Genomic DNA, 144,179 nt, shown 5'->3' with positions numbered 1-144,179 from the left:
ATTAACCAAACCCTAAAACTACGGAATCAGATAGTTTGATATTCTGTTCTGAGTATGTTACTGCTATGCATGCCTGATTATTCTGTTAGACGTTTATCTATTATCTGTATTTAAGCATGTTGAGCGTGTTTAATCTGGTATTTCTGTATCTGTTATTTCTATATCTGTTTTCTATATATGATTTGGGGTGGGTTTGGATATATGTGGAGGAAGTGTTCTGAGAGGCGACCCTCACCTATATTCTAGCAGCTTGACTGCATATTATCTAAAACGTGTCATAATGGCACACTATGGTATGGAGGGATGGGTGGGAGTTTTTAACCCCACATGGTGTGTCGGGATGGTCGGAGATAGTGTGTAGAGGATGGGGATAGGATTTTGTATATCTAATCTGTATATCTGATTCTGTTGACTGTATCTGAAATAGGCAAAATCTTGAATCTGTATCTGATTGTATATTAGATCTTTGAACGTTTGCATGCTTAATATTGTTGGGTTACACACTGAGTTTACGAAAACTCACATCCGTTTGTCTGTTCTGTTTAGGTAATCCACAGGCTTAGGCGGATCGGTGCGACGGAGCCTTTCGGTGACCACGAGTTCGTAAACTGAATAGGTTTATGGTTTTTATTTTAAGGATTATTTCTGGAGTTTTGTAATAATTGAACTTCCCGAACTTTTTGGCTAATTTTTTTTTGAATTTGGGTTTTCATTTTAGTACTTTATTTGCGACTATTATCTAAAAACTAAAGTTTTTACTAAAATAAAGGTTTTCTAAAAATATGAACTGTATTTTTAAAATATAACTATTTTAAGACTTTCGCTGCAAATTACATTTTGGCAAATAAATAGATTAAATAACATTTTCGAAAATTGTCATAAATGAAAATGAATTATGTAACGTGAATGATTTGACGAGACGACTCTATTTTCAAAACCCACTCTTTGTGACATATTCGGATTCGGCCATAACATCTAGGCTGAGTTTGGGTTGTTACAGCTAAAGTGTCTAACTCTATGTCAAGACCCAAAATATAGGGGGTTAATGGTAATGAATTGATAAGGAATGACCCAAAAATTATAAAATGCATGAAAAAGACCCTTTAATAGCTAACTTTAATTATTGACAATTAAAGTTAACGACCATAATTCTTTTTCGATTAAAACCACCATGGCGTGACATGTGACAAAAAAGTTATAATAAAATAAAATCAATAAAATTTATTAAATTATTAAATTTAAATAAAAATATAAAAATTAGAAAAATAAAAAATCGTAAAAATATTATAAAATTGTAAAATTTTATAAAAATCGTAAAAAATATAAAATACATCAAAAGACTTTTTAACTGTTAACTTTAATAGTTGACCATTAAAGTTAATGACCCCTTTTTAGTTAAAGTCATCACGTGTTGCAATATAATGTGACATTTGACGAAAAATAATAAAAATAAAAATCAATAAAAGTTATAGAAAAATGTTAAAAGTTTATAAAAAATGATAGAAAAAGGGTACATGCTATGGCGTGACAAAATGCAACAATAGCTACAAGGACGCCCACTTTTTTAATATTTCGGTTTGATAAACAAAGCCAGCAAAAAAAGATTGAAGGTAAGTAGGAGGAGAAAGGTAAACAAAACCAAGAAAATATTGGGTTGATTATGTCCGGCTTGAGCGTATTGGAGACATAATAATTTTTATAATTTTTTTACGAATTTTATATTTCTTTACATTTTTATAATTTTCTTACTACTTTATAAAATTTTATTAAAAAATTCTATATTTTTCTATATTTTATAAAAATTTACAATTTTATGATTTTTATAAATTTTTCCTAATTTTTAATAAAATTTAAATATTTTATTAAAATTTAATAACTTTATTATTTTTTCCACGTGTCGGACCATGGTTGTCACACGTAATGGCTTTAATTGAAAAAAATTAGAGCAACTAGCTTTAACGATCAACTATTAAAGGGTACTCTTTTGATGCATTTAAGTAATTCAAGTATCCAATTGACTGTTAAAAAAAAAAACAGCACCTTTAAGCCAAGCATAAACACGGATGAGTATTTGAGATGATTATGACAAAAATTTTCTTATATTATAAATTCTAAAAATATATATTATAAAATGATTTTTGTATTTTAAAAGTTATAACAAAAAATATATTATTAAATCCTATAAAATTTCTAAGTTATGGTGAAAATTTTTATTATGAAAAATAATTTACATATTATAGAATTACTATAATATATTAATTTATAAAAAAATATGTCCAAGAAATATGTACATAACTTATTTTTTTCATACTATATATTGCAAAAACAATATATGTATTCATAAAAATGTTATTTATAAAAATTAACTTTCTAAAGTTACAAAAAATATTATTTATAATAAATGTTATGAAACTTATTTGACAGTTTTATAAAACAATTTTTACAAAAGTTATATATTATAAAATTTATATTACTTTTTACTCAATTTATGTATTATAAAAAGGGACATAACATGGCACAAGACTTTCTTCAAATTAAATTTATATAAACTTTTATAATTAAAATATTTAAACTATAAACTAAAATATTATAATATAAATACTAATTTTGTAAATACAAAATATTTTCTTGCAACATATCATGAGGTATGATACCATTTGAGAGAATTGTGCTAGACATAAACATTATAGGCAGCTTGTGAACCTCTTTCAATTTGAAATATTTAAGGCATCAAAACAAGGGCAACCCATAATAGGGGCCTTCCCCAAAAAAAAATTTGGAGAATTTTGATTTTTTTTCCTTGAAATTTAAAAAAAATTAATTAGACCATCTCAAATTTTTAAAAATTCTCATTAATCTCACAAATTTTAATTAGACCTCCAATTTTTTTTTAAAAATCTCATTAAACTCCTAAGATTTTTTGAAAATTTTACTAGCTCTCTCCCTCTCCTCAACCCCCCCAAAAAAAAACCTTTCTCTTAAGATTCAACACTACTTCAAAATATGATTGAGAAGACATTTATTGTTCTAAAAAGATACTTTTCAAATTAACAAGATCAACTTATTATAACATAAAAAAAATAAGGTTGAATTGTACTAGCATATTGTATATTTCATAACTTGAATCATACGTAGAATTGAGATAATCCATAATACATGGAAGAAGGTGATGTTGATATTCTGAAAATATCCTTTAAGTTGTTTCAAAACAATTTCTAGTTGGGCATGCTGTGCCAAATGTTAGAGACCTAAGGGGGAAACTAGTTTGCCTTAACAATGCAAATATAGCACTCAGGGTATACCTAGTTTCCTTGACAAGTTGTCATTAAGAATAGTCTTTAAAGGACTTCCTTCAGACCATTTAAAGCCCCTGACAGGAATGCTAATTTTATGGATGAAGCTTTTTCTTTTCTCCAGCTTGGTTGGCTCAATGCAATTAGAGAATGGCAAGAGGAGTTCGTTGGCAACATGAGCTCTAGAGAATTTGTACCAGAGATCTCTTATGCAGTCGTATCTTTGTCTTTACCCCAAGGGGAGAGGTATGATAATTCGTAAACCATAATTTAGGCTTTTATTTCTGCTAAAATATTACCATAATTTTGTGGGAACTACTGCTCTGATAAATATTTCTTGCGATAGGAAGATTAAAAATTTGCCTAGAGGGTCTACTGTTATTGATTATGCCTATATGATACACACCGACATTGGAAACAAAATGGTGGCGGCGAAGGTACTTTTGTATTGCATGTTGCTAATTTCCAATTCTAGTGTCAGCCTACAACAAATGCCACCAATTTAATGCTTGACTTTCTCATTGCAGGTCAATGGTAATCTTGTTTCTCCCACGCATGTGCTGGCCAATGCAGAAGTTGTGGAGATTATCACCTATAACGTTAGTATATATTGACCGTGGTTCAATGTCCATTTTACTGAGCTTATTGTAGAAAATGCTTCTATGATAATATTAACAGCATGTTTAGTTGGCTGTAATACCTATGCATTACAGCTCAATTTAGTGGGCTCATTATTAAACCATTGTTTGGTTGGCTGTAATAAGCTATTACAGCCCAATTTGTTACAGGCTTATTCAGGGCAAAAATGCTATTCATTCGGTGGTCTCCCCACGGAATGACGATTCGGAGAATGGGTGGGTAAGAAATTAGCTAAAGCTTTCAATTTTACCTTCACCATTATCCTTTCTTTCTCGCGTCTAAAATATTTTCCTTTCTTTTTCATGCTTCTTCCTTCCACTGTAATATCAACAAATTCCCAATTTATCAATTTAAACCTTTTTTTAATCCCATTTCCTCCGAACTCAATCTGCATTTTCTCTTCTTCTTCAACTCTTCCTCTCTTCAATATATTGCCATCCCACTTGTAGCTAACTAGAATCTTTCCTTCACCAAACGACTTTTCCTTTGAAACCTAAAAATCCCTTCTTCTTCTTCTTCTTTTTTTTTTTGCTTAAACAAGTTTCGATCTCTTTTTTTTTTAATTATTGATTTATTCTTATTGATAAAAATGGCACTTGAATACTCAATTTTCAGCCAACCCACTTTCATTTATTCAACAAATTCCTCATCTTTCATTTTTTTAATCGAAATTTGAAGAACCAATCAAAGTTTTTACCCAAAACCAATCACTACCCAGCTCTTGTTATCTCCACCTGTTCAAATCCCCAAGCTTTGAAAGCTTTTGGATTCCCCAAAAAAGGTAGTTTTGGTCACGTGGGATCGTTGAGGGAAGAAAATGAAGGTGTGGGGAATGATCGAAAATGGTTTTGGTGAAAAGGGGTATTTTGGTGGCAATGGTTTGTGGTGTATTGGTGTTTGGATGCAAAAAAGTTTTTGCTGTAGATGGAGTGGCTAATGCTGGTTATGAAGTTATTGGGCAGTGCATATTGTTGTTGAGGAATGCTTGGCCTAAGGCATCTATGATTCTTAAAGTGTTTAAGGAACAAGGTATGGTTTTGACAGCTCTTTTGGGTCTTTCAGCTTTCTTCTCGATGGCAGAGACTGCTATAACCACATTATAGCCTTGGAAGGTAATGATTTCTTTGACCCTGGGTTTGATAGCTTTTATACTTATAAATGCATATTTGTTGTTATGGAAATCAAAATGAATAGGATAGGGATTGTTGCAAGTTGAAAAGAATGTAGATGCTTTAGTCAGTTTATAAATACTGTCCTGTGTTACGAGCTCTTTATGCTTGTGTTTGACACATATATGGACACAAATATGTAGTATCATCGTCCAAATATATGGAAAAACTTCGAAAAAAAATGAGTATACCTGTGTAAGACACGTACTCATATCCAATGCTCACATATCTTAGTATCATAGATTTTGTCTTTTGATTTTCATTTTTGTGACTGCTATGCAGATTCCTTGGTGACTTGAGATATCTGGCTTAAGTTAATATAAGATTAAATCTTGGTTTGCCATGTGAACTTTCTATATGAACTCCATTTCTTATTATTAGTTTATCATAGTTGAATTTGGATGATAATCATCTCTTTTAGATATGAGCTTAATCATTGTAACTTATAAAAGGAAACAAACTGTTAATGGTGAGCAACAGAGGAAGAAAGATAGATGAAAGCACCTTAGAGTGAAAAGGGAGAAGAAATGTGACTGAAAGAAGGAAAACAAAGAAAGAGAATAATAGAGAAAAACAATTTATAGAATAAACCAGAGAACAACTTAGAAGTATTTACTATTTCAACTATTAAGCCTAAGTCTACATTGATTAAGTAGTATTGCATTTTGGTCAAGCCATCAGGCAAGCCTTTTGAAGTAGTATTGCATTTTAATTAAGTAGTATTGTATTTTTGGATGGTTTATATGATGGAGAAGCTATATTAGAACTGGATTGTAGAACTGTATTTTTTGATGGTTTACGTTAGATTCATGCTTGAGACATCTTATGGAGGTCAAGGAACAAAGTCCCGTAATGTTTGAGTTCAGTTAGGTTTTCATTTCAATTTCCTTTTTTAGTAGAACTTGTCTGGAGGTAGCATGGAATTTATTCTTTGATTTCTTTTTCCCTTTGCTACTCAGAGTCATTTGTGACTGCATTTTGTTTTATTTTGTTGTTGGCACCAGGCCAAGGTTCAGTTGTTAAGGAAGATATGAAATTTTCAACTAAAATTTTTTAGGCCAAATTTCTCTCCTCTCACCCTTTTCTCTCTCTTATTTTCCTGGTATTATAGTTTATTTTGTTGAATTTTACATTATTTTGATGTTGTCTATGGAAATGATTTAATGGCAATTGCTGCAAGAGAAGGGATGGAGACTTTGAGGTCTGCTTTACAGAGGTTATACATGACAAGGGCTTCTGCATATAGAGATGCTCTTAAGAGTTTCATAGAAGGATATCAAGAAGGTATCCAACAGATCATGGATAAAAACAAAGATTCTTCTAAAGCACATCAAGAAGGCAATACTGATAAAAATTCAACTTGATGGCTGATAAGTGCATAATCGGAGATGCATGTGAGTACTTCTCTAGCATACCTATTGTAGATACAAGTTTAGAGATTTGGTGGAGCTAAGTCGGTATGAAATCACAAGAATGATACATGTCCTGAGAATTTTCCTGTATTGAGAAAGTGACCTTTAGAAACTACAAAATAATGGGAATCTCCATTGACAATGGTGATGCTCTTTCCTTCTCGTCATTTGATGTTTATTAATTTTTGTTGTAGTTTAATATTCAACGTGCTTGAGCTTGGAGAAATGTAAAAGAACCTTAATGCTTTATGTCTTTGTTAAGTGCAACTGAAGAATTACTTAGATATCTGCTGCCAGCTGCTGGATGATCTAGTCTGATGAATGAGTTTTAGTCTGTTTATTTTTTCTACTTCTAGTTTCAATACATTAACTCTGTTAATCTAAGTTTGAGGTGATGTAAATGTGGTTAGTTATTTCTTTGCTGCTCGTGGATTAGTAAAATAGTTTGATCTGCTAATTATTGATGCTCTTGAGTAAATTTAGTTTGGTAAATGGATTCGATCTGCTGTGGAATCTACTATCTTTGATCAGAGTAGCTATTGAATTATTTTCTATTGCTCTCTATCTGCTCGATAGTTTGTTTCTTTGAAGCTTATTGTTATTAAAGGTACCAAGTTTGCTTTAGAAGGATTCACATGCACTATGTTTGAGATCTAAATGGATGATCTTCAAGGAGAATGTGTTCATTAGGATCCACTACTTCATACTTCATGTGGTGCTATACTGCATGATCATGTTTCATTATCTAATTAATACCACAAGTTCGAATATGTAAGGTGGATCAATTTCTTGGATCATCTTATATATGGTATGGTCAATGAAAGCAAAAATGCTAATGTTATTAAGGCGTCTTTGCTGCATGTGAAAAGCTAGTATTCTAACGGTCTAGCTTCCATGTTTTTTGTTCTAACTCTAACAAACTTAGTTATGTTGGTGGAAAGTTAATTGCTTAATAGATTAGCTGTGAAAAGCTTATTACTTAACAGCCTAGCTTTCAAGAATAGTTTATATGTATGTGGTGTTTAACATTTTTTCTGTCACAATTAAATGAAATGAAAATGTGAAATGTAACATTATAATGTTTGTTATATGTAACAAAGTATCGATTAAAATTATTACTTAACTAATAAATTAGCATTTAAATTCTATCATTATTTCTATTTTGGTGTCTAATTTTTTTAATCACAAGCTATTTATTACTTCTAATACTTTGATTTTTTTATTGTAGAATAATTAAATTATTTGTTTCACTAATGATATTTTAGCATATTAAATATGTATTGCAGTTTAAAAATAAGAGAGTAGATTATATATTATTTTATAGTATTATATATTATGATTTTTAATTCATATAATAATAATTATATTAAGAATTTTATTAAATTATATATTATTTTATTAAATTATATTTAATAATAATTATGTTAAAATATGGTTAAAATATTTATTTTTTATTAACTTTTTTAACAATAATCTTATTAAAATTTAATAACAATAACAATAATTATTTACCTAAAAAAAATTCTGCTAAGGGTATTCTGGTCATTTTAGTTTTTTTCCTTATGCTATTACAACATCATTCCATTCAACCAAACACAAGAATACTATTACAGTTCTATTCCATTTCATTCAACCAAACAATTGAATTACTGATTACAGTTCTATTCCATTACAGCTCTATTCAATTACAGCCATATTCCATTACAGCTAACCAAACATGCTGTAAAATTGTAGCCAACCAAACATGCTGTAAAATTGTGGGACAACTCGTATTTCATATGCTGGATGATAAATATATAAATATATGTGTATCTATATTTGTGTTTCTTTTTCTTTCAAAAATTCGAAACTAGCTGTTAGAACACCGAATTCAGAGTAGGGTTATAGGTCATTAGACCTAATATTGAAGAGATATTTACTATTTTGTCAGCTATGACAGAGGAGAAGACTTAGGTTACTGATTGAACTACTTACAAAACTATAGTCTTTGATGTAAAATATTCTTATCTGCCTTCTCGGTTGCCCGCTATTCTAAATTGACCATATTACAGTATTGACATTATAGTTCATTTATGCCGAAGCAATAGCCCTGGTTCTTTTGTAATCTACATCTTTGCCTCTTGTTCCAGGCACTCTCAAGCAAATCAGCTTTTTAAAGGCATAAACAGTGGCTGCAACATGCTAAAACACGTAGTGCCAGACACAAAATCATTAACATGGGTTGTATTACATGGAGTATGAAGCTTGTGAATTATATATATATATTATTCTTTAATCTTTGAGTCTCTGACTGTCTAAATTACTAATAATTAGTTCTTGAGGGAGCAAGCTGCACCATCTGCTGTGGAAATAACAACGGATAGAGTAAAAGACTTCATTGCTTATTCTGAAGAGGATAGTGAAATGGAAGACCTCTCGTATAGTTCCAGACAGAACAGACCTCTATGGGGGAAGATCCTGAGGAACATTGTGGATTTTTCAACCCCAGGAAGAAGTTCTGAAGATGCCTTGAGGGGAAAAAAATGGAAGTATTTGGGTCCCTAAGGTCAATGGGAAACATAACAATCAAGTACAGGATGTGGGTTCAAAGGCCAATGGCTACTTGTTTTCACTGGGCAATGGTGCTGCAAAAATGATACCTGCAAACAATTGGTTTGGAAAGTTGGCAAGCCAGTAAAATCGCCTCGTGGCACAATCTTGAAGGACATCCTATCCAGTGGTTTTCTGTCGTTTGTATAGACAGAAGAGGAAAATCCTTTGGCAGTTGTGTTCTGGTTATTTTACACATATTTGGTGGCATATTGATGCTAGTGACTTAGAAATTTGAATGACTAAAGTAGGCACATATTTTGCTATGAAATTAGCTACGGATCCAATGAGACTGTTGACATACAGCCCTTTAGTTAACTTGTTTCCAAGAATTGGAAAGTGTAATTGGAGTCAAATTATACTCAATTAGGTGAAATTCATCAATTATAATAGTTATCTAAATATGTCACTATTGTGTAATTATAAATAATTACTCCTAAATTCAGTTACTAGGTGACTTTCCAAATACTACCTAAATGTATTTATGTAATTTATATTTTGAACACTAGATATATAGATACTCCATGAAAGCAACATGCCATTTTAATTATATGGCTTATGACATTCACAATTATAATTTGGCTTTATTTGATGAACTATGTTGGGTTTTTATGAGAAGTTGAAGTTGGAAAGGCTCAAAGTTTGACTATAACGTTAAGGTACATTTGGAAGGAACGTAACAAGGTCATCATTCAAGCTCCACAACTGTAATCATGTTTGCAGAAAAATTCTGCTTTTCACAAGCTCGACGGGTGAGCATCATGGATACACACACGTTGCCCTTCGTATGTCGTTAACGTTATCATTCAATGGAAGAAAGTACACACAAGGGGATGGTTCTCGACTCAACACAAGGACATCCAATTTGACTTGAATGGATAATGTTATGTTAGCCGGCCCTTTAGGCCTTGAGAGAAGCATCGGGCCAAGCTTTGAATCACAACATAAATTCATGTACGTAGTTTGGAGCAAAGAGCAAAGTCATACAAAAGCTGTTAAAGACCTCACAATTCACACTCCATTGGAGATGGTATCCTCTTGCCAGTGACATTTGGTATCTCAAAAGGCTTCTAACAGTCAATGCCATCAGAAGAGATGGGAATTGAGAAGCCCACCGACATATTAATATTTATGTAAATAAATTTATAAATATATTCAAATGAAATACAACAAACTGAGAAATCAAAACCTAATAATTATATAATTTTGCAAGTCCTTTAAATATTTCTAACAAATCCCTAAAAATAAATAATTTAAATAATACAAACAAATAAACTCTCAAGCGATAGAAATACAAAAAAATAATTAAAATAAAATCCAAAAAATCTACACAACATGAATAAATAGATAGTCCAAATATATATAATAAATTAACTCATAATAAATTTATATAAATTTAATTAGTACACATGTGTATATATAATAAACATTAATCTACATTAAATTAATTAACATATACATTATTATATAAATTAGTATAATAATATTAAAATATAAAATTAAATATCATAGTGGCTCGATACCATATGGGTGTGAATAATAGAAGAGACTAGAATCAAGAAATTATAGCATACCGCTATAATTTCTTGATTCTAGTCTCTTCTATTATTCACACCCCGTATTGGTATCAGAGCCACTGTTCATAAACCCACTTTGAATGTTTTAGGAGAAGGAAAGACTTAGGGAACATCATCTTCTCAACATGACAACTAAACCATCAACTTCCTCCTCTTTAGTTACGTTACCAAAATTTCCCTTCAAATCTCACTCTGCAAAAAAGATTTCCTCTTTATATGAGATAGAGTATGTAAGTGAAGAAGATAAAGTACAGCCTACAGATCTTCCAGTTGTAAACCCTTATTCTGCCTATAGAAAATCACCTTTCTCTCCTATTAAATCCATCAGAACTCTGATAAAAGGTTCATCAAAGCAAGTCAGGGAATATGTTCAATCCTCACGGTTTGACAGTTTTCCCATATATGCTTCTTCATCTGAGCAGCTTATTGCCTTGGAAATACCAGCAGAATTTCCAGCTGAATGGAAGAAAGCAGGTTACACACATATCCACTTTGGGGCCATACGATTGGCGCTAAACTACCATGGAACAGCAGGAAAACCAGTCGTGGCGAGGATAGCACTTTTGGATTCTAGATACCTAGAATACCAAAATGCTTGTATCGCAACAATCGAAGCAACACTAAACTCTGGTTTAGTAATGGTGACTCTTTTCCCAAATTTTACCATGGCTTTGGCAGATCCAAACCTCACCAGTGCCTTAAAAGTCCAAGTCCAGATAGCGGGAGCTCCACAAGTAGCCTCAGCTATAACCGCTACCCTCCATTACCAAATTGTCTACCGTATTCAAGACCATTCCTTTAACCTCTCAAACCATGGAACAGAAGACTCCTTGCTCATCTCTGTAAATACAAATGACCAACCTCACTGTGTACATGTCCCAAGAAAAATTCCCAAAAAAGAGCTTATCAAACTCCTCCCTGAAAAATGGATCACAAACTATGAACAACTCCATGAACATAGTGACCCGATCCAGTCAACACTGAGCCAAATCACCTCTAAAGGAGATGGATCCACTGAGATTAAGTTTGACCACAGTCATCTTTATCCAAAAAGATCTGATCCTAGTATCTTTTCAACTCAGTTAATGATGCAACCACTTGAATGTCCAGCCCAACTTCATGACAAAGGAGACCCAGATTGCTACTGTCCATTATGTGAGCCAGGCTCAGAAAGAAACTTAATAGAAAGCTTTTCCACTGATGGAAGGCCACACTATATGTTTAAAGACCCTATCACTGGACATTGTCCATGGGATTTAAACTGTTCGTGTGAACTATGCACGGATAATATGCTCACTGCTTACGTCGATGACATGGATAACACAGCATCTAGGCCCGGAAAAAAGAAAAACAAGAAGAAGAATTCCTCCCAAGATGAATTCTACAGAAGATGGATGGCGGGAGATCCAGACATCGGACCACTTGGTGAAGACAATGGCAAATATGTTTTTCTTGTTGATTATTCAGCACAAAAACCCTTGCCAGAAATACAGGTTCCTCCTGAATCTTGTAAACCTCCTCCTCCTCCCAAAACAGATTTTCCATCCTCTAATAAGCCAGAAAAATCAAAACCCTTTTCCCTACCATGCTACAAGAAAATTAACAAATGGGTAAAGAAAAACCCAGATTTTCTTGAACCACAAAATCCGATTCCCACTGCCTGTATGATCAAACCGACAACCTCGACGACCTCATATGATAAAGAGTTTCCACCACTGGAAGAATACTCCAGTGAAAATTATGTCCATGTCCCTAAGATCTCTTCCAAAATACAAACCAGTACCTCTGGGACACCACAAAAAATTAGTGCTGCAGAAGCTACCTTGAACTGGCAGACTGAAAATGCCGTTGCCCAAAATCATATTTTGAAAAAGATTGATTCCAAGATCTCGACTGTCGAATCCAAAGTTGATGACAACACAAAAATGATCAGAGATCTAATCCAGTTGTTAAAAAAAAGACTGGATGAAGTGGCAAGACAGCCAGCAGCACCGGGACAAGATTTCTTTTCTCACCTTGCTCAACGAGAAAAAGAAATCCAGAAACTCAAAGATCAAATCAAAACTCTACAAGAGACAGGGAAAATCCCTGAACCTACACCCAGAAGGGAAACAATTGAATTATTTCCCTCTGTCAGAAAACAAAATCCACCTCCAGCAGAAGGGGTGCAGATCACATTTCCAGATCCGCCTAAACGTACTAAGCCTAGTACGATTGAGATTTTTCTGCAAGTCAAAAAACAGCAGCAGGCAAAGAAGAAAGAAAAGATAGCCGCTGAACAAATGGTTACTGAATCTGGTGACCAGAAGGATGAACAAGTTGAGAAAAAAATGGGAAAAAGACCGGTATCAGAGGAAGAAACACCACCAGCCTCTCCACCAAAACAGATTTTGAAGTCTTTGATGATCCAAGGAAATGACAGCCAAGATCCCGACAAAAATCAAAATCCTTTGTCAAAATTTCTAAAGGATTATGTGAAATCTTCAGTCCCAAAAATCTCAACTATCCAAGATCAGAATTCCAGTGATGAATCTGATAAAACTTCAAATTCAGACTCAGAAAAAACTAAATCTGAATCTGAAAAATCTGAAGATTCTTCATCCCCAGAAGAACAATCAGAAACTGAAAGCTTGGAAAAAATCCTTCAAGCTACAAAAGTAGAAGAACCAAGTGATGATGAAATGCAGCCAGAAGAAGGTTCATCATCCACACAAAGACATCCACCAAAAAGCTCTATTGGTAGAACTACGTTCACCTTAGATGACTTACCACCGTCAAAATGGCCAGACAGAATCCAAGAGTTCCATTCTTGGCTTGAGACAAGAAAGCTCTCTGAAGATAGCAATTACAACATTCTCATGGAATTTGTTTCAAGATTCACGGGAATGCTCAGAGATTGGTGGAATTCAATTGATCAACACAACCAGATGCAGTTTCTAATCTTTCAAGATTTAGCACAACCTATCAGGATTATCCATCAACATTTTGTTGGAAACCCTGATGATTTGCTCACACTAAAGAGAAGAGAGTTTTACAAAAGAAAGTGCTGTTCATACTCCAGAAAAGATTTGCAGAAACACTTCAAAATAATGACCAGCCTATTTTGCGCTTTGGGACTCAACCCAAACCTAAAGCCTGTGATCCTCTCATCTCTCCCGAATCCTATCCAAATTGCAGTCAACCAAGCCCTTCAAACGCAAAACAAAGACATCCTCCAAATAACAGTTGGAGAACTTCAACAGGAAGTCTTTGTTGCCCTAGAAGATATTTGCAACAGAAGGATGATATTCAAAGATTATCTCCATGGTGATAAAAAGATTGATAAAGCTTGTGATGATTCTCGTCTGAAGATCAAATGTCCAAAGAATGACCATACTTGTGACTGTCGAACGAGAAAAAAGAAGCACTTCAAAAAGCACTCTTTTTATCCGAGAAAAAGAAAGAAAATTAAAACCCGATGGAGATATCTGAAGAAAAAAAAGAGATCAACCAAGTCAGATCGTTGTTACATCTGCAACCAGAAGGGACACTTCTCAAAGAACTGCCCAAAAAACAAGAAAGGCAAGAAGATCGCACAGATAATAAAGCAGACAGGATTAAAGATCCAAGATGATGATGATATTGAGTCCATCTGTTCTATTGAAGATCAGCCTTCAGAGAAGACGATTTGTGCCATTCCAGTCTATGATTCGGCTTGTTATTCCTCCAGTTCAGAATCAGATTATTCTGATATTCTCATGTTGCAAGCTAAAGCACAGACTGTTACTACAAATGAAGATTCAGCTCCAGCTCCGCATATTCCGGTAAAAATCTATTTAGACAAATATAGTAAACCTGTTACTATAATTGCCTTCATAGATACTGGTGCAGCTGAAACAATCATGAACCCAGATGTTTTACCACCAGACTGGTGGAAACCTCACACAAGAATTTTTGAATCAGCCACAGATGCTCCTTTGATTACCCGCGTGATCAGCAAACCAATCACCATCCGGTTTTTCCCCAACTGTAGCATTACCACTACAGTTCTAGGCTCAAAACTCCTTGGAAAAGACATTGTAATAGGCTTTGACCTTTACAAGAAAGCCCAACACCTCAGGATTTTGCCTGAAGGCCTCAGATACAAAAACTTTTTCCAGCCCTTTACCAGGATCCCAAGACTATTTCTTATCAAATCTGAAAAGATTATCCCAATCATCCAGAACCTAAAAGCCCAATCCTGTGCGGAATCTCATTCAGAATTCTTGCAAAAATGCCCAAATCCATTATGGAAAAACCCAGACTTCTTTATCCAACTTCCATTCAAAAAGAATGAAGACATCAATCCCACGAAGGCCAGCCATCAAGGGATGAATCCTGAACATTTGCTGCTTGCACAAAAAGAATGCCGAGAACTGCAGCAACAAGATCTGATTGAAGTCTCAGACTCGCAATGGGCATGTGAAGCCTTTTATGTCAACAAAAGATCAGAACAACAAAGAGGAAAATTAAGACTGGTAATTAATTATCAGCCTCTTAATCATTTCCTACAAGACAATAAATTCCCTCTGTCAAACAAAGATTTGCTTTTCTCCAGCATTGCAAAAGCAAAGATCTTTTCAAAGTTCGACCTCAAAGCAGGCTTTTGGCAATTAGAAATCCATCCTGATGACAGACCAAAGACGGGTTTCTGTATCCCCAATGCACATTTCCAATGGAAAGTCATGCCATTTGGATTAAAGACAGCCCCTTCTCTTTTCCAAAAGGCTATGATAAAAATCTTTCATCCACTAATGGAAAGTGCTCTTGTGTACATTGACGACATTCTTCTCTACAGCAAAGATGAAGACTCACATGCACAACTTCTTGAAGAATTCAAATCCCTTATATCCAAATATGGGATAATGCTTTCTGAAAGGAAGATGCAGATCAACAAGTCAGAAATCCAATTCCTTGGAATGGATATCAAAGAAGGAAGATTCTCTCCAGGAGATCACATTGCTCATGAACTCCTCAAATTTCCATCAAAAAATCTGTCTTTCAAACAGATTCAACAGTTCATAGGGATAGTCAACTATATTAGAGACTTTATTCCCAAAGTTTCTAAATATATAAATCCCTTGAGAAAACTGTTAAAGAAGGACCCTCCTCCATGGTCATCTTCTCAGACAAGAGCTCTTCAAAGACTGAAAGAACTATCACAAGATCTACCTCCTTTGAAGATCCCCTCAGACGGAAAAAGAATCTTACAGACAGATGCCAGTGATAAATATTGGGGTGCAATTCTCTTCGAAGAAATTGATGGAAAAAGACATCTCTGTGGATACAAAAGTGGAAGGTTTTCAGATGCAGAAATCCATTATCATTCCACATTCAAGGAAATACTTGCAGTCAAAAAAGGGATTGCAAAGTTTGAATTTCATCTCCGAGGATATCAGTTTCTAATAGAAATGGATATGTCCTCATTTCCGAAAATGCTCAAGTTCAAACAGAAAGTAGTTCCTCATCCACAACTTCTCAGATGGGCAGAATGGTTCTCTGAGTTCTCATTTGAAGTCAAACACATCCCTGGTAAGAAAAATGTTCTTGCAGACTTACTCTCCAGGCCCAAAGAACCAGACCCATTTTCCAAGTCCAAAGAAAATCCAAAAGTCCTTACCTACAAAAGAGTCTATTGGCCCAGACCCATTATGATGTACAGACCATATTCCTCAACATCCTCATCACCTACCCCTTACACTGTAACTCCAAACCTTCACCCAGAATTTCCACCAGAAGTCATTACCCTTGTGGAAAAGAACTGTTTCCACCAGAAGGCCAAAGATATGATGTTGGAATACCAAGTTCAAGTCTTTAAGAACTTTGGAGGTCTCATTCTCAAACCTTGGGGAATTAATCCGGACTATCCTTTCATCCATCCAATAAGGTTTGAATTTGTTGAACAACCAAATGAAGTAAAATGGTTTTTATGGTATCTCACTCATTTATACCATATTGCCATCCAGTTCAACACCATTGATCTCCACTATTACCTGAAGAAAGCTATCCGAGGAAACATTGAACCAGAACATCAAAATTTCTTCACTTTCCTCAGTTGGTTCCATCCTCTTCCACAATGGCTTCAAATAATTGAACAATACTGCAACCAATCAAAAGGAACTTATGGAACTTATATTATTATAATTTTCTATAAGCCGCAGTACTTTGTCAAATGTGGAAAGGCAACCCAGCTCAATTCCTTCCCATCCTCTTGGGTCCATAAAACCCTAGAAGATGAAGTGTTCAAGGACAAAGCCCAATACCGGGAACTTCAAAAGTTTCTATGCCAGCTCAATAGAACCGTCCCAATTGAGATATGGCCACCTCCAGATATTGACGCACCATGGGACACCTGGCCTCAATCATACACACCTTATCATCTAGAAGTCTTGGATGCTCTCCGTGAATACAAGAAAAGCATACCTGACCCCACTGAATGGTCACAAGACTACCCGTGGCAGTACAGCCAGATCAATCTAGAAAAGATGGAGATAAACGATGAAAAAGATAATGAAGAAATGACGTGCCACAGTGAAGATTCCCTGGACAGTGCCCAGATGCCCCACTCAAATGCCAACAGCTGAAAGATCGTTCTACTTTATGTCTGAAGCTACTTTTGGTTGTTGTATGAGTCATAGTTACTTTATAATCATGTAAATCGTGTAATCATAGCTCAAAGATCTTGAGCTTATCCAGAGTCCTGTAACATATTTTGTCGTACTACATCATCTTTCACTATAAAAGGATGATGAGCTCTCTCTTGTAAGATATAGAAGAAAATCCAGAAAATAAAACTCCTAAGTTTTATCCATCATGTCTTTCTAAGTTTTCCTTTGCTTCTCTAAGCCTTCTTCTTCTTCCTAAACCATCTTATGTGGGTTACCATAAGAGCGTTAATAAAGTATGCTCTGTGCTTGCCATTTTTAATGGATCCTGCACATCAGAAATATTAAAACTCAGGATTAGTATGCCAATCCTGTTGTGATTAATATAAGATTCTTGAGTCAAGATCTTATAGCTAAAAGGCAGTGCCTGTTGAAATGCCCGTGTGGATGAAGGGCTCGTGTTTGGCATAGTTCTATTTATTAATCAATTTTTTATATAAAATTTATTAATTTCAATTACTTATTTAATATAAATTCAAATTAATGTCGATTAATTATATTAAATATATATGATTTTTACTAAAATTATTTTAAATTACCATATTATTTAATAATTAAAATACAGTTAAATTCTTACCAAATTATCTAAAAATGTTAAAAATTGTGTTTGGTAAAAATTTTAAAATAGTGGCACAAGAATTACGTTTTAAAAATTATTAAATTTTTTACCGCACCATTCTAAAAATTCAAATATTTTTTCTTAAAAATATTAAAGTGTAAATTTATCATCATACTATAGATAAATGTTGAAATTTGTCACTATACTTTATTCTTATTAATATTTACCGTTATTTTTAAAAAATATGAGTAAATTTGACACTCAATTTTTATGTTATTAAATTTTACCATTAAACTTTAAATTATATTAATTTTTGCCACTAGCTCTTATTTCTTTAATTAAATTCTATCACTCAAGATTAATTTTAACGATTTGAAAAAAATACTAATAAAACTTCTTTCAAATATTTTATTTCAATAGTTAATAATAAGTTAATTTATAAAATATCAAAATTAATAAATTAGTGTAGAATTTATAAATTAATGAAAAAATACTTGAAAATAAAAAATATAAAATGTAAATTTATTTTTTTATAAAATAACTGTTTTTATTAATTTTACATTATATTTTTTACATGCTAAATATTAAGATAAAATAAAAATAATTTTATTAAAAGAATTCAAGCTATTTTAAATTGAAATTAAGTAGAAAATTTCAATTAAAAATTCAACTTTAGAGACAAATTTCAATCAAACAAATATCAAGTGGTAAACTTTAATATAGAGTTAAAACATTGTGGTAAATTTATATTGAATATATAAACACAATGATAAATATCAATTAAAGTGAAATATAGTGACAATTTTCAATTTCACCTAAAATATAATGACAATTTTGCACATAAAATATACTTTTAAAATTTAGTGATTAACTTTTTTAAAAATTAAAATATATTTTATGAATACATCATGGATAAAAATTAATTTAATTATATGTTTAAAATTACAAACATCTTCATTTAAGTTAACAAATAAATATAAACACACAATTTTAGATTATAGAATATGATGTCAATTTTAATTTTTGAATGAACACATGAACAAGCTCAGCTTGATTCATTCATGATCCTAACTCCTAATTAATTTATGTAAAATTTTAATTATTTTTATGTGTTTATTTTTTACATTCATATCTTTACAATTTCTTTTTTCATGGGAACAGGACAAAGAAAAAAACAAAATAAACACTATTAGAGAGATAATTAGGTTTGGTGGCAAGCAGAATTAGCAACAAAAAGTAACCTAATTCAACCAAACCATAATTCATAATTGTACCTTACCTAAAGTTGTAGTATTATAAATTTAAAGGTCGATTTTATTATGTATATCTATTCATGGTTAGGTTATCCGTTTAAGTTAGAATGTTTACTCAAATTTTGATAGGATTTGGACAAAAATATTATGTCTGAAAAATAGACTTGAGTTAAAAATTAGGCCCATTTTAAAAATGAACTGGGCTTGGGTTTGAACCTTCAAGGTTTGAGCCCAGTCTGACTTGTTTTTAAATTAGTAATATTTTTATATATTATGTAATTTATAACATATAAAAATTAAATTTATTATATACTACTATAATATATCATTAAAAAATGTTAAGATGATTATAAGACTTTAATAAATTATTAAATATTAAATTAAAAATAATATGGACGAGTTTAAAACGGATTTGGGTTAGCCATTTATAAATATGGATAGATTTAGACAAAATTTTAGATTCATATTTTGGGTTGAATTGAGCTTGGATAAACATAAAAAGTGTTAATATCATAGACTTAGTCCGACTCATGAACACTTCTAATACTATATATGATTGGTAATTTTGATGAGGAAATATTTCGATTTTATTCTAGATGATGGACAATAATTTTTTGATAGTCTTCAAATTAAATTAATAGATTGATAATACTCGTTATGACTTAGAAACTTTCACTAACTTTTGTTCTACCGGTGAAGAAAATGTAAAATTAGATTTATTTTTCAATTAATGATAGTTTTTTAGAATAAATTAAAGCTAGCTTTTAAAAGTAATGGCAGTTTTTTTAAAAATAATTTTTAAATGGGATGATTTTTTTAATAATTTTATTATATATTTTAATTATATTTATTTTTGTATACAATGTCTAGAACTACTTATAGCTCCTCTCCAACCTATAAATAAGATGATAACGGTTTTAACACACTTGAACTCACATCCTCCTACATTAATGATAATACTAATGTTAACCGAGTTAAGACTCAATCAACAAGATGATTCTTTTATGTAATTCTATTATATAAAAATTAAAAGATAGAATTACACTTACATTATATGTTAATTTGTTTATTAAATGAGTTTTCAATTTTTCATCCTCATTAATTCGTGACATAGAGATGGAGGAAATATATATATATTATATATATATTAATGCAGAGGAAATGTTCTGTTCATTTTATGATTTATGTTCAAGGTCTGTGGTTGTCTTTCTTAACAATCTCATTTCTAAAATTCGAACTTATGTCTCCCTTTGAAATGATGTCTTCTGTACACGCAACACTTGTTAGTATATATTTAAGATTTTAAAAATAAAATAAATGAAATACATGTTGATCTCAATTCTAGTTATATATTTTTTATATCATTAATAATACATGTATTTTACTAATAAATATCATTGCACTCTAAGTGAGAGACCTCGAATTTAAATTTTAGAGATAATATTATTGAAAAGGACAATTATAAATCTCAAATATTAACTTTCATGGGCATTAAAATAAAAATAAAAATATGTTAATTATAAAATAATACATATTTTATTATATTGCTACATTAATTTTAAGTTCTAAATTTTTAAAAAGAAATTGTAATCATTATCGACCTCATCCATGGATAAGTAAGTAATTATTAGAGTCAAATTAATGGGCGATTTACTAAAAAAAGTCCTTTTATTTTATTATTTACCGAAATGATCCAACTTTTTTATTATTTACAGGAAATGATCATTTTCCTCGAAAGCACGTCCACATCAGCGCAAAGTCTGAGTACATTTCAGCAAAACGCTTCCTTGGGGGAGCATTTTGTCCACATCAGCACAAACTGCGCCCTCATGGACACACTTTGCTGATGTGGCAAAAACGCTCCCCCAGGGACACATTTTAGCCCGTGTTTAAATTTTCAAAAAAGGTCATCTTTTTAAATATTATAAAAATAGACCAATTTTTTTGAAATTTTACAAGAATAAACCTTAAAAAAAGTTCAAAATGATAACACCACTTTTTTTATTGTGTCACCAATTAATATGAAAACAAAACTTTTGAAATGGATATCTTTATATAGACTCAAAATCTCATTTCTCTTGTTTTCTTAAGCAATGTGGGATATGAGATATGTGTATGTATAGACTCATGAATAGGTTTGCAGCTTGTTCCTAAACAATGTGGGATTCCTTCCTCTTTTAACTAACAACATGAGATTAAAAGCTACACTATATTTTATATTTTTTACTTAGAGTTTAAATTTTTTACAAAAGCTAATTTTTGTTACATTATAAATAAAAATTTTGAACTCTATAAGTAAAAAATTATAAAATATAAAATGAGTATGGTAAAATATTAAAAATAAATATTTAAAAATTACTAATAGTTGAGTGATCATTTTGTAAGTTTTATAATTCGATAGCTAAAAAATCATAGTTGAGCGACTACTAATGTAATTTAATCTAGATATAAAAATATGAAAAATAATTATTATATTTTATGTATATTATATATTTCTATAAAAAGCTTATTTAACATAATTATATACTATGTTTAAATAGATTATCTATCTAGTCAAAATACATCTGAAATAAATTTATCAACATTTATTAGGTGATGAAAATTAAATTGAAATTAGAATTAAAAATTAATTAGTATAGTAAAATATTAAAAATAAGTAAATATTTAAAAAGATATATCAATTTTTAAAATTACAAAAATACTATTTGAGTGCCAAATACTCACCATTTATTTATTAATCAAACATTCATAATATAAAATAAAATTAAAATTAAAAAAATTAAAAGTATAACTTCTAAATTTAAATAATAGAGAATTATTTTAAAAATTAGAATTGCATTGATACTAACTTCAAACATTTAAAGTTGAATAGAAAATTATTGCATGTACAAGTTTCATATGTGCAATTTGTTCTCTTTTTTAATAGTTCTTTTGTATATGTTAACAATTCTAAAATGCAACAAGAATAAATATCTCAAAAGATAATTTTATAATATGAGAAAATGTTAACAAAATATAAAAAATAGAAATTGTTTTGTAAAAAATTATAAAATATAGTGTAGCATTTAGTCTCATGTTGTTAGTTAAAAGAGGAAGGAATCTTACATTGTTTAGGAACAAGCTGCAAACCTATTCATGAGTCTATATATACACATAACTCATATCCCACATTGCTTAAAAAAATAAGGGAAATGAGACTTTGAGTCTATATAAAGATATCCATTTCAAAAGTTTTGTTTCCATATTAATTGGTGACACCTTAAAAAAGTGTTGTTATCACTTTGAACCTTTTTTAAGGTTTATTCTTGTAAAATTTCAAAAAAAATTGGTCTATTTTTATAATATCTAAAAAAATGACTTTTTGAAAATTTAAACAGGGGCTAAAACGTGTCCCTGGAGAGCCTTTTTGCCACATCAGCAAAGTGCATCCATGAGGGTGTAGTTTGTGTTGATGTGGATAAAACGCTCCCCCAGGGAAGCGTTTTGTTTACATGTACCCTGACTTCGAGCTGATGTGGACGCGCTTTCGAGGAAAATGGTCATTTCTCGTAAATAATAAAAAAGTCAGACCATTTCGATAAATAACAAAATAAAAGAGGTTTTTTTAGTAAATTGCTCCAAATTGATTGCATGCACCTTTAACAAAAGGAGAATATAATCTACTTGATATTTTTTTTTTCTAATGAAATCCAAATTGTCTGAACTTATATTTAAATCTTAAGCCTGCCTTTACTTTCTTCAATCCTTCTTTCTTAAATAAAAATTTTGACCATGGTGAGAACATATGTATTTAAATTATTAAAAGTTATTTGTATAAAACACATAGTTTAACATTCTTAATTTATTAAAAATTTATTGATTGGGTCTTAACTCGATTGGTATCGGCATTTTAAAGACGCTGAAACGCTTTTATTCTCCTATTTAAGAGTCAAAGACGAATTATAGATATTTAAAATAAAAAAATAATTCAATTGTAACTATGAAAATTTTCACAAAACAGGGGACACACGCCCGTGTGTCTCACACGGCCTCTAGACACAACCGTGCCACAAGTCGTGTGGACATTCGAAATAAGAGCACATGGCCGTGTCCCAGCCTATGTCCGACCCCGTGTAACTTTCTAACTTGGGTCACGGGCCAACACACACGCCCGTGTGGCTAGCCCATGTGCCCTAAAAATGGCCACACATGCCCATGAGCCAGGCCATGTGCTAGGCTATGCCAAACCCGTAGGGTATACTAACTTATGCCACACGGCCAAGTCATACGCTTGCGTGTGAGGCCGTGTGGAGTATACTGACTTGATTTTAATCTTAACACCAGGGGACATACGGTCGTGTAATACAACCGTGTGTCACATACGGCCGAGACACGCGCCTATGTTGTAGCACCCCAAACCCAGCCCAGAAGTTATGGCCGGATCCGGCATGCCACATAAAAAACGTAAAAAAAAAAAATTTCCATTCTAAGTCCAGAAAATCGTACTTGATGTTCAAAAGATTAATTCATTAAGGGTTAAAGTGAATGGAAACTGTGCACCAGGTAGGAAACCGGAAAAGAGGTGGTGAGTCCATCGGACTGCTTAAGTACCAAGCTCCCTTCGGATCTAATCCTAGACATGCATACCGCCATTGCCACACCTTAACGTCATGGATATTTCTAGGAAACCGATTTGATTAAGTCATTTTTAGGAAAAGTGATTAATTTTGGAAAAATACTTTCATTGCGGAAGCTTTGCTTGTTGTCGTGTTATTTTGAAATCAACTGTTGTTTTTGAAAATGCGCCCTAAAGCTATCCAATTTCAACAGTTAAAATAAGTATTACCTATCTTAGTAATACATATTAAAACCATCAAAAATAATTAAGCGGCCTTATTACATTTAAAAGCCCAAAAACTTCAAACGTAAATAAAAGGATGTCCAGTTCACCAGAAGAAAATCAACTTTCAGAACGGGTGGCCACTCCGAATTCCCTCACAGCTCCAAGCCCACTATGGTTGGGGATTTCTGCGTGGATAAAATAAAAAGGGTGAGTTTGGGGAAACTCAGTGTAAGGAAAACCCATTCAAAGCCCAAGTCAGCTCAAGCCTATTGGGCCTCAAATTCATTCAGTAATAATGGTACTGGGCCAAAGCCCTTTTCAGATTATAATAACCGGGCCTTAGCCCTTATTCAGATAACCGTATGGCCCATAGGTCCATTTCAAAATACATGCAACATCAATAACATATGCAAGCCCATTTGGGAGACTACTCAACCCACCAACCACTACACTCCACCCGTACCAGCCATACACTCCATGTGGGAATAACTCAACCCACCCAAATTTAACACTCCACGATTCTGACCTTTGCTTGCTCGATTATCAATAAATTGAGGCAAAGCCTCCAAGACGTGGACAAGCCACTTTCAGACTTCCTCCGTCAATATCCCAGTCCATGCATCGATAATAACAACATGGCATGCATAAATAACAACATCAAACATGCATTTAGGTCAATTTAACCTTAGGGTATTTGGTAATTTATCTACTAGGGGTAAACGTAAATTTTTCACTTTTAAAGGTATTTCAATAATTTATCTATTTTAGGGTTTTTCATGCATATTCCTACTTTTCACGTACTAACAGAATCACGTACCGAGGGTTCCTATCGAATTGGGCCCGTTGGCCCATCATTCTAATTTTGGCCCATTAAGCCCAAAAATATCGAGGGCACAGAAATCATGCACTTTGCAGTCCAAACATTGCAGCTTACCTAAAACATTAATCGATTTACCTCACGAGCATTCGCACACTCGCAAATCTACAAAATACCGGTTTTCGGCATTTCGGCTTTTCGACTTTTGCCGATCTAGACTAAGAAAGAGGGTGTTAGTTACACACTGCTTGCGACGATATCTTGATGAGATCCACACACGAACCGCCTACAATTGGATTACTAACACGTTAATCTAACTATTCAAATACAAACTACGATTAACCCCTTACAATATTCGCCAACCACACCTACAGATCATAGTGAGCTTATAAGAAATCAATAAGCAACTCATTAACAAATTTTGTCAATGTTTACCACATAATCATAATTTCACTGCAAGCTGTCTTCCTGAGCAACAGTCACTAAATCATTTATAACTGGAGCTACAAAACTCCAAATCAAGTTCCGTTAATTTTCCCTGAAAATAGACTCATATATCTTCTATCCATAAAATTTTCAGAATTTTTGGTTTAGCCAATCAATACCAGAATTTTCTCAAAGTTTCCCATGTTTCACTGTTTGACTAATCTGACCACCCTTCATTACGAATCAAATTTCTCATTGTACAGAATTCAAAATATGTTCTTGTTTATTTCATTAGAAACTAGACTCAATAAGATTTAATTAAATAATTTATTCAGCTTCTAATTCTTCTCCCACAATTTATGGTGATTTTCCAAAGTCACGTTACTGCTGCTGCCCCAAGCAGATTTATTACCAAATCACTCTTTCACACATACCTTGCATGCATGTTATTTAAACATGTATATCACCAATCAATCATCACATATCTATGATTTTACTTAAGTATAATCTCCATTTCATCATTTTAAAGCACAACATGTTAGCTGATTTTTCCCTTTAACATCTAAGGCACATGCATGCTCATTTGTTTGGCTCAACTTCACCTATCTTCCATTTTTCATCAAAAGAACATGAAACAACAACCATTTCCTTCATTTTAATTTATGACTAAATGCTCACAACACAACTAAAAATCAAAATATACTTCAAGAGTTAAGGTAGAATCAAGAAGAACTCATGAACCTCAAAATAGAAGCAAGGTACCAAGAACTTACCTTCAATTTTCCTCCTCCTAATGACCGAAAACTTAAGAGCTTTCTCCTCTCCTTTCTCTTCTCTAATTTTCAGCTATGATGAACAAAGATGGACAAAACTTTGTTCTTTTCACCCCTTTTTCTTTTAATAAAACTTCATATTTCATCCATTTAATTCTTTAATACAAAAGACATGAAATTCTTATCATGAAACATTTACCTAACCCATTATCATGGAACATTTACCTAACCCATTATCATGGAACATTTACCTAACCTATTATCATGGAACATTTACCTAACCTATTATCAATTTGTATCAATTTGTCTACAACAACATGATGGTTGGCCACTTCATGTAAAATGGGAGGTTTGTCATGCAAATCCTCCTATTTTGCACTCCTATTTATTTGGCCACTTCAATTTAGCCTATAGCATTTTCAAACATTTTCACATAGGTCCTATTTCATAATTTCACTCCCTTTTTCTTATGGAACAAAAATTAACTAAAATTACCGGGTTCTATCTTAAGCTTGGGCCTTCTAGAGGCCCACTAACATAATTAAACCTATGCCAACATTCACAGGATTCCCGAAAATTGGGGCGTTACATATGTGGACAAAAATAAGCTATTTACCAAGCCAAATTGCCACCCAAACTGTAGTAACCCAAAATTTATGATTAAAAAAAAAAGGTATTTTCGAGTCTCCCTTTCTGAAAAATGGATTTGTAAATATTTATTAGAAATATTTACGAAATTGATTGTAAGGTTAATTAGATTTTGGTTAAGTGAATTAGCTTGAATTAAGATTAAATTAAGTGTAAGGACTAGATTGAATATAGGGTAAAAGTTCAATTAAAGAATATAGAAAAGTTAAAGGACTAAACTAGTAATTAAACCAAAACATGACAAGTGTATGATGATGGTGGTGACATGTGAATTAATTAAATACATATATTAGTAATTATTATTTACTTATAATATAAGTAAATATATTATATTATTATATTATTATTATAAACATAAAATAAATAAATCAAATTAATATAATTGTATGATAATAAAATGTACAAGTGTAATAAATACATACATATAATTGTAATATATATATGTATTTACTTATTATTTAAGAAATAATAATTATTATGTTATTATAATATTAAATTAATATAATAAACATAAAGTAAATACAAGTGTATGGCGTAGGCAATGACATGTGTAATATTTATGTACATATACTTGTAAAAATAGTATACATATGTAAATAATAATTAAGTAATACTTAATATTTAAGTAGTATAATATATATTATATTATATTATATTATATTATATTATATTATATTAATAAAGTAAATAAACAAAAGAATAAAAGAAATGAAAGAATAGAAAAGAAACAGAATGTGAAACGAAAAAGAGAAGGAAAGAAGGAAAGAAAGAAAAGAAAGAAAAGAAAGAAAGAAAGGGAAATTAGGGATTTTAAGGTTCCAAGTTCAATTGGTAAGTCAATTTAGTTCATTTTTTTGTAATTTTTGAGTTTTTAGAATTCTAGAACAAAGTACTACTTGATTTAAGTGGAAATTTTGAAAGTTATTAGATTTCTAGATATTGTTCATGTTGAACAAATGATTGAATTAGGGATTAAATTAATATAATTCTTATTTAGAATTGATTAAAGAATTAAATTGTAAAGTAAGTTATAAGCTTTGTGTTTGAAGGACTAAATTGAAAGAAATTTGAAATTAGGGTTTTATCATGAACATTGGATATTTATGTTGAATATGATAAGAAATTGAGAAGAAATAAAATATGAATTGAGTTAGAAAAGTAAGTGAACTTAGTTAGGATCAAATTGAAAATAAGGTAGAAATTGAATAGAAATTCAATTATTCAATATAAATTAGTATTGTATTAATGACTATAAAAATTATTTTAATTTTCATAGCTAACGTTGTTTCGAAAAACCTTAGCTAAGGAAGGAAAAAGGCAAAATCAACGAGGGTTAGCTCGAAAATTACGGTTTGTATTTCTATAATTAGAACTTAATATTTAATTGTTGAAATTATTATTTAATATGTATGGTAAGAGCATCGAGATGATTATTTGAATTGGAGTGAATATTGGTTGAAATTGAAAAGTGAATTTAATTATTAATTGTTGTATTTTGATTAAATATTATGGTAAGTAATTTATGTGAGAATTATTTGTATTGTGTTTTACAATTGAAATGGATTGATTTGGTATATGATAAATTTATTGAATTTATATGGATATATGTGATTAATGTGGAAATTGAATATTGAATGTATGTTATATTGAAAATTAAATTGATTGGGAATGTGATGAAATAAATATGAATATGTGATTAATGTGGAATTTGTAATATTTGTTACTGAAAAGTGAATTGAATTGTATTGAATTATGAATTTATGTGATTAATTAAAATGTGTATTGATTGGAAAAATTGAAAATGAATTGAATAACCTATTAACTGTATTGGGCTAGACGGATATAGTTAGCATACCATAGGATTGAAAGTGTTCAGGGATACTTCAACCTTGAGTCGATGAGACACTATAAGTGTCGTACTGTTACTTCGACTTCGAGTCAATGAGGCACCATATGTGTCGTACTGCTATTGTTACATCGGTTTAATTCGATGAGGTAATGAGTACCGTACTGTTACTGTTTTCTTCGGCAAAGCTGATGAGGCACTGAGTGCCGTACTAGTGTGTTGGTTGGATCCGTGTATCCGTCAATGTCCGAGTCATGTTAATAGGGGTAAATAAAAATACCGAATCACTAATTTCTTTAATGATTGATTGTTACTGAATAATAAAGATCAATTGATCGTTACCGAAAAATACTGACTGTTTTTGAAATGGATAAGTACAGAATACTGATTGAGAAGTGAATAGTTGAATATTATTTACTGATATTGAACAGTGAACTGAAGTATGAGTGAGACATATGAATTATGTATCTCTGAACTTATCTATGAATGGAAAACATTATTGTTCAAATGATTGGTGAATTTATTTTGGAAAGCTAATAAGGTTAGTAGATGAGAAAAATTGAGTGAATTATAAAGGATTTATCTTTGTAGTGAACAAATATATATTTGTGGTTGTCATATGATTTTTAAGTGTATGTTATATTATTAAGTGTTCAGGTTATGGAAATACCACTAAGTTCATACTCAGCGTACAATTTGTTTCTGTGCGCAGGATAGGTTAAAGTTAGACCGTTGAATCAGCATCCAGGTCAATCCCGAACTCAACGTAGTGAAATATATTAATTATTGGTAATGGCATGTACCTAAAATGTCTATGTGTGTCATTTTGGATTGTCAAGGTATGGATGAAATAAGTAAATTTGGATTTGGTAATAGTATATGGTAGGAATTGGCTTATTTGATAAGAAATTTGAACTATTTGATAATGTATGTGAAATACTTAAAATGATTCATCATATAGCACGTAAAATGTCTAATTTGTCATGTTTTGAGTAGGTTTGAATGTGATTTAAAGTGATTGAACTATATTGACTGGTAATGCTCCGTAATCCTGTTCCGAGGACGGATAAGGATTAGGGGGTGTTACATTTAGTGATATCAGAGCTATTCAGGTTTAGCCGATTCTCAGACTAAATCGAGCTCGAAATTGAGTCTAGAGGTACATGCCATAATTAAGTCAAAATTAAGTCGGGATTGGATGCTGATATATTTGTTTGTTTCTGTTTTATATTTGAAATGTTAGATGAATATATCGATGGTATTGATTATGAAATTTATACTGGAGACAAAGAGTCTTGTGAATTAAGAGTCGGCAACACTGAGTATTAACTCAATGGGTAATTAACTACTGAATGTTGAATAATGTAATGTTAGAGAAATAGATAATCCATCTCTTCTATTTCTCAATCGGTTCCTGAAGTGTTTCAAGGTACAGAGCTTGTCTGAACGGGTAAGTTATCTGTTGCTAATTATTTGTATATATAGTGTGGAAGAATTGAGAATTACAGCTGAAAATGATCTTGAAAGAACTAAAATTTGGTTAGAGAATATTATCAGTGCTGTAAATAAATTGTTTTGTTTACCGGTTAAATGCTAGAAATATATGATATTTTTGTTAAAAGATTCAGCTTACCAATGGTGGAAAATATTGATTTATGTTGTGATTAAGAAAGGGTTATTTGGAAATTTTCCAAAATTGAGTTCTGAAAGAAATATATATATCAGCCAGGGATTTCTTGATCAAAGATGTAAAGAATTCTTGAAGCTTAAACAGAGTCATATGACTGTAACTGTGTATGAAGGGAATTTGTTTGATTGAATAAATATATCAGAGGGTGTATTCTGACAGAAACCATAATGTACAAGTGGTTTGAAGATGGTTTAAATGAAGACATAAAGCCGAAGAGCTTAATAAAGAGAAAAGACAGATTGAAATGGAAATTAGAATTTCATGTAAAAGACTGAGATACCCGATGCTTCAGTTAAAGATGTTGATCTACATCTGTAGTAAGTGTAGAAAATGTTAGAAATACTAAGTTCAAATGCGAGTATTGTAATAAACTACATTTTGGAGAATATAGAATAAAGAGTGGAATATGTGTTAGATATAATTCTTTTGATCATTATCTTAGTGATTGCTCGAAGAAAGTTGAAAATATATTATTCAAACTTCAAGACCGAGTAACACAGCTACCAGAGGTTGATCATCCTATAACCCTGAAATACAAGTGATAGTTGAAGTGTGACAAAGGACTTCAGTGTAAAATTTGGAGAATGAACATCAGCTAGGGTATATGTTAATCGAATATAAGAAAATATTTCTCTACTGAAAGTCGTTACTGGTACTTCTTCTTTATTGATACTGATATAATTATTTTAAATTGATCTTAGTTTGAATTATTCCTATAATTACATGAATTCAGTATCTACTAAAGGTTTGCCTGTTGAGTTCACTGAATTTTTGGTAAAAGAATCAAATTTTTCGGATCAGTATTTATTGGTTGATAAAATTTGTAGGGACTTTCTGATAATGATACTAGGGTACTATTTTCTAATTGATTTGATGTTATTACTGTTTGATGTGATTTTGAAAATAGAATGATTAATTTCATACAATGCTGTTGTAAATTACAAGCAAAAGTATATTATACTGCAAAGTCGGGATGATGAAATGTTTTGTTTTGAATCAGAGAAGATTGAATGATTTGTCTATTGTGAATCATGTCAAAACAGAAATGTGCCAGAAAGGGGTTATGACACTTACTTTGCTTATGTATTGGATATTAAAGTATCTAAGTCAAAGTTTAAATTAGTGGTAATAGTATGTGAAAATTCTGATATGTTTTCAGAAGAGTTACCTGAATTATTGTTGGTTAAAGAAGCTGAATTTGATATAGATTTTGTGATTGAAATGATATTGAAAAATATATCTGAAATTAGAGATTTTCTGAGACTAGTCAGTTATTACTAGAAATTTGAAAAAGGATTTTTGGATGCTGCAAATATTACAGAAAGATGTGGAATTGGAATGATCTGATGAATGTCAGCAAGGTTTGATTAGTTGAAACTTCAGATAACTGAAGCACTAGTTCTGGTTTAGCTTGAAATTTGGTAAAGAAACTTGTAATTTACAAGGATAGTAATGTTTTGATGCAAGAAAGTAAACGAATGGTTTATGTTTTGAAAAGCTAGAATCACATGAAAAGAATTATCTGATATATGATTTGGGAGTGGTAGCTATTATCCTAGCATAAAAGATCATGATTTGATAATTGATTATCATCCAGAAAGGGCAAATGAAGTTACGTATACTTAGAATTGAAAGTTTTGTTTTATATTATGAGTCATGAACACTCGACTAATTACCTAAAGATGGCTTAGTTGAGATAAAAGTTAAACTAACTTCTCTACAGCAGATCTGTAAAGCTTAGAAATGTGATAATGAGTTTCTGGTTAAATGGGTATAAATACAGATGACTTTTGATTAAAAATTTCAGATTGGATCTGACGATTGTATGCTAATTAGAAATAGAAGTTGTACAGAAAAATTCAGAGCTTATATAGAAGATTTTGCATTAAATTTATAGTAGTACCATGTCTATGCATTCTGGAAGAAATAAGTTGTACAATGATTTGAAGAAGGTGTGTTGATGACTTGGAATGAAAAGCGATATTTTGAATTTGTATATAAACATTTATATGCCAGCACGTTAAAACTGAACATCAGATACTGATATCTTTAGAACTGTTACAGCCAGTGATGATACCAAAATAGAAATGGGATAGAATTTCTATGGAATTCGAGTTAGAAATATTACATCTGTCTTCAAAAAAGAAAGATGATATTTGAATAATCATTGAAGCTATGACGAAGTCTGCATATTTTATCTCAGATAAATAGCTAACCTGAACTTGTGATTTAAATTTTTGAAATTATGTTTTGATATTATGTTTCAGAATTCGAAGATAATTAGAAAAGAAATAATTGCTGTTAGTCGAATTTGTGTACAACAACAGTCTTCAATTAAGTACTAAGTAGCACTGTATGAAGCTCTATATGATTGTGAATGCAAAACTTCATAGTATTTGATTGAATATAGTGAGAAAAGGAAAATGTGGAGTTGTTTTGATTCGTGAAACTGAAGAAGAGTAAAGATGATTCGAGGTAGACTGAAAGCAACTTTTGACAGACAAAAATCATATGTAGACTTAAAACATCGGGATATCGAATATTCTGTCGGTGATAAGGTATTTCTTAAAGTTTTACCTTGGAAGAAAATTTTGAGATTTGGTTGAAAAAGGAAATTGAGTTCTCGTTTTAATGGGTCATATGAAATTGTAGAAAAAGTCAGACCGGTAATATATCGTTTGGTTTTGCCTCCGAGATTACAGAAAAATTTATAATGATTTTTTTTATGTTTTGATGCTCAGAAGATATAGATCAGATCTCTCGCATGTTATATCAACAAAAGATATTGAAATTTGATCTGATTTATTGTATAAAGAAGAGCCGGTTGAGATAATAGCTCAAGAGGTGAATGAATTATGTAATAAACGAGTTCCGTTAGTAAAAATATTTTGGAGAAGTCAAAATATAGAGGAAGCAATATGGGAACTGGAAGAAACAGTGAGATCTTAGTACCCCACCTATTTTCAGGTAAATTTCGAGAACAAAATTTATTAAGTGGGGAGAATTGTAATAACCCAAAATTTATGATTAACGAAAAGTGTATTTTCGGGTCTCTGTTTCTGAAAAATGGATTTGTAAATATTTATTAGAAATATTTACGAAATTGATTGTAAGGTTAATTAGATTTTGGTTGAGTGAATTAGCTTAAATTATGATTAAATTAAGTGTGAAGTCTAAATTGAACATAGGGTAAAAGTTGAATTAAAGAATAGAGAAAAGTCAAATGACTAAACTAGAATTAAACCAAAACATGACAAGTGTATGGTGATGGTGGTGACATGTGGATTAGTTAAATACATATATTAGTAATTATTATTTACTTATAATATAAGTAAATATATTATATTATTATATTATTATAAATATAAAATAAATAAATCAAATTAATACAATTGTATGGTAATAAAATGTACAAGTGTAATAAATACATACATATAATTGTAATATATATATATATGTATTTACTTATTATTTAAGAAATAATAATTATTATGTTATTATAATATTAAATTAATATAATAAACATAAAGTAAATACAAGTGTATGGTGTAGGCAATGACATGTGTATTATTTATGTACATATACTTGTAAAAATAGTATACATATGTAAATAATAATTAAGTAATACTTAATATTTAAGTAATATATATTATATTATATTATATTATATTATATTATATTATATTATAATAATAAAGTAAATAAACAAAAGAATAAAAGAAATGAAAGAATAGAAAAGAAACAGAATGTGAAACGAAAAAAGAGAAGGAAAGAAAGAAAAGGAAATTAGGGATTTCAAGGTTTTAAGTTCAATTGGTAAGTTAATTTAGCTCATTTTCTTGTAATTTTTGAGTTTTTAGAATCCTAGAACAAAGTACTACTTGATGTAAGTGGAAATTTTGAAAGTTATTAGATTTCTAGATATTGTTCATGTTGAACAAATGATTGAATTAGGGATTAAATTGATAGAATTCTTATTTAGAATTGATTAAAGGATTAAATTGTAAAGTAACTTATAAGTTTTGTGTTTGAAGGACTAAATTGAAAGAAATTTGAAATTAGGGTTTTATCATGAACATTGGATATTTATGTTGAATATGATAAGAAATTGAGTAGAAATAAAGTATGAATTGAGTTAGAAAAGTAAGTGAACTTAGTTAGGATCAAATTGAAAATAAGGTAGAAATTGAATAGAAATTCAATTATTCAATATAAATTAGTATTGTATTAATGACTATAAAAATTATTTTAATTTTCGTAGCTAACGTTGTTTCGGAAAACCTTGGCTAAGAAAGGAAAAAGCAAAATCAACGAGGGTTAGCTCGAAAATTACGGTTTGTATTTCTATAATCCGAACTTAATATTTAATTGTTGAAATTATTATTTAATATGTATGGTAAGTGCATTGAGATGATTATTTGAATTGGAGTGAATATTGGTTGGAATTGAAAAGTGAATTTAATTATTAATTGTTGTATTTTGATTAAATATTATGGTAAGTAATTTATGTGAGAATTATTTGTATTGTGTTTTACAATTGAAATGGATTGATTTGGTATATGATAAATTTATTGAATTTATATGGATATATGTGATTAATGTGGAAATTGAATATTGAATGTATGTTATATTGAAAATTAAATTGATTGGGAATGTGATGAAATAAATATGAATATGTGATTAATGTAGAATTTGGAATATTTGTTACTGAAAAGTGAATTGAATTGTATTGAATTATGAATTTATGTGATTAATTAAAATGTGTATTGATTGGAAAAATTGAAAGTGAATTGAATACCCTATTAAATGTATCGGGCTAGACGGATATAGTTGGCATGCCATAGGATTGGAAGTGTTCAGGGATACTTTGACCTTGAGTCGATGAGGCACTATAAATGTCGTACTGTTACTTCGACTTCAAGTCGATGAGGCACCATGTCTGTCGTACTGCTATTATTACATCGGTCTAATCCGATGAGGTACTGAGTATCGTACTGTTACTGTTTTCTTCGGCAAAGTCGATGAGGCACTGAGTGCCGTACTGGTGTGTGGGTTGGATCCATGTATCCGTCAATGTCCGAGTCATGTTAATAGGGGTAAATAAAAATAGTGAATGACTGATTTCTTTAATGATTGATTGTTACTGAATAATAAAGATCAATTGATCGTTACCGAAAAATACTGACTGTTATTGAAATGGATAATTACATAATACTGATTGAGAAGTGAATAGTTGAATATTATTTACTGATATTGAATAGTAAACTGAAGTATAAGTAAGAAATATGAATTATATATCTCTGAACTTATCTGTGAATGAAAAACATTATTGTTCAAATAATTTGTGAATTTATTTTGGAAAGCTAATAAGGTTAGTAGATGAGAAAAATTGAGTGAATTATAAATGATTTATCTTTGTAGTAAACAAATATATATTTATGATTGTCATATGATTTTTAAGTGTATTTTATATTATTTAGTGTTCAGATTATAGAAATATCACTGAGTTCATACTCAGCGTACGGTTTATTTTCGTGCGTAGTGTAACACCCCCTACCCGTATTCGTTGTCGGAATAGGGTACGAGGCATTACCTGAGTTTACGAATTAATTTTTTAACTCAATATAACCCCTTTATTGATATCTAACCTTGCCTGGAATTTTAAACTGAGACCAATCCACATCGACCAATCCAATTCAAAATATTTTCAAGATAGATTCATGCATATTTATAAGATAACCTCATCACATACCAAAAAAAAGATTTGTTAGCCATACCAATGGCTGACCTTACAATCATTTCACATTAACATTTACTTTATTAGCTTATACATGCCATTGATTTCCAAAATGAAGTTTCTTTATATACCAAAATCTTGAGGTTGATAGTGTGATGTGTCTCAGACCGAATTCGACCGCCGAGCTCTTAACACTACAAAACAGGGGAAAAGGAAATAGGGTAAGCACTTTGTGCTTAGTAAGCTCATATAACAAAAATTATACTTACCTAATATTTTCAATACAATGCAATAAACATTCATATATCCATTCAATGCATTATTACCCTAACATGTACAAACTCAACATTCAAGTTAGTCCAATAATTTCCACGTATCAATAATATATACCATGATTGATGAGCTCATCAATACCATAATTTCCATTCCCTTGTTATTTTTTCATATTTATCCCGTTGAATTTCTCAAAATTTTGATGGATTTTTAGAGGTACACTTTTAGTGTACAATTCTGGGTCCGTCAATTCATATTCATGTGCGCACATTTCCATTTCAGAGAGCACACTCCCACGAACCTCATCCTTACAGTAGGATTACCAGTCCAGGCTAAATTCCCTGCAATGACAATTACTCTAATGAGCTTAGATCTGAATTACCAGTCCAGGCTAAATTTAGACCCTAATTCGGATTACTCGTCCGAGCTAAATCCATTTTAAACATATTCTTTGGGAGGGCTATATCAAGATAGGATCACCCGCCCGGGCTAGATCCTTTTTACCGTCAATTCCTTTTCAGAGATCCATCGAATTTTCCTTTCATTCAACCGGGATTTCTTCCCCTTTTTATCAAATATATCAATTTTTTATCAATTTTCATACAATGAACATTCAAATTATTCACATCAATAACATACATCTCAAGCATTTAAGAATATAATTCAAGTTACATGAGCTTACCTCGATACTTGTTCGTATACAAAAATCTACTAATCCGAACTTTTTCTTTTCCTCGATCTAGCTTCGTATTTGAATTTTCTGGATCTAAATAAATAAATTTAATCATCAATTTAATACATTTCATGTTCATATGTAACATTCTCTATAATTCCACTATTATTTATAGTTCATTCAATGCTGTCTACTTGAGTCGTAGTCACTAAATTATTTACATCTAAAGCTACAGAATTCCAAATTAAAAACCTCTTGATGTTTTTGAAACTAGACTCAAATAACTTTCTACCATAAAATTTTTGGTTCAGCCAATAAGTACAGTAAAATCTTCAAACTTACCTCTGTTCTGCTGTCTAACAACTTCAACCTTTCTTTGCTAAAAATTAATTATATATTAGTACAAAATTTGGATGATGTTCCCGTTTGTTTCTATTGAAAATAGACTCATTAATAATTTAAACATTTAAATTTTAGCCCCTAATTATTTTTCTCCAATTTTTGATGATTTTTCAAAGTCAGAACAGGAGAACCCGAATTCATTCTGACCTTGTCTCACAAAATTTATTATATCTAATGATTTATAATTTCATTGCTTACACCGTTTTAATTTAATATTTTTTTCATATTCTAATTCGATTTCCACAATTTATGGTGAATTTTAAAAGTTAGTCTACTACTGCTGTCCAAAACTGTTTTAGTGCAAGATGTTTATTACCATTTTTCCCCTAAGCTTTTAATAAATGATAATTTCGTCCCTGCTCAATTAGCCTCTCAATTGAGCTGATTTTTCTCTATTAACACTTTATTCTATCACTTCAAACTACTTTATAACCTCTGGGAATCAAAATTTCAGTACTAGACTTTAATTCCAAATATTTTCACAATTAGGTCCTAAAAATCAATTTCTATTGAAATTACCTAATAAAATCATCTCATAAACAAATTAAAGCTCCAATTTCATGCTATTTCATCCTAAAATTACAGCACTCAACCATGGTAACTTTCAATTTCATCCATGAAATAAGAAACTAATGAATTTAATAGTAGGACCTAGTTGTAAAAGTCTTAAAAACACAAAAATTATAAGAAAAAGGTAAGGATTAACTCACTTGGTGAAAAAATTATGAAATACCAGCTTGAATAAACCCTCGGGACGTTTTTGGCTGATGATAATGAAGAAATATGAAGAGAATTTTAGATATTCCAATTTGGTCCCATTTTTATTTTTGTAAATTTTGCCATTTTCTCACTTTGCCCTTATTTCACCAATTCTCCTGATTTATCTCAGCTTATGCCGCCCAAAATATCTCCTTTTGGGCTTATTTGTGATTTATGTCCCTCCTCATTTAGCAATTGAGCTATTTAATCATTTTAGTAACTTTTACACCATTTTCAATTTAGTCCTTTTTACTTAATTAACTACCCAAACGTAAAAATTTTCTAACGAAATTTTAATACCATATTGCTAACATTTCATAAATATTTATAAAAATATTTTTGTCTTAGTTTTACAAGATCGAGGTCTCGATACCTTGTTTTTACCCAATTTCTTCAATAATTTCTTTTTCTAACTAACCACTAAATGGTAAAATGTTTCTATCGATATTTTTATACGATTTTCCTATCATATCAATATTCATGCAAAACTATTGAAATAAATTTCTCTTTAAATCAGATTTTTTGTTACGAAACCACTTTTCCGGTAACCTTGAATTTAGGCCATTACACGCAGGATAGGTTAAAGTTAGACCGTTGAATCAGCATCCCAGGTCGATCCCAAACTCAACGTGGTAAAGTATATTAATTATTGGTAATGGCATGTACCTAAAATGTCTATGTGTTTCATTTTGGATTGTCAAGGTAAGGATGAAATAAGTAAATTTGGATTTGGTAATAGTATATAGTAGGAACTGGCTTATTTGGTAAGAAATTTGAACTATTTGATAATGTATGTGAAATACTTAAAATGATTCATCATATAAGCATGTCAAATGTCTAATTTGTCGTGTTTTGAGTAGGTTTGAATGTGATTTAAAGTGATTGAACTATATTGACTGGTAATGCTCCGTAATCCTGTTTCCGGGACGGATAAGGATTAGGGGTGTTACACAAACCTACAAGCACCAACACTAATTCAATAGGCAAAATTCATGGCACAAACAAGTATTCAAACAAAATAACACAAGTATCATTTTGATCATAACTCACACACCTCATAAATTCAACATTTGCATATTTCCATTCCAACTAATACTTGCCAAAACATACCATATTTGAATTCTTAACCACAACCACAACATTATACCAAATTAAGCCAAATCACATGGCTTAATCTTAAACCAAAACATGTACCAAAATCACTAGCTCAAGTAGCCAAAACTATCGTCTTTATAACTAGCCTTTACATGCTATATTTACATATATCCATGAGTTCAAAGGTACCAATCAGCAACTGGATAGTGTGATGCGTATCTTCGACCTTATCCGAATTGAGCTAGCTATCAAGCCTCTATAAAACACAGAAAAGAAACAGAGTAAGCTATATAGCTTAGTAAGCTCATATAATTCAGAATTAAACTTACCATTGTACATAATCAAGACAACTAAACAAGGTATGCTTATTTCAATTACCAAATGCCTAAAGCATTCATCAACAAGTTAGTCACATAAGTGCATGAAATCTTGCATTATCACAATTTGATACCCAATACATTACATCATATCAATTTCATATGTCATGTACGTCATTTATAACATTTCACTCTCAATCATATAATCGATAAATCATTCACTAATAGTAACTCATTCGTATAAATAGTACTTCCTCTATATAAAAACTTAACTTACTCACATTCCCAATAACAGAATTTATACCCATTGAACCTATTAGAACATCGAGGGATACTCAGGTGATATACATTACATGTATAAATCAGTAATCTATCAATTCATTATCATTTTCGCTCTTTCGAGCTATAATCAGTAAGCTCCTCCTGAGCTGATGAACAGTAAGCTCTATTGAGCTGAAACGGTAAGCTCTGACGAGCTGATTTATCGGTAAGCTCATACAAGCTGTGGTGAGTCTGCAACGCATGTTGGATACCAACTAAAATGGTAACCCTAGTAACATGTCACTCTATCCCACAAATTCTTATTGTTCAAACGGGGCTAGGTAATCATCAGATTATATTGATAAGGCATTTAAATTTCAAGTAGATCATTTACTCAATTTGTAACACCCCAAACCCGGCCCAAACGTTACGACCGAATCCAGCGTGTCACATTGAAGGGTTTTTCGAAAACCATGTTTTCATTGAAAACCCTTCTTGATGTTTAGAAACTTTTACCGTTTAAACTTGAATAAAACCTTAGCCTTATTTTTTTCCAAAACGTGTGATTCATTGTAATAATCAAAGCATTGTTAACAACCTTGTAAAATCTTATGGGAAACTTTGAAAACTTGTAAACCTTTGAAGTGGCAGAAACATGTTATTTAAAAAAAACAGTTGAGTATCGAAAAAAAATCAAACCTTCTTTGTCATGGCTTAAAGTGAATGGATACTACGCACCAGGTAGGATTCAAGAAAAGAGGAGGTGAGTCAATTAGACTGCTTAAGTACCTAGCTCTTCCATGATCCAATCCTAGACATGCATACATCCATTGCCACACTTTAAGCTTATTACTTGTCCACGAACAACAAATTAAGTTTAAGTCTATTTAAAATATTTATTTTCTTTGAAAACATTTACGTTGCGGAAGCTTTGCTCGGTAATCGTGATATTTTGAAAATAAGTAATTTTGATAAAACGCACCCTAGAGCTAACCAATTTAATAACCCAAAATATTAAAAATAATAAAAAGAGCGGCCTTATTACAACTTAAACCAGAAAATAATCAAAATAATAAATGCAAAACTTATTTTAAAGAAAACAGAAACTTAATCTTCGTGGCCACTCTGAATCCCGCCCAGCTCCAAGTCCATCGATCTAAGGCTCACCTACAAAGATGGGAAAAAGGGGGGGTGAGTTTGGAAAACTCAGTGTGTAAAGTATCCCAACCAGAGCCCAAATCAATTCAAGCTTTACTGGGCCTAAGCCCTATTCAGAAATCAGTGTTAACTGGGCCTTAGCCCATATCAGTATTAATCTGGGTCATAGCCCTATTACAATATTAGAGCATACTGGGCCTAGCCCATATCAGTATTAATCTGGGTCGTCGCCCTATTACGAGTCAGGATATATTGGGTCTTGCCCATATTAACACAGTTGGGCCCATTTTAATACAGTTGGCCCATAATAAAACAGTCTCATATGATTAATGCATGATAACCCCATCCAACCCTCGCACTTCCTCCGTCCATCCTTACACTTCCCGTGGGGAATAAATCACCCACGCCATCCCTACACTTACGAGTGTTAGCACACCGCTTGGCACTAACTATAATCCGCAAAGAAAGTCGCTTATATCGTAATATGTGGCATAGCCACCGAACGGTTCTTCCTCCATAACAAAACCCAACCCCATGCAATGATATACATGTCATGGCATATAACAAACAGAATCAAATATCATGTATTTCAGTCAAAATTAACCCTAGGGGTATAACGGTCATTTAGCACCTAAGGGTAAAACGGTAATTTTCATACTTAGGGTAGTTTAATAAAATTTACTATTCTAGAGTTTACATACATATTCTAACCATTAACACATTAATGTAAGCACTTACCGAAGCGTTTTTACCGAATCGGGCCCGTTGGCCCACTAACCTATTTTCGGCCCATTAAGCCCAAATATACCAAGTGCACGAAATTACGCACTCTGCAATCATACTGCTTGCGATTATCAAAATTAACAACCAAACCACTCACAAGCGCCAGACGTCAGAAGTTCCTAAATGCCGGCTTTTCGGCTTTTCGGCTTTTACCAATCTAGTCTATGAGTGGGTGTCGTTTACACACCTGTTTCGCGACGACTGCTACCGAGATCCCTTTCGATGTCCTACAATTAATTAGCACAGTTCTTATTTACAAACCACAATCACTAAACCCAAAACTTACTTATCCATGATCGAACCATGTCCCTAAAAGCCTTTTCAACCCATACCTTTTTGCCAAAACCGATAGCTAGCTCCGAATCTGATTGCTCCAATGAACCACGCCTTTAATTCAATGCTTAAGAAGACTCTAGTCACCGAAAGAAAACATCAGTTAAAGACCCTTAGAGCCATATGCCCAAATCGACAGCCTCCCTAGATTTTAGGGACTTCGGCTTTTTCGAAGTTGTAAAATAAGACTAGATCTGAAGTGATGAGCACTTACCACTTGTTCCTCTTTGATTTCTACGCAGATCTGATGCAGATTTATCCTCTAAACGATGGTAGAACTCGAATCTAGAAGATCTGAAGTTTCGGCTATAAGTCCCCAAATCTATGGTATTTCGGCTTTTTAGGTGATGAAGAAGATGATGGTTTGAGGCTATAACCTTGGAGTAACGTTGTCGACAGATATTAAGGGTTTAGAGAAGATGAATGTTGATCACAAGGAACAAAAATATGAAGGATTTGGCTTTGGAGAAATCGGCACAAGTAGTGAGTTTTCGATTTCGACCTTTTAATGGCGATTGGTGATGAAGGTTTAATGGAAGATGGGATTGACAAAGAAGGTGAATAAGATGGTCGAAGGTTTCGCTAGAAGGAGAAGCATAAAGGAAGAGAAAACATGGAGGAAAAGAGAAGAAGAAAATTCGCACAATGAGAAATAGACTTGTGTTTTCGGCTTTTGTGAGAATTCGAAAAGATGAAAGAAAGCTTTCGGTGGCTAACCCTAATTCTCCAAGATAGAAAAGAAAAGAACCTAACCCTAATATTAAATTAGAGCAATCGCCCATCTCTAAGGCCCTTGTCGAAATTTACTTGTGTGATCACATGCCTAGTACATGCCTAAAAATTAAAAGAAAAACAATATGCCTACCTTACAACTTGAACCTGGACCTCCAATTCCTTCCCAGCGCCACTTTTTAGGAACTTAGTGGCGTCACCTTGCCACTTTACCAAGGCCTTATTTGTGTCATAACTTACGCAGTTCTTCTTAAAAGCCCATTGAACCAAATCTCCTATTCACTTAAAAATCCCACCTTGATATTTTAGCGTGATTAGCTTAGTCTTGGGCCTTCTAAAGGTCTACTAACACATTTAAACATAATTCCAATATTTAGAACATGAAAATTTCAAGATTTACTAAAATCACAAAACCCCAAAAATCCCGAAAATTAGGCGTTACAACTAATATTTTTTCCTTTCCAATAATAATAATAATAATAATAATTTTATAAATATATCTAATAATAAAATTTCAAATATCAATAATACAAGAAATAATAATAATTTTCATAAAATTTTCAAACATACATACAAGAATATTTTTCTAATAATAATAATTTTATCTCATAATACTAATTAAAATTTCATAAAATTTAAAATATCCGTAATAATAAATACAGTAAAAATTTTCTATTGGTAATTTAATAAAATAATTTTTTTCTAAACGATAATATTTAAAACTTCCTAATTATTCAGGTTTTCTTCTATTCGAATCCCAGACTCAAAACCCAACTCTTCTAGGCTCCAAATTCAGGATGTTACACAATTACATACATCCATTTCAAATAATTACAAGTACTTAGAAGTTTGATTCTAATTATACGAACTTACCTCGAGTTGCTCGGATAGAAATTATCAACTATTCGTCCACTTTCTTTTTTCTCCGATCTAATCCCGATCTCTGCTTATCTTAATCTATATATTATCAAATTTAGCACATTCAACATTAGGTCTATTCAATTTAGCTTAAAATTTACAATTTAGAAAATTTATATATTTTCCCGTAATATTTCACATTTTTACAATTTAGTCCTTAACATATAAAATTGCAAATTCATGCAATTTAGTACAAACCCATGCTTAGCTGAATATAATACATGTTACTAGCGGCCCATATTTCAATTTATTCATACTTTTAACCACCACATTTCACATTTTATCAACTTAATCCCTTTCTGACATTTTTGTCAAAAATCACTTTACAAAAGCTATTAATCTAACATTAAACCTTCCAAATTTGTCATAAATCATCAAATTACTCAAGCATTCAATAATGGCAACATGATAAATATTTAACAGTTTTGAAATTTAATGTATGGGCTAGCTAGAATATGAAGCAAAAATTACAAAAATATAGAAATCATTAAAAACGGAACAAAACACATACCTAATTGCTTGAATTTTTCTTAGGCAAATGAAGAACCCTAGTTTCTTCTTTTTCTTCTTTAGTTTCAGTTAGATGATGATAATGGAAGCCTTTAATTTTTTTATATTTTATTTAACTAATCTTTGTTTAACAATTTACATTATTAACTGTTAAAAAACATTATTATTTCACATGAACTATAGACATAAATGTCCACTAACCTTTTAAATGGTTTAATTACCATTTAAGGCCGCCATATTTGAAAACTAAAGCCATTTGACACCTTTAGCTAATAGAACAACACTTTTGCATTTAATGCAATTTAGTCATTTTTTCTTAAATTAAGCATTCAAACAGTAAATTTTTTTTACGAAATTTTCACACAATAATTCTATCATGCTGTAAAATTTAATAAAATAATAAAATAAATATTTTGACTTTGGATTTGTGGTCCCAAAACTAATGTTTCGATTTGACCAAAAACTGGTTGTTACAACTCTCCTCACTTAAGGATTTTCGTCCCCAAAAATCTTGCCAACGAATAGGTTAGGGTACTATTTTCGTATAACTTCCTCGAGCTCGCACGTAGCTTCCTCAATCTCGTGTTTATGCCAAAGAACCTTCACCCGGGCTATGCGCTTATTTTTTAATTCTTTGATTTCACGAGCTAAAATCCTAACCGATTCTTCGCTATACGTCAAATTAGTTTGTATCTCAACATCTACCAGAGAAATCACATGTGATGTAGCATAGAAATGTGAACGACATTATGAATCTTTTCAAATTCTGATGGTAAAGCTAATCGATATGCTACAGGCCCTATTCTTTCAATGATTTCATACTGTCTGATAAATCATGGACTTAATTTTCCTTTACGACCAAATCGAAGAACCTTTTTCCATGGTGACACCTTTAGAAACACTCGATCCCCGACTTGAAACTCAATTTCTTTATGTTTCAAATCCGCATATGATTTCTATCGATCTAAAGTTGTTTTTAAATTGTCGCGAATTGTTTTCACTTTTTCTTCAATTTCTCTGATCAATTCAACCCCGTGAATCTTTTTCTCACCCAATTTAGTCTAGTATAGCGGAGTTCAACATTTGCAACCATATAAAGCTTAGTACGGTGCCATCTTTATACTTGTCTGAGAATTGTTGTTATACGTGAACTCAATTAATGGTAAGTATATTTCCCAATTGCCTTCAAACTTTAAAATACAACATCTCAACATGTCTTCAAGGATTTGAATAACTCTCTCGGTCTAACCTTCAGTCTGAGGATGGAAAGCAATACTAAAATTCAACCTTGTTCCCAGAGCTTCTTGCTGTTTCTTCCAAAATTGTGATGTAAATCTCGAATCTCTATAAAAAAATAATAGATAGTGGCACCCCGTATAATTGAACTATCTTAGAAATGTACAATTCAGCTAGTTTATCAAGTGAGTAATCTGTACGAACCGGTATGAAATGAGTAAATTTCGTTAGCCGGTCAACGACAACCAAGATAGCATCTTTCTTTTTCAGAGTTAAGGGCAAACCTGACACAAAATCCATTGTAACTCTATCCCATTTCCACTCGGTAATCATTACAGGCTACAGTAAACCCGATGGTACTTGATGTTCAGCTTTGACTTGCTGACAAATCAAACATTTAGAAACAAACTCTGAGATATTTCGCTTCATGCCTTGCCACCAATAAAACTGTTTCAAGTCGTTGTACATTTTGGTACTTCCTAGATGAACAGATAAATAACTATTATGTGCTTCATTTAAAATCTTCTGAATAAGTTCTGAGTTTTTTGGCATGCAAATTTTATTATGAAATCTTAAACAATCATCAGCTCTAATTTGAAACTCTGAATTAGGGATATTCTCACATTGAATTTATTAATCATGTAATTCACGATCATCTTTCTGAGCTTCACAAATTTGTTAAAGATATATTGGTTTAGCTTTTAATTCAGCTAAAATAGACCCATCATTACAAATCATCAACTGGGTATTCATTTCTCGTAATGCAAACAAAGATTTTTAGCTCAGGGCATCAGCAACAACATTAGCCTTTCTCGAATGATGATCAATCACAAATTTATAATCTTTCAATAACTCAAGCCATCTTCATTGTCGCAGATTCAAATCTTTCTGTTACATCAAATATATTAAGTTTTTGTGATCTGTATAAATGTGACACTTTTCTCCGTATAAATAGTGTCACCAAATTTTAAAAGCGAACACAATTGCAGCCAATTTTAAATCGCGCATCGGATAGTTCTTTTTATGCGGTTTCAATTGTCAGGAAGTATAAGCTATAACTTTTCCTTCTTGCATCAGAATAAAACCCAGACCGTTTAATGACGCGTCACTATAAATCACAAACTATTTCCCTGATTCAGGTTGAACCAAAACTGGTGTTTCAGTTAACAATGCTTTCAACTGTTCAAAACTCTGCTGACATTTTTCTGACCATTCAAATTTTACATCTTTCTGAAACAGTCGTGTCATCGGTGTCGCAATCATCGAAAATTTTTTCACGAATCTTCGATAATAACCTGCTAATCCCAGAAAACTACGGACTTCAGAAACATATCTCGGAGGTTTCCAATCAACAATAGCAAAAATTTTACTTGGGTCAATACCTTCAGCTGAAACAATATGTCCCAGAAATCTAACCTCTCGGAGCCAAAATTCACATTTATTGAACTTTGCAAATAATTGTTTATCATGTAGAGTTTGTAACACAATCCACGGTAGAGGGTATTTGTTCTTTATAGTCACTTTATTTAGTTGTCTGTAGTCAATACACATTCTCATTGTACAGTCTTTCTTCTTTACAAACAATACCAGTGCACCCTAGGGTGAATAACTTGGTCTTGCAAAACCTCTGTCTGCTAATTCTTGCAACTGAGCTTTCAACTCTTTTAATTCTATTGGAGCCATTCTATACGGAGCTATCGATATTGGTTTTGTTCCAGGTATTAATTTAATACCAAATTCAACCTCTTTGATCGGTGGCAAACCCAGTAGTTCTTCTGGAAATACATTTGAAAACTCACAAACAACAGGTACATATTCAATCTTTGATTCAAACACTTTTGTATCCAATATGTATGCAAGATATGCATCACAACCCTTTTTCACACATTTCTGAGCTAATATAGTTGATAACACCGTAGGTAATTCACTCGAATCCTCAAACTCAATCTGAAGAATTTCACCGTTCTGACATTTCAATTCGATAATCTTTCGTCTACGAATTAGAACTGCATCATGCTTAGTCAACCAATCCATACCCAGAATTACATCAAACTCATCAAATGGTAGAAGCATCAAGTCAGCCAAAAAACAGTAACCCCGAGTCATCAAAGGATAATTCTTACAAATTTTATCAACTAAAATAGACTTGCCTAAGGGGTTCAACTTTGATTACAAACTCTGTAACATGTAAACTCTTCTTAGACACTAAATTCATACAAACATATGAATGAGTTGATCCAAGATTTATCAATACAACTATATCAGTATCGAAAAGAGAAAAAATACCGGTAATAACATCTGGTAATGATGCCTCTTCTCATGCACGGATAGCATAAGCTCGGGCAGGTGCTTGTGCCTCAGATCTCACAGCAGAATCTCGCATTGCACTTCTATTAATACTTGTATTTCTAGCGTTTTGGGGTGGTCTCCCTTTAGTAGCCGCATTACTCACTTTCATCGGTTGATGTCTTTCAGCTATGGACTTTTCTGGATAGTCCCGGAGATAATGATCAAGAGATCCACATCTAAAACAAGCTTCACTATTTACTCTACATTCACCATAATGTTGCTTATTGCAGTGTTTACATTCAGGTCCAACATTTCTAACACTACCCACAATAGCAACAGATGTCGTCTGAGGTTTAGAGCTGAAATGTCTCACATCTCTATCTTTTATCGAAATCCCTGCAGAAGCAATAGAACAAGGATGATATTCTTTAGATTTCTTTAATGCTGACTGATGTGATATACCCACAAGTCTCTTTCTAAAATCTCTAGCTTCAGAATCGGCTTTTCTTTTTTCTTTGCTAAGCTTTTCAGCTTTACAAGCTCTGTCAACTAAAACAACAAACTCTTTCAACTCAAGAATTCCAACTAATAGTCAGGTTTCTTTATTTAATCCATCCTCGAACCTTTTACACATTATAGCTTCAGAAGAAACATATTTACGAGCATATTTACTGAGTCGTACAAACTTTCTTTCATATTATGTTACTGACATACGACCCTATTTTAGTTCAAGAAATTCCTTTTGCTTCTAATCAATAAACTGTTGGCTGATGTATTTCTTTCTGAATTCAACTTGAAAGAATTTCCAAGTAACTCTTTCCTGTGAAACTACGGATATCAAGGTATTCCACCACTGATATGCAGTGTCTCTCAATAGTGATACAACACATTTTAAACATTCTTCAGGTGTGTAAGAAAGTTCATCAAATACTCGAATCGTGTTCTCAAGCCAAAACTCAGCTCTCTCAGGGTCATCGCTAACAGTAACTCTGAATTCCTCAGCCCCATATTTCTATATCTTATCAACAGGTGGTTTATTCAATCGCAAAGGATCCGTACCTTGAGGAACTACAGATGTCGGTTGGGGAACAGGTGGGGGTGGAGGTTGTTGCATAGCCGGATTGGCTCGGACATATTCAGTGAACCATTTACTCATCATATTGAAAAAAAGGCTTCTCTAGCCTTTCTCCCGTGACTATTCGATAATGGTATAAATTCAGACAGCGCAGCCCCTTGAACGGGAGATGGTGCATTACTTTCGACATCGTCAACTACGTCTCGATTTGGATTCATTTGCTATATAAAACATAATTTAGAAATTGTCAGGAGATATCACAATATCACAGTTTATGTATATGACATGTATAGTTAGACTCACATACGCTACGTTAGTCCTAAAATTGACTAAACCATAGCTCTGATACCAAAAAATAAAACACCCCTCACCCGTATTTAATGTCAAAATAGGGTTACAAAGTATTACCAAACTTATAAAACAAATACACATCCAAATAGAGTACATATCACAAATCATGCATTAATCCTTCAATTGCAATCATATTGTCCCTATTACGAGCATACGAGGCTTTAAAATGCTTTGGGAATGGTTCTGGACTAAATCGATAACTTATGAAACTTCTAGGAAACTATGAAAATTTTCACAAAACAGGGGACACACGCTCATGTGGCTAGCACGTGTGCCCTAAAAATGGTCACACACGCCCGTGCCAAACCTATAGGTATACTGACTTATGCCACACGGCTAAGTCACATGCCCGTGTGTGAGGCTGTGTGGAGCATACTGACTTGATTTTAATCTTAATACCGGGACACACGGCCGTGTAACACAACCATGTGTCACACACAGCTAAGACACATGCTTGTGCCTTAGCCCGTGTAGACAAAAATAGGCTATTTACCAAGCCAAATTGCCACCCAAACCTACAAGAATCAACACCAATTCAATAGGCACAATTCATGGCACAAACAAGTATTCAAACCAAATAACACAAATATCATTTTGATCATAATTCACACACCTCATAAATTCAACATTTGCATATTTCCATTCCAACTAATACTTGCCAAAACATACCATATTTGAATTCTTAACCACAACCACAACATTATACCAAATTAAGCCAAATCACATGGCTTAATCTTAAATAAAAAAATGTACCAAAATCACTAGCTCAAGTAGCCAAAACTATTGTTTTTATAACTAGCCTACACATGTCATATTTATATATATCCATGAGTTCAAAGGTACCAAGCAGCAACTGGATAGTGTGATGCGTATCTTCGACCTTATCTGAATTGAGCTAGCTATCAAACTTCTATAAAACATAAAAAAGAAACAGAGTAAGCTATATAGCTTAGTAAGCTCATATAATTCAGAATTAAACTTAACATTATACAAAATCAAGAAAAATAAACAAGGTATGGTCATTTCAATTACCAAATGCCTAAAGCATTCATCAACAAGTTAGTCACATAAGTGCATAAAATCTCGCATTATCACAATTTGATACCCAATACATTACATCATATCAATTTCATATGTCATGTACATCATTTATAACATTTCACTCTCAATCATGTAATCAATAAATCATTCACTAATAGTAACTCATTCGTATAAACAGTACTTCATCCCTATAAAAACTAAACTTACTCACATTCCTAATAACATAATTTATGCCCATTGAACCTATTAGAACATCGAGGGATACTCGGGTGATATACATTACATGTATAAATCAGTAATCATTCAATTTATTATCATTTTTGCTCTTTCGAGCTATAATCAGTAAGCTCCTCCTGAGCTGATGAACAGTAAGCTCAATTGAGCTGAAACGATAAGCTCTGACGAGCTGAAATTAGTAAGCTCTGACGAGCTAATTTATCGGTAAGCTCATATGAGCTGGAGTGAGTCCGCAACACATGCTGGATCTCAACTAAAGTGGTAACCCTAGTAACATATCACCCGTATCTTACGAATTTTTATGGTTCAAAAGGGGCTCAGTAATCATCAGACTATATTGATAAGGCATTTAAATTTCAAGTAGATCATTTACTCAATTATATACATTCATTTTAAAAAATTAAAAGTACTTAAAAGTTCGATTCTAATTATACGAACTTACATTGAGTTGTTTGGATGGAGATTATCAACTATTCATCCATTTTTCCTTTTCCCTGATCTAATCCTGATCTCGGCTTATCTTTCAACATTCGGTCTATTCAATTTAGCTTAAAATTTATGATTTGGAAAATTTACACATTTGCCCCTTATGTTTCATATATTCACAATTTAGTCCTTAACACATAAGATTGCCAATTCATGCAATTTACTACAAACCCATGCTTAGCCGAATATAATACACGTTACTAGTAGCTCATATTTTCAATTCATTCACACTTTTAACCACCATATTTCACATTTTATCAATTTAATCCCTTTTTGACATTTTTGTTAAAAATCACTTTACAAAAGCTATTAATCTAACATTAAACCTTCCAAATCTATCATAAATCATCAAATTACTCAAGCATTCAACAATGGCAACATGATAAATCTTTAACAGTTTTGAAATTCAAGGCATGGGCTAGCTAGAATACGAAGCAACAATCACAAAAACATAGAAATCATTAAAAACAGAACAAAACACATACCTAATTGCTTGAATTTTGTTAGCTGAATGAAGAACCCTAGTTTCTTCTTGTTCTTCTTTAGTTTCGATTAGATGATGATAATGGAAGCCTTTAATTTGTTTTTATGTTATTTAACTAATCTTTGTTTAACAATTTACATTATTAACCTTTAATAAAACATTATTATTTCGCATAAGCTATGGACGTAAATGTCCACTAACCTTTTAAATGGTTTAATTACCATTTAAGGCCACTATATTTGAAAACTAAAGCCATTTGACACCTTTAGCTAATAGAACAATACTTTTGCATTTTACGCGATTTAGACCTTTTTCTCAAATTAAGCATTCAAACAGTAAAATTTCTTTACGAAACTTTCACATAATAATTCTATCATGCTATAAACTTTAATAAAATAATAAAATAAATATTTTAACTTCATATTTTTGGTCCCGAAACTACTATTTCGATTTGACCAAAAACGGGCTATTACAAGATGGCTAGGTGAATGGTTTATTAAGTTTAACTGATATGTTTTGATGCCAAATTATGCCATTTGGATTGATTGATTTATAATGATTAAATGAATTGTTGGAATGTGTTTTGGTATATTTTGCATAGGAAAAGTTTGGCAAACATGCACCAAATGTGAAATTGGTTAGGTTGACATGGAATAAGTACCAAATGGTCAAAAATGTACCAAAAATAGAGTCCACATCGAGATGTCGAGCGATGGTCAGCGCGACGAGCTTTGGACTTCAGGCTACGATGTGACGAGGAACCTCATTGTCACAACAAGGCCAAGTTAGTATGTCACGTCGCGAAAAGGAAATCTCTCACATCATGACGTCGACCTAAAGATTTAAGACTTAAAAATTGGTCATTGTTCCATCTCAGGCTAACTTCAGAGCATACGTAGGTTTGTATAAGACTCGAGAAAGGTGGTGTATCGTGACTATGGTTTAAAATGTTTATGTTTGCATGTATTATGTTGTGATTTGAATGTTAAATGTTTGTAGTTACTCCAACAACACATGTGAATCCTATAGCTTGGACCCGATGATCGGGTCAGACAAAAAGTGTTATAGATTTATTGTTACTTTTAAAGTTTAATATAATTATATAATATATACAATATATTTACATAAATTAAATACTTATCAATTTACATTTTATTTTTATTTAAATATTATCATATAATTATATTAATTATTAATGTCTGTTTCATTATAAATTTGGACTTTTTCAAGTTTTAGATCAAATATATCACGGACATGAGCTTGGATTGATCTCAAGCCCAAGCTGATCTTGGGTTCAAATTAACTCGAGCTCAAGCTTTCTTGGGTTTAGATTTTTCTCGAATTTGGATTTTTTTTGAGCTCATATCATAATAGGCCTGAATTTTCTTGAACACGGATCTTTACAGTCTTAGATCGGCACCAGTGGGCTTTCAAGCTCAAGCTTATTTTCTCAGCTCTACTAAAAGTATATGTTTTCTAAAGATAACTTGACATTTATGAGTGTTGAGGTTCTTTATTTTTTGTGACTGGCCAAGTTTCTTCAGCCCTTCAGGATTAGGGAGGAGATTGTGGAAGGAATCTAGACATTAAAATGAACCGGGACACCTTTTAATGCCCATATTCTTTCTAGAATCCCCTCTCTAATCTCAAGGTGTCAAAATTATGATTTTTCTTAAAATGTAAATGCATTTCAGTACCTTTATTTGTCAATGTCCATTTAGATTTTGGAAAATCTTAACCCTAGTTGTTAAGTTTAAAAAAAAAAAACAATTAGAGAAATGGAAAATTAAAATGGACTTTGATGCCATTGAGGGTCATGATTCATTTAAAACTCTTAATCTTAAATGATCTTTTATAGAAAATATTTTAAAAAATTAAATAGAACTAAACATTCATGGTGTCGAAATCCATTTAAATAGTTTATCTTACTTGTTTATTTCTCATATAAAATTTTTAAAAATCATTTATATTATAAATTATATACATACTCATAAATCTCTAACCCAAAATTTGAAATTTTGAGATTAGGACATGTGACTCAATATGCAACAATAGATGAAAATCATGTGTCTCGATGTCACAATACTGTGAGAATAGAAGCTCACAATCTATTTTGTGATCAGTTACATGATTTTGGTTTCTATCACATTTGGGGGTATGACTTTTGTGCTAGCATTTATTTCTTCTTTGGTTGTTAATTGTATGATGTTATCAAATTTGAGCCTATAATGATTTGAGCTCGAGAAAATCTGAGCAAAAATGCTCTCTTTTCCCTTTTTTTTTTCTTATTTTGAAAAACAAAACAGGTGGTAAAAAAAAATCAAAGTTCACTAAAATTAAATGTGTGCTCTATATTTGACCCTTTTTCATTAATCACATCCAATGGATCACATTCATCCAAAACATACTATATCTCATCAAAATAATATTTCCAATATAGAATTCAAGTGAAATGACCAAAATGCTTTTTTATGGAAAAATTGAACAATGACCCATTTTTACCTCTTATTAGACTTTCTTCACATCATATAGGTACCGATCAAATTCAAAGTTTATAAATCACATTTAATTTCTAATATAAGTCCATGGGTGGTAAAAAATACACGTGTACGCTTTTCACATTAAAAATGGGAAAATCACGAATTAATCTACGTACTTTCAAATATTTTCCAATTTAATCCAAAAATAATTTTCATCACATCGATTCATTTTCCAAGTCATTCTCTTGTCAAATAATCATTAATAACTCACATTTTCTCTTTTTTTTCAAATTGTATTTTTGTCAAACTTTTCAAAAATTTCAATTTGGTCCTTTTTTCACTTTCACAAATTTTCATTGATTTCCATCTCTTTATGGCTACAAGAATTGACTATTTAAAATATAAAAAAAATATTAGATTTGATTTAGTCTAGATTAATAATACATTGAATTGAACTCAATATGAATCAATTTTATACCTGTTCTAGGATTAATTTACTTATGACGTTTATTGATTGAGTACTTACCTTGATCCTTTTTAAGTGAAGGATTATGTATGTATGACTTAAATGCTTTGATACACTAAAAACCTATGTCTCTCGAAGTAGTAAGAAAAATATTGGTATATTAGGTATGTAACTTGCACATGATGTAGTTTCACTTACATATTGTGGAATCGTAGCTTATATAAAGAGTTAATAATATCCTCTCAATGACATTATATGATTTATGAAAAAAGAATATGCACATGGGTCATTTATCTTTGGAAAATGATTTAGTCATTATTTAGAGGAGTAATGATCATTTTTCATTATCGAATATATAATGGAACAATGAGATAAAAGTTAACAAATTAGGTGTATGGATCTAACATTAACAAGCCACTAATATCATATAAGCATAATACACAAATGAAATCGAACATAACCTTTGTAGTTATATATATATATATATATATATTATACTATATTAAAGTTGTTGAGTGTTTTTTTGTGTCTATCCTTTAAAAGAGGTTAAACTTTCTAGTTATATGATACGGTCCCTATTCCTGGATGACATCCTAGGTAGGTCCCCATGCATGCCGACACGTGCCCTATTCTAGGATTAACACGTGTTCACAATGTGAGGGTTCACTTGCATGATGGTGCGAATCCAACCTATGCGAGTTCGTGAGACGATGTGAACTTATCACGTGTGAACTATGTAGGCTACGGGTTAGTCCCAGTCGAGTAACCTGGCAGCGAGTTGGTAATAGCGAACATTATAACAAAAGTCATTTTATTGAAATGTTATAATGAAATTGAAAATAACTTAATAAAAAAATTATAAAAGGTCACAAGATAAAACATCAACAAAAATAAATATAAATTAATAATATTTATTTCATAAGACTTTTTCATTATTTACATGAACCAGTTTGAATCAACTGAAAGACTCACCTATTTAATCATAAATCCAACTCTTAAAAGGTTTGAAAAAAATAAAAATAAACTTATGAGTCGCGAGTCAGAGCCCAAATCCAATGCACATAAATTAGGCGATGGCCCTGATCTCAATTCCCTGGAAAATGAGACCACCTTTCCAGTTACCACCCTCAATCTCCAAAGCACTCATTTCCAATTCCCCAGCATTCATGCATCCCTCATTGAAGAACTCACCCATCTCAACCTCTAACCACCCATCTACTCTAGCCTTTGGGAACTGAACATCATTAGGTGTAGGTTGTAGATCTATTGGAATACGGTCTCTTTCTGGTTCCAAATAGGCAGCTCTTTTACTACCTTCAGTGCCAACAACTCCAACACTAAGTTTCACTGGATAAAATTCAAACCCATAAACATTACGTACTTTGTATACAAGGTAAGCCTTGTAGTCCGTCTTGGGTGAAAGCATGCACACACTAATCTTGCCGCGGATTTCAAACCAACAAACACTAATAAGTTTTGGTACCCTTTCAAACCTATTTTAACATCAAAATGTTTTACATGTTACGAGTAGTGGATTCAAATATTTGAATATGTTATCGACAAAAACAAAGTGAATTTATATAATAAATATTCAATGATCAATATTAATATCCGTTTTGAATTTGTTGCAAATAATAATTAAAATAAATGAATCCGAATAATATTCGAACTCGCAAAATGTAAATTCATTGCCATTCCTAAATCCAACGGCAAGGAGGAAAGAGAGACCTGGCCTCGAGTATACGAACCCAACTCCAATAAGTTGGAGTGTTAACCCATTCAATGTAGAGTTCCTTGGGTGATAGCATGTAACATTTCTTGCCACTCGCTTTTTCCAACCAAAAATACTGTTTCATCAATACCAACATTGCTAAAACTCAGTTACATGCAAACGAAAATGAAAACATAAACAACCAAAAAGGAATTGTTAAAGAAAAAGATTTAAGTAACAATGCATGATAAGTTAAGAGCTTCCTACCTTTGTTACTTGCCTATTTTACTTTTCCAAAAGATTTTCAATATAAATTTAAAACATATTAAACATATAAGGAAACATTAAACATAATTTTCATATAAATAAAAATCACATATCTTGTTAATTTAATTATTTAAATTTACTCTTTGTTTTATCCAAATACACTTTTGCCTTCAAAAATTAAAAGAAAAATGAACCACAAGAATAAATTAGTTGCTATTTTTCCACATATAAGGAAACAAACCATATTATCATCAAAGGAAAATAATATATTTCAAAAAAAAATTTAAAGTTCAAAATAGTAATAATGTTGGACAAAGGCAACATGTGATTTTATGTTTCAATTACTATTTACTTCGATTTTTCATAGGGCGGCTACCCGCTCAAGCTTGAAGGTTTACTTGAAATTTAGGAGAGTTTGGGTAAAAAAATTAAAATTGAAAAATGAGTTTAGGAAAAAAATTAGGCCCGTTTAAAATACGAGTCAAGTTCGATCTTGAACATTCAAGGTCTAAGCCCAACCCGGCCCGACCTATTTTTAAGTTTATAATATTTTATATTATGTTATGTTAATATATTATGTAATTTAAAACATATTGAAAAAAATAATGTTAAGATGAGTATATAAATCAATAAATAAAAAATATATAAAATTATTAAATATTAAAATAATATAATATAAATATTTTTTAAAAAAATTAAAAATAATATGGGAGGGCCTAAAACAGGATTGGGTTAGTCTTTTGCAAATATAAGCGGATTTAGGCAAAATTTTAAGCTCATATTTCGGGTCAAGGCGGGCTTGGGTAAATATAAAGTATGTTAATATCATACTTAGACCCGACCTGAACCCGACTAGACCCGGCCTATGAGCACCTCTATATTTACTGTATAATTTTGCTTTTAGAATACGAAGCATGTATCTAAATTTCATTTTTGGGTTAAAAATTTCAAATTATTAACTTATCTGTCCTAAATGTAAATTAAATTATATAAAAATGCTAACGAATTTTTCAATACAATTTAAAGAAGAAAAAACCTAAAGGAGAAACAGAGAAAGGACGAAATTACCTTCCGTCCACCTTCAATGAGGATAGGGTTTCCGCCTAGACTAAGATAAATATCTTTCTTGGAAGAGAAAGAGACCAATGTGGGAACTAAATCCTGGTATTGACACGGCAACAAGCTTTCCCAAGCAGTAACAGATTCAGCAGTTGAGAGTCTGAAAATTTTATTATCCATAATTCAATTGGTATTCTAACTGTGAAAAAAAAAATAGAATAGAATAAAATAAATAAAATAAAGAACACACAAATTTTACGTGGAAACCCTTTCGGGAAAAAAACCATGGGCAGAGGAGAAGAAAATTCACTATGTCGAAAAATTTTACTCAAAATACAAGAGGAATAGACTGTGTCTATTTATAGGCTTGCAAAGCCATATTCTAGTAGGATTGAAACACCTTATCCTAATCAATATAAAATAGATGGAGTTTAATAAGGTTTAAAACCTTATTCTAAAATAAAATAAAAGAAGTCTAGTTCTATATGGATTTTACTTTTATTTTATTTTCCATCGTATTTTATTTAAATAAGAATTTGGGTCACTTAATTCTAACAATCTCCACCTTGACACAAATTCTCAATGAACAAGTTCTTCATCGCGAACTTTCAATAAACAAGTTCTTCACCTCTTCCAAAAACCCCTTAAGGGTTTAACTTCAACAATGAACACCAACCAAGTCTAAGCAATGCTCAAACTTGGTTATAGGAAGTGACTTAGTCATCATATCTGCAGGATTTTCATGAGTGCTAATTTTGCTCACAACAATATCACCACGAGCAATAATATCACGAACAAAATGATATCGAATATCAATGTGTTTTGTTCTCTCATGAAACATTTGATCTTTTGTAAGAAAGATGGCACTGACCGTCACAAAATATCGTGCTGATTTGAAGGTCTTCATTGAGTTCACTAAATAGTCCCTTCAACCAAATAGCTTCTTTACAAGCCTCAAGAATCGCCATGTACTCAGCTTCAGTGGTAGACAAAGCGATCGTAGTTTGCAAAGTGGCTTTCCAACTAATTGCACAACCTCCGATTGTAAAGACGTAACTCGTGAGAGATCTTCTTCTATCAAGGTCTCCAAAAAATCAGCATCAACATACCCTATAACTCCATCTTTAGTTCTTCCAAACTGTAAGCAAACATTAGTAGTGCCTCGTAAGTATCTTAAAATCCACCGAATCGCTTTCCAGTGTTCTTTACCGAGATTCGCCATGTATCGCTAATCTGACCGATCGCATATGATAAATCTGGACGTGAACAAACCATAGCATACATGAGAGATCCTCTCGCACTAGAGTATGGAACATGTGACATGTACTCAATCTCATTATCGATTGAGGAGATAAGGCCGATGAAAGTCCGAAATGGGTGCTAAAGGAGTACTAACAGAGCTTAGCACTCTGCATATTGAACTTGCAAAGAACTTTCTCAATGTACCCCTTCCGACTTAGGTACAATTTACTTGCTTTTCTATCTCTCGAGAATCTCCATACCAAGTATCTTCTTTGCTGGTCCTAAATCTTTCATCTCAAATTCTTCACTTAGTTGGGCTTTAACCTTTCTTATCTCTCTTTATCTTTTCTCGCTATCAACATGTCATCAACATAAAGAAGTAGATACACAAAAGAACCATCACTGCTTTTTCTTAAAGTAGACACAACTGTCAAAACTACTTCTTTTGAAATCATGAGAAGTCATAAAGGAATCAAACCTCTTGTACCACTTGTCTTGGTGACTGTTTCAAACCGTAAAGGGACTTTTTCAAAGAAGCAAACATAGTCCTCTTTTTCGAGACTATAAAACCCTCTCGTTGTTGCATGTAAATATCTTCCTCAAGTTCTCCATGCAAAATGCGCTTTTACATCTAACCGCTCAAGCTCCAAATCATGCATGGCCACAATACCAAGCAAAGCTCGAATCGAACTATGCTTAACAACCGGAGAGAACACATCTGTGAAGTCCACTCGAATTTGATCAGTAACCCTTTGCAACAAGCCTTGCTTTATATCCGGTTCTTCAACTCCCGAGTCCCTTCTTTCTTTTAAACACCCATTTACAACGAATGACCTTTTTACCTTTAGGAAGTTTTACAAGATCCCATGTTCTGTTTTTGTGGAGTGATTCCATCTCCTCTTGCATAGCAAACATCCACTTTTCTCGAGTCTTCACACTAATCGCCTCGAATAATTAAATGGCTCTTGATTCGCATCTATATCTTCACCACATTTAAAGCATAAGCAACTAGATCAACCTCGGCATACTTCTTTGGAGGTTTAATTTCTCTTCTTGTCCTGTTTTTGGCGATAGAGTATTGCGGTGAAGAAGCAACTCTATTCTCAATTTTTGTACCGGCTTGAGGAGTTGATTCTCAGATTAACTGATGCTCCACCGCTTTTGGTTTTCTTTATTGGAAGAGTCTTTAAGAGATAAGTTAGGTAGCATAGCGCTTTCATCAAAAACAACATCTCTGCTAATCACAACTTTTCTATTTTTAGGACACCATAACTTATAGCCTTTTACACCACTTTATAACCAAGAAAAACGCATTTAATGGATCTCGGTTCCAATTTTCCATTATCAACATGAGCATACGCAGGACACCCAAAAATCTTTAAATCGAATAATTAGCGGGATTACCGCACCATACCTCTTGTGGAGTCTTTTCTCAATGGCAACGGATGGAGATCGGTTGATCAAAAACATGCAAGAGAGGTCAAGTCGCCCAAAATGACTTCGTAAGTTGGCATTTGACAACATACATCGAACCTTCTCCATGATCGCTTCTGTTCATTCGCTTCGCAATGCCGCTTTGTCAGGAGTATGACGAATCGTCAAGTGTCTCATGATCCCTTCGACTTGCACAATCTATTAAACTCATCGAACGTAACTCTAAGCCATTGTCTGACGGAGGTATTTTATCTGCTTTTCCGTCTGCTTTTTCAATCATAATTTTCCAAGACTTAAATGCGAAAACACATCGCTTTTCGCTTCGGAAGAACGCCCAAACTTTTCTCGGAAAAATCATCAATAAAGGTTAGCATATAATTAGCTCCACCTCTCGAAGGCACTCGACGGCCCCCACAGATCGTAATGGATATACTCCAACGTTTCCTTCGTGTTATGGATTCCTCTAGTGAATCGAACTCTCTTTGCTTCCCAAAACACAAGGTTCACGAAATTCAGTTTGCAAATTCCTTGCCCATTAAGAAGTCCTCTTTGCTTAATTTCGCCATGCCATTCTCACTCATATGCCCTAGGCGCATATGCCAAAGTTTAGTAATATCATCATCCGACAAGGAAGAGGAAGCGACAATGCATCACCAAGAATAAGAGAACTCAGAAACATATAACTTGGCAATCTTTCTTTGCCCTTTCATCACAACAAGGACCCTTTGAAATCTTTAAAACCCCACTTTCACCGTGTATCTGCACTTTTGAATCAAGAGTACTCAACGAAATTAAATTTCTTTTCAATTCGAACATGCCGCACGTCACTAAGTGTTCGACAACTCCATCAAACATCTTAACTTTAATTGTTCCAACACCGCGATTTTACATGAAGCATTATTTCCCATCAAAACAACACCTTCAGACATCGTTTCATAAGTTGTAAACCAATCCCGATTGGGACTCATGTGGAAGGTGCAGCTGAATCAAGTATCCACTCTCGCCACTTTAGAATCATTGATGAAGCGACTAGAAGTTCACCATCACGTAGTCTTCTACAACATCGCCTTCACCGAATTTTCCGGCTGTTTTCCTTTTGATTCGCAGCCTCCCTTTTAATCTTATTTTGTAGCTTATAGCACTCAGATTTAATGTGCCCTTTCTTCTTGCAGAAGTTGCAAGTTTTACCTCTGTTTGAAGACTTCGATCTACCCTTAGATTTACCACGAGGATTCCGTTCCTGTGTTCTACCACGATCATCATCAACATTCCGGTCTTGTCTCCCACGAACAATGAGACCCTCTCCCTGAGAGTTGGGTTTAACCACAAGATGCTTCATCTTATCATACGAGGTTAAAGAATCATAAACCTCATCAACTGTGAGAGACTCGCGGCTATATAAAATCGTGTCTCTAAAGGTTGAATAAGACGGGGGCAACGAACAAAGTAGAATCAATCCTAGATCTTCCTTATCATACTGAACCTCCATGGCCTCCAAGTTTGAGAGAATTTCTTTAAACACTGTTAAGTGTTCGTACGACGCACCTTCCTCCAAACGATGAGCATAAAGACGCCGCTTCATATGCAACTTGCTTGTTAGAGTTTTCGACATACATATTTGTTCTAGCCTCTTCCATAACACAATGCGGTTTTCTCTTTCATCACATCCTGCAAAATTTCGTTGGACAAATGCGATGTAATTGTGTTAATGCCTTCGATCCTTACGCTTCTTCTCTTCATCTGTTAATGTCGAAGGCATCTTATCTATCCTAGCAGGGGCATCCTCTAGATCCATCTGCAAGAATCGCTTGCATCTTAATTTGCCACAACGCAAATCTGTGTTGCGATCCAACAATGAATTTCATACTTCAAAGACGCCATTACCGTGATCGAGATGAATAACCCTAAGCTCGGATACCAATTTGTGAAAAAAATAGAATAAAATAAAATAAATAAAATAAAGAACACACAAATTTTACGTGGAAACCCTTTCGAAAAAAAACCACGGCGAGAGAGAAGAAAATTCACTATGTCGAAAAATTTTACTCAAAATACAAGAGGAATAGATCTGTCTATTTATAGGCTTGCAAAGCCATATTCTAGTAGGATTGAAACACCTTATCCTAATCAATATAAAATAGATGGAGTTTAATAAGGTTTAAAAACCTTATTCTAAAATAAAATAAAAGAAGTCTAGTTCTATATGGATTTTACTTTTATTTTATTTTCCATCGTATTTTATTTAAATAAGAATTTGGGTCACTTAATTCTAACACTAACAGATAACAATTCAATCAAAAAAATATAAACTCACGAATCCAAGCCCAAATTTGAGTCACATAGATTAGGCGTGACGGCCCTGATCTCAATCCCCTGGAAAATGAGTCCTCCCTTCCAATTACCGCCATCTATCTCGATAGCAGTCATTTCCAATTCCCCATCATCAATGCATCCCTCATTGAAGAACTCACCCAACTCAACCTCTAACCACCCGTCTACTCTAGCCTTTGGGAGCATCTCATCTTCAACTAGTGTAGATTGTTGCTCTGTTAGAACATGTTCTGGATCCAAATATGCAGTTCGCATACTACCATCAGTTCCAACAAGTCCAACACTAAGATTCACAGGATAATAGTCAAACCCATAAACATCATGTACTTTGAAAACAAGGTAAGCCTTGTAAAGTGTCATGGGTGAAAGCCTGGAGATACTAATCTTTCCACGGATTTCAAACCAACAAACACTCAGGAGCTCCGGTACCTCTTCAAACCTATTTTAATATCAAAATATTTTAAGTGATAGCAATGATAGAAAATGAGTTGCTAGATAAAGGAATGTAAAGGGAAAGAGGAGTTTTGGATTACTGATATGAATAGTAAATTTAGATATTTGAATATCTTATTTGCGTAAATAAAGTAAATTCAGATAATAGATATTCAATGATGGATACCTATGTCAATTCTGAATCTACTGCGAATAATGAGTAAAATAAATGAAATTAAATATAATTCAAATTTGTAATATTCAAATTTTCGAAATGTATATGAGATATTCTCAAATATCAAAATATACACTATTCATTTTCATCCCTAAATCCAACGACGAGGAGGAGAGATAGACCTGGTCTCGGGTATAGACACCCATCTCCAATAAGTTGGGGTGTTAACCCATTCAATGTAGAGATCTTTGGGTGACAGCATGTAACATTTCTTGCCACTCACTTTTTCCAACCAAAAACTCTGTTTAGTCAATACCAATATTGCTAAGACTAAGTTATATGCAAAGAACAAAAGAATTAAAAGTAAAAATAAAGGAATTGCTAAAAAAAAATTCAAGCAACAATCAAGGGCCAAATCAGAAATTTTTTTTGTAAGAAGGGGGCAAAATTCAATTGTATATTTTTTATTATAGTAAAATACAATTTTTTATTTTTGAGCTGTCAAAATGTAATTTTATCAAGCTTATTAAAAAATAGAATAGTATAATTAGCAAAAGAAACTAAATCCGAACTGATTCAATATAAATTAAAATCACATACTTGAAATAAAAGTTGGTTAATGTGCAATTATATACATAAACTTTCATTTTGTGTAATTTTATACATGAAATTTTGCTTTGATCTATTTCTTGTAAGTTATTAACACAATTATTGATATAACATCATTTTATGTTTATATATTGCATACATAAAATAATCATATTTATTCAATATAAAAATAAATTGATGTATTTATTTCTTTAACGTGTATGATTCAATCAAAATTAAAATTTTAAATATATATTTGAACCACAATTAGAGTTTCACATGTATAATTACACTAAATTATAATTCATGTATAATTTTAAAATTTATCTCTTTATTTATAAAATATTTTAATTGAATGATTGAATTAATAATTATAGATAAAAAGAACATTAAATATATTTAGGTTTGATAGAATAACTTGATTTGATTAATTTAAATTTAAAATTAATTTTTATAATTATAATAACTTAATTCGATTAATTTAAATTTTTCTTTAAAAATTTCAAATTCGCAAGTTATACGTCTTAAATGGAAATTAAATTACATAATAATTCTATGGAATATTTCATTGTAATTTAAAGAAAAAAAGTAAAGGAGAGAGAGAGAGATGAAATCACCTTTCGTCCACCTTCAATGAGAACAGGATTCTCACAGAGGCTAAGATAAAGCTCTTTCTTGGAAGAGAAAGAGAGAGACGAGGGAATTAAAGCTTGGTATTGAGATGGCAAGAAGCTTTCCCAAACAGCATCGGATTCAGCAGCCAATTTAAATATAGTTGAAACAATCGACAATCTACAGGCATCTCGAGGGGAGGTAAAGGAAATGATGGTGGCGATACAATCTTGTGGAAGAGCATTAAGGTTGAGAGTGTCGATGCTAAGGTCTCCATTCCCTCCTCCCATTTCAGAAACTTTAGATTTCATGAGATCCAGTCAAAATTAGAACAAGGAAAAACCGTTTGGGATTAAGCGTGAGAATTGCGATGGGATGTGAAGGATATATATAGATGGAAAAATAAGGAATAAAAAATCTCTAAGCTTAGCTGGTTAAAGTCATTCACTTTTGGTTATAAATTAAAAATTGGAAGGTAATGCGTCTCAATCGGCAATAGAACCTGTATTTTATCTCTAAAATGAGCTTTTGCCTTAGGGAGACTTGATTACGTGTCGAGTTAATCAATTATGTTTGCAAGTATGTTTAAAAAAGTGGAAGGATTTAAGTAAAAATATAAGTCCGAAAATTAGGTTTAGAAAAAAAAATAAGACTTGTTTTCTAAACGATTTTTTTGGCTCGAGCCCGGCTTAACTTGAAAGTGTCTAAATTTTTTTCACTATTTTTTACTACTGTTTTGTTGTTGTTTGCTAGCATTTTGACGTTGTTTTGCTGCTATTTTGCTATTATATTGCTCCTATTTTGTTATTGTTGTTTAGATATTGTGTAACTTTTGTTTTATTATTAATTTTACTACTATTTTAAAGGCATTTGTTTGCTAAGTTACAAATTATGTTAATGTTATTCAAGTATAAAAAGTTTTTAATGTATTTTTAATTTGTTAAGAACATGTACTTTAATGCTTTTAATGTATTTGATGTATTACATTTTTAAAATTTATTTTTATATAAAAATGATACAAAAATTTAATCCACGCAAGCTGGGCTGGACTTTGACAAATTTTAAACCCATTTTTTGAGTCGGGCCAAGTTTGAACCTAAAAACGGGTCTAAAACTTTGTATTAACCCAACCTAACTCATAATCAAACCTTTTACAAGTTCTAAATTTTGCAAATCACCTCCCAATTAATTTTTAATTTACAATAGGACTAATACTCCAATTCAAATAGTTAGTAATTATAGAAATTGGACCGACACCTAATCACATTCTCTAATCTTTAGAGGGAATGTGAAAATTGAGTAACATATATAAAGTGATTAACCATGATAATTGTTATTATTTAAATCTCGATTAAATATGTCACGAGTCAATCGGGCACTATTTTAATCAGAAAATTATGAAAGTATTTTTCAATAATTAAAATAAATTATATTTATATGTAGTAAAATTTGAATTCGTGTTGTTTACATTAACAAAATATTAATTTTACTACTTATAATATGTCAACTTTATTTGTATTCTTAATATGTATAAATGGTACTTTTTATATATTGTATATAAACTAGTTTATATATAAATAAATTATTTCATCTGTCACTACGATTCTTTTATCTTTTTTCAATCATCTGTCACTTCTACTCTCTTTATCATTTTGATCATTCACTCGAAAGAAATGAATAAAAGAATCGGTTTTTCTGCAAAAGGCAAAGACAATAGGGCTTTAGTTGTCAGAGCCATGAACGACGATGTTCAAGATACACTTGCTGTGATACCTGCTCAACAATTGGAAGCTATCAGTGCACCTATTGTTTCCTCTCATGATGATAGGATTTGCCCTCTCTTGGATGTCGTGGACAAGCTTAGGAATTTGATGGTGATGAAAGGAGGGATTCAACTACCCACCATTGTTGTGGTTGGTGATCAATCTTCAGGGAAATCCAGTGTACTTGAATCTCTTGTAGGTATTAACCTTCCCTGGGGACAGGGGATATGCATTAGAGTTCCTCTCATAATGAGGCTTCAAAATCATTAGGCATCGGCACCGGACTTTTCGTTGGAGTTCAATGGTAGAACTGTCTCCACGGATGAAGAAGACATTGCCAATGCTGTAGTGGAAGCGACCAATGAGATTGCTGGCCAGGGTAAGGGTATCTCAAATAATCCCTTGACCCTGGTTGTTAAAAAGAATCGAGTTCCTGATTTAACAATGATTGATCTACCTGGTCTCACTAGAGTCCCAGTTCATGGGCAGCCTACGAGCAAATTAGAGATATCATCATGGACTATATCAAGCCTGAGGAAAGCATGATCCTCAATGTTTTATCCGCATCTGTTGATTTTTCAACATGTGAGTCCATTAGGATTCCCGGCAAGTAGACAAGACGGGGGTTCATACACTTGCTGTCATAACGAAAGCCGAGGGTTTTTTACCTCAATATTATAAAAAAAAATTTATAAACGAAAATGGGTTGTCAGTCAGATTAATTACGAAAATAGTATATTTTTTTAGGTCGTGCCTACTTGATAGGCACAACCAATTTTTTTAATATTAATTTTTTTTCGTTTAAAAAATTATTATTGTATTATTTTTTTAATATTTATATTAATATATATATAAAAATACAGGTTTTATACAGGTAAAAAATACCCGAAACTGGTCGAGCCTGTCAAGTAGGCACGACTAGTCATGCCTGACAGGTAGGACACCCCCTATTGCTGCTGCCTTGCCCCTGCATGCTGCCCATTTTTTTTTTCATGCATGAATCATATCACTCATGGGAAAAAAAATTTTATGGGGACCTTATAACCATGGTCCCCCTCATATTAAAGCAGCCACCGATTGTGAGAAAGAAATTAGAGAAAGGAGAAGGAGAAGAATAAGAAGAAAAAAAAGGTAATGTATTATTTTAGTAATTTATTATAAAATTATGGTGTTTTGTGAGTTTTAGCAATGTAAATTTTTAAAAAAATTGTATAATTATTTTGTTAGTAATTTATGATTAAGTTATAAATTATTAGTTTTTTGTATTTTGTTTTAGTTATTTGTTTTGTTAATAATTTATGGGATTAGGTTACAAATTGTTAGTGTTTAGTGTATTAGTGTTTTGTGATTTTTTTAGTAATAATATATTTTTAAAAAATAATTTTATAGTTGATTAGGTTATATAAATTGTTAGTGTTTAGTAGTTTAGTGTATTAGTGTATTGTGATTTTTTAGTAATATATTTAAAAATAATAATTTTATAGCTATTTTATTAGTAATTTAAGATTAGGTTATATAAATTGTTAGTGTTTAGTGGTTTAGAGTATTAGTGTATTGTGATTTTTTTAGTAATATATTTTAAAAAAATATTTTTAGAGCTATTTTATTAGTAATTTAAGATTAGGTTATATATTGTTAGTGTTTAGTGGTTTAGTGTGTATTAGTGTATTGTGATTTTTTTTAGTAATGTATTTTAAAAATAATTTTATAGTTATTTTGTGTTAGTATATGATTATAAATTGTTAGTGTTAGTTTAGTGTTTTGTGATTTTTAATGTAATTTTTATATAATGTAATTTTATATTATTATATATTTATTTGATAATTTTTATTGATTTATTAAAATGTTGATTAAATTTGTTGTTATATAATTTTATAGGTTATTTGAAAGTTCTTCTAATTAGGTATGTTTCTAGTTCTTTTTTTTAATTGTATGTTTTTATATTTAGATAGTTTATATGTTTTTAATTATATTATTATTGTTATCTAACATAAAAAAATTGTAGGTAGAAAATGAGAAATTATGAGATATTTACCGTGTTTTTTCTAAAATTTGAAATAATTTATTGTATCTTTTGAAATAAGAAAAATGAATTCAATTTTTTTAATTTCAGATTTGTAACAAATGAGTTCTTTGATTGATAATACAAATCACATATCAAGTACCATTAAGGAGATGGTAATAAAATTTTATTTCATAGTCATGTTATTTGTTGAATTAAATTAAATTATATTGTATTAATTATTTCGCTAATATAATAATGTCGAGCCGCACTGCGTATTGAGAGGCCGTGTTAATAGTATAGGGTTTCAGCCAGATGAACGCCTAATACCGTTCTTGGAGTTAGCCGAGTTCGGATCAGCAGCATTGATCCGGACTTTTGATCTGCGATATAACTTGATTTCCGCTTTAGTCGAGTGATGGCGTCCGGAGACCCACACATTTCATTTGCCATGCGGGGAGTGCACCATCACTCTAGAAGACGTTGCAGTACAGCTCGGGCTCCCCATAGACGGGAACACGGTCACGGGCGTAAGTTCGATTTCCAGGCCGGCAACCCTTTTCTATGAATTACTTGGACGCTCACCAAGTGAGAGGAAATTTGCCAGTTTGAGGTTGTCATGGCTAAAGGCCAATTTTGAGTATTTGCCAAGTACTGCCAAGTACTGCCAATGAACGGGAGGTGATGCAGGTCGTTCGAGCTTACATTATGCACCTTATAGGGGGTGTACTTATGACGGAATCAAACGGCAGTACTGTTCACTTGATGTACTTACCCCTATTATCTAATTTGCATAACACCCGTTCATACAGTTGGCGGTCCGCAGTGTTAGCCATGTTGTATCGAGAACTTTGTCGGACGACAGATCCTTCTGCGATGGACATAGGCGGATGCCTCATACTGCTGCAGTCGTGGGCACTTTACCGGATGCCATTCTTGGCATCAATTAGTCACCAATCATATATATTTTCACTCATTAATAGGTGATGAATTTTTATGCGTTGTAACAATTAGTTGACTTTTTTTCGGATTATGTTGTTCTAACAATTTTTTTCTTAGATGGAGCACAAATCCGGGTATCGGAAGGTCATACACGGTTCCGATATACCGTCTGATGATTGAGAATAATTATAGAGAGGGGGTAAGTTTTTCCAATATTAATTTTATTTTATTATTTTATTTCACTCGACCTACGTTAATATAAAAAATGTGATTAATACCGTATTCTGTTCTAGAAATTATGACGGTTATTCCCTTGTCTGCCCGCGTCCACTCAAACTTATGGTGCATTAGCGCACCCGTTATCAATTTTCAGATAGTGGAGTGGTATCATGGCGATCGAGTACTTCGGCAGTTCGGTTGCATTCAATATATCCCGAGTCCACCAGTACGATTGGGGGATATCCATGGGATGACCAGGAGGGAGAGGCATGGGCTTGATTGGGGAGATGAGCATGAAGAATATGTTACGATGTGGAACAACCAGTTTGGGAGGGTACCTAAGATGGATCGTGGCTTGGATCTCCAGCCCTTGTTACAGTACCTACAATGGTACTGTGAGATAGGGAAACCATTTTTGTTTGGTAGGCGGTTGATGGTAGTCCCCCCGCATACGACACGAATTGGGTAACATCTTCTAGATCTGCATCATGCACTAGAGCCGGAGCCACAGCAGGAGCCAGAGCCGGAACTACACTCTGGAGGTAGTTCTTATCATCCAGATTTAGGGGCGATGACTATTTCTCGGGCTCCTCAGGCCACGAATATCATTTAGAGTTTAATATCTTTAGCCCACTACCACCTCAGTACTCTAGTCATCCCGGCTCATATTTATCTCAGTACTCTGCTCCTTCCGGCCCGTATCCACCCATATACTCAACTCCTCCAGAGCTGTATCCACCATCGTACTCTACTCCTCTCGGCCCATATCCACCGCCATATTCTATTCCTCTCGACTCAAGTTCATCGATGGCGTTTGAGACATATGATTTTTCGTCTATGTTTCACACACCCCCACATACAGATGAAGAGAACTTTGATTGTCGTAGTCGTCCGCAACGTGAACGTCGGGCTCCACAAAAATATACCCCTAGAAACACACCATCAAACCATCAATTTTAAGGGGTTTTGTAATATAAATAACTTCCTTTTTTATGTAATAATTTTTTTGGCATTTTATTTATCAATTTAATTTATTTTTGGCAAATTATGTAATGACTATTTATGTAATGAGTTTTTTATCATTTAATTACAAAGGATAGTCATCATTCCCCCGGTTGAAGAACGTAATTATAATAGTAAATGAAATACATAATAGTAAATGAAATACATAATAAATCCGAGTTAAGTATGTATGAACACAAATAGTCATACTTCACCCGGAGTAAGTATGTAAATTGTATATAAACATGTGCTTCGAAGGTGAATTTTGGATTTGCTTGGGTTGAAGTACATAATTGCAAAAAAAAGAGGAGTATTAAAAACAATCAATTTTAAAATGCTTAAAAAATCCATTTAATGCTACTCGGCGGGACTTTTTCTTCCAACATGTAATTAACAAAATCTTAATTTCTATCCGATCACGACAATTGTCCAATATGGCAGTTTTGGAGTGGGCATTTATTCCGATTATGACCGGGTAATCTGCATACTCCACACAACTTCCCATCGGATTTCTCTCTAATGTCCATTTCGTTACGGATTCTAGATGATTGCGGACGACCTTTTGGGTTCCTACGCAACCCTTTATCTGGGACAAGCTCGAATGTCGTCGGAGGAACCTCCTAAATAGATAGGTTAGGAAGTACGGGAAACTCATTCTCCCTTACACGCAACGTGCGTTTGAGGGTATACACTTCATCGATAAATTGATCTACATTGAGCGAGACTTTAGCACAAGCTGCTATAACATGTGCACAAGGATAATGAAGTGTCTGGAACCTCCTACTATCGCACCGTCTATTTTGGAGATCAACTCCGTAGGACCTAGGTGGTATACCGGGTCGACGATCGATGGTCTCTGTAATGCGAAACATTTCATTACGTCGTGAATATACTTCTACATTCATCGACCTCGCCATCTGACAGTTTGCAACCATTGCATCCCTGACATATTCGACAATCACGTGTCCTGCCTCCATTTGGTTGACTTGTTGCTGACCCATTCTTGGCATCAAGGAAGCCAACCTGTAGAATGTAGCCAAGAAGACAGATGAAATCAGAAGATGTCGTGTTTTCAATAACACAACTTTGATGCCCTCCACCAAGTTTGTGGTCATTTGACCGTAACGAAAGCCCTCGTCAAAATTTTGAGCCCATTGCAACGGCTCCATGGTACCCAACCATTGTCGGAAAGATGTGTTCGTTTGACCTTCCATGTCATTCTCAAGTAGAGTCATCCTTTGCCAGAAAATGTGTGGCTCAAGCTCGTACGCTGTGTATGTATTAAGAAAATATAAGTTAGAGTCTCATCACAAAACATTATGTTATATATTGAAAGGATAAGGTTATTCTTTACCCATTTTCACAACTTGTCTCTTCCAGTCTGCATTCTTATTATCTCGATGGAAGTTAGACGCAATGTGCCGTATGCGGTAAACAGATCTCCATGGCACACCGGGAACGCCTAATAGCGACAATTAATCATTTCCCTCTATCGGAGATGAAGCAAATACATCGTTACTAATAACATACCTCCGCAAGTTTGTAAGGAAGAATTCCCACGACTCCTTATTCTCTTTATCTATGATGACAACTGCAATCGGGAGCACGTTATTGTTCCCGTCCTGAGCAATAGCAAGAAGTAAGATTTGTGTATATTTACCGTATAGCCATGTCCCATCTACTTGCAAAAACGGCTTGCAGTGGGGAAATACACGTACACATAGAGCAAACGTCCAGAACATCCGTTGGAAAATTCTTTTTCTCGGTTGTAGTTGCTCATCCGGGCTGTAATAAGGTCGTGTCTGCAACTCAATGGCAGTCCCTGGTACGTACTCCCTCATAGCGGTAATCCGTCCCTGCAACTCATTATATGATGCATCGAAATCTCCGTACAATTACTCCATTGCCATCTGTTTAGCTATCCATGCCTTTCGGTATGACACTCGATACTGGAATTGTGCCTGTATTTCGACAATTAATACTGAAACCTTAATGGTCAGTATGTCTTCAACCATTGGCATGATGCACGTACAGATAGTTTTGGAATCAAGTTTTCGATGATTTTCTATCATACGTGATGAAGTGCATGTGTAAAGCCTAACAAATTTTCGTATCTCCCACATTTGCGACTTTTGGATAAATGCAGCTCGTATCCGCCAATTGCAGCCTTCCGCCGACTTCCAACACTCTCCAATATATAATGTCGGTTTAGACACGACGACTTTATAGTCTACTGATATATTCATACTATACCGTTTAATGGCAAATACGCACTCTTCCTTATTTTCGAATCTCTGGCCCACGAACAACTCCTCAAGATTAGAATATACGGTCATCCGATGAGCAGATTGTATTTCAGGGTACTCTGGGAACTCAGCCACATGCGCCGCATCGGGGTCTATCCGAGACATGTGTGCCCCAGGATTATTATGTATCACAATACGATGAATCTGGTTCCCGACTGAAGACGCATTAACATTTACTTCTTCATTCACGCCTTCATCGTCAATATCATCCGGGACCTCATCCACGTCAGGATCACTTTCACTATCGACTTCATGATCAAAAGGATCACTATTATGGTATACATCATCACCAACCATAGCAGTCTCGGGTGCAGCATTAAGATCAAAGTCGATCCCATGTATAGTTGATTGACTACCAACGTATGATACCGGAACCACCATACACGGTTCTTGAGCTCCATCTTCTTCACCTAATGGAGTGGGATCTTTAGTTTCCTCCACACCAGCTAACTCAGCAAATAACTGAATCGGTGCATTTTGGTTGCTCCAAGTCCCACAATAAAGAGCGACCATTGTCTCCACGTCTTCATCGTCTACAAGTTCCATTTCGGTGAATTTTATGGGATCCGTCTAAACTGGAAACTTGTAGAAAAGTTTCGAGATCCTTCTCCCTCAACGTTTATAAATTTTTTCACTAATTTTTTCCTTCATATCATCAAAAGAGATATTTCTATTGAATCTCATTGCCACTTGTTTGCGACATTCAAATATACATCCTACGCTTGTTGTCAAAATTTCTTCATCAAAATAAATGCATACGAAAAACTAATTCTCCATATTCAATACTAGATCTGTTAAAAAAATTTCAAAATTCTCAAAATAGTTTCGAATAGCAAAAAAGTTACATAAAATTTTTAATGCAAAATTTTTCATTCAGAAGCTAACAAAATTATTAATCTAACAAACTTTTAAATAATAAAATTTCTAACAAAATTCTACATTCTATTTAAAAATAAATAAATTAAAATACCTTATCCTTCTTCTTGCTTTCCTTTCTTTCCTTCTTCTCCCTCTCTTTTTACTTCTATTTTGCTGCTAAATTTTCTGTATGTTCTTCATCTGATTTTCGGGAGAATATATAGGGAAAAAATTAAGCATGTGGGCCCCACCAATTGCGCCTACCAAGAAGGCACAACATGTATGTATGCTTCTCCCGTCCATATACACGGGTTGTATACTAACCCAAAAAAATATATATATAATAATAATTTTTTAAATGAAAAAAAATTTAATATTAAAAAAATTAGTTGTGCCTGTCAAATAGGCACGACCTAAAAAAATATACCATTTTCATAATTAATTTAGCTAACAACCTATTTTCGTGTATAAATTTTTTTTATAATATTGAGGTAAAAAACCTGAAAGCCGATAAATCACCTGAAGGATTGCTAGAGAAAGTTACAGCTGATGATGTTAACCTAGGGCTTGGTTATATACGTGTGTGCAACCGTATTGGTGATGAGTCGTGCGAGGAAGCAAGAATCGAAGAAGCAAGGCTGTTTCAATCACATCCTCTTTTATTCCAGATTGATAAATCTATTGTGGGAATACCAGTGTTGGCTTAGAAGCTTGTTCAAATTCAAGCTACAATAATATCAAAATGTTCGCCAGAGATCGTACGAAAAATTACTGAAAAATTGAATCACATCATCTCGGAGCTAAAGAAAATGCCAATGTGTTTGTCTTCCCCAGCGGAGGCAATGACGGGGTTTATTCAGATTATTGGCGCAGCTAAGGAGTCGATGCAAAAATTTCTTGTTAACGGAGAATTTGAAGAATATCTGGGTGAGAAAAGGATGCACTGCACAGCTAGGCTAGCTGAAATGCTCAACAATTTCTTTGATGATCTTCAGAAAGGTTCCCAATATAACTTATCATTCTCAACAAACTTTTTGATGGATGAAATACTTGTTTTGGAGGAAGCTAGAGGTATTATTCTGCCAAATTTTCTTCCAAGAACAGCATTCTTAACTATTCTGTAGGGGAAAGTGAAAGAAATTTCCAGCAAGCCAGTTGTATTCATGAGCGAGGTGTGGGAATATTCGGAGGATGTTGCTATAAATGGGTTGATGGATCATTCCGAGAACTATCCTAAGCTTCAGGCATCGAGCAAAAGAGCAATCCATAATCTGACATTGAAGATGAAAGAGGCTTGTGAATGGGGCCAAATGGTAGTGGCTTCCAGCATTTGTGGAGGAGTCAGCTGTTGTTGCAGCCAAGCGTGAGAAGCTGAACAGGAGCATAAGCTTGTTGGAGGAGCCTAAGGATTATTGATAAGCTTGGTAATTAGTATTAATGGTTTACTTTGAAGGACCAGCTCTAGGTTTTCTGGTTGTTTTTTTTTTTTTTTTTAAATGTTGTCTGGTAATGGAAAATGAAATTTAAGTTTGTTATGAATGAAACTCTTGTCCAAAATATATATATGCTTTTCCTACTGTTGGTAACGTATGAGTAGCATATAAGAATACAAACATATTTACAAACACACCTCCCTCGAACAGAGACATTATAGGAAGCTATGACAATTTAATTAAAGCCAGAGGTGACTAAAACTAAAACCATACCTTCACTTCACTTCACTTCACAATACGATTGTGAATGAGTTAATGGAGCCAAATGGTCGTGGCATCCAACTCAAGTTTATGAATTCATTTTCTAAAAATAACGAATTATTATTTATTTATATTTGAAGTAATATCGTATTCTTTATTTATATTAATTATTAATATGTCTGTTGTTTAATTATAAATTTATGCTTTTCAAGTCTTTGGGTTAAATTTATTTCGAGCTTGGGCCAAATTGATTTTAAACTCAAATTTATTACAAGATTGAATTTTCTCAAACTCCGATCGTTACGGACTCAAATTGATACAAGCGGGCTTTTGGGCTCGGACCTGTTCTGTTAACTCTACACAAGACCAAAATTAACTTAACAAAAAAAAAATCCAAATATCACTACTACTAGAACATAAAGAGACATTACAAATGGAAATTGAACACCTGAAATTCCTCGGAGGTGGAGCCAGCACACGATCCGACTCAAATCAACAGAGACTTGTGCACGGAACATGTTAGATAATAAAAGCATACTAAGCTTAAATTCAACAACATATAATCATTACGACATGAATTCAAACCACAAATTACAACATTTTTATAATTTTCTCAATTATTTACGCCACGAATCATATATTCTCATCATTTTCAAAGACTACTTCTCATACTTATTACCAAATACTTTGCTCATACACAACATTCAATTTTATTATAACGTAGTTAGATTGTAGCCTTTATTAATCGAGCATGAAAATCTTGGATACATGATACTCCTAAACACATCAAGTTACACATGAGTGCCATAACATAAATGAAACCCCATTGTGAGTAATAACACAACTTCCAACCCAACACACCATACAAGTGCATAGCACTAAAACACCCTCCAAACACGAATGTATAAGATCTAATAAGAAAACCCTCCCAGCACACCAAAAACTCCTGGGCGCATTAAGCTAATGTAACAATAATCACAAAAGAATTAAGCTCATTATACCATAGCATCCCAACTATACCTGATCACATTCCAAGATTGTTTAATAAGGCTGTTTTAACAATTTAAGCATATTTACTACTAATAATAAGCATCGTAAGCATCACCTTGACACTCACATAAATCAATACTCCTACTAAGTTTCATACAAAAGCATGCTCAACCTCAACAAAACATCTCAAATGTGTAATTGACTCATGCTTCCATAGTTCTAAGACTTTCTCCTTCCCCTTAGCTTTGGAACTTTCTCCAATCTCATTAACTTCATTTTCAAATCAAAAGAGTAGAAATGGGTTCTTAAAATCATAATTCAACCATTGAAACACTTAGAATTATTGAAGCAACGCAATTCCATAAAGCGAGATTCCATTTCGTTTTCTAAGATTCGCAAGAGAACTCTTTCTACCCCCAACCAAAGCTAACCAAATCTAATTCCTATCGATTCAACTGTGATTCAAAGTCTATACCAAAACTCTCCTAGAAATCAAGAAAACCTCAACATAACTCACTTTCTGTCTCTAGACTGTTTAATGACAACCCTCCAAAACTCAACTTAAATTCCAAATAAATATGAAATTTCCTATTCCCACATGATTCTAGAATTAAAACCATTGAGAAACTAACTAAAAAACAACACAAAACTAAACTTCTCTCTAGCATTGAAAAATGACGAAAATGAATATATAAAATAGAAAAAAATGCTTAATTCTTTAAAAATCTTGAATCCTAAGAGCTTAAAATGATATAAATTCTCAAAACCATTAAATCTTTAACCTCATTTCGTTGAAAATCATCAGGAATTGAAAATCTACCTTTCTTGGAAGCTAACGTGAAATGCACAACGGAAGAAGAAAATTTGATATTCAGGCTTGTAAAACTAAAAAGACTGATAAAAATTAGTGACAAAATAAATTTACCTTGCTGGAAATTGATTGCTGGAGCCAAAAACTGAAGAAAATGGATACAGAATTTGAGAAATGATTTTGGTTGGAAACTTGAAAAATGATCGGCAGAATGGAGACCCCTATAACTGTTCCCTCCAACGACTTTTACCAATTGGGAAATTTGCTAACGCATCCTTGGTCTCATAACCACTCCAGTCCTTCTTATGAATTAAATCAACTTCTCGTTATTTAGACATTGACCCAACAAATTCTGCTATTGCTGCAATCTAGTCCATAGGCCATAGATTCTAACTCGTAAATACTAACTAATCAATGCAATCCAATAACACAACTAACAAATTAAAAATATTTTAAATCCGCCACATTGCTTATTCCTAAAAATCTCTTTGTTTTATATCTTAAAATGGTTCGAGTTAATAAATTTACCACTAAATCGAACTTTTTGTCACGAAAAAATTTGAGCGCATTATACCCTTAACTTTTGCTTTTTTTTAAGTGTTAAGATAAAATTATGTGATATCACCTCCGATGTGTAATTATCTGGTCATTAAAAAATGACGTGTAAATAGAGAAAAAAACCATGTGATTGAACTTAAAGGAAATAATGGAAAGTGTTAGGCCAAAGAACTAAAAAAGAGAAAAGCAAAAAGTAGAGGGATCAATTTTGATAAATAAAAATAGAGGGCCTAAATTTGAACAAATAAATAAGTATAGAGACTATTCACATAGTTTTAGCTATAAAAAACAAAAGGACAATTTAATAATAATAATAATAATAATAATAATAATAATAATAATAATAATAATAAAAGAACAAATTTTAGTTTCATGGTAGTTTTGGCAATCTAAAGAAATCCTTACATGGCTTAAAATACCTCATTTAAAAGGAAAATATAATTTATTACACCTATTCTATGGGTAAAGAAACTAAAGATAAAAAGTAGGTTAAGTGTTAACTCGATTGATATCGGTATTATTATTAGTATAAAAGTACATGAATTTAAATGCTTAAAATACATTATCCTCCAATAATAAAATTAATGTTAAAAAAGTTAGAAAAAGATTAAGTGATTTTTAATATAAAGTTTTTTTGAACTGAATATATTAAAAATTAATAATTATTTTTATTTTAAAATCACAATACTTGTAATACTATTTTGTTAGTATAATGTTAGTTCAATCTTTATATAATTTAATTAAAAGAATTTCATTTAGAAATTAAGATTTTAATTTCCATTTAACTTGATATAAATAAAAAGAAAACACAAACACATTATGACTATGATGTCCAATATCAATTACAAACCTTTGCATTTTGTTTTTCCTATTCAAAAATTATTAGATTAAAGTGTAAATTGATTATTTCTTTTAAAAAATTTCATTCCTTTTGTAACACCCCTCGCCCAACTCAATCGTAGGGTCCGAGTTACAGAATGCTACAGCCATTACCAGGCAATTACACCGAAAACATAGTGAATACTTTACATAAACCATCAAGCAATACCTAATTATAATTATTATTTAATGAGGAGACTATTCGAGATTCAATCGAACTTCTGGGAACTTAATTGTTGATCCGAACATGAAATAGTGCTAGTTTGTAAACTTTCAAAATTTTGGAATAGGTATCGATACATCTAGTAGGTACCAATACCAAATCTTGCTTCGATGTTTGAAAAATTCATCTTTAAAACACAAGTATCTATACTTGGCATAAGGTACCGATACTAATGTAAATGCATCGATACCAATTTGTAGTATCGATAGCATTTTACAATTCTGTTTCTTTTGTAATAGTTAATCAAAGCCAAATGTATCGATACCATTTTGAAGTATCGGTACCTTGATATAGTAATGGTACCGATACCATTTTTACATTTTGTTTAAAAATCTAATTGCACTAAAATGTTAAGTACTGATACCTTTATCAAGGTATCAATACTTTAGTACCAAAATGGTCTAGAACTTTCATTTTGTGCTCATTTCATACCCAAACCAATCTTGATTTAAAATATGACATTAGACTAACTTAAAAGATTCATAAAACTAGCCAAAATGCAACCATTTCATCATTTAACCACTTTCATAAACAACCAAATCAACTTGCCTTAATTTGGCACCAAAAACACATCAAACAACATATTAGAACACAACTACTTTTCCATGCATTCACACCATTCAATCAATAAATCAAAATTTGCTATCCCTAGGCTCAAAGCATACCATTGTACCATCAACTATTATTCATGAAGACTCACAAATATGATTCATTATATTGCCAAAACATTTATTTATACACTTATGTTTCATACCATTATCAACCTAACATTAACATTCATACAAGGTTTATCAACCTCCAAAATTAACCTTCAAGTTAGCAAAATATAAAGGACTCTCCTAGGTACATGCCATAAAGCTAACAAATAATTTCACCAACTTTAAGGAGTCCGGAATTACGGCTGGATGTTGACGTCAATAAGAGGATCACGATCGAAACCTAACATGTGTACGGATAATAAACCAATGGCTGAGTAATCGACTCAGTGGTATTTCTGTAATTCAATAATTAATAAGAGCAAGATAAAAAATGCATTCAAGAATGTTCTCTTTCCATCCACCTTGAGTGTTTTTATTATCATTACATTTTATATTTTTATTAATTTACCATTTTAACCTTCACTACCATCCATTATCATTTCTAAAGTGGTATAATTTCCACTCTAGTCCTTAATCCATTTCTAATTAATAAAAATTTGCAGTAATTAAAATTTTACCACTTTTACAATTTAATCCTTATATCTTAATTAATTAATTCAGTGAAATTACCTATTTAAAATTCAATTCCTCTATAATATAACTTCATAAATATTTTTATTAAATATTTACGGGTAAGGTTTAGGGAAACAAGGTCCCAAAATCGTATTTTTCGACACCACTGATTTTCAAGTCGTTGCACCTTTATCCTATTAAAATTTTGTGTAGCTAACATAATAACTAGACAGTAACATGTAGTACGCCATGTGTACCACTTGCTGACGTATAGAGATCGATTTTTATTCATAAAATTGGATGAAATTTTTAATAAATTGATCAATTTGCTCATTGATTTAACGTGAAGGAATTAATTTACCCATTTCTTTAATAAAGGCAAAATGCAAAAATCTTGTAATACAAAGACCTCCATAATATTTGTACGGATAACCTCTACGTCTTATATAAATATTTCCTTTTTTAGAAATCCATTTTCCCAAACGAATTGTCCACTCAAATCTCCCACTTTTTTCTCCTAAAGCTCAAAGCCAAGGGGAACAAAACAAAACAAAAAACTTGAAACATTTTTATTTCTTTGGTTTTTGTTTTGGTTTTTTTCCAAAAACATGGGTTCTCAAGATCTCTTATTAATGTTTAATGGTTTTTCCCTTGTTCCTCCTTTTAAGAGCCCTTCAATCTCTTGAAGGCTCCTCTCACCATTTTGCACATATTGTCTCTGACGACATTGATTACAACTTTATTCATCGTTAATTTGTTGGTGTTGAAAGTCACTCGTAGTTGATATCTATCGCACAAAATGAGTTGTTTCCCTTGTTTCTCATCACAAAAAAGCAAGAAGGAATCCAGTAGCAGAGGGAATCCCAGTCACAAATCTTTATCTGGTGAACCCATTCAGTCAAAAGCACCAGGTATGACTTGTGTTAGCTTTTTTTTTCCTTTAAAACTTTTGGATTATATAAGATTTCATAATTTATGTGAGAAATAATAAAAATTAATAACTTTTGAAAAAACTCAAACCTGCAATTAGTTTTCATTATTAATTAATGTCTTGACAGAATTGAAGCATATCAACAATTTGAATTCCTTTTCTTTTAACAATGAAATTCTTTCATAATTGATATCATAATATAAGCTTGTCTAGAGATGAATAACAGCTATCAACATTTGTTAAAATTGGATGCTTCTTAAAAGTAAGATTTTGATATAAAAGGGAATTAGGGTGTATGTTCAATTCAAAATAATAATAAAAAATTTGAATTTCGAGTTAATCGAATTGAGTTATTTGAGTCAACTTGAATAAGTAATTTGAGTTTGAGTCGAGTTAAATTTTATAACTCGAATAATTCGAATAACATGTTGGTGTAAATACTTTTTATTAAATTTAAAAATAAACAAATTAGTCTCTCTCAACAAAAATTACAAAATAAATTCAAAAAAAATTAAATTTTAAAATATTTATAAAAATTTCGAAATTTATATTTTTTAAAATATTATAAAGAAAATTTAAAATTTAAAATTTTCTAAAATAATAACTTTGAAATCTAAATAAATTAATTAATGATTTAAGTTTCTCGTGCTAAAGTATTTGTTTATATCGTAAATTTGAGATGTTTAATTTTAAAGAATAAAGTCATTGTTGGTTATGTGTGAATTAAGAACCCAAAAAGGAAAACTTGGAGGCAGAACATAGAAACGTAGAGGCTCAAGCATTTACATTCCGTGAGCTAGCCGCCGCCACTAAGAATTTCCGTCAAGAATGTGTGTTGGGTGAAGGTGGTTTCGGTAAAGTTTACAAGGGGACCCTTCAGGGTAGTGGCCAGGTGCTCTCTTTTCTTTCTTTATTTTATTGCAAATAAAAAATTGATAAATCCCATAAACATTTATAGTAACCTTCTTTAGATTGCATTTCATTTTTATACCTGCCACAATGTTTGATTCACCCTCGGTTGGAATTTGGAGACAGGTTGTTGCTGTGAAACAACTTGACAGGAATGCAGTGCTAGGAGACAAAGATTTTCTTGCTGAGGTTGCCAAACTCAGTCACTTACAACATCCTAATTTGGTGAGTCTCATTGGATATTGTGCTGATGGAGATCAGAGGCTTCTGATTTATGAATTCATGCAGGAGGGTTCTGTAGAAGATCATCTACAAGGTATATATATATATAAACTTCTCGTTTTATCTCTTCATTTTCATAAATGTTTCTGCTTTTGAGAAATGTAATTTCAGGCAAAAAGGCTCAAGAAAAGCCATTAGAGTGGATTCCCAGGATGAAAATAGCATACGGTGCAGCTCAAGGTCTAGAGTATTTGCATGATAAGACTAATCCTCCAATTATATATCGTGATTTCAAGTCCTCAAACGTTTTGTTGGATGAACATTTGAACCCAAAACTGTCTGATATTGGACTAGACAAGCTTGATCCTTCAACAGACAAGATGCCTTTGCAGTCAAGGTCGATGGGAACTTATGGTTACAGTGCTCCTGAGTATTCAAGATCAGGTAGACTCACGCCTATTTCAGATGTATACAGTTTTGGAGTCGTTCTATTAGAACTTATCACTGGGAGAAGAGTCATGGACACTACCAAACCTGTTGATGAGCAAAACTTAGTTGCCTGGGTATGTAGATTTGCTTCAGTGATACTGATAGCTTCCGAATTTTCTCGTACCATGCAACTTTTAATAATTGACCATCTGCTGGTTCTTTGTTTGAAACAGGCACAACCAATATTCAGGGAACCAAAAAGGTTTCCAGAAATGGCGGATCCTTTGCTTAAGAAGCGATTCCCTGAAAGGGACTTGAATCAAGCTGTTGGGATAGCAGCCATGTGTTTGCAAGATGAAGCTACTGCCCGTCCTTTGATGAGTGATGTGGTGACAGCCTTGAGTTTTCTTTCCATGGCCAAACCAGAGAGTTGTATTCCACCTGTTTCATCTAAGCCGCAATCCCAGGAGTGTGTTGATGATGAGAAGCTGAACAAACAAGATAGTGAATCAGATAACGAATCAGATCAGGATGACGATGACGACGAAGACGATGACGATGACGATGACCGCAGTAGCCGTAGCCATAGCCGTAGCAGTAGCATTAGAAGTAGAAGTATGAATAGTTATGGAGAAAGTCGTGTGAGTCGTGATTATAGTAGAAGATCCAATCATGGAAGTTCCCGTTCAAGAGAAGAAATCAGCAGCCATGGAGGAAATGTGTCTTCGAGACGAGAGAACCGCAGAAAATCAAAGCCTTCAATAAGCCAGGACTACAGCCAAGGGTCGCAGGGTTCAAGTGAGGAAGAAAGAAGGAAATCAACAAAGTTATCAAGCAGCAAAAGCAGCAAATCGGTGCATGGAAATAGCAGTAAGAACCGTAGGCAATCTAAGAAGGTTACTAACAATTCTCGCAGCAGTAATGGAGAATCATAGGATGAAAGCCAACTACTCCACAAAAAATAAGAAAAAAGAACCTTCACAACAGCTACATACATATACATATTCAATTATTTACATGAAATCATCTCATTAAAAACTTTTAAAAAGAAATACATATAATTATTTATATATAGATGTATGAACTGTGAATGCAATGTGTCGAAACCATTTTTGAAAACAACGGGTCGACTTGGTTTGAAAGCGAAAATTAAAACGGGAGTCGCCACCGATCTTTATTAGGTGTGATCAGATCACCTTTGTTTTAATAAATCAATTTTAGTTTACTAAAACAGTGCCTTTGGTCTACGAAACTTGAGAGAATGGGTTCGGGAGTCGGTTACATGCGAGGAAGGATTAGCACCCTCGACACGCCCAAAAATTGGTACCGAATTGATTAGTTAATGTCTTAATGTCGAAAGTTGAAAATCGGGAATGGATTTTAAAATACAATCCTTTTTATTGACATCGATTTTAAAAATGCTTGAGTTAGCTTGAATCGATTGTTTAGAGATTTCCTTGTCTCGAGATATCAGAGTATCACATCCCGTAAGTTAGGACACAATACCATGAATTCCCGAGCACAAAGTTGTCCCCTAATTTGAATGAGAATTTCATTGTGTTTTAAAACTTGAAAAGGATATTTTGCCATTTAGAAACAATAAGGAAATCGAAACCCCGTAAGTTAGGGCACGATTCCTTGATGTTCTAAAATGCAAAACATTGCCTTATTTGGAAAATTTCATTTTTGAATAGTAGCGAATGCAATATTCAAGCAACACGTGTTATTTATTTAGGTTAAAATAAGGTGATTTATTGGATAAATACATTGAGGTTTAATTCGCGAGGCAAAGATATGAAATAAAATATGGTACGACATAGAATAATGATCCACGCATAAAATATTCCACAAGCGCATGGCAATAATATGAACGTGAGTAAGCAAATTTACATACATGCAATAGCAATAATCATGCAACATTCAAATAATAGCGTCGATAACTAAAAAAAAGCCAATGGATTAAATGGTAAAAGATATAAGGCAAACTTAAATGCATAAAATGTAAACAAATTTACTTAATAATAACAAACAATTTAAAATGAATAGCGTGAAAAAAATTTACTATAAACAATGTACAAAATAAATTAAAAAAATAGAGTATGTGCAAAAGAGATTTTAAAATAGTTAATATACGAGACATCAAAGAAATAACTAGTATGTATATATATATGAAAATGGATATAATAATTTGAAATTTGATAATATATATATATATTTATATAAATTTTAAAGTAAATAAATAAACAATTTCAAATGAATAATACATAAAGCGAGTTTAAAATAAATAATGTAGAAGAATTTTAAAATTTATATTATACAAAGCAAATAAAAAATCATATGAAATATTTTAAAATAGATAATATATATACAAATAAAAGTGTAAAATATGGAATAAGTAGAATGGGTCTAAAATAAGGTATATAAAATAATTTTAAAATAAATAATATACAATTTAATTTTAAAGGTAATAAATAAGAAGTTTAAAATATATAATACGTAAAATAATTACAAATAGACAATATAAATATGTTTTATAATGTTAATAGTTCAAAGGTAATATAAAGAGAGTTATTCAAATACATAATATACAATAATTTAAAATATAAAATAATTTGAAATAAATATATAACAATTTTAAAGAATTATAAATATATAAAAAAGCTTGAAATAAACTATATGTATATATATAATAGGTAAGGAATAAAAAATAATAATACATATAAAATAGATTAAGGTAACAAATATACATAAAGCAAGTTAAAATAAATAATAAGAATTTGAATAAACAGTACATTAAAATGAGCTAGAATAGGTGTAAATAAATAACATATAAAATATTTGAAATAACATATAAATGAAACATTTAAGAAAGGGTTAATAGATGAATTAAATAGATTTAGGACATGGCTAAAAACGAATTAAAATTCAGGGTTTAAAAGTATAAATATTGGAAAGTTAATTAGGGATCAAAACGAAAACCAAACAGGATCCGAGGGCTAAATTTTAAAAACAAAAGAAGACAAAAAATGGGGCTTGATTGAATGGGGGTTGCGAAGGAGAAGGACCAATCGCATAAATATCCCTTTTAGGGAGAATTCACAACCCCCAGTACACCAACGGCACCGTTCCATATGACTTAAAACAAAAAAGGTTCCTCTTTTTTCTATTTTGTTGGTTCTTCTTTAAATTTCCAGGAGAAAAAAAAGACAAAAACTTTTCATTTTCCCCTCTTTTCATTTTCGTTTCTTCTCTGCTAGGGTGATGCACCCATCATCGCGCCGCCACCAGACCACCTCTCCTCCACCATGGACGGTGGTCGGAGAGGTGCTAAATGGCCCTTTTAGCCCTTGTTCGCGGCAAAAAACAAATAAAAAAGGACGCTTTGGTCCTTTTACCAAACCGACGCACCCGCCAAAGCCGAGACCAAACCTTGAAAGGTTTTGAGGCCCTTGGTGCCGGTGAAACACCCTTGGCGACGGTGGAGCGTAGGACCACTCAGGTAAGTTTATTCCTCTTTCTTTTTATTTAAAAGATTTGTGTTTAGAAATAAGATAAAAATGAAAGAAGCAAGAAACGAAAATATCTAATGAAAGATTGAAAACCTTCGAAGTTTCTGTTCGGCCTTGTATTTTCAGTGTGCGTACCCTTGAGAAGGGATCTCCTCTGGCTTTTTAAAGCCGGATTACAATATTTTTACATCCATTTTTCTTGTCGTTTTGCTATTTGTTTCTTCTATTTGTCATTTTTCTTCTTATTTTTTTACTGCTCGCGTGTTTCTCTCTTTGCAGGTGTGTCAGAGGCATGTGAGGCCGGTGGTTGGTGCCCTGAACGGTGGTGGTGCATGCGGTGGTTGGCATGCGTGGGGTGAGCGGCAGCTGAAGAAAGAGGCTAGGGTTGCTGAAACAATTTGGGTAGTTGGGCTAGGTTTTGTTTTAATTTTGGGCCATGTATTGGACTATTTTTTGTTTATTTGGTTTGGGTTCTTTTTAGGCCAAAATTGGCTATTACACAATGTAGATATTAAATAATAAAATCTGAGTTAATGGGAAAGAAAAGTCTTGAAAACTTTAGGTTTTCACCATGTTCGGGTTTCATAGTATTAGTAATATTGAAGTTATTCAAGTGTACTCTCATTTGTTAGTAGCATAATTTAGATTACTTTTAAGTGGTTTATAATTGTAATTTCAAAAGGAAAGAAGAAATTATAAAGTTGAGTTTAGCGAATCAAATTATACATTGAATCTTTTGGACTGTTTCTTGAAAGCTTTACCAAAATTCTGAGTAAGCAAAGCAATTTGTTCTTGAATATCTTCAATCGCAGTTGAGACAAAACCGGTCACTGTATTTGTCACTTGCAAAGCAATTCTCCTTTCCCCCTTGGCTTTGCTTGATTTGGGTTCATCTAGGGTTATCTCAATGGTTTATAGAAATCTGATTCGTTCATCAATCTTCATGATGTTTAGAATTTTTGCTCCTTCAGTGGTAGTGACATTGATGGCAAATCTTTTAAACAATGACCTCAATACTTTTCTAACCAGTTTTGAGTGAGATATTATTCTCCAAGTGCAAAAGCTTGATTAGACGGATTACAAAGCTTTGCGTAAAAATCACCAATAGTTTTTGAATCCTACATTCTCAATGTTTCAAATTTAGTGGTTAAAATCTACATCTTAGATTGCTTTACTATGCTTGTGCCTTCATGAGCAGTTTCAAGGATGTCTCATGCCTCGTTAGCAGTTGTCCACTTTGAAGTCCTCTTAAATTCTTATGCATAGACATCAAGATAGCTTAAAGAGCTTTAGAACTGGTGTTTGCAAGTTGTCTTTCATCAATGGTCCAAGCCAACTTAGACTTTTGAGTTCTTTTTGCTTCTGTCTCAATCATAGGTGATTCTCAACTATAGTGAGGACAAAGCATCATGCTTTTTCATCTGTCGACTTGATAAGGGATTTCATTCATGTCTTCCAATAAGCACAATTAGAACCCTCGAACCTAGGAGGACAAACAATTGAAGATCCTTCCATATCTGGAAATTACCAACACTAGGAAACATCACTAGCTACGTTAAGTGGGAAGCTCTAATACCAATTGTTGAAACGAACAGTTGATAATTATTTAGAAAAATAGAGTGTTTATATGGAAGTGATGGTTGCAATTGCCACTAACGGGAGCAATGTGATAAGATTAAAGAAAACTAAAACACAACAAGTTGTATACGCAGTTTGGTCCCCTATGTCTAGAGCCTAGCTAAGTGAGTAAATTTATAACAGCCCTCACCCGTTTCAGACAACTGGTACGGATGGGAGATGCCACCAAAGAATGTACAGGTAAGAAATCTTGGATTTATTTAAGAGTTAAAAATTTAAAACATTTTTCTAAAACAATTAAAATATGTTTTAGACAATATTTAAAGTTTTAAAAATAATTTAAAATCATTTAGGATTTATTTGAAGTTAATCGGAGGTGATCAGAACTTAAAACGACCTCCGAAAGGTCAAAATGACTTTAATTAGTGTAGTGCTGAAATAGGTGCGATGTTGTGATGAGGAACATTTGACATCGTGACGTGACTGACTATGTTAATGAGGTCACGACATGAGAAAAGAGAAGTTGTGATGTCAGACATCAAATTCGCGATGTTGCAACTCTGTGGTCGCAACATGACTCACTGAGTTTGTCCAAAACACTTAAAATCACTCCAAAACATATCCCAAACATCACCATATCATTTCAACATAAATCTTGTCATTGTAAATCAAATCTTAAACTCATTTAAGCTTAAAAGCTTGGCATGGACACATCCAAAACAAAAGATACATATTTGTTTTTGAGAAACACAAAAGAGGCTCAAGTTCATCATTTAACTTTACAATTGCTAGAGTATTCTAAGTCTTTCTATACATGCCAATAACCCAATATAAATGATATTTAAACACTTGAATTTACAACCTTAAAAGCTCGATGCATGATGCGATGCTCTCAAGCTAACACCATGACTTCTTGATAAGTCCAAACCTATGCGTTTTAAACAACTAATGCATGAGCTTAAAAAGCTCAGTAAGTAGCCAGGGATAAACTTACTTATCTTAATCCTTATTAGTGTTGAGCCCATTCTATGGATTTCATGCTAGTTTCATTCAAGCTACATTTTAGTACTATTCATTGTTTCAATTTGATTTATTAAAGTGTAAGGGCTCAACTTACCTATTAACAGTTTGTTAACCAATTCATTTAATGAAAATATCTATTTCAAGACTCTCAAGTAGAGTCCATAATATATTGATATGTTATTTCACATTTCACATTTCACATTTCCCATTTCCTATTTACAGTTGTTAATCTTTAAGTGATTCATATACATCATTTTCATTTCTTTGAACTATAGCATGCTTAAATCATCAATTTCCTTAATATTGTTTAAGGTAAGTTCACTAAGCCACACACTATTAAAGTTTATTATCATGTGAAATTCTTTTTTGCTTACTAATGCATTTATCTTATTTTCATCTCTTTTAAGTTATAAGATATTTAGTTCATGACACTTACTTTTGCTTTTAGCCATCTATAGTAAACATTTAAAGTTTATTAATAACATTTAACTCATTTTTTCCCATAATAAACTCTAATAAAATTGACTTAGAGACACGAGACTTCTCTACCACACCAATAGCACTAAAATGATAAACTATAAGATAGTGCAAACATCCTTCCATCATACCAAAGAGCTTTGTTGGAGTGTAAGTTTGCATATATTTTAAGAAGTTTCCAATATGTTTTGATGACTTAATGTGCTTGTAAACTATCTTTTGGTTGAATTTTGTATTTTGTAGGATAAAAAGAGAGTTGGAATCATTTGGAAGCCATATGGAGGTTTTATGGACAAAATAAAGTTTGAGTATTTCGTGGACTCAGAAGAAAAAGTCAAAGAATAAGGCGTGCTCACGGCTCATGCTCGAAGAAACAAGGATGCGTGAATTTTTGAACTTTGAAAAAAATTTTGAAGTCAAATTTTTTTTATACTTCGTACTTTTAGCTAAATTTTGCTTTGCATGCAAAAAATTATATGGGGATAATTATAAAAAATATTAATGTAATTTATGAATGATTTTATTTACCTATCTATTTGAAAAAATATAAATGTACTTGGATAAAATATTATACTTAGGGTACTAGATCAACACTTGTGTCATATTTTAACATTTATACTATAAAACATTTTTATTAATATATTTATAAATGTAATAAAGATTTATTGTTAAAATATTAATATTGAATATTTTCAATAATATGTTAAGAATATTATTTAAATTTATTATTTTTAAAATTTATTATTAAAATAAAATTAAAATATTAAATAATTTATTAAAATAATAAAGTATATTAATCATATTAATAAATTATTATATGATTAAATATAAATAATTAAATATGCATGTTTAATAATATTAAAAATTATAATATTTTATATTAATATTTTAATAATTTTAAATCATTTAAAAATAAAATAAAAATATTATTAATATAATAATATTAAACTTGATTTAAGTTAATTTCATAGTGGAGCTCTTTTTAAAAAAAATTTATTTTTATTGACATGTAAGTCATTTTTCTTTAACTAAATTGTTTTCTTTAAACAACAAAAAAATGCAAAAATATTTTTATAAGTCATTTTTTGTGAAACAAACATACCCTTTTAACATCTTTTATAATTTCTTGAAAAATTTAACACATTAGTATAAGCTAAAAAATATTGAATTCACTCAGAATTGCACTCAATAGAATTAAGAAATGGCAATCATCTCCATTAATACTCTATAGAAAACTAAAGGCATAGCTACAAAACCCATCTCTCTCATAAGTTCCATGTATTTCAATTTTTGTTAGTAAATATGAAATTGGTATGAATGAGATATTGGCATACTGCATATTTGGTTCGGATTTGTGTTGTTGTTGGGATGGTAGAAATTTTGTCAGTAGGTAAAGTTTGGTCAAGACAACTTTCTCTGTGAGCTTCTCTACCTATTCATAGACTTTAACTGATTTTAACTGATTTTATATACCTTTTCCAACCCATATCATTTATTTCTATCTCTAAATTGCTTTTTCAACAATATCGTAAATAAGAAAAAATGATTCTCTTCTAAATTAATAGGAGAGTGATATGGATGACATACATAAAGTTCAGTAAACAATTGATAAATTACTTATTAAAAAAAACTATCCTAGCAAAAAAATTGTTGAGTGGATGATAATTGGGTGAATTAAGCTATGGGCTAATGTCTAAGATCCTTATTCTGAACTTATGATTAAATGTTAAACCTATGCTTAAGCAAACTCCCTGGTAAAGTCAGAAGCATAATCCCATCATCAAATTTGACCCATATGAATATTTTGGTTAAAGAGGCCCAAATTATTGGAAGGAAATATTTTCCATTTATTTCCTTCTGTTTCCTTCGTTGAAAATTAAGGTTAGATTTATGACTCGCTTTATTCAAAACCCCTTTACTAGTTCTACATCGAAGATCTTTTTGTTTGATGAATTGACCCCTCTGGGTCTTCTCTAAATCACTATTTCCAGTACCCAGAACTCCAATTTTAACTCTCTTCGCAACTTCGGCTTCAAAATAATGATATTCTATTACTTTTTGAGGGTTTCAAAGTAATCTTCAACCTTTTCGTTTTCTTAAAAAAAATGACTTATACTGTTCTTTTGTCAAGTTCATTGGGGTTATCTCCTATTAAAACAACATTAACTAAAAATTGTGATTTGGGTATAAAAAGAAGCAAATTTTGTTGTCAAATAAAGTGGATGAACGAGCAAAGAAATATTATCCGTGCTTTTATGGCACCTACTAGGAACTTGGGACATGATGGATTCCCTGGAACTGAATTCACTGTAAGTATATTTCTGCTAACCCCATTTGTTAGTTTCTTCATTTTTCGGTATTTTAGTTGAGAATGATATTTCTGGCAATTTCTTTAGGTTGATTGAAATTTGTGCAGTTTGATTGAGTTGATTGTGTTGATTGTGTTTCTTTGCTAAAACTGTCTTTGCACATATTATGTGTCTTGCTATTACTTGTAATTTCTTTTTTTTGTTTCCAAGTTGTTTATGTAATTATGTTTACCATTTTCTGCTAGACGTCTGTGTCATTTGATGATAACATTTACTTCCAATTTTATGCTTAATTTTTCTTTCTGCAAAGTGAACCGCATAAATATCCTTCCTGTTTTACATTTGGGGATTTCGGCTCTGTTTGCTTCTTGCTATTTGCTTTTGCTTAAAAAGAATTGCTAAAAGGATAAAGCAAAGTTGCAAAATTGGAAAGCCTAACCAGTATATTACAAATGAACAAATAACTAAATCGCAATATCTTTTCTAACATATATTATATATATTTTTTGTTTCAAGTAAAATAGCCTTAGGACCTTAAAGACTTGATTTTAGATATATATATATATATATATATATATTTAGTTTTCTAGTCTCACCGTGGTGATTTGCATGGATATGTTTGTAGGAATCATCTAAATCTGGGAATTGGAGCAAGGAAGTGAAGCATGAAGATGATTCTGATGTTCTCATTGAATGCCGAAACGTGTACAAATCATTTGGAGAAAAGCACATCTTGCGAGGTGTGAGCTTCAAGGTTATATATATATTTTTTTTGCTTTTATGTTTTCTTTTATTCTAGAGGTACTTGGGGGATTATATGAGGGTCATTTCAAGTTATTAGTCACCTTCAAACTCCCCAATTGAATATTCTCTTTTCATTAGTGTTTTGGGGTTTCGAGATTCTTTAGAACAATATTAAAGGATTGAAGCTAAGGCTGCATGCTGTCATTGATTCTTAAAGGCCAGTTATCTGGTTGTTTGGTTCTAAATTTGATTAGTTTGGTCTGTTTCCTCTCCTGTACCATCTTCCCTTCTTTCAGCCTCATAGTTTTTATTATTAATGTCCTCTTTCATCGGTGTATAAAGCGATGACATGATTACAATAATTGGTTTTAATCTATGATGCTCAGACTTGAGATGCTTGGCTGAGTAATTCTATGACAGCTTGATACTGACAAGAATTTTGGATCTGTGTCAAACATGGTTGATGGCTGGAGATATTGACAACTCATTGGCTGCCTTGCTGGTAGTCTAGTAAGTGTAATGGTCCTTGGTTATCTAGATCGTTGTTGCCTATCAATCATGGTTGGTATGCACTCAACGTTTGACATGAAAAACTGGAAATTTGGTCCACTTCAAATTTGATGTTCTGATAGCATGTGTTTTCTGATATCAACAAGAAGGATAGAGAGTAAAAGAATGTCATATAATATGCCATCTTGGTTCAAGATTGTACCTAGTTATATATTGAACCGAAGCTCCTCTTTATCAGTCCATCTCAAATCAGACTGGACAAATTGTGTCTAATGATGTGGGTCCTGCACCTTTTAAGAGAATCATTTGCTCACAGCCAAAACACGTTGAAATGAGGATACTTTAAGGCTGCTAAACTATACCTAACAGTTTGTGCCATAGAGAAAATGGAATATATAAGCATCATGTTAACCATAACTTTGTTACATCTTTAAATATTTGTGCCAAGTATATGTTTACAGTTTATGGTCATATACGCATATCTTGTTCTATTTCTCCATGATGCATATGTGCTCATATCCTAATTTGGATCCCTTTTGACAAATTCCCCATGTCTAAGAATTCTAAAATGGTGAGACAGAAATGCAGACATTTTGTGTTGGATACTCGTATCCCAGTGTATGCCATCTAGGTCAAAATCATTCCCTGAGTATGATCATAGCTCAAGTTTTTTCCTTTTAAAGTTTCAGGTCATTTTGTAGTTTTATGTTGTGTTTTTTTCTCTTAAACTTTCTCTCTTATCTGTTGATTCCTAACTTTTCCCCTGGTTCGATAGATTAGGCATGGTGAAGCTGTTGGAATTATTGGTCCTTCTGGCACTGGGAAATCTACCATTCTGAAGATTATTGCTGGACTTCTTGCTCCAGACAGGGTGAGTAATGCATATTGAGCATGGTTATATAACTGTGTTGTATATATATTTGTTATTACTTGGTTCGGTATATACAGAATGCATAATTTGTATTTGCAGGGTGAGGTATATATTCGAGGCAGAAAAAGATTGGGCTTGGTTGGTGATGATGAGATATCTGGTCTTCGAATTGGACTGGTAAAATTTTACTTAAGCTTCAAGTACTGTATTGGAGGGTTTCGAGATGATTTGTTGGTGTTATGACCCATATCTTTATTTCCATTTCTTTAACAGGTTTTTCAGAGTGCAACACTTTTTGATTCTTTGACTGTTCGTGAAAATGTTGGTTTCCTTTTGTAAGAGACAGTATAAATTATTCTTAGAAATACATTACCTTTTTCCTCCTTGTAATTTAGGGGGTTATCTTGGATTCAATTTTCCCTTTTCCAGAATAAGAAATTAGATGAGTTGATTAATGATTGTGTTTATTAATTCTTAGATATGAAAACTCAAGCATGTCTAGTGATCAAATCTCAAAGCTTGTAACAGAGAACTTGGCTGATGTCGGCTTAAAGGTGTGCCTGCATTTCAAATTTCTTGGCCTGAACAGCAATAATGAACTGTAATAATTTGTTTTTCATCACTGATTTGATTCCTTGCTGAATATCAGTTATCATAGACTTTCTGCTTGTTACTTATTAGTGCTGATAGCAGTATCATGTAACAAGCGAAAACCTTCATCTCCGTACCTCCTTTTTCACTGTAGATGTCTTATCTTTAAGTTTCCAGCTGAACTAAAAAACGAACTAGATGTTCTTTTCAGGGAGTTGAGGAAAGGTTACCTTCTGAGTTGTCTGGAGGAATGAAGAAAAGAGTTGCTTTAGCTCGTTCTATAATTTGTGATATCACCAAAGAATCAATTGAGCCAGAGGTATATTTCTTGGGAACTAATGGATGGTGGATCTTTTGTAATACCTTCGTAATAATTTTTTTACCAAAGTTTGCACATCTTGTAGCTACCTCTTTTTGGATCTTAAGGTAAATATATGCAGTCTTGCAAACCAAATCAGTTGAACCACACAAAAGTTGACGTCAACTAGCATCCAGCTGATCTAGTTTGCTATCATATTTTAATCCTGAACTGTAAGAAGATGGAATTTTGTCTGCATTTCAACCCCTGTTATTGAAGTCTGTGTAGATATTTCATAGCTTCTACCAGTGACAGTTCTTGGTATTTGTTTTTCTTGGAGGGGGCTAATTTGAAGATTAAATCGTCTGGAAAAATTGCAATCCTATGGTATACGTTCTAACATTTTTTTCATCAAAATCCATGCAGATTTATCTAATTTGCTAATAATCTTGTGCCTGCATTATACCTGCATGTAATATATGTTATTTCTGCCATCTTAATCCAAACCTAACTTCAATAATTTATAAAATCAGTTTTCATTTGATCTGCCATTTATTTAACTGGCAATGACTGCAAGTTATTTATATTTGAATGTAGATAACAGATGAACAAAGCTAGAAATTTAAACTTCCTCATTTATCTGATTATATCTGTATTCTAATTGAATGCAGTAAGTCTAGAATCTTACTATTTCAGAGTCGTTGCAGTTTCTTTGGGCTTCTTATTCTGGCATTCTTGCGAGTAGATTAGAGAGATCTATATGGAAGATTGAAAATTTGAAAGTTATGGTTTGACCTAAGCAATAAGGTCATTTGTAGAGTTGCTTAAAACTACTGATGTTTTTAAGATAAGTAGAACTTTCAAAAGGCCCGATGATGCAAAAATTTAACCTGTACTGGAGAGGAAGAGTTAGTTGCTTTGCTTCTGAGATCTATTTTTCTTTTCTTTTTATTAATTTACCTTAAGGTAGGTCATATCTTGACCATTGGGGCTGGTAGAAAATGTCAAAGCTGAGTAGCTTGAAGGCTTATGCGGCTGTGCCAGTCAAGCTTCACATCATCCACATTGATGTAGTAAAATAATTATACTATTTCATTGTTGCTTCAATGTAGAATGAGGGTTTGAGACATGCTTACTCTTGGCTATATGTGACTCTTTAATTTGGTTGAACTCTTTCTCCCCCCCCCCCCCCCTTTTATTGTTTTATATCATAGTTGTACTTGTACTTAAGTTTAGCTGCTTTAGATAGGGTTAAGCCCCTTTTAGTTAGCACTCTTTAAGTTTTTGCAATTTTTTTTTTCGTTAATATCATAAAATAAGGCCTCAGTTTGAAAATCATGCTCTTGTCTATATCCAAAAGGGAGAGCATGACAAAATCTCTCCTAGATTCGGGTGACTGCTGGATGCAGACATGGGTCCAGCAGAGGTATGCTTAATTTTTTTCTAAGGTTCTCTATATATTTGGGGGTAGGATCCCCATGCCCATGTCCAAATATGTCTTGAACATAAGTGTTTGACAAGGGTACATTTGGGAAATGAAGAGTCCTCATAATGTAGGCAAACTCTTGAGTTTCAATATATCAGCAAGTAATGCAGTGGAAGCTATTAGGTTTTCCTGCTTGTATTTATTATACCAACTGGACTGGCTAGTACTTTAGTGTCAAAGCAGGCTTGGTAATTAAATGTTTGGCCTATTATGCATTGATTTCTAGTCTGCCCTGGTTTTGGTCTGTAAAAAGCAACTTTTGTTATCCTGGACAGGTGCTTTTATATGATGAACCAACTGCCGGACTTGATCCAATCGCATCAACTGTTGTTGAAGATCTCATACGCTCCGTCCATACAAAGGATGAGGATGCCATTGGGGAACCTGGAAAGATTGCCTCTTATGTGGTTGTTACTCATCAACATAGTACCATTAAGAGAGCAGTTGACAGGTTTTGTTATGATGTTGTAATTGGTTTTGCTATGATGTGAGATGCCTTACTCAAACAATCTTATATCTGCTTATAGGTTATTGTTTCTCCATGAGGGGAAGGTTGTTTGGCAAGGAATGACTGAAGAATTCACAACGTCGATCAATCCAATTGTTCGACAGGTAATGGCTAAACTAGTTGCATGAGCGAGTTAGTTGAAAACTCGGGTTTCTTTTCAATAAAATACTTAGCCTCCTTTAGCTACATTTGCCTTTTGCTTTCTGCCTGGAAACCAAAAATAAAGTGTCTTGGTAAAACTAAATAATAATTTTGAAATAGTTGAAAATAGAAAATTAACTGAATAACAACAGTTGGGATTTTATTGTTACACAGAACATTGTGTTACATATTAAATTTTTTAATGGTGTGCTTGTTTTATAAAATATGATATTACTATTTACAGCATGCTTATGTTTTTGGTAACTTTCATGGAAGCGAAATTAGTAGTAAAAGTGACAATAAGTGGAGCTTTATTTATTTTTCATTTTGGTCACAGCGCTTTCAAAAGTGATTTAATGAATCAAAAGCTGGCGCACTTTTTTCATTTGTTGATTGTAAAACATTAATACAATTATATATATATGGAAGAGGCTACTCTCTTTTTACAGAATGCACGCAGAGAAGCAGTGAAGCACACAAATACAAGTGTATGCATGGGCATACCCCATTGGATGCTTGCCCTAACACTTTTAAAGAACATTTCTTAGATTATACAATATGGTGTTATTCACTTGACAACTTTGTGCTTTTTGAATCTTTAGAAGGCATCTGCTTATTCCATTAGCTAGCTATAGTTTTCCTTTCCCTTTTCCCGTACTGATCTGTGGAACAGGGGTCTAGTTTTTGTGTTTATGGTTACCCACTCTGTCTGTCTTTGCATGGCCTGTAATGCAGAGCAGTTAGTTTGGTATCTTTTTGTGCACATACGAATTAACGCATGCAAATGTACATGTATTCTAACTTCCAAACAATCTATTTCTTTGCCGCGCTTTGTTGTTACCTTTTACAGTTTGCATGTGGGAGTTTGGATGGTCCAATCAGATATTAGGGCACATACGAAGGTTGTGGAAGATTAAATATGGTCACTAACGTTCTGCTGCTGTTGAAGTTGTTAGTATGGCACACCCAAATTTTGGCTTCCTTTGAGCTGTTATGCAAAGTTGTTGACATCAGAGTAGAAATTTTGGCACTGAATTTGCTGGCCAATAATGAATTAGTAAGTGCCCCTTTTACCTTTAGCAATCTGTAGCTTCTGTATGGATATAAATCCTAATTACCATACTTGCAAAAATTACAAAAATTCTTTCTTCCTTTTATTTATTCCTAATATTCTTTTTCAGAGTCTTGGTGGGGAGTGTTTGCTGTTCATCACTTTTTTTTTGGAATATTTTCTTTCCATTGACCACAATGTACCAAATAGTATTATTAATTAGTAGTATTTTTGTTTTAATCATAGGGATAATTCCTTTTTAGGAGGGGACTAGGTAAGATTTTTTAAAATTCCATGAGCGGATTGAGAGTGTGACAATTATCGTATTTATTTATATAATTATTTTTTATTTTTTTATTACACCCTATAATACACTTCAAAATTTTAATCTAAACTTTACTGGCAGTGTATCGAAATTTTATCCATATTAAGTTGGTTAAATGTAGGTTGGTTTGATTATGAATTCAATAACTGATGACTAATTTACTTGACCATTTTAACTTAATCTTTAACTGAATTAAACAAGAAAGTTCACTTAACTGACATTGACTTAACAAAATAAGTTAAACATTATGAGGTTTTTTAGACTCTATAAGTTAAGAATTTGCCAAGTGTATTATAGAACGTAGTAAAAGAATAAAATGTGACACTTGTCATATCCTCAAGTCGCTTTTGAAATCTAAAAATTTCCTTTGATGTGCAGCACAATTGGCCTCCAACTAGAATGAATAAAAAAAAGTAAATATTTCTTTTGGTACATTAAGCAAGGTAAAAACACCTCAAGCCCCTCTCAATTTTGATAAAGCAAAATAGTCTTTCTCAAAAACATCGAAGTAATTTAATATTTTTTTTATTTCAAAAGAAAGCAATTAGGTACAATTAATCACGCTATTAATGTTTTCTATTAATTGTATAATTTTAATTGGTATAATAACAAATTAAACAATTGATGTATATATATTTTGTCAATTTGGTCTTGATTCTAAAAAGATTAACTAAAAAAATAAAAAATTAAAAATATCTAAAAATTCAAAAAGAATCAATGAAAAAGACTATATCTTCAAAACTATATATAAAATAGATGGAATGTGTAAACTTTGAAGTCTAAATATATTATTATACCAATCAAAATTATATAAATGAAAAACATTAACATTGGACCCTTACTTGCTCATTTTTAAGTTGGCGTAATTAAATTACTCTTGTTTTTAGGGATAAATTTGTTAATATTGAAATTTAGAAGGATTGAAGAGGTTGTAACACCTCATACTCAACCCACTTGTCGGGTCCAAGCATCGAAATGTTACATTCGTTGCCAAAGCAACTTTCAGAGAAATTCAGTTCAATTACCCTTCCTAATCAAGTTAGTAGAACAACTTATATCTAATATAAAATTTTCGTTTTCATTCCAAGTTTTTAATAGAGCTTTTATTAGTTCTTTCAATGATTTATAGGTCATTTAGGGCCTATTTGTAATTTAATTACTATGTCATATTATTCATATACATCTATTTGCAATTTCGATATCATATGATTTCTCAAACAAATTATAAAATTACACAACTACTAAAGTATTACAAATAAGTCCATTAATACACCAGATAACAAGTATTCACTTAATGTTTCAACAAATCATTTATACTACTCTTATGTATAGCAAATCTATCACTTATTTCAATTGATTAGCATCACACTTTTCTACTATTTTTCCTCCTCTTCTCTATTCCACATCCTTCTTGTACGTGTATACATATGTATATGTACATTTGATTTAGAGTATAGTATGCTTATGTATATAACATCAATTAAGATTTCTCGGAACGTCTCTAGAGGTCAACAGATGAAATGGGGCTCATTCGCTCCACTAAAACTGGCCCAATTCATGGAATGGAAACAGTATCCCATCTACTTGAATCATAGTTAAGTTGAAACCCTCCAGTAAATTGTATTTTACCAAGATAATTATTGTAAAATCTTAAAGGATAAACATGTATAGAATTTAAATCCCTTAGGACTCTCCTATTGTAGACGAGAACTAATCTTGATGGTTGATATAACTCAATCTATATCGTTGACTCTGGGAGAGCTCAACTATAAATAGAGGATCCCCTCTTCATTTGTAATCTCTTTATTCATACTTGAACATATTTGAGAGCATTTACTCAAACATTTAGTGTTCAATATTTTCCTTTGGCTTTTCTAGCCCAATGACATATACACACTCTTATTAAGGTTGTCCATTTAAGTGACAATCACTAAATTATAAATTATCTTGGTTTATAGGATTCCGAATTAAGATCTGCTTGTTGTCTCTGAAATTAGACTCAATGAAATTTTTACCATAAAATTTTCAGAATTTCCACATAACTCAATTAATACAGTAAATTCTTTAAATTTCCCATCTTTTGCTTCTAGGCAGCTTTGACCCTTCTCTATTAAAAATTAATTATCTTTCAGTACAAGGTTCATATTATAATGTCGTTTGTTTCTCATGAAAATGGACTCATCAATCTTTAAAAATATAAATTTCATCTTTTAAATGTTTTTGTACCATTTATAATAAATTTTCAAAGTCAAAATAGGGAAACTCGATTCCCTATAATTTTCAAAGTCTTATATCTCATAATCTACGATTCCATTGCTTACACCGTTTCTTTTATGCAAAACTAGATTTATTAAGCTTAAATCCCATATTTAATTCAACCTTTAAATTGATCTCTATAATTTGTGGTGAATTTTCAAAGTTAAATCACTACTGATGTCCAAAACTATTTTGATGAATATATTTGCCCGAAGCATCAATACTTTATAAAGTATTTGTATTTGGCTTAAAGTATCAATACCTTTAACCTAGTATCGATACCATTTAACGATTTTATGTTTAGAAAATTAAAGAAAAATTCAATCTGGGTTATTTCTTCATAAACCCATTTCATTTCAGTAAATTTTATAAGATTAATAAAAGTATTCAGATTCTACAATTAGCTTCACTTATGTTCGTAATTAAAATTTTGTATTTACTTCAATTTAGTCCCTAATGTTATGAAATTTATTTTTCAATACATAAGCACTTTAATCAAATAATTCATTATAATATATCTTTGTTTCACACAAAATTTTTATGTATTTCACTTTTATTATTTTATCTACATATTATCTCAAATTTGACAATTTAGTCCTTGTCATCATAAAAAATTCCATATTTTTCCACGATTTCACTTTTATTATACTTTAAGCATATTTCATTATCTCATAACACATCTATTAAACTTTCATCACATTATCCTTATTCACATATTAAATTGTTTCATTTATAAATATTCAAGAGTTTACAATTTAATCCCTATCATCATGAAAATTCATTATTTATTATAATTTTACCCTAACATCAATTCACTAACACTTAACACTCCATTTTAAGCCTTTATTCTCATACTTTATTTAAATCACAAACTTTTTCACTCTTTACAATTTAGTCCCATTATCATAAATTCAATGTAACTTGGAACTGTCATCACACATTCACTTTTTATGTAATCACTATATCATCACACTTCATTTATATTATCTTTTCAACATTCCATTCCACATATCTTATTTTGTTTACTTTACAATTTAGTCCTTTCTTTACTACTTTAGTGCACTAATTTAATACATAATATTTGTACATTCATAATTAATTAAAATATTTAACATTCTCTACACTTGGAATAAAATTAAATAAATTAAAGTACTTGAAGTACTTACCTTGTCTCCCTAATCTCTTCACTTTTTTCACAACTTTCTCCACTTCCACATCTAATTTCTTTCTTACAAGATGATATCCTAACTCTTTGTATCTCTACTTCACTTCTCCTTTTAAGTGGCTATGAAAATTATCAAAGAATTTGAGAGAAAAAGTAAGATTTTCTAGCAAGGGACCAAATTGTAAAGAAATGAAAATCTCCTTTGCATACATATAGCCAACTTGAGAAGCATGAAGAAAATGGAAGAAATTTCTACATATTTCTTCAAAAATATCTCATTATTTTTAATTAATTAAAATATTAAAATATTTTTTAATTAATATTAATCAACCAATTATTTTCTAGCAATTTTCATCCATCATCATTATACCAAACAATTATCTATTTTTTAAAATGATTATTTTACCCTTGAACCTTCCTAATTTTTCTACTTACTGGCCGTGCCTCACTTTTTGGAACAATTACAATTTAGTCCCCCATATTTCCTTCTCTTATTCAATTTGGTCCAGACTTTTTAGTTTCCTATCATAAGAAATCGATTTAATTTCAGTTTTGGTCCTTCAACTTTTCTTGTATTTACACCTCAACCCCTTTGAATCTTGAATAATTGTGCTTGTGTCTCAAAACTTTGACATTTTTATAATCTAATCCCTACCTTAAATTTAACATGTCACAACATACTTATCTTTTTATTACCTTCGTTTCTTTATTTTACTTTATTGAAAAATCAATTGTTCATAATCTCAATTTATTACCACTTTTATAGTACAATGGTATTAGGGGTGTTACAGAGGTATTTTTACCCGTTAAGCAATTATGTTGATGCAAGGTTTGGTGGACGGCAGAGTTAGTTGGTTCACCCTATTTAAGATGGGACAAAAAGTTAATGATATAAGCAGCTGAAGTTTGGAGAAAAATGGATTTCTTGTGAAGAAAGAGATGGAGAAAGATAAAGAGAAAAGAGCCCTAAAAGAACTAAGAAGTGAATATGTAGAGTTCTTGATAGGACCCGGGTAATGATGCTTATTATGGCCTAAAGTAACTATAGGGTGAACTAATATAATAGGGTAGATATTAAGTACAAATAAGTTATAGGGTACACTACATTAGTAGTCAATAGTCACCCAATTATTTTTTTTATCACCTAGTAATGAGGAGTTATAAAATCGTCACTTAGTTATTCATAAATTTCCTTTTTGGATACCCGACAATGAAAAATTACAAAATAATTACTCAACTATTCAATTTTGTTTTTTTTAGTCACTAGATGATTAACCTAAAAATAGAAACACCAAAAATCCAAGATAATTAGGTGACAAAAGGAGCAGCTTGAAACCGTAACATTAGGATAACATATTCAAAATCCACTTCTAACAATTCAATGAGAAATGTTATGTTGAAATTTGAAACTAGGAAGTGTAAACTTTTCATAAGTGACCAGAACCACAAAGACGTGTTTTAAATTTAAACCCTTTGGCTTCTCTTCCTAGCAAAACTGTTGCAGTAGAACAAGTTCATGAATGGCATAACAATCTAATCATTCAAAACCAACTCATTCAATCTTAATAGCTGGATGCTATCATATACAGAACTGGTAAATTCAATATTTGGATCTTCTAAGTGTAGAGACAATGAAATGGAAAAATGTATAGAAGCAACCATTCACTGCATTAAACTTTTGTCTGAAGGATGTAACTCCTAGCTCGAGCCGAACAGAAGAGTCCCACAACACCTAAATAGAAACTAACAAAGGCACTTACACAAAACACCCAAACCAATATTGGTCCCTCAACTTCTTCAAATGTCTTCCCAGGCTCTGCAGGGGGGCTTCCTCTTTCACATCCCTCACCAGATGACTCCACACATAAGTCCGGGTTACCAGCAAATGCTCCCGGGAATCTTTGATATCCCTGGTTAACAGGAACAGATCCAGAGAAACTGTTATATGACAAATTCAAGAGTATCAGATATTTCAGGGTTGAGATATTTCCAGGAATCTGGCCAGATAAGGAATTATGTGACAAATCCAAGGCCCTTAAGTTCCACATTTTCTCCAAACTCGGAAGCTGTCCATCGAGATAGTTATATGATAAATTTAGATATTCCAATCCCTCTACTTCAAAGAGAACATTTGGAATCTCGCCCCGTAACAAGTTATCCGATAAGTCAATTCCAACCATCGAGGACACCTTAAAATTGAAGCTTAATTCACTAGTATCAATGACCATGGCAGAGACTTTTATCTCAACACTTTTAACTGAAATAAATGGCACTTTAGGGTCTCTAACACTGTTACCATTGTTACTGCGGAAGCTAATATTGAAGTTACCATCTGGTATGAAGCCCGAGAATTTGTTCCCAGAGAAATCGATCACCTGAATTGCTTCAAATGTGAATAACCAGCTGGGTAGATTCCCACTAAATTTGTTATGAGCTAGGGAAAGATACTTGAGGTTCAACCATTTGGTTATCGCATCATTCAATGTTCCAGACAGGTTGTTGGAGCTCAAATCTACAACCTCCAGTGATTTTAACCCTGCCAAGGTTAGTGGGATTTCACCAGATATCATGTTGTGGCTTACATCCAATATCTTCAAGCTATCCAATGCGTCGAGCTCAGGTTGAATTTCACCGGAAAGATTGTTGTTGTTGAGTATCAATGCAAGTAACTGAAAACACCCAACAATATCTAATGGAATTGAACCTGATAAGGAGTTATGCGACAGATCGACCACTTGGAGATAAGTTAAATTTCCAATCCTTGCTGGGATTTCCCCTGTAAGAAGATTATGAGAAAGAAACAATGCTTGCAAGCTTTTCAGCTCGGTGATCTTCAATGGGATTTTACCAGAAAACCGGTTGTGAGAGAGGTCGAGAAGAACAAGGCCTGATTTTTCAGTTGCCTCAGCAATTTTCCCCGGAAGAGGGCCTGATAAATCATTGAAACTCAAATCCAATACAAGCAGCTTTTCTGTAAACACGAGTCTCGGAGATATGCCATAACTCAGGTGATTAAATGATAGGTTAAGATGTGCCAATGCTTCCAATGAGGCAATACAAGTAGGTATTCCTCCAACAAGAGAATTGTTGGCCAATGTCAGAACAGTTAGACTCTTTGTAGAAGCAGAAAAACAAGGTAAAGTACCAAACAACTTATTTGAAGCAAGACCGAGAAACTCCAATGACTGATAAAACTCATGAACATTCCCTGATATATAATTGTATCCGAGATCCAAATGCCTCAAAGACTTCAAATGAAATAAGCTGTCAGGCATCTCCCCATTGAATGAATTTGAACTCAAATCAAGTTTTTCCAAATTACTTGAGAAGTTACCGATCCACCACGGCAAATCACCACCGAGTTGCCGGTTTCCATTCAAGACAAGTTCTCTCAATTGCCCAAGTCTAGTGATATTATCAGGTAGAACCCCACTAAAGCTATTGTGACTAAGATCAATTGTTTTAAGACTAGCCAATTGACCAAAACATGTTGGAATTGTGCCATTGAAATTATTCCCGGATAAATTCAAGTATTCAAGAAATGATAGGTTACATAAACAAGGGAGCACTTTACCGGACAAGTTCATATTAGCCAGGTTCACAGAGACAACACGACCGGTTCGGTTTTCACAAGAAATACCAGTCCAATTCCTGCAATTCGACCCCACCCAGGTTGCTAAGCTCCGGTTAGGGTCTTGAACTGATGAATTAAAGCATAACAGTGAGGATTTGTCGTCAGGGTCAAGATCAAGACACTTAGTAGGGCTAAAGAGACACAGAGATAGTACTAGCATTAGCAAGAGTGGCAGCGAAGGTAATTTTGAGGGTATCCAGGGGCGAAAAACGGGAACATTCCACTTGAGTTCCATGAATGAAACCAACTCAAAACTAAACTAAACAGTGAACAATCTACAGAGAGAAGCTAAAATACAAAACCCATTTGTGTAGATGCTCTGAAGAAGCTAAATGTTTGAAGCCAAGAATCACAAAAAAAAAAAAAAAACTCAAAAAGAGTAAAGAAGAGCAAAGCAGAGTGGTAGAAGAAGTAAATAGGGAGGAAACCTGGAAGGCTTGAAGAGGCAGAAGCATGAATAAGGTGATGTAAGAAAGAGAGACTTACCAGAGAAAGTGGAGAAGTTTGGCAGAGAGATAAGCGGAGGAATGTTGAAGTGAGGGAGTAGGGAGAGGAGGAGGAATAATTAGTAATTATGCAAACATTCTCTTGCTTTATTATTTATTCTGCTATTTACCATAGACGTCCACATCATTAGTAATTACATCATGGTATCATTTTTCTTTAATAATATTTTTGAGATAAAATCTAAAATTATTTATGATCTATTTCAACTCGTAAATAAATTAAAGGATAATAAATTTCAGTACACTCGAACTCACGTCTTTCTATATTAATAATAATATTCATGTTAATTAAACTAAAACTCAATTGACTAACATATTAATATTTTTAATCGTATTTTTAATTATTGTGAACCACTAAAAGCCCAAAAGATAGAAACGAGTTTGGACTTTGGGCGGCAAATGTGGGCTCGCTCTCAAGTTTAATTGGGCTAAGTATATAAGGAAATGAATTATTTAAACAAAATGACTTTTGAAAATTATATTTGTTGTTAAATATTATAAATGTATTTTTTATAATAGAAATTTATTTTATAATAATTTAATATTTTAAAATAATTATATTTTATATAAACTTAATAATAATAATATTTAATATTTAATAAAAATAATTTAAATATATAAGAGTGAATAGTCGCACATTAGAGTTAAAAAGATAAATAAAACTAAACAAGATTTATACAAATATTCTTATTTATATTATTAAAATATTTATCTTTTATACTATTAAAAATATTATAGTAAGATATAAATTGTAATATATATTGTAATGTTAATTTTTTATTAAAATAAAATTATAATATCAAATAATTTTATTAAATTAATAATTTGTTATGTTATAAAATATAATTATGCATGATTAATATTATTGAAAATTATAATATTTGACAGCAATATTTAAATATATTTACCAAATCAAATTATTATGTTTTTTATACCAATAAACATTTACCAAATTAGTATTTGTGTTTTGGGTTAAGCGACTTAGTCGGAAATATTTTTTTTTTTTTACTTTCTGTTAACATGATCTTTTCCATTATTCTCAAACACTAGGTTTGCTTAGAGACTGGACTCTGATTCATGAACTAAATTCACATAATGAAAACTTATTTATTTTCTGATAGGGAAAATTAATTCTCTCTGTGGGCTAGAAACCTAAATTGAGCTCTCTCGGAATATAGAATTTATTTGTGGAATTAAATCTCACTAACAAACGACATAGTAACAACGTTTACTCTGGTATATTTCGACCTAACACATGGTATCTATTTATAGGGAACAAACACGAGAGTTCTAGTTGAACAAGAGATAACAAAATAGTAATAGTTTAATAGAAAATACACAAAGTATGGACGATACCACCCTCTTCTAGGAAATAGGGTTGTCGTCTATCACATGCTAGATGAGCCTATTGGGTTTGTCTCGTGTAGATACAATTATATGTAATTAATTCACTCAATTAAATTTATCCAACTTGGTAATCAATTTTCTATTATCAAAATATTATTTATTTTAAATAAATTTAATTAATTCACTCAATTAAATTTATTTTCTCAACTCAATTGTAATGTCGTTAAAATCTAGATGACTTTACCATGTTAGGATCTATGAATAAATAGATTTAATTGTCTTGTTCAACAAAACTACAATGACTAATTAATTTAATTTTCACTTGAACTTCAATTATTTAATTAAAATCAATTAAATAATAATTCAATCAAAGAAATTAATTTAATCTCTAAGTCATCTGGGAACGCATTCAATACGAATAATGATACATGCAATTTATTTATTTAATTCGTCGTTTTCATTCATTCACTGTATCAATTCAAATGTAATCCATAAAGGGTTGTGTCGAGCTAGCTAAGGGACCGATTGAACATATATAATTATGGTTCAAATAATTTGTAATTAAGTTTTAATTATTCATCTATTAATTACAACATTATTTAGTCATGGAATCAATCCATTAAAAGTACCATGACTAAACTCTCCCTATTACATACCAACTTATTTATGCCCGTCCAATGACCTTATCATATGTGTGTTAGCCTCATAAGATATCCTTAACCTCTTTGTTTAAATCTGTTCACTTAGTATGATCCTATTTTATCTCATAGTAATCATTATGTCTTCCTTAATGGAAAAGTCAATTACTAACATATAGTAATTAAATCATTCATACTAAACAAATGACTCCTGGCTACGCTACTTTTTCATCAACCATGTAATGCCTAAGACTGAGGATACCATTTACCCTTTATTGAGTTATGAATTTCACTATTGTAAATGAAGCCATACCATGTAGAAGTTGTATACCTAACGTACCAGCTTTCAACGCGATTACTAATTGAATTTAGTCTTTTAATACATCAAAGTATACAAGTCACACACACATAGTCAATTATTTACTCGGGTTGAGGTAAGTCATACTTTGAATGTCAGAAGAGATAAAATCCATAAACAGATCTAGGATAATATTCAAGATGGGTTATATCTGATGTATTGTCAATCTAAACAATCACACCTATGTATATATCTTTTGAAAGCCATCCACTTTAATACTCAAGACAAGAAATCTCCCAGTTAAGCTTAATATATAACACCCTTACCCATCTCGATGAATGGAATGAATGGGAAGTGCCACTAGAGCATGTGCTTATCAAAAAGCTTAGGTTATTTAAAATTTCAAATATTAAAACATTTTATAAAACTATACAATTTAATTTAAAATAATTTGAGAGCTTTAGAAGCAATTTAAAATCATTTAGAATAGATTTGTGGGTGATTGGAAGTGTTCGAGTCAAATCTAAACTTTAGTGAGCTAGAAAAACTCAAAACCGTGAAGTGACACAAATTCAAGGGCTATGTATTAGCACATAACATCTAGGAGCAGATACATGGAGCAGGGTACTGATACATAGGGCCTATGTATCGGCACCTGGGCTAAAACTTGTAGCTTTTCAACTATTTCCTTGTCATGTTCCGATACTTATAATATAGGAACTAGAACCTTGATCCTTGAAGCGGAAAATCAATTCAAAAACACTTTAAAAACATATCCACACACTTCCATACCATTTTAACTAGTCTCAAAACATAAAAAACACATTCTAAACCCATTTTAGCTCAAATACACATTACAAACATATTCAAATGACATAATGATTCAAAGCTTAATTGATAATGTTTAATGGGGTTGAAATATAAATTAAAATTTATATTTTACAAATACATATCTAGGTATTTATGTGCATGATGTGAAGAAATATGAGAATGAAACATTGTTAATAGTCTCTCTATATATGGATGATTTGTTGGTAACTGGTAGCAGCAATGATCTGCTTGCTGAGTTTAAGAAGAAGATGCAAGACATGTCTAAGACGTCTGACTTAGGTGAGATGACTTACTTCCTTGGCATGGAAGTTTCATAGACTCAATAGACCATCTTCATAAGCCAAAAGGCTTTTTCCTTGAAGATTTTGAGCAAGTTTTGCCTGGAAAACTGTAAGCCAAGAAGCACTCCTGTTGCTCAAGGAGAAAAGCTCACCAACAAGGGTGACTTTGAGAGGGTAAATGAAAAAGGCTATAGAAGCCTTGTTGGATTTTTGCTTTAACAACAACGAGGCATGGCATTATGTTTGCTGTTAGTCTTTTATCCAAGTTCATGTATTGCTGCAAGGTGATCCATTTTACGGCAGCAAAAAGAGGCCTAAGATATGTTAAAGGAACTCTAAGCTTTGGAGTTAAATTCATTAAGGATGACAACTTGAAGCTAGTTGGATACACAGGCACTAACTGAGCTATATCAACAGATGACATGAAGAGCATATTTAGCTACTTCTTCACACTTGGTTCAACAGTGTTTTGTTGGAGTTCAAAGAAACAAGATACAATAGCACAGTCAACAGTTGAAGCAGAGTACGTTGCAGCTGCAACAACTGTCAACCAAGCCATTTGGCTAAGGAAGCTATTGAATGCTTTGAACTTGAACCAAGGGGAAGCAACAAATATTTATTGTGATAACCAATCTGTTGTTGCAATTGCAATGAACCCTGTCTTCCATGGCAAGACAAAACATTTCAAGATTAAGAATCACTTTGTGAGGGAAGCTAAACAATCAAAATAAAGTAAAGCTAGTTTATTGCAGTTCTGAAGATCAAATTGCAAACATTTTAACAAAGCGCCTTGGGATTGCCATGTTCGAGAGATTGAGAAATAATATTGGTGTCTGCTGTATAGAGGCCAAGGAGGAGTGTTGCACTATGGTCAGCAATACAATAGAATGCATGCACATTCTGTCTAGTTTGCATGCTAGTCTTTTGTTTAGTTCTTTATAGTTTCATTTAGTTAAGAATGAACTTAATTTGTTGCTGATTGACATGATCAACTTACGCGCAAGCAAAGTTTTACTAGTTACAAGATAATTAGTGGGAGTAGTTAAGCGTTTGGCTGTCTTTGGTAATGCTATGACTTCATATAATGCATTTTTTCTTGCTGAAATATAGTTGAGATCAGTTTTCTCAGCATTACTGCACGTTTTGCTTCTTTGTTCTCTGCTTCCCTTTCTCAAAAACGCCAACATTATCTAAGTCAACCAACTGAAAGTTCCCCGTCAGTTTCCAGAGAAATTGTATTCTCCCAGCCAAGGCTCAAAAACCACTACTCCTGCCTAATAATCTAATTTTTTTCAAACTTTTATATATTAGTTGTTGCACTCGATCCCAAAAACAAATCTCTGGATATTGTCCTTCTCTAGAAACTGTCACCTCTCCATCACTCAACAAAACTTGGCCGCATCATATCTCCGCTTGCGGCTATGTTCTTCACAAGCTTCTCCAGAAGGATCATTATTTTTAACCTTCTTAGTCGCTTTCTCCAGCTGCGATGAAATAGGAGAGCTAGGTCTCTCCTTGCTCGGTGTTAGGGTGATACTCACCGTCTCCATTAATTTTGATTCGTCAGACTCTTTGCTTGGGTCTATTTTTAACTAAAACATTTTATTTTTCTAAGGCTAAAATAGTTTTTCAAACTCAGATTTTCTCAAATTATTCCTATTTATGGGAAATATAAAAACAAACCCTATGATACATATGGTTCCTATATCTTGAGTAATATTCATAGGAAACCTTTCCATCATCCATTCTGTGTGCATCTTGCACTACTTCTCGTGGTCTTAGAGATCATCTTGCTGCGTTGCAACACTTGTACATCACAACATAAAGATTCCCAGGAGAACCAACTATTTGATTGTATATTGTTTTCACTGTCTTTAATCTTTAATGTTATATGCATCCACGAGGCCAAAACTTTCCAGCAATATACAGAGATGTGTTACACAACAATGTCCTACTTGGAGAGCACCTGGGCTGTGTGTGAGAGAAGTTACTAGAGCTTCCAATGGAAACTTGGAGCAATTGCTGGAGAGCATTAGAATATTCAGATTGGCCAAATTGAAGAAATAATGAGATCAGGCACCTAACAATTCATGTATTGGTGGATCTTTCACTTGTTCTTGTTTGGAAGCACTATTGTTTCCTTAAATTAGAGTGGGTTTTCCCTATACTAGCCTTAAGGACAGAAGAATTCGGCTCTTGAAACGTGTCAGTTCAGCAACCACCCATTGTGGAATTTGTTCTTTAACTACAAATGTAATCTATTTGAAAGGTAATTTGTCTCAAAACTTTGGTCACTATAATATAAAAAGTGAGAATAAAATAAAGTTTGATGTAAAAGTTGTTTTTATAATATAAAATTTTCAACCCACCATAATATATTTTATTTTTATTATATTATTATAATTATAATATTTAATTTAAAACATTAATTAATTTATGATAATTATATATTTAAAAATAATTATAATTTAATTTACGATTATTACTTACAAAAGTTTAGTTAAAATAATTATAATTGAAGTAAAGGTCGATTTAATTGATATTATTTTTATGCTACATATTAATTATTTATTATTTACAAATTATTATAGTCAATTTATTGAGTATTAATAAAAATAAAATTGAGTAGTAAAATTTAAAATTTTTAATATTATTAAAAAATTATCTACAAAATATTAATTTTTATATGGTATTTGAAATTTTCTTTTTTTTTTTTGATTTGTTAAATAAGTTAATATATTTAAATTATATTTAACAATATGAATAAAAAATTAAAAATTAATTAAAATAATTTTAAAAAATATTTAAAACTAATTAAAATATTAAACATGTAAAATTACATAAAATGCATGTGCCATTAGAAATTAATTTATATTAAACTAAATAATATATAATTTGTTGTTGATTGTATTATTATATTTGTCATTTTAAATATTTTTATTACTTGTAAAATTTATCATATTTGTAGATAATTTTTTAAAAATATTGGTTTAAATAAATATACATGATAAAAGATTTTATTAAAAGACTTCTATTAAACACATTTATATAATAAATAAAAAATTAAATTTTATATTAAATTACTTTATATTTAAATTATTATGTTTTCATTAAGAAAAAGAAAAACATATTCCTTTAGCTTAAAATAGGGTTAATATATTATTTGTCCCAATGCATCCAATTATCACTTTGGTACCTAAAATTTTTTTGTATTAGTTAGGTAATAGAAATTTCCAATCCGTTATTAGTTTTTCCCAACCATTAATGGCGTTAAAAAAAAGTGATATGACACATTGTGACCGCGCCACATCATTCAAACTTTATTTTCTAGAAATAAATTAAAAAGAAACAGAAGGAAGAGAAAATCGGAAAAATATAAAAATAAGAAAAATCTCAATTTTTTAAATCTGAAAAATATATTATTTTTACTTTTCAAAAAACATAAAACACAAAAAGAGAAAATACAAAGAAAAAGTCAAACATATTCAGAAAAATCTCAAAAATTTTAACAAATCAGAAAAAATATGGAAAGTTATATAAAATTTCCGAATAAAAAAACTTTTGTGAAAAAGTGAAATTCCAAAGTTTGTCAAAAATTTCAGAAAATCTCAATTTTCTTTGAAAAATAGAAAAAATTATGGAAAGTTTTAAAACATGTGAATTAAAATATATAATTTAAAAAACTGTGATTTTGGTTTTTTGGGAAAATATTCAAAATCTTTAAAATATTTTTTCTAATTTTCTATTTTTTTGAGATTTTCTGAATTTTTCACACTTTTTTAAAGTTGTGTGTTTTTAAACAGATAAGTATATTTTGTTAATTTTGGAAATTTTATATAACATTCTATATATATATTTGTTAAAATATTTTAAGATTTTTCTGAATTGTTTTGATAGAATTTTAATATTTTATCTTTTTTTGTGTTTTATGTATTTTTTAAAATAAACGTAAATAATTTTCAAGTTATGGAATTTAAAATTCTATATATATATATATTTTCTGATTTTAAAAAGAAAATTAAGAATTTTTATGATATTTTTTCTATTTTTCCTTTTTTCGTTTCTCTTTGAATTTATTTCTAAAAATAAAGTTTGGGAGCATGCCACATCACACTCTATTATTTTTTTTAATGCGGTTAATGGCTAGGCAAACTGGGAATAGATTGGAAACTTTAAGTATTAAATTGACAAAAAAAAATTCTTTAAATATCAAAGTAATAATTGGGTGTAACTTTGGGGAGCAAATAGTACATTATCCCTTTAAAATAACTAATAATTTGTTTAATAAGTAAATTTATAGATCATTTATAAATTTCATAAATAATATATTTATATAATTTATATAATATATTATACTCATATTAATTATATATATTGTCTATTAACTATTAACTATTATGATCAATTTATTTACTATTAAACTAAACGAAAATCGAGTAGTGAAGAGTTTAACTCGAAATATATCAATTTTGTTTATAGTTTTTACTAATGATTTAATGATATTAAGAATTTCTCATCAGCACTATATCTGAATTATCAAAATAATTTATGTATTTTAATTATCTTTATTAATTATTATTTTGAATAATGTTAATTTATATTAATTATATGAAATAAAATTATATAATATTTATAAAAATATAATGAATAAAATTATACACGTAATCATGTACAACACATATGGCATTAGAAGTTAATTTATTCTAAACAGTTGGCTAGGTCTTTTTTTATGTTGAGTTGGTTCAAATTTTGTTTCATTAGTTATAAAAATAATAAAATATATTAATATTAATACACATACAATTAAATTTAAATAAAAGGTATCGTGTTTTATTATAAAATATGACACATTGAGTTAATTTTTTCTCAATCAAAAGCATATTATTATTGAATTTTACAAGTACAATTATAATTAATATTTATTTGAATTAACTATAATTAAAATCAGGTATTACAGAATAACTTCAAACTATTAATTGGAATATATCTAGAGTCAAACTAAAATAACTATTGGAAGAACCTACACGTAATGAAATTTAAATAAGAATAAATTTGAAAATAACACCTACATAATTTACACCGACAAGAACCAAACATAAAATATTGAGGCTTAATGCACATTTTAGTCTATGAAGTATACCGCTTTTTTCACGTTGGTCCTTAAAGTTGTTTCAGGCCACTTTAGTCCCTAATGTTATCAGACGTTTTCAGTTTAATCCTATAGACGTTAAAAACTAACAGTTGGGATATTCAGTCAATCATATGTTGCCATGTGTCAAATGATATTTAAAATAAAAAATATTAAAAATTGAAAATTTTTATAAAATTACAAAATTAAAAAAACAATATAAAAAATTATTAATTCTTTTTTAAAATTAGAAATTTTAATATTTTTGAATTTTAAGGTGATAAATTTTGGATAAATTTTGTTCAAATTATTTAAATAATGAAAATAATTTTATTTACTATTTAAATGATTACTTAATTGAAATAACATTATTTTTCATTATTTAAATAATTTGAAAAACAATTATCCAAATTTATCACCTAAAAGGTCTACAAATTATAAATTTTGATTTATTAAATTATAAAACAACTATCATACGCTCAAAAAATAATGATCTCATGTTCAAGCTCTAGTAAATGTGATTTATAAACTATTAAAATTCTATTATTTAAAATTTTCTAGCAAATTTTAGTATTTTTATATTTTATATAATTTTATTTTTAATAAATTTAATATATTTTTATTTTTAAGCATTTTGTAATTTTTAATAAATTTTAATTTTATCACATTTTTAAAGAATTTTAAAGGATTTTACTAGGATGATGACTCATAGTGACGTCATTGTATGACATGTGGTAGCATATGATTGGCTAACTAATTTTTTTAACATCCAAATGAATGAAACGGAAACGCCTGATAACATTAGGGGCTAAATTAGGAACGTCTGATAACGTTAGGTACTAAAATAGGCAAAAAAAACTTTAAGGACCAAGGTGGGAAAAGTGATATACTTCAAGGACTAAGGTATGTATTAAGCCAAACATTAATGCTACGTTTGATTATTAGTCCCGATAACATGAATAAAAAACTTTTTAACACATAAATTGAAAAATAATTAGACATAAAATAAAAAATAACTTAGACAAATTTAAACATACAATTAGAAAAATGAGTAAAAACTCTCGTAAAAAATAATACCTCTTCAAAATAAACGGAAAAATTCCCTTCTTTCTGCTATAAACAAATTCAGTAAATGATTAAAAATTACCGATTATAATTATTCTATATTTACTCAATATTTCAGCTTTTGCTTAACTTTAAGAATGCCTCATTAGTAAGCAATTTTATTATTAAATATGAGTGGAACTGTAAAAGAAAATTTTGTAAAATTGATCAAAGTTATAGATGAAAGGGTGTGGTGAATAGATGATGGAAGAACCATTGGTACCGACTACCAAGCAAATGTAAATTATTTAATTGAGCGAAAAGCTCTTCTTTAAACTGCAAACAACACCTTTATGTGTAGGATTTGACTTTTGTCTGGCACATAGTTCTGTCTTTTTTTAAACAAACATACATACCTAATCACATGATTAAGATATCACCATAAACATTTAATATTTTAAGAAAACTTCAACACCAATCATGTCCAAACAAATCATCATCATCGTCGTCATTATTATTATTATTATTATTTTTTAAATAAAGGCTTTTCAATTGTAGCATAGCATGATTCAAGTAATATCAAGTAATAAAGGCTTTTCAGTTGTTAGAATTAATAAGTCTTCAAATTGTTTATTTGAAAAAAAATTGAAACCTTTCTTATTGGATGATCATAATACTTCTCAAAAATCAGAATTCTTGGTCAATAAGATACCAAAATGGATGATTGACTCATTCCGTACTAGAAATAATCGTAGAAAATCTTTTGATAACATGAATTCCTATTTCTCAATGGTATCCCACGATCAAAACAATTGGTTGAATCCCGTGAAACCATTTCATAGAAGTTCATTGATATCTTCTTTTTATAAAGCAAATCGACTTCGATTCTTAAATAATCCATAGCACTTCTGCTTCTATTGTAACAAAAGATTCTTTTTTTTTATGTGAAAAAGGCCCGTATCAATAATTATGATTTTACATATGGTAAATTCTTCAATATCTTGTTCATCCGCAACAAAATATTTTCTTTGTGCGGTGGTAAAAAAACATGTTTTTTTTTAGGAGAGATATTATTTCACCTTCACTAATCTGAGTTGCAGGTATCTAACATATTCATATCTAATGATTTTCCACAAAGTGGTATGTATAACCGTAGAAGATTTAGCTCCAATTTGAGTATTTAGTCATTTTTATGTGGAGTTTAGTATTATATATGCATGTATAAGTAGTTCAAAATGATGATTTAATTCAATAAAATTTGTTACATACATTTTTTTTCAAGAAAAAAATTGTTACATATTTTTTCTTATACACTTCCTAAACTATACATAAACTCTTCAAACCTTTAAATCGAAGAATAATACATGCTTAAGTGCACTTGAACTCACGTTTTCATGATTTTTACAACAACAACAATGATGCGAACTGAGTTAAAACTCAATCTATAAAACTGTGACATATTTTACCTGCAATTGTTACATACTTTTTTTTTAATAAAATGCCCTGTCATTAATCAACAAAAGCATAAAAGCATCATAAAAAACAATATCATGGAGCACAGTAAGATAGTCCATACCAAACCAAAAATCATTAGTTCTAATTAAGCTTAAACGTCTTAGAGTGTCTGCTAATCTATTGCCTATATACACTACATACTTAAAAAATGAAGAAAAACATAAAACAAGTGTTCAGGCTTCATTCAAAAAATATCCCAATAAAGTTAAATCATTAAAGTTGCTCTTAAATTTAGAAATGACTAAGTATGAATCACGTTTGTAATTATGTCTTGGTAGCCTTCATCTCACAAAAATTCGAGGGTTATAATAATGGCTTAAGCCTTCTCCCATATGGCAATATGCATGACTATTGTATGCCAAGCAAAGCCAACCCTTACCAGGCTGTCCACATCTCGCACAATCATCTTTAAACTTGGGTGTTATCCCAATCCATCAAAGGCCTCGTTGGTGTTAATTTTAATCATAAAGCTCATGGGAGCCTACCACAGTACCTACTATGGCTATTTAGGGAAGATAGGTCAATTCAACATATTATGACTCTTGAACATAATCTAAAGGCCTTTGACATAATCTAAGGCAATATGTGGTGGAGTTTTTATTCCTAGAATAATTTCATTATTGTGCATATTCCTAAAGTTCCAAAGGTAGACTATCAAGCTCCTGAAAGAATCTTTTTCTAGGAACTTATTGCAAACTGTAACCAATATACACAACTATTTGTGTCAAAGTTCAACTGTCATTAATGCCACTTAAAACAAGAGTGTTACGAGATACCTGACAATCTCAAAGAGCATGTATATCTAATTGTGCACCATGTCTTCTACACCGAAATTCATTAAAAATTGATGTTGAATCTATTCAAGTTGTCGTTGGAACCAATTCATGTCCAAGTTGTTAATCAAACAACTTGATTATTGGTAGTATTCTAAGCTTTCAAATCTATCTCAAAAAACATTGTGCAGTCTATATACATTCCTCAACCTAGGTGGCACAATAAGAACTAAGAAAGTCGTTAACCTCTTTATCATTAAACAAATTGCACAAAAGAGGCTCATTCCATCCTCCCTCATTCATTTGTAATAATGTCATTTCCTTTGCATCTCTTGACAATTTCCAATTAAAACTTAAGTGTTCCCTATTCAAACCATTCTTACCCCACTAATCCTCCCATATTTCCACATTCATACCATCCCTTACCTACCAATAGTAGCCTAATATCAAACTTTTAGAGAAAACTAACAAACTTTACCATACAAAAGAAAGCTTAAGAATGTGACATAAAACACATAGAATGAAAGAGTGTTAGTATTACGAATTAACCTCTAAACTTTCCCACTAAGAAAATCAATGTTAAAAAGCGAACTATCTTTAAAATCAAGGCAACATAACTTTAGGCATCCTCAGATTCTCCCAAGAAAGCATAATCCAACCTCGATCTTTCATGCCTACCAAAACCTGCGCATGGTACTTATAGCAATATCAATAATAGTATTGCGTAAAAGAAAGACACCATGTCATACGTAAACAATGTTTGAATGATTTATTTGATAACTACCTCTTTACCCCCCAAGATAACAAACATTTGGATCAACTTTATATCTTCCTATGAAGCCTATCAACCACCTTTCTAAAAGCATTAAACTTATTTCTACCAATAACAAATGATAACTCTAAATAAATTTTTGAATTGTCAACAACCTTCACTTTCAAAATCTTACAAATTGCAACTCTATGTTTATTGCGTGTATACGAGCTAAAATACATTAACAATTTATCAAAGTTTACCTATTGTCTAAAAGAGCTCTCACAAAAGGCAAACAAATCTTTCAGTATTCTAACCTTAAATGCCTTATTTCTAACAAACAAAAGGTTATCATTTGCAAAAAGGAGATGGGTTACCTCAAACCATTTTAGTTAGCTCTAATTCCTTTAATAAATCCCTTGTTCTGTGCCTTAGCAAGCAATGTTGATAGACCTTCCAAAAATAGTAGAAAAAGATCAGGTAATAAGGGGTCCCCTTGCCATTAACCATGTTGTGGCCTAAAAAAGTCTGTCAATACGCCATTAAACGAAAAAAAAATCATTGAAACACATCGAATTATGTTCACAATCCATCTTTCATTAAAACCTAATGATAACTCGCAATTCCTAATTCAAGTAAAAGATTTTCAGCTTAACAATCTAAATTGACAACACCATGATTAGGTTATTTTGATACCCGACCAAGGCCTATGTAATTACACCAACATTAGTTGCAAAACTCGAAACCGTATTATTATTTTGATTATCTTTTTGGGTTTGGAATATTAGATGGTTTCTTTTAAGTTTTTTTAGATTCAGACCCTTCAAACTCTTTCTCTCTCTCTCATCAATAATTTCCTCAATGATTGACTATCTTCTTAGGCTATCTTTCCATGTTCTTGACTTTAAGAGGTTTTGTTGAATCTAGTGCCTTAAGTGTAGTATATTCGTTTTTGCCTTAAATGTAATATATACCCTTTGTATATTGTCCTCACGTGGTTTTTGCATGTAAAGCAAAATAAAAACAAATATTAGTTCACTAGTTGTCTAATGTTTAACTAATACTAAGTGGTATTACATGGTTGGATCGTAATACGAAAAGAAAACTTATATAAGTATACGAACCTAAACATGTCTTTAGTCTAATTGGAAAGTAGCAAACCGATTGAAAGACTAATATGTCATCTATTAAGTCCAATTAGGGAGATGTTTTGTCTTGGCATCAGAGCAGATGACTCCTAGAAGATAGAGACATAAATGTGACTGACTGGACTAATAGTACATCTGACAGAACCCAAGAAAAATAGATCCTAAATCCGTTTGTGGATTTATTCACTTATGAAATTCATAGTGTAACATACCTTAATCATAAGCGAATGATGGACGATGTATATGTGACTCGTATACTTTGATGTAAGTAAAAGTCTGAGTTTCAATAGATAAAGAATTGAAAGCTGGTGTGTTAGGTATACGAATTTTGTAGTATGTAGCGACATTCACAATAGTGGAATTCATAGCCCAAGACTTGGGTAAATGATATCCTCTTATTGGCATTACATGATAGATGAAAACTAAACATGGTCATAGGTCGTTTGTTTTTGTGATGAATGACTTAATTACTATATGATGGTAATTAACTTTTTATGAAGGAAGATGTAATGGTTTCCATGAGATACAATAGGATCATATTGGGAGAACGGACTAATCCCAAAGAAATTAAAGATATCCTATGAGGGTAACACACTTTACAAGATCATTAGACGGGCACTGATCGAGTAGCTTTCGTAATGGTATGTAATTGGGGAGAAGTCAGTCACGATACTATAGTAAAATGACTTCGTGACAAAATGAGTTTATAATTAATAGGTGAAAAATTAGAACTCAAGTATAAATCATTGGAGCCCTAATCACATATGTCCAATCGATCCCTCCATTAGCTCGTTGAAACCATAAATGAATTGTTTGTTAAATTAAATGAACATAAATTGCCCAAAATTGGGGTTAGAAGAATTGAGTTTGTGATTGATTGATTGATTAGATTTAAGCTTGAATATGCATGATTATTAAAGTGTGTTAATGTATGTTTTAATATAACTAAGCATGGTTTCTATGATCTGTGTATGATATGTTAGAATAGGAAAATTGGCATGAAAACACGAAATAGTATGTACAGGTGTCAATGAGTCATATGTAGGTTTGGCATGTTTTGTTATCTTTGCAATTGAATCATGATTCTTATGCTATGTAATTGGAGTCCCTAAATGTTATGAAATGACTTGAAAATTTGCAATCGATAATCCGAACACATGATAAGCATGTCTTTTGCTAGGGTATTGATTTGTTATCAGTATATTAATTGCCATCATATTGACTGTTATAAGCATATTATTTGCTACTGTATGGAACTGTTATGAGCATATCAATTGCTACCATATTGATATGTTATAAGCATGCCATATTACATTGCATCGGGTGGGACAATATGTACGAAGGAAAATTGGTAGTTTATCTGCAAATATTTATTATGCAAACCACAAACATCGACAATCTATCTACAAACTTGCTGTACACCTACAACCAATGGTAGTTTTTATCCTATTAACTGAAAAGATGTTGTACATCTACAACCCATTGAAAGTTATTACCTCCAAAAATGTTGTGTATCTACAGCCAGTGGTAGATTTTATCTGCATTTTTTTTGTTGTGTATCCACAACCAATGGCAGCTCTCATCTGCAAACTATTGGTGGTTAAACCATAACCTGGTGTACAAGGTTGTTGGAGTTCAGGGAGAACTCCTATTGTTGTGTGTAGTAGAGTTGGGTATGACCTTTTTTTATATATTGAAATTGCATTGCAATAGATAAACACATGCATACATAAACTACGAACTCTGAATTGATAATTGATAGTGCTTCTTCTATGTCTTGTTATCTAGTATGTTTTATCAATTGTTTGCATTAATTTTCTTGTGATAGAATTCACACTGAGCTTCAAAGCTTATTCCCCCTTTTTTTTTCATCCTTACAGATAACCCACTAGGTTAGGACATGGGCACGACATCCAAAGGGACTCAATGAAATTGTTTGTTTTTATAAAATTTCTTAAATTTCTCATTTGATATTCTTATTTAGAGAGTGCATTATTTTAATTTTGAACTGTGACATGGGACTTAGGATTTGATTTCTTCTTATATAGCATGCATGACATCTTATTTGGTTTTAGGTTATTGAATTTGGGATGTTATTTAATTACACATGAACTTCAGTTTTTATTAAAACTAAGTTAGATATCACTTTTTTTCACTGCTAAAAATATAATTAAAATTTTGAGTGACAAACAAATGAGAAATTAACCAAGTTTTCTGAAAAGGTAATCACCATCACATAGGAAAGTTAAGCTAATTCGATTTTTGATAGCTCATGGATTTTTCTAAAAATAGACCAAGTCTCTTCTAAAGATAAACAAATATTTTAATATTGACTGTTTTAAAAATTCCAATCATACTAGGCCATCTTGGTGGTCGATGTAATCTCCAAAATTCGGGCCTAACGTATAAGTCGGGTTGGGGAGGTTACAGAAAAGGATAGAAATGATAAATTTAGAGAAATATGTAACATTTAGAAGTGAATGTGGTTTTCTCACTAAGTATGGAAATGAAATGAGAATTAATTTATGATTTTTTAATTAATTAATTAATTGAATTTCAAAAATTAAATTAAATTAATTGATCATTTTGAATCCATTGAATGTAGAAAAAATTAAATATATTTTCTTATAGATACTTTTATGGTAAAGTAAAAATTAAATATATTTTCTCATAGATACTTTTATGTAAAATTGTCATGATTTTAACGGAATCAGATTCGGGTTGAGAAAATTATTTAAAGGAAAAATAAATTAATTAAAATTCATTTATAATATTTATTTTATTTTGGGAAATAAAAAAAAATATGTATTGGGTTGAATTGAAATATAAAGTGTCAGGTTAAAAGTTTAGTAAGCACGTATAAAACCAAATACATGAGAGACTTGAATCTCCATCATAATACATATGAGGGGAGACACACCCTATCAGCCTTCTCTCTTAGTTCAATTAGATGATTGTTTTTCTATTAAATAGACATCAAGTGCTTCTACTAATTCAACTAAGGTTTTACTTCTTTCCCGTATAAATAGAAAACACTGATAGGGTTAAATACACAATAAATTATAGATAACTTTGAGATATTGGTATTCTACCCGAAATGGTGAGAATTTATTTCTACATATAAATTTTATTTTTCGGGAATAATAATTTTTTCAGTTTCTATTTGAGAGAAAGTTTTACTTTCTCACTAAAAGTAAAAGAAATAATTTCTAGTTCTATGTTTGATTCGAAAGTATTCGAGTCCACATTTAAAGCAATTCGTGATACGATAATAATGGAGAAGACCGTTCGACTGAAAGCCAGTAACGATAAGGATCCATTTAGCCCAAAAGATAGATGCAATCTCGGAAAAAAATTATAATTATAAATATCACAAATCAATTCAGTTTTCAAATTTTTATTTTTTTTATTATGAAAAAAAATATTTTCAAACTGGATTTTATCCATAAGATTTACCTCTGGAATAACTTATTCACTAGTAAGTTACTAGATTTCTTATTAGAGAATTTAGAAGTACATCATCTAACATAATTTCACTAGTGATATCCACTAAGCTTGGGAAGAATGCAATCTCTTAAAGCTGTTTGACTTGATGGGAACTTACTCAACGGAAAGATTACTTTGTTTCTAGGTTATCTTACCAAGTAAACTCACTTTAAACTTGGTTACAATCCTTTTAAAGTGACTCTGTTGTTGAATGAGATGGAACACTTGTCAAAGCTCAAGGTTTTATGGTTGACCAACTCAAATCTTGTGGGCAAAATTTCAATTTCGATTGCGAATCTCATTTCATTAAAGAACCTCGATTTATCATGTAATTTTCTTGGCGGTAAAATCCAAAAAGCTTATCAATGTTAAATAATATGATGGAAGTTGAGCTTTATCAAGACTAGTTAATCGGTGAGAGTTTGGCTGAGTTGACAACTTTGCTTCGACTCAATGTTTAACAGAACAATCTCACCAGAGAATTACCAAAGAAAATCACTACAAAGCCGTCTTTGATCTCAATCACAACTATTTCACCGGAGAAATCCCTGAAGTTTTGGCTTCGAATCAGTATCTCGTGCGGATAAATCTCATTAACAACAATTTTACCATAAAGTTAACATCCAATCTCGGTAAGTTTTTTCCTTCAAAAGACTTTTTTTCTTTGCTAAAAAAAAAAGCTTCAGCTTATTTTCGTTTTTAAGAAATCAGCTTTCATGGTTGATTAAGTCTTAACTCGATGAATATGAACATTATCATCAATGCAGGGGATGTGGGTTTGAGTGTGCCGAAGTGCATTATTGTCCTATTTATGGATTGAGGAGGAAGGCTATGGATAGTTCTAGGCATTATGTCAAAAAAAGAACAGATATAATCAAAACTAATAATGAGATCGTTAAAAAAAAAAAGGGTTCTCACGGAACATTCTAAAATCCTACCATGAATGTTAGTCATTGAATTATGTATATATATTTATAATTTTGTATAGTTTTATAATTTTTATAAATTAATTTCTATTTTAAAAGAATTCTTTTATATAATTTGTTTATAGAATCAAGATCAAACTTACAAAAAAATATAAAAGTTAAGACTAAATTTATTATTGTATCAATAAAAAAGTGTGACATCATTGTTCCATTAGTTACTTAATAGTTAGTGACAAAAAATTCTTGAAAACCTTAGTGACTAAATTATAACTTTTTTTTAATTTAGTGACAAAAATAATGCGTATAGGTGAATAACTAATAATATAATTTACCTTAAAATTTAATATTGAAATTAAATATTAACAACAAAAGTGCTAGTTTAAATAATAAATTAAATCAAAATACCATATCGGTAACAGCTAGAGCAATATAATTCTCTTTCCACAAAAGAGCCATACTAGGGTTTAAAAGTTTGAATTTAAGATAATACAACGGATATAAGAGATTTTGGCTTAGGAGCTTGACAACAATGGGAGACGACTCTGGCTTGTATGAACCAAAAAGCTAATGAGGGGAGGGAGTATTTATAAGCATGGTAAAACAAAAAAGTTTGACACCCAAGGATGTCAACATTCAGTTAATGCATTTATTAGCATTAGATTTATGGTAAATGAGAAAAATTCAAATAAAAAAAAGGAACTCAACACCGCAAGTGTTATGCTCCATTGAATGTATATATTAGGGTTAATGAAGAACATTGATGGGTGTCAAGTTGTTTTTGTATTAATGAAGAACATAAATTTCGAGATATTCCTTCGAAAACCTAAAAAATAATAACTTTTGAAGGTATATATTTTTGGCAGATATTATTCACTCCCGTAAAATATAGGGAAAATTTCTATAATTCCATGACCGTCAGTACAAAATTACCACCCGAATACGTAAACTTGGTTATTCTTCTTTCTCCAACAATTTCTTTTGTCCTACTCATGCAGACAAGAATAATTGATGGACAAGAATGGAGTAGTGAATAAATTCTAATACAAAATAAATTGCCCCCCTAAATTGGAAAATATTAATTATATATTTTCTATCACCTTTAGGCTATAATTCCCAAGCACATTTGAATTCAACAAACCAAAATATGTGGTAACCATTCAATATGGTTATGTTATTCGAAATGAGTATAAGAAAACATGTACAATGAAGGCTAAGACCAAGCTTTTTGTTTGTCATTTATGCTCCAACCATTTTTTACTTTTTTGGGGGTAAGAAAAGAGAAGGCTCAGCCTTATACAACCAAGTTGCTAGCAGAACAAATACTCAGTTCAGTAATGCCTGGCTTGTCCCCTAAGAAAATATTGTCATTCAATCCTTAACTATTTGAATTTAATGTTAAGAATAAAGAATTATAATTAATTAAATTGGTTTTGAGAATTAGGATTTGGGTTTAAATTTCGAAGTTTTTAACTTTAGCTTCACTCCTTTTTAGCGTTATTAGTGTTTTATATTATAGAAATATAGTGGTAAAAGTATATTGATATGCTGATCGAGCAAGGCGAAGGTGGTGGATAGGTAGTTCACCTCGTTTGGTAGATGGTAGAGAGCCGCCACTCAAGGTGGTTGGAGTAAGGAATAAGGAGGAGAGTCGAGAAATGAGACAAAGAAAGAGAAGGAGAATTTATTGGATGTTCGAGCCTTATATACCCTTAGCTCAAGTCTCGAGGTGCTACACGTTAGACCTACATAGGGAGGTCATAGGCAAGTGGCCAAGTGTTTGTTATTATATGTCTAAGTAGGGTGGGATTATGACGTGCCTTCGGTCCTCTCAAATGGGAGGTGGTGGTTACAGTGTGACCTGCCATTTAATAAGTGGGGCCCTCCTATCAGCAAGCTTGGAGGTGTTTTCTAAGGGTTACTTTCAAAGGGTATGTTGTAGGGTGTCTACAAAGGTGTGATGGTATTGTTTGCGAGGTCATTGCCCAGTCCAAGCAGTTAGGGCGTACCAGTTGCCCCTAATCAAGGGGGAGCTATATAGTTGCCTCCCTCAGGATGTTGCTAAGTGTTCAGTGCTCTGAGGTTTCATGTAGTAGTTAATATGAAACAATTAAAATTTGAAACGACAAGGCCTGCGCGTGGGATATATGTGCAGTGTATGTTGCTTCAGGGCACGCCTATACATGTATGCACATTAATGGTTTCGCATTATAATGCATTGTCGAAATTATTACTTGTCGTTTGAACGTTTGAAATATCCAAAAGTAGCATTCTCATTGACGGTTAATAATTGTGCTTGTCTTCTTCTAGAAGCTTCTTGTACATTGAAGTGCATATAAATCCCTGAACTTCAAGCAATACTTCTTTTTATCGGAGTTGATAAATTTTCAAAAAGATTCCCCTTTGATTAAGTTGTCCTTCTTGCAGTTTGTGATCAGCATCTATGTGAGTTCTTAGTAAGTTTTTTTACTTTTTTTTTTTTTAGTGTTTCTTTTTATTTTCCTTTAAGTCAAAATGGTGAGGAGAAATTGGGATAGGGAGGCCAACAGTAGCATATGTGTGTGTTGGGAAAAATCTAATTCGAAAATGGTTTTCTTGCATAGAGGAAAATTAAAAATTTGAAAACTAAGTCGGTTTGTGATATTTATAGCAATAAACCCTTTACCGCAATAGCACATGTGTTTTCGGCTAGACGGATACTTATGGTTCCTAGCTTCCAACCGAACGACCTTTCCTGCTATTCTCGTACCACGAACTGCTTCGAGGTTGGGCTCGAACGAATTCGAATGAAACACAAAACCAGAAATATTCCATTTACTTTTAGTGGGAAATCGAAATTCTCTCTTTAATAGAAATCGGTAGAAAAACTGAGATGGTAAGTTATTCTAGTAAAGTCACCATCACAGGCAACAAGTGAGTGACCATCGTCACTGGAAATCAAACCAGGATGGCCAATTATTGTAGTGGGTTTTTGGAGTGTCGAGCAACGCTCGAGGACGGATAGGATGGACAGGTGGAAACTTAAAACATATGTTGCATCATATATAATTGTTATTCATTGATTTATTGTATGTTTCATGAGGAATGCGTTAATTTCTACTGACTTTTATATGCGTTATAGTTGTCAATTATATGTAATGATTTAGAATTTAGTCTCACATTTAGTCGTTGTAAGCTCATTTCCCCTTTCTATTTTCTTTCCCTCTCAAGTAGCACAGAGAACTAAAACTCAGAAAAGCATCGGAGAAACTTTAGATTAGGAGCTTGTTTTTCGTTATTATTATTTTAAAGTTTTATTAAAGTTTTCTTTAATCTATTTCTCACTTTTATATCTAGGGTGAAGTTGTTTAGCTTATTCATTCTAAGGTATGGCACTTAAATAATACTTTAATATTTACATGTTTTGCTTTTCCATCTAGAACTCCATTAAATAATGTTTTCCGCTTGTTTATAAAATTCTTAAAATGTTTTGTTAAGTCCTTTCTTAAAAACCTTACCGTATTTTTAAAATATTTACATTAATAATATTATAATTGAATTATTAAGTAAAGCCGGTTTAAATCAAATGAATGTTTTCCTAAAAACAAAAGATATATCATTTTTTTTCAAACAAATCATCGCAAGTAAAAGAAAGGCTTTACAGGATCACCTTGGTGATCGAATGTAGCGCCTTCGACTTAGCCGAAACTCCTAGGCCGGGTCGAGGGTATTACAATATTTTTTACTAGAGTATTGTGCATCCTTCTCATTGTAAGTTCTTTTTTTTAATATCATGATAATCCATTTTAAAATTTATATAATAATTAAGCTTTTCGTAACCAAATGAGGCATATTCATTTACTACAAAGGTTGGATTCTTAATGAAAGAAATAAACCCATCAACTAACTTGCACCATTGAAACCATTCCTTCCCATGAATTTTCTACAGTTTCTTTTCGCAGTTCCATCAACAACTATGAAGAAGAATATAATAAGTGGATTTTAGTTCACAGAATGGCAAGCTAGATAGTGCAGTGATGGATATATGTGGTTAACACAGGATCTGATATTATTGGGCAGCATATATGATATAATCAACAAAAAATGGAACTTATTCTATATTCTTATCCTTCTTAATTATAAGGATTTCCCATGATGCTCTCTTACCAGCCATCGAGTTCTTGAAATTCTCATGCAATGTGTCACTGTTCAAGAGCAATGCTACCAATCCTACCTCAATTGTACATTAGAATTAGTCTTAAGATATAAATACTCATATCATCTTAAGCTTGTCTCTCATAAGAATAAAACTATGAGATTTAATGACCCCAAGTACACAATATTTTACAAATCCATGTAGGCCAACAATAAGTGAGTCAACCCCCCCCCCCCCACTATGAAAAAAGCTAGCACCTTTCAAAACCAGTGATACAAAAGAGTCATGCTGTTGTTTTACAGTCGACTATCTCAAACGTTGTAAAGCAATTAGGATGCTTAAAATTAGCACAAGGTTTGGCTTTCATGCTAAAGTTCAACCCAAATTTTGCTTCTACTTTGGAACTCCTAAACTAATTATTTATTTATTCATTTTTCTAAGCAAAGATGGATGCCTTTCATTTGGCCTTTAATGTTTCAACTTTCATAAGTCACTAAATAGTCATTATATTGAATTTGCCCCTATCACTGGATGGCCCACTTTGGCATATAATATTGATGATGAGAATAAATAAATACATGAGAATATTTGATGCAGGTTTCCACATGAGTTTTATATACTATCTATAGATAATAATATGATATATTATCATTATTTAAAATAAAAATAATAAAAATTTATAAATAAATACTGATAATTTTATTTAAATATAATTAAATAATAATTATTTATAAATAAAATGTTAAATCCTAAATAAAATCTTTAAATTTAATATTCTAATTTGAAGAGTTATTTTTGACTGACAATGCATAAAATTGCATCAAATATTATTCGAATAAATAAATAATTACACAAGATCAGAAACCCTCTTGGCAATAGTGGGTGGAATAATCGCTGGACCTCATTCCTTATTCTGCAAAGAAAAAATGCTGATCATGGCACAATAAACCCATTTGTAGACAGCAACATTACACTTTAATGCACTCAGTCACATGCCAAAGGAAATTAAAACATCAAGTCACATACAACTTAAAGAATCCACGGTATAGAATCATTCAAATACACCACCAATGAACTCTACAATATTTATTGTTATTTTCTACTAAAATAATATATATGTTCTTTGTCTTTACATGCATGAAATCCATATAAATAAACACCCCATACGATACTTTGTCAAACATATATCGTTCTGTCAATTGCACTAGGAGACCCTTGTTTTTAGTACAACTTAGAAGCCAAATAAAAATGATAGGGTGGGAAGACGTTTACAAGGTGGTTGTAGCTATGGTGCCTCTTTATGTTGCACTGATGTTAGGGTACGGTTCAGTGAAGTGGTGGGGGATATTCACCCCGGAGCAGTGCGATGCTATAAACCGCCTCGTCTGCTATTTCACCCTCCCGCTTTTCGCGGTCGAATTCACTAGTCATATCGACCCTTTCGAAATGAATTATCGGTTTATCGGAGCTGACACCATATCCAAGCTTGTTATCGTGGGGGTTCTAGCCCTATGGGCCAAGTGTAGTAGCAAAGGAAGCTATTGCTGGTCCATCACGAGCTTCTCTTTGTCGACTTTAACTAATGCTTTGGTTGTAGGGGTGCCTTTGATGAGAGCCATGTATGGGGAAACAGGGGTGGATCTTGTTGTCCAGTCATCTGTAATTCAAGCCATCATCTGGCTGACGTTTTTGCTGTTCGTGTTGGAGTTTCGGAGGTCGGGAGTCTCCATTGCATCAGCAGCAGCTACAAAAGATGGCGGAGAACAGGAGAAAGATGTGGAAGGGAACACAAATGGTGATGGTGGGGTAAGCAGCAGGCCTTCTTTCTGGTATCTCTTGAAAGTTGTGGGGATGAAACTGGCTAGCAACCCTAACTCCTATGCTTGTGTTATCGGCCTTGCTTGGGCTTTTGTTGCAAACAGGTTACTTGACTCATTTATTTCCTTTTCCTTAATCTTTGGGATATTGTGTTTTCATTTTGATTCATTGCTAAATTATGCTAATTTTGTAGGTGGCATTTTGAGATGCCAAGCATTATGGAGGGATCAATATTGATTATGTCCAAGGCTGGAACTGGCACTGCCATGTTTAGCATGGGTGAGATTATATAAATTTAAAAAAAAGAAAAAGAGAATAATATAAATTTTATTTAAGTAAAAACTGTGGACAAAATTTTATATCCCAAACTACACCTGACCATGTAAAATATTATTTTATGCCCCCACATATACAAATCCTCCAAATTTAATCCTTAAAAGGAATATTATTGTTCTCTCTTAAAAGATATCCATCCTTTTTACAAAGGACGTACTCATTCTTCTTTAAAAGAAAAACCCATCATTTTCATCAAATTTGTTTTTAAATTTCTCTTAAATATATATAAAAAAAAAACCTTCAAAAATGGAGAAATAATGTAATCAAACCTAGGACAGATGTAAATACTAGATACAGGCGCATTGCTATGGTTAATAATATAATGAGTTTGGTTGAATGGAACGCAGGAACATTCATGGCTCTACAAGAGAAAATAATAGCATGCGGCACCAGTTTGACAATATTTGGGATGGTCTTGAGGTTCATAGCGGGACCAGCGGCAATGGCTATCGGCGCCATTGCTGTGGGTTTGCATGGTGATGTCTTACGTGTCGCCATCATTCAGGTTGCTTTTGCCTTTTATTCTCGATGTGCTAATCATTCATGCACTACTAATTTAATTAATTTATAGACTTAATGGAGATTTCGTAGTTCTCGCACTTGATGACTTATGATTTCAGTATTGCCACATTACTCACCCAAATGACATGTTTCAGCTTGGGCTTTTTCTTTTTGCTCATATATAAACAATGTTAAAAATGCAGGCAGCATTGCCACAATCGATTACCTCCTTCATCTTCGCCAAGGAATATGGAATACACGCTGAAGTTCTTAGTACTGCGTAAGATCTCATTTCTTCCTACTTTCCAACTATCTTATGGTATATTTTACAAAATCCCTTTTTCTCTGTTTTGCAGAGTGATCTTTGGCACCATTGTTTCCCTACCAGTGTTAGTTGCTTATTATGCAATTCTAGAGTTCATTAATTAATCTCTCTCCCGGTCCCTCCATCAAGGATTCAAGGACTTCAGCTCTTCCATTTTCCCCTCTTTTTCCTTATGTTTAACATCTTGCTTTTGATGATCAACTGTAACTCTAAATTATATTTAGTTTATAGAAATTAAATTAAGATGAAAATCAAATATTCAAAACATATCCTTCATGAACAAAAAGAAAAAAAGAAAAAAAATTTGAGGATGTGTAACTAATCGAGCATAATTTCTCATTTGCCATTCTTGTCACTATTTTCTTTTCTTTTTTTTATGTTAAATAATAATAAAATGATATATTATTATCGGTGTAAAATAAAAATATTTAAGGGTTAAAATTAAATATAAAATATTTTATTTTAAGAAATAAATGTTAAATATAATTATTAAGCATAAATATTATTTGTACGAACTAAACAAAATAGCTCAAATTTCAAGAGATATTATTACAATTCAATGAGTAAATAACATTTCTTTTCTAATTTTGGAGCTTTTATATCTTTAATTTTTGAATTTTCTTAAATGAATTATTTAATTTATTTTTCAATTTTCATTTTGAATTTTAAAAAGTTTTTATTTTCCATAACTTTTGGAAATATAAAAAATTTGTTTTATTGAAAATATGGAAAAAAATGAATTTTGAATTTCTTAAATAAATTTTGTGTAATTTTAAATAATAAGGATCAAATTGATAAAACTATAAATATTGAGGGATGAAAATTTTATTTTTCTTTTTTATAATTGACACGTTAAGAACACAAAGAGGAAAATTAGACGAAGTGGTCAAGATTTTTAAATAAAAAAGGTATATGGATTCGATGTTTCAAAATTAAAATATTAGGACTAGATTTTAAATTTTAAAAGAATGTAGAAACCTATGCCATATATAAACCTATTAAAAATTCATATATTTTTCCTATGTTCTGAAAAAAATCTTACACTAAAAGTATTTCATTGACAAAGTTTAATCGTCTAATTGGCTTAGTGAAGAAGTTAGCCAATTGGTTCCCTATTTTCACATACTCTAGCTCAATTTTTCCTTCTTCAACAAGTTCTTTGATAAAGAGGAGACATATCGAGTGTTGAACAGGATTGTTTGATATGTTAATTGCACTCGTGTTGTCACATAAAACAGAGGTTGAAGTTGCCACACCATAGTCAGCAAGCATTTGCTTCATCCAGATAAGTTGTGCATAGTAGATTTCAGCTGTTATATACTCTGCCTCAACTCTCAACTATGGAAAGTGAGATGGAAGTTTGCTTCTTGCTATACCGGGAAACGAAGTTAATACCAAGATAGAAGCAACTATCAAAGGAGCTTTTTCGATCATCCACGTTTCCAGCCCAATCTGTATCATTGTAGTCTACCAAGGACATAACACTATCTTTAGATAAACAAATGACATAGTCTAAAGCTTCACTCACATACTTGATCACCTTTTTGACAGCTTTGACATGGGATTCCTTTGGATTGGATTAGAACCAAGCACACACATTCATAGCAAAGCTAATGTCAGGCCTGCTTGCTGTCAAATACAATAAGCTTCCAATCATACTTCGAAATGTGCTTGGTTCTGTGGGCACTCCTTCAGCATCCAAACTAAATTTCACACTAGTTGACATAGGTATCCTGGTAGCCTTTGCAGATTTTAAACCAAACCTTTTGACAAGATTCTTGGCATACTTTTCTTGAGACAATTTAATGTTCAAAAATATATTTAAATAGGTCAATATATATATGTGATTAAAAAAATTAAATGCACTCCAATTGTTTTCTAGCTCGTATTGTCAATTTTTCACAGCACATTGAATTGCCATCATGTTAAGTAGTATTATTTAACATGTTATCAAAATGCCGAAGTGTTATCATGTTGGTGAAACGAAAATTTAACATTAAAATATAGTTATAAAAGGTTTATTGAACAATTGAATTATGTATAGAGTGGTAACTTAATTTTTTTAAAAAAATCTTTCATCAATCTTGAATTAGTATCAAATTAACTTGCGACACCAATTCAATCAACCTCATTATTAATAAGAAATTTGTACACCCACAATGTGAGTGAAAGTAATAAAAATAAAAAAAAATTATTTGGTGGATTTTTAAAGTAAATTTCTTTGTTAAAAAAAGGGATATAATTTATATTAATTGTGATGGTGAAATTGAGTTTATATTGGTTTTAATGATATGAGTTCAAATTTCAATATTTGCAAATTAATTTTGTACTTTAAAAAATCTAATTTATGTTTGTTTCTGCACGGAAAATATTTTCTCATTTTTCGGTGTTTAATTGTGTAAAATATACTAAATCAATGGAAAATGCTTTGCTTTTTATGTAAAATGTTTTAAGTGTTTTTCTTTCCAGACTTTGCCCACTCTATACTTCAATGTAAAAAAAAACTTTTAATTGTTGAATATATATTTATATAGACAATATTTTAGTCGATGATAGAAATATCAAATCGATTTAAAATTTACACGCATGATAAGTACAGATATCTTGATAAATTCAACAGTTAAATTATTAATCGTATAAAAATTAATCATTTAATGTTAACATTAATGTAAGCAACTCCTCCTTTTGTTTCAATATAGTTTAATTATGCAAATAGTGCTGTAGGAACCTATTTAGTAGTTTAAAAATTGGGTATAAAAATTAAATTTAGTTAGATAAAAAATTATTAAAATCTCATTAAAATAACTTGATTGGAAGAAATTTGGAGGAAGCTTAATTTATTATATTTATTTAATATTAATATAAAATTTAAATTTTTTTATTTTTAGAATTAATATAAACTTGAGAATATTTGTAAATTTTGAGAGTTATTTTTAAAAATTATGAATTGATATAATATGTAAAAGTTGAGGGCTAAATTTGTTATTATACTGATTTTTAAACTACCATATTAACTTGTTACCTGTTATTTTAACAGGAGTAACCAAAATGAATGAATTATGTAAAATAAGTGCTTAAATTGTAAACATCTTATTTTGAGTGCTTAAAATAAAAAATTTAACAGTTGAGTGACTATTTATGTAATTTATCCTATTTTTAAACGCATCTTCACATTCTAAATAATAATTTTACACATATACACGTGTAATAAAATTTCTAGATATCATATTAAAATAACTATTTAAGAAAATAAAGGAATCAAATTAATGTGTAAAATGGGAAAAAGACAAGTCTATGAAATAGGAAAACCGTGTTTTAGGTCAGTCTAAATGGAAAACCCCAAACCTAATTATGTCGTTTTCACTCTCAAGCCAAATGTGGCAGTCACAAAAAATAAAAAATAAAAGGCTTTATTTTTCCACATTGATACTTAAAACATTTTTTTTCCTAATTTAATATCTGAATTATAGTTCTGGTATACTTTTTGGTCCTCCTTGACTGAACAAAAATATTAAAAATATAATTTTATTAAAATTATAAAAAATTTAAATTATCAAAATAATAATAATAATTGAAAAATTGTAAAACATTATTTTACAATTATATATATTTTAAATAGATTTTATAATTTTAATAAAATTTTATTTTAATAAACAATCATGCATCGGTCAACAACTACATCAACGGTCAACGAAGGACACATGGCATATTTTGATTGGTTGATACCAAAAAGTATCAATGTGAAAATAAGTATAGTTCTGGGGCTAAATAGTGAATAAGGACAAAATAAAAATCTAAACTGAAAATCCTGGGCGCGTGGGATACGAAACGAATCTCTGCCATGTCTTTCCACTTCACCGTGTTCTTCGGCTTCGTGCTTTTTATTAATATTTATTTTTTCTTTTATAGGTTAATTAGTATTTGTAATTTAATCAGTGGTTTTTATTAAAATTGATGGATTTGATATATTTATTTTAACTGAAAATTTTAAATCAGAAAAATAAAAATTTATTTTAAAAAAATTTAATAAAGAAATTCAAACTCTTTATTATTATTTTTAATCTCTCTCCAATCATTATTTATTTGTCTGTGAAAACCACTCAAGTTTATGGGAAAACAAAAATAAATGCAGCAGCCTATTTTTTTTTTTTTTTAGCTTAAAGCCAAAGAGTGGAAGTTCTTTTATGTTTCATTGATATGAAGTCAAGAGATTGTGTAAGTTCTTTTGGTTTTTTTTTTTTTAATCTAATCATAATCATAATCATAATCATGTTATGCACTGCAAAAGTTACTTTCCAGCTTTCCAGTTCTAAATCTTTTTGTTTTCTCACTTTACTAGAAATTTTAGCTTGTTTCTGCTTTCTGTAAAGCCATGTTTTGATTTATAGTTCTATGAGAACTCCTTCTACTGTTACTGGATTTTGTGAGTAGAGTAAACTTTTCATCTTTAAAAAAAAAAAATTGAATTTCTTTCGATATTAGCGTTTGTAGTGATTGGGGGTAAAAGATTAAATGCACAAAAAACATATATTCAGTGATGCATTTGTTGCCTGATGTTATGCTATGAAACTTATTAATTAACTGCTTCACCCTCACACTTCAATGAAGCTTGTTGGGGCGGGGAAGAGGCATCAAGCACTAATCACCTGACCCAAATTGCCATATAAAGCCGTGTCGGTGTTTATATTTTGCGGGTCTATACTTTATAATGTTTTTTTATTGCGAGATTTGTGCCCTCTAATCTGCTTGTTGGCTTTTGCCTCCATTTCTTTAGATAGTTAAATTATTGTGCCTTTATGTCCTTTTTCTTGACAGATACCTCTGGTTACTGAACGGAAAAGTTGTAGCTCATGTCTATGTAGCCTTATTCCAGCTACTGCTCTGCTTTGTATAATTTACTTCCTTGGGAGTTCATATGTCGCACCAGCAAATAAAGAGGTATATGTGCCATTTTTTGTTTCTGTAATCCATATCATATGACTGTAAATCCACGTATTTCACTTTCTATATTTGTGAATGAGCATCTTTTTGTGTGTTTTTCACAAAAAAAAACCTAGTTTAATTCATTATCATTCCGCAGATTAATAGTCTATGGATCCCATTCTTTTTACTTGTGTTATCAGTGTACAGTTTAAGTTACTATCAATTTATTTGGAAGTTGGTGTCACAGATAAAATAGAAAGCAATAGATTTGTTGGAGAATAATAATTGTTTCATTCATGCAGAAGATGTCTATGTGGGGAGTGACTGACTTTTTGCAAAGCTCAAACAAGTGCAAGGTCTGTTTATGAGTCTTTGAAGGTTTTACTTAATCGCATTCCTTATTTCTGAAAATTTTTCTGTTCTAGCAATCAACATTCTGACTGTAGTTTCTTATGTTTGTATATATCCTTAGAGCCAATGCAAGCCCCTTGGAAGTGAACCATTGCCTGAAGGCATCATCACAAATACATCTAACTTGCAAATGAGACCTTTATGGGGCTTCCCAAAGGTAAAAGTTTATGAAATGACTGACGGAAGTTTCAATCAAAGTTATCATGTCTCCTCTATCAGACTTTAATATTGAACTCTGTTCTGATGATGTGCACACATTGTTTGTAAAGAAGGAGAAGGTCTCCACTAGCTTATTTGCAGTTGCTGTTGGAATAAAGCAAAAAGATATTGTCCATAAAATGGTCAAAAAGGTAAAATACAATTCCTTTGATCAGTACATATAATTTTTGCTTCTATATATATATATATATATTTGAATTTGATTGCTCTTTGTTTATAATTGTACAGTTTCTATCTAGTGGTTTTGTTGTAATGCTTTTCCACTATGATGGTATTGTTGATGAATGGAAGGATTTTGCATGGAGTGATCAAGTCATACATGTTTCTGCACGCAATCAAACTAAATGGTAAGACATCTTAGGCTTCCAAACCAATAGCAGCTTATATTGGAAGTAGCATTATTCTAAATCTCATTCTGGATTTTGTTTCTTGGTGACTAGGTGGTTTGCAAAGCGTTTCTTACACCCTGATATTGTTTGGGATTATAGCTACATTTTCCTTTGGGATGAGGACCTTGGAGTTGAAGATTTTCACCCGAAAAAGTAAATTGAAATTTGAACTATAACATAAATTTGACAGAAGTTTGCTCATTCCCGTTGCTTTATGAAAAGAAATACCATTACTATCCAAGTATAAAAATATTTCTAATAAGCATCTGCTGCATGATAACAAATGAAAGTTGCAGGATGAGGAAGTTTATGATGGCTTTTATTCAAGAATTCTTGTTCTAGCTTGTAGTACTTATAGCTATAGGCTACTCTTAGTTTGCTCATAAGAGTCGAGAATGACTGCAGAGCTGACAGAGAGCATTGGTTAAGCTGGTGATATGTTGATGAAATTGTGATAGTTACTTTAAAGCTTAAGAAATTGTTTCCTATGTCTGCTAACTTTTGCTATCATCTTTATTAAAAAGAACTGAGAAAGTGTTTGGGCCACATCTTTTATATAATTTCTACTGATGATCTATTTACTAAGTACTTGAAACTGAAATAGAAGCTAATTTGGTATTGTCAGATATGTGTCAATTGTTGAGCGCGAAGGGTTAGAAATATCACAGCCTGCTCTTGATACTGCTAAATCAGAGGTACACCATCAAATTACTGCACGTGGAAGGAAATCAATAGTGCACAGGTTCTTCTATTCATTTATTTCTTGTATCTATTCTGAATGCTACTTCCGTTATGAATTCATTGTATTTTCCAAACCACACAGGCATTGTTTAAAATGCAGTGTATTTAAATTAGTTTCTTACATTGCATCAGTGTGTATGGTTTCTATTTGCAGGAGAACTTTTAAACATGGTGCTAACAGGACAAGTTGTGATGGCCATAGTAAGGCACCTCCATGCACAGGGTAAAGTTTTATGTTGTGAAATTACTAAATATTTTTCTCTCTATTTCTGTTGTTGTCAAGGGTATCTTTTCTATTGATACTTCCAAAAGAATTTATGCTTATCTTCAGCAATTACAGTGCAATTTGACAAAATTATTCAGTTTGAAAGTATTTCTCAAATGCTGGTTCTACTTATGAATTAAGAAGAGAATGTTACAGATGGATAGAAATGATGGCCCCTGTTTTCTCAAGAGCTGCCTGGCGTTGTGTATGGTACATGATTCAGGTTTGCCTTCCTTACTCTTTTTTCCTTATTTTTTTTCCTTTTTCTGGGAGGGGTAGGGAGGTCAATTGCTATATATATATTCGCTAGCATACTGTTTAGCGCAGAATACAAGATGATACATCTTTATTATGGAGCTAAATTAACTAAACATCTCTGGTTTTGCAAGATGGTGAATGTCCCTTAATGCTGTTATTTAAATGTTTTTAAAATTGTCTCCTACATCCGTTATTTTTTAAAGTCACATCCTTGGTTTGTTATTTACCTCTCCTTTATTTATTTGGTTTTCCAGAATGACTTGATTCATGCATGGGGCTTAGATATGCAACTTGGCTATTGTGCACAGGCAAGCTACTTTTAAACGGGTTTCCCTTCTATTTGTTAAGCCAAAATGAATGTTGCATAACTTGTTTTCTTTAATAGGGTGATCGAACTAAAAATATTGGGGTTATTGATGCTGAGTACATAGTCCACTACAATCGCCCTACACTAGGGGGCACAGTTGAAAAGAATCACTCTACTGTTGAAGGTGGAAACAAGGTTAGATATTTAACAGATTTATCAATGAGATATTAATGGTGCATTATTTTCTGTATTTAAGCAATATGATCCTTGGATATGGTTCTAAGCAATTTGGAGATTGTTGCATCTCAAGTCCTGGTTCATTCTAGTACTTTAATGCTACTGTTGTGTCAATATAATCCCTCCCTCCCTCCCTTGTGCTCGTTAGAATTAACAAACATAATATGGAACACATTTGTTTAGGACATAATATCAATCATTGTAGAAAGTGTAGCTGAATGGAGAAATCTTTCTTGCTTAGACTCAATTATGAATGAAGTTAAGGATTTCTGTTCGATATTGGACCAATGAACTTTTCCTTTATTTTCCTCATTAATAGGAATTATAGCACCCATTTACGTCTTCAGGTGCCTGAGATCTGTATTATATGGGTACTTAAAAGGGAAGAAAGGACCTTGGCAACTTTTGGACCATAAAGGAACTTTTCATCCTGAACCCAGTATTTTTCTGGCTGGATCAATATAAGAAACTGGCCCAGTTTTGTATTAGTTATAATGTGAACTAATTCAGCAGTGCAGGTTAGCTTGCACTAGCTGATGTGCCCATCCATAAATATGAAAATGAAACTATATTAAATTTATGTTCATTGTTATTCTATTCCAAATATATTATGGTACTTAGGTATTTTGTCTTTGCTAACCATATTGATTGTTTCTTTATCGCAGACATATTCTCATCGACGTGGAAAAGATCCTAGAGTAGAAGTAAGTATCTGGGTATATTGCATTCTGTTGTCCCGCTCCCTTAACTAGTTGAACTTACCTTTTATTCGATCTTTATCCATGTTTTTGAGACTCCTGCATTATGAATTCTTATTCTTGTTAGATGCATATTATATTCATCATGCTGTTCTAAAATAAAAAACCATCTAGTATCACCATGATGCAAAATACGTACGTGTGATAAATTTAGGTGCTTCTGTTTTAGTTTCAACCAAATGAAACAAAACTACTAATTTTAAATGTTTCATTATTACAAGATGACAAAAACAGATGGAACACCTTTTCTTTTTTCCTTTGGTTAGGCATCGACTCCCTTGTAGTCATATAAGTTTGTAGAACACCATGTTTTCCTTATTGGAGTATGAATTTGATCTATTTAGGTAAGGAGACAGTCATATATCGAGTTGGATATCTTCAGAAAACGATGGGAAAAAGCTGTCAAGAACGATAAATGCTGGGCCGATCCATATCAATAGCAAATAAATGAGTGCATCGCCGTGTGGTTCATCGGCTACAGCTAAAGCCATGTAAAATATATACATCATTGTGCATTTAAAGGTGTTGCAAAACAGAAGAGACTGAGCTGGTACTATAATCGGTTCTCTCCACTGGCCATGAGAACCTGATTTGATTGGATAGCTTTTTTCCTCCTATGGTTGCCAAGTTCAGTTCATTTGTTTATATTCGATACAGGTCCAGAATTGAAGTCACTCCATTTTTTAGTCGCAATAAAGAAATTATGTATATAGAAACAGTTCAGAAATAAGGTGCCTTTGTTTTGTTTACTGATTTCATGTTATAACGGTTACCAAGTATCAGTTTAAGATATGTTGGTGTATTTATAAAAATGTCTTTTCATAACTTATAGTCATCTTCCATCCACTCTCCATAATTACATGAAATGCATTGTTTGTCTGTAGAGACCAACAAGTAGATTTTATTCACGACTGGATTGGTCAGCTCCATTCATTTAGTTGTAGAGATGCATCAACCCACCTACCTTGTGAAAGATATGAGCTTGGACAAAGCTTTCAGGAAGATTAACAGGTCAAACCTATGGAAAGGGCCTTGGCAACAATGTGGGCTCTAATGTTAGAGGTATATCTACAACAACTTCCTTTTCCATTCTCTGGAAGTGGTGGAATGACATTGGTCGATTCAAACTCAAGTAGGGAAAAATCTTTCTTTTTATTGAAAAGTAGAGTCATGAGGAGATGGCTAGTTGAAGGGCCAAGGGTTTTGCTACAATTATGACGAGCCCTATTCATTTGGACATCAATATGAGAAGTTGTACTGGTTGGAAGTTGACTATCATGATGATATTGTGTTAGATCAAGGCTAAGGCTGTACAAGCATAAAACCAACTTTCTACTTGCTAAAACGATGCAACACCATAAAATGAAAGTTAATTACTAATTGTTATTAAGTGAACACATAATTTCCATTGAATTGCCTATACTCTTAATTCAAATTAAAAGTTATCACCTAATCTCTTTTCTCGATCTCACTTAGACATATAATTATTTTCGGTCTCACTATTCAGCACGATCCTACTAAATTTTTACACGACAAACTTTCCTTTCAGTCTTGTTTGCCTAAATATTTTACTAGAGTCGCCAATTATAGTATTATGAACAATTTGATTAAAATCGAATAAAAATGAATCAATCAAATATAGGTAATAGTTCATCAAACAATTAAATAATTAATCAACCATTAAGAATAATATAGTACATAATTCATTCAAAATTTCATACAAATAATGTATTAAGCAATTGGATAAATGAAATATATAACAACAAGCATGTAAATATCAATTCAAGTGCAAATTTTTGAGTCATCTCTGACGATAAATTCTGACAAGAAATAGAAAAATGTCACCGCACTAAATCAAAATCTAAAATAAAAAAAAATAAAAATGTCAGACATGCCCATGCAATCTATGTCTCAAGACTTTGCACCTTTGGAACAAAGTTTGGCTACCGACTTGCTTGTCTCAAGACTTAGAGCCATATGTCTCGAGACTTTACTACCAAAGTGCCTTAAAAACCTTAGAATAGTTTGGTATTTACTTAAAAACATTTGGACAAATTAAACCACATTCAAAACATATTTTTGAGTGCTTTGCAAGTCTTTGAAATGCTTTGAAAATATTTAATCACTAAATAACTTAATTAATAAAAATTTATCTTAAATATTGTTATATCAAAAACTTGAGACATCAAAGCTAACATGATATCACCAAATCCTTTAGGCGTGTGACTCTAATGCCAATTGAAAATTTGAAGTCATGGTAGTGAGGTGAACCAAGCCATATGGTTACACCGTTTTGTACAACAAGCAATACACCTATAAATAAAACACAAAAAGAATAAAAGATTGAACACAAGTTGTTATGCAGCCTGGACCTAACCTACATCTGTGGGGCCATGCTTGGAGAAGAATTCCACTATAGCAAATATTAGGGTACAAGCACTGATTTAAGTCAAATCTATCCGAACTATTGATAATTGTAGCCTTATCCAAATACATTTAGTATAAACTCTCCCCCACTCAACTTTCTTGCTAAGGTAAATTGTTACTCACTAATTGAACTCAATTGTGCATTCTAAACTCTCTCAAAACTCCTATAGTTCTCACTTTAATGCCCTTTATTTATAGAACATCTAAAGCTTATCACATAGTGGGACAATTTTTGGTTTTGCAAGGATGAATCTTGATCTCTTTGAGTTATCTAGCAATGCACAATTTATTTACAATAGTCATCAAAATTTACTTGGGAAATTATCTCTGAAAATGTTTAAATATATTCTCATCAACCACCAAAAAATCTTGTATATTATTTTCATTTTGTTCAGCAAATATCGCTTGGATTGGTACATGCACGAATGTGATGAAATTTATTATATTCAATTCACTGAAACTATCAATTTTCAAGTTTACAAATTCGGTTGACTTGAGATGCATTTTTTGGTAGAATCCAGGCATTTCTAAGTCAAGATGTCTTTGAATTGATGAAAGAGCTATCTCTTAACTTAGAAACGTAATTTGAATGACTTGATCTTGAGTTAGAAAACTCAAGTTAATGGTCATTTTAGTGAAGACTGCGTGAACAGAATTTTTTGAACGATATTATTACGAGAATTATAAGACTTAATTTTGATTATATATAAGACCAATATTGTGTTTATTAAATTTTCTAGTTTTGTTATTTATTTATTCCTATTTTTAAGATATTTTCGAGAATTTAGGTTGTTTAGAAGTTTTATATTTTTAATTGACAAGAAAACTTAGTTACTTTCATTATTCATTAGATAATGATTAATAAAATACATTGTATTGATGAATTATCCTCAATAAAAACTGATTAAATCTTTGTAAAAAATCTCCATCTCCATAGAGTAAGACAGATTGTGTGAAGGTATAACAAGAATTTCAACATTACAACTTGTGCACCAAGCTGTTACCATCATGTTGTTGGATGGTGAATGAAATTAGCAGATCACTCCTATAAAGGCAACAAATACACAATGTGTCTCTAAATCCTCTTATCCCTCAACAAGAGTTCCTTTTTCCTTGGTAAAAGAAGAGAGTCAACCTACAGTTTCTTATGGGGATTTCATGCTTTACAAACAGACATTAATGAGTCTACAAATATTAAAAACACCACCTTACAACTCACAATTGTAGCTAAGGGCTTAATTGCCTCCACCCAACAACCAACTACCCTATAATACTTGCGCTGGCTGTACCTAAATATCTATATGCATTAATAGTATCACCACAACTCTCTTATCCACCAAGCTCACCATTATTTAAATCCTCTGCTATTTAGGGCATTTCCACCTACAAAACCTCATCTTTTTAAATAATTTCATATGCTCCCACTATTCATACAACTGGGCCACCCGACTCAAAGCATCAGCTGCCGGAATTTGGCTACACACCAGAGACACATAGCCAAGTGTTGAAAATGTATTTCGGAAAACACTTGCAGCACAAGGACTACAATTGTTGATTGTGGATCTGTTTTAAGTCATCTCATGTTATCATCAGCACTTTGAGTCAGCAGAACTACCAACTTATAACTCTGAAATAGGCCCTTTTGATTGAAAATGAATATGTAAATATGTGAATATTTTAATGGCCATAAAAGTAAATACAAATTATACATTGAAAATAGTTTTTGTCAACCCAAAAAAGCACCTCTTTAAAGCTTTTACTTTTGGAATCACTTTTCTCATCTAAAATACCTTTTCACTGTTTCTGCCAATGAACACACATTTTTGTACTGCCAAAAAGTAGGCCTTTATGACTTTTTTAAACTTTTGGTGCTGAAAATTCATAAATTTAACTTGAATCTTAGATTGAAATATACCAGATTTAACTCGATTCACATGATATACACGATATTATTATTAATAAAGAAATATGTGGATTAGAGACTGTATTAGAAAAATAGATATGCAAAACTCATATTTTCATGTTTTTTGGAGAAAAATTTTAAAAACAGCCATAAAATATGGACAGATAAACGATTCTCGACATCAAGCCCATCATTTAAATCTCTTTTCAACCACTTCTCCATTCTCTCAACCTTGTTTCTCTCTTTCTTTCATGGAAAGAGGTCCCAAATATAGAGCACTTTAAAATCTGACAAAACAAACTCAGAGAACAGCAACGAGAATGGTTTGGTTCACGAGCCGTTGAAGAGCAGTCTGCGCTGTTGAGGAGCAGACGTAGATCCCCAAATACTCAAATGAGAATGAAATACGCAAATGACCTAGATCCCCAAAATCTAGGGTTTTCTCTTTCTTTGTTTCTGCTTTGATTTGAATGGAACTATGCACCTAAACCATTTATATGTGAATTATATTGGCTTTTCATTTTATTTTTCTGGATTTTTATCGAGAGAGAGACGAATGAAGAAAGGATTCATCCTACCTTCCCTACAAATGTGATCTGCACATGAAAATAAAATAAAATAAAATATATTTTTACTTTAGTTTAATTAAGAAAAATATTAAATTCTAAAAGAGAAGAACATGTATTTAATATTTTTTTAAAAATATATAATTTTATACATTTATTTTTATTTTTAAAAATATTAATTAATTACTAACGGTAGATTACAATATTAGTGTTGAAATACGAAGCGAATTAATGGAAAAGTTAACTTTTCATTATATATAGAGTTAAAAAATGGAAATAAATTTAAGAGCTAAAATAAATTTCTTTTATAATTCGAGGTGGAATGGTAATTATACCTAAATAATGTTAAGATCAATTTTATGTTATGTTTACCCCAAAACCCATTTACTGTGTTTGAATCATAGGTACTTTATTTGTGTCTAA

General features: G+C 31.7%; 8 protein-coding genes, 3 long non-coding RNA genes and 1 pseudogene across 13 annotated transcripts; 7 read left to right on the top strand and 5 right to left on the bottom strand.

The window, feature by feature from the left end:
* Nucleotides 1–3,934: 3,934 nt before the first annotated feature.
* Nucleotides 3,935–6,914, top strand: LOC108454149 (uncharacterized). Its single transcript, XR_001866672.2, has 2 exons — nt 3,935–5,044; nt 6,287–6,914. It is a non-coding gene; the product is annotated as an uncharacterized LOC108454149 (long non-coding RNA).
* Nucleotides 6,915–23,941: 17,027 nt separating this feature from the next.
* Nucleotides 23,942–26,178, bottom strand: LOC128291419 (uncharacterized). Its single transcript, XR_008281193.1, has 2 exons — nt 26,013–26,178; nt 23,942–25,099 (listed from the first exon to the last, which is right to left on the bottom strand). It is a non-coding gene; the product is annotated as an uncharacterized LOC128291419 (long non-coding RNA).
* Nucleotides 26,179–55,358: 29,180 nt separating this feature from the next.
* LOC108455380 (F-box protein At2g02240-like) lies at nt 55,359–57,509 on the bottom strand. Its single transcript, XM_053027063.1, has 3 exons — nt 57,339–57,509; nt 56,021–56,139; nt 55,359–55,785 (listed from the first exon to the last, which is right to left on the bottom strand). Exons 1-3 carry the CDS (start codon nt 57,507–57,509, stop codon nt 55,359–55,361), a joined length of 717 nt encoding a protein of 238 aa, XP_052883023.1.
* A 4,598-nt stretch (nt 57,510–62,107) lies between these two features.
* On the bottom strand, nt 62,108–64,631 carry LOC108456158 (putative F-box protein PP2-B12). Its single transcript, XM_017754758.2, has 3 exons — nt 64,149–64,631; nt 63,126–63,244; nt 62,108–62,775 (listed from the first exon to the last, which is right to left on the bottom strand). Exons 1-3 carry the CDS (start codon nt 64,452–64,454, stop codon nt 62,316–62,318), a joined length of 885 nt encoding a protein of 294 aa, XP_017610247.2. The 5' UTR covers nt 64,455–64,631; the 3' UTR covers nt 62,108–62,315.
* A 1,185-nt stretch (nt 64,632–65,816) lies between these two features.
* Nucleotides 65,817–74,691, top strand: LOC108455381 (putative dynamin-related protein 4A; annotated as a pseudogene).
* A 519-nt stretch (nt 74,692–75,210) lies between these two features.
* On the bottom strand, nt 75,211–76,952 carry LOC128291870 (uncharacterized). Its single transcript, XR_008281821.1, has 2 exons — nt 76,845–76,952; nt 75,211–75,431 (listed from the first exon to the last, which is right to left on the bottom strand). It is a non-coding gene; the product is annotated as an uncharacterized LOC128291870 (long non-coding RNA).
* A 4,277-nt stretch (nt 76,953–81,229) lies between these two features.
* Nucleotides 81,230–83,208, top strand: LOC108455382 (receptor-like kinase LIP2). The gene is made up of 4 exons (XM_017753947.2): nt 81,230–81,424; nt 81,568–81,757; nt 81,835–82,226; nt 82,326–83,208. Exons 2-4 carry the CDS (start codon nt 81,724–81,726, stop codon nt 83,025–83,027), a joined length of 1,128 nt encoding a protein of 375 aa, XP_017609436.2. The 5' UTR covers nt 81,230–81,424; nt 81,568–81,723; the 3' UTR covers nt 83,028–83,208.
* A 2,050-nt stretch (nt 83,209–85,258) lies between these two features.
* LOC108455761 (uncharacterized) lies at nt 85,259–86,321 on the top strand. Its single transcript, XM_017754307.2, has 2 exons — nt 85,259–85,591; nt 85,881–86,321. Exons 1-2 carry the CDS (start codon nt 85,424–85,426, stop codon nt 86,118–86,120), a joined length of 408 nt encoding a protein of 135 aa, XP_017609796.1. The 5' UTR covers nt 85,259–85,423; the 3' UTR covers nt 86,121–86,321.
* Nucleotides 86,322–90,395: 4,074 nt separating this feature from the next.
* Nucleotides 90,396–97,558, top strand: LOC108454018 (protein TRIGALACTOSYLDIACYLGLYCEROL 3, chloroplastic-like). Of its 2 annotated transcripts, XR_001866655.2 has the most exons (11): nt 90,396–90,988; nt 91,614–91,742; nt 93,018–93,113; nt 93,213–93,290; nt 93,387–93,448; nt 93,592–93,667; nt 93,916–94,023; nt 95,764–95,939; nt 96,016–96,100; nt 96,988–97,194; nt 97,319–97,558. XR_001866655.2 is itself a non-coding variant. In XM_017752305.2 (10 exons), the coding sequence occupies exons 1-10, from the start codon at nt 90,785–90,787 to the stop codon at nt 97,024–97,026; spliced, it is 1,053 nt and encodes a 350-aa protein (XP_017607794.1). In that variant the 5' UTR covers nt 90,396–90,784; the 3' UTR covers nt 97,027–97,278. The 2 variants fall into 2 exon arrangements, 1 of the variants encoding a protein (XP_017607794.1); XM_017752305.2 differs by lacking the exon at nt 97,319–97,558 and having other exon boundaries at nt 96,988–97,278.
* Nucleotides 97,559–102,325: 4,767 nt separating this feature from the next.
* LOC108454087 (receptor-like protein CLAVATA2) lies at nt 102,326–104,936 on the bottom strand. Its single transcript, XM_017752404.2, has one exon. The coding sequence runs from the start codon at nt 104,801–104,803 to the stop codon at nt 102,605–102,607; it is 2,199 nt and encodes a 732-aa protein (XP_017607893.1). The 5' UTR covers nt 104,804–104,936; the 3' UTR covers nt 102,326–102,604.
* A 23,586-nt stretch (nt 104,937–128,522) lies between these two features.
* Nucleotides 128,523–130,619, top strand: LOC108459905 (auxin efflux carrier component 5). The gene is made up of 5 exons (XM_017759305.2): nt 128,523–129,294; nt 129,384–129,469; nt 129,874–130,031; nt 130,231–130,307; nt 130,384–130,619. The coding sequence occupies exons 1-5, from the start codon at nt 128,621–128,623 to the stop codon at nt 130,454–130,456; spliced, it is 1,068 nt and encodes a 355-aa protein (XP_017614794.1). The 5' UTR covers nt 128,523–128,620; the 3' UTR covers nt 130,457–130,619.
* Nucleotides 130,620–134,135: 3,516 nt separating this feature from the next.
* Nucleotides 134,136–139,685, top strand: LOC108458216 (uncharacterized). Of its 2 annotated transcripts, none has more exons than XM_053027177.1 (14): nt 134,136–134,567; nt 135,168–135,290; nt 135,581–135,631; nt 135,748–135,843; nt 135,956–136,036; nt 136,134–136,252; nt 136,346–136,447; nt 136,920–137,036; nt 137,190–137,258; nt 137,457–137,523; nt 137,813–137,866; nt 137,944–138,060; nt 138,768–138,806; nt 139,205–139,685. In XM_053027177.1, exons 1-14 carry the CDS (start codon nt 134,550–134,552, stop codon nt 139,298–139,300), a joined length of 1,149 nt encoding a protein of 382 aa, XP_052883137.1. In that variant the 5' UTR covers nt 134,136–134,549; the 3' UTR covers nt 139,301–139,685. The 2 variants fall into 2 exon arrangements, with proteins under 2 accessions (XP_052883137.1, XP_017613013.1); XM_017757524.2 differs by having other exon boundaries at nt 135,578–135,631.
* The last annotated feature ends 4,494 nt before the right edge of the window (nt 139,686–144,179 follow it).

This window comes from Gossypium arboreum, chromosome 4 (genome assembly GCF_025698485.1).
Source record: "Gossypium arboreum isolate Shixiya-1 chromosome 4, ASM2569848v2, whole genome shotgun sequence".
Lineage (NCBI taxonomy): Eukaryota > Viridiplantae > Streptophyta > Magnoliopsida > Malvales > Malvaceae > Gossypium > Gossypium arboreum.
The sequence above is the reverse complement of the archived record's forward strand: the minus strand, read 5'-3'. Positions and strand labels throughout refer to the sequence as shown.

Excerpts from the sequence above, each read along its gene's own strand:
- LOC108455380 (XM_053027063.1), bottom strand. The coding sequence starts at position 57,509 with ATGGATAATAAAATTTTCAGACTCTCAACTGCTGAATCTGTTACTGCT. Across the intron at positions 56,140-57,338 it reads TCATTGAAGGTGGACGGAAG|TATTTTTGGTTGGAAAAAGC; the intron begins GTAATTTCGTCC and ends TTGATGAAACAG. Across the intron at positions 55,786-56,020 it reads GTTCGTATACTCGAGGCCAG|GTTTGAAAGGGTACCAAAAC; the intron begins GTCTCTCTTTCC and ends ATGTTAAAATAG.
- LOC108456158 (XM_017754758.2), bottom strand. The coding sequence starts at position 64,454 with ATGAAATCTAAAGTTTCTGAAATGGGAGGAGGGAATGGAGACCTTAGC. Across the intron at positions 63,245-64,148 it reads TCATTGAAGGTGGACGAAAG|AGTTTTTGGTTGGAAAAAGT; the intron begins GTGATTTCATCT and ends TTGACTAAACAG. Across the intron at positions 62,776-63,125 it reads GTGTCTATACCCGAGACCAG|GTTTGAAGAGGTACCGGAGC; the intron begins GTCTATCTCTCC and ends ATATTAAAATAG.
- LOC108455382 (XM_017753947.2), top strand. The coding sequence starts at position 81,724 with ATGCAGGAGGGTTCTGTAGAAGATCATCTACAAG. Across the intron at positions 81,758-81,834 it reads TGTAGAAGATCATCTACAAG|GCAAAAAGGCTCAAGAAAAG; the intron begins GTATATATATAT and ends ATGTAATTTCAG. Across the intron at positions 82,227-82,325 it reads AGCAAAACTTAGTTGCCTGG|GCACAACCAATATTCAGGGA; the intron begins GTATGTAGATTT and ends TGTTTGAAACAG.
- LOC108455761 (XM_017754307.2), top strand. The coding sequence starts at position 85,424 with ATGGCCCTTTTAGCCCTTGTTCGCGGCAAAAAACAAATAAAAAAGGAC. Across the intron at positions 85,592-85,880 it reads TGGAGCGTAGGACCACTCAG|GTGTGTCAGAGGCATGTGAG; the intron begins GTAAGTTTATTC and ends CTCTCTTTGCAG.
- LOC108454018 (XM_017752305.2), top strand. The coding sequence starts at position 90,785 with ATGACTTATACTGTTCTTTTGTCAAGTTCATTGGGGTTATCTCCTATT. Across the intron at positions 93,291-93,386 it reads CTGGTCTTCGAATTGGACTG|GTTTTTCAGAGTGCAACACT; the intron begins GTAAAATTTTAC and ends TTTCTTTAACAG. Across the intron at positions 93,668-93,915 it reads TGGCTGATGTCGGCTTAAAG|GGAGTTGAGGAAAGGTTACC; the intron begins GTGTGCCTGCAT and ends TGTTCTTTTCAG.
- LOC108454087 (XM_017752404.2), bottom strand. The coding sequence starts at position 104,803 with ATGGAACTCAAGTGGAATGTTCCCGTTTTTCGCCCCTGGATACCCTCA.
- LOC108459905 (XM_017759305.2), top strand. The coding sequence starts at position 128,621 with ATGATAGGGTGGGAAGACGTTTACAAGGTGGTTGTAGCTATGGTGCCT. Across the intron at positions 129,470-129,873 it reads CACTGCCATGTTTAGCATGG|GAACATTCATGGCTCTACAA; the intron begins GTGAGATTATAT and ends AATGGAACGCAG. Across the intron at positions 130,032-130,230 it reads TACGTGTCGCCATCATTCAG|GCAGCATTGCCACAATCGAT; the intron begins GTTGCTTTTGCC and ends TTAAAAATGCAG.
- LOC108458216 (XM_017757524.2), top strand. Across the intron at positions 135,291-135,577 it reads TCGCACCAGCAAATAAAGAG|AAGATGTCTATGTGGGGAGT; the intron begins GTATATGTGCCA and ends TCATTCATGCAG. Across the intron at positions 135,844-135,955 it reads CTTTATGGGGCTTCCCAAAG|AAGGAGAAGGTCTCCACTAG; the intron begins GTAAAAGTTTAT and ends TTGTTTGTAAAG.